Source organism: Pistacia vera, unplaced genomic scaffold (assembly GCF_008641045.1).
Source record: "Pistacia vera cultivar Batoury unplaced genomic scaffold, PisVer_v2 Contig531, whole genome shotgun sequence".
Lineage (NCBI taxonomy): Eukaryota > Viridiplantae > Streptophyta > Magnoliopsida > Sapindales > Anacardiaceae > Pistacia > Pistacia vera.
In genome coordinates, this window is record NW_022196370.1 from 793,500 (window position 1) to 923,370 (window position 129,871).

At 37.1% G+C, this 129,871-nt stretch overlaps 19 protein-coding genes, 1 long non-coding RNA gene and 3 pseudogenes across 30 annotated transcripts in view; 7 read left to right on the forward strand and 16 right to left on the reverse strand.

The window, feature by feature from the left end:
* Nucleotides 1–676, reverse strand: part of LOC116107323 — a 1,011-nt pseudogene extending 335 nt beyond the window's left edge.
* Nucleotides 677–2,656: 1,980 nt separating this feature from the next.
* LOC116107336 (probable L-type lectin-domain containing receptor kinase I.6) lies at nt 2,657–6,894 on the reverse strand. 4 transcript variants are annotated; one of them, XM_031393612.1, is made up of 2 exons: nt 4,760–6,680; nt 2,657–3,155 (listed from the first exon to the last, which is right to left on the reverse strand). In XM_031393612.1, the coding sequence occupies exons 1-2, from the start codon at nt 6,678–6,680 to the stop codon at nt 3,148–3,150; spliced, it is 1,929 nt and encodes a 642-aa protein (XP_031249472.1). In that variant the 3' UTR covers nt 2,657–3,147. The 4 variants fall into 4 exon arrangements, 3 of the variants coding, with proteins under 3 accessions (XP_031249472.1, XP_031249474.1, XP_031249473.1); XR_004124441.1 differs by lacking the exon at nt 2,657–3,155 and adding an exon at nt 4,019–4,336 and having other exon boundaries at nt 4,582–6,680; XM_031393614.1 differs by lacking the exon at nt 2,657–3,155 and adding an exon at nt 4,497–4,663.
* Nucleotides 6,895–13,820: 6,926 nt separating this feature from the next.
* LOC116107338 (L-type lectin-domain containing receptor kinase IV.1-like) lies at nt 13,821–16,114 on the reverse strand. Of its 3 annotated transcripts, none has more exons than XM_031393618.1 (2): nt 15,206–15,279; nt 13,821–15,107 (listed from the first exon to the last, which is right to left on the reverse strand). In XM_031393618.1, exon 2 carries the CDS (start codon nt 14,904–14,906, stop codon nt 14,046–14,048), a length of 861 nt encoding a protein of 286 aa, XP_031249478.1. In that variant the 5' UTR covers nt 14,907–15,107; nt 15,206–15,279; the 3' UTR covers nt 13,821–14,045. The 3 variants fall into 3 exon arrangements, with proteins under 3 accessions (XP_031249478.1, XP_031249479.1, XP_031249477.1); XM_031393619.1 differs by having other exon boundaries at nt 13,821–15,110; nt 15,206–15,266; XM_031393617.1 differs by having other exon boundaries at nt 13,821–16,114.
* Nucleotides 16,115–19,402: 3,288 nt separating this feature from the next.
* LOC116107346 lies at nt 19,403–21,820 on the reverse strand (annotated as a pseudogene).
* Nucleotides 21,821–23,765: 1,945 nt separating this feature from the next.
* On the reverse strand, nt 23,766–25,418 carry LOC116107324 (L-type lectin-domain containing receptor kinase IV.2-like). The gene is made up of 2 exons (XM_031393603.1): nt 25,146–25,418; nt 23,766–25,063 (listed from the first exon to the last, which is right to left on the reverse strand). The coding sequence occupies exons 1-2, from the start codon at nt 25,416–25,418 to the stop codon at nt 23,969–23,971; spliced, it is 1,368 nt and encodes a 455-aa protein (XP_031249463.1). The 3' UTR covers nt 23,766–23,968.
* Nucleotides 25,419–28,252: 2,834 nt separating this feature from the next.
* On the reverse strand, nt 28,253–30,274 carry LOC116107325 (L-type lectin-domain containing receptor kinase I.8-like). The gene has a single exon (XM_031393604.1). The coding sequence runs from the start codon at nt 30,272–30,274 to the stop codon at nt 28,253–28,255; it is 2,022 nt and encodes a 673-aa protein (XP_031249464.1).
* A 15,463-nt stretch (nt 30,275–45,737) lies between these two features.
* Nucleotides 45,738–47,747, reverse strand: LOC116107326 (probable L-type lectin-domain containing receptor kinase I.6). Its single transcript, XM_031393605.1, has one exon. It carries the CDS (start codon nt 47,745–47,747, stop codon nt 45,738–45,740), a length of 2,010 nt encoding a protein of 669 aa, XP_031249465.1.
* A 3,965-nt stretch (nt 47,748–51,712) lies between these two features.
* On the reverse strand, nt 51,713–53,885 carry LOC116107355 (receptor like protein kinase S.3-like). Its single transcript, XM_031393640.1, has 2 exons — nt 53,687–53,885; nt 51,713–53,581 (listed from the first exon to the last, which is right to left on the reverse strand). The coding sequence occupies exons 1-2, from the start codon at nt 53,883–53,885 to the stop codon at nt 51,876–51,878; spliced, it is 1,905 nt and encodes a 634-aa protein (XP_031249500.1). The 3' UTR covers nt 51,713–51,875.
* A 4,981-nt stretch (nt 53,886–58,866) lies between these two features.
* LOC116107327 lies at nt 58,867–72,521 on the reverse strand (annotated as a pseudogene).
* Nucleotide 72,522: 1 nt separating this feature from the next.
* Nucleotides 72,523–78,625, reverse strand: LOC116107328 (probable L-type lectin-domain containing receptor kinase II.1). The gene is made up of 2 exons (XM_031393606.1): nt 76,589–78,625; nt 72,523–72,771 (listed from the first exon to the last, which is right to left on the reverse strand). Exons 1-2 carry the CDS (start codon nt 78,584–78,586, stop codon nt 72,523–72,525), a joined length of 2,247 nt encoding a protein of 748 aa, XP_031249466.1. The 5' UTR covers nt 78,587–78,625.
* Nucleotides 78,626–79,621: 996 nt separating this feature from the next.
* Nucleotides 79,622–82,125, reverse strand: LOC116107266 (putative L-type lectin-domain containing receptor kinase II.2). The gene is given in 2 exon segments (XM_031393559.1): nt 79,622–81,054; nt 81,056–82,125. Coding segments are annotated over 2 exon segments (2,049 nt in total). The 5' UTR covers nt 82,076–82,125; the 3' UTR covers nt 79,622–80,025.
* Nucleotides 82,126–83,490: 1,365 nt separating this feature from the next.
* On the reverse strand, nt 83,491–84,615 carry LOC116107330 (low-temperature-induced 65 kDa protein). The gene is made up of 4 exons (XM_031393607.1): nt 84,504–84,615; nt 84,132–84,377; nt 83,555–84,015; nt 83,491–83,511 (listed from the first exon to the last, which is right to left on the reverse strand). The coding sequence occupies exons 1-4, from the start codon at nt 84,613–84,615 to the stop codon at nt 83,491–83,493; spliced, it is 840 nt and encodes a 279-aa protein (XP_031249467.1).
* Nucleotides 84,616–85,213: 598 nt separating this feature from the next.
* LOC116107270 (pentatricopeptide repeat-containing protein At1g11290, chloroplastic-like) lies at nt 85,214–88,042 on the reverse strand. The gene is given in 1 exon segment (XM_031393564.1): nt 85,214–88,042. A coding segment is annotated over 1 exon segment (1,908 nt). The 5' UTR covers nt 87,937–88,042; the 3' UTR covers nt 85,214–86,028.
* Nucleotides 88,043–88,415: 373 nt separating this feature from the next.
* On the forward strand, nt 88,416–92,720 carry LOC116107269 (protein TOC75-3, chloroplastic). Its single transcript, XM_031393563.1, has 7 exons — nt 88,416–89,689; nt 90,577–90,798; nt 90,904–91,011; nt 91,099–91,290; nt 91,394–91,642; nt 91,886–92,140; nt 92,345–92,720. The coding sequence occupies exons 1-7, from the start codon at nt 88,520–88,522 to the stop codon at nt 92,582–92,584; spliced, it is 2,436 nt and encodes an 811-aa protein (XP_031249423.1). The 5' UTR covers nt 88,416–88,519; the 3' UTR covers nt 92,585–92,720.
* A 488-nt stretch (nt 92,721–93,208) lies between these two features.
* LOC116107271 (dnaJ homolog subfamily B member 9) lies at nt 93,209–96,443 on the reverse strand. Of its 2 annotated transcripts, XM_031393565.1 has the most exons (6): nt 95,949–96,443; nt 95,174–95,345; nt 94,566–94,598; nt 94,334–94,428; nt 94,112–94,197; nt 93,209–93,560 (listed from the first exon to the last, which is right to left on the reverse strand). In XM_031393565.1, the coding sequence occupies exons 1-6, from the start codon at nt 96,273–96,275 to the stop codon at nt 93,410–93,412; spliced, it is 864 nt and encodes a 287-aa protein (XP_031249425.1). In that variant the 5' UTR covers nt 96,276–96,443; the 3' UTR covers nt 93,209–93,409. The 2 variants fall into 2 exon arrangements, with proteins under 2 accessions (XP_031249425.1, XP_031249427.1); XM_031393567.1 differs by lacking the exons at nt 93,209–93,560; nt 94,566–94,598 and having other exon boundaries at nt 93,766–94,197.
* A 178-nt stretch (nt 96,444–96,621) lies between these two features.
* Nucleotides 96,622–99,029, forward strand: LOC116107349 (pentatricopeptide repeat-containing protein At2g03880, mitochondrial-like). The gene has a single exon (XM_031393629.1). It carries the CDS (start codon nt 96,690–96,692, stop codon nt 99,027–99,029), a length of 2,340 nt encoding a protein of 779 aa, XP_031249489.1. The 5' UTR covers nt 96,622–96,689.
* Nucleotides 99,030–101,112: 2,083 nt separating this feature from the next.
* Nucleotides 101,113–103,102, forward strand: LOC116107342 (pentatricopeptide repeat-containing protein At5g59600). Its single transcript, XM_031393625.1, has one exon. The coding sequence runs from the start codon at nt 101,251–101,253 to the stop codon at nt 102,901–102,903; it is 1,653 nt and encodes a 550-aa protein (XP_031249485.1). The 5' UTR covers nt 101,113–101,250; the 3' UTR covers nt 102,904–103,102.
* A 1,547-nt stretch (nt 103,103–104,649) lies between these two features.
* On the reverse strand, nt 104,650–106,864 carry LOC116107354 (transcription factor LUX-like). Of its 4 annotated transcripts, none has more exons than XR_004124444.1 (3): nt 105,723–106,864; nt 105,252–105,300; nt 104,650–105,095 (listed from the first exon to the last, which is right to left on the reverse strand). XR_004124444.1 is itself a non-coding variant. In XM_031393638.1 (2 exons), exon 1 carries the CDS (start codon nt 106,768–106,770, stop codon nt 105,727–105,729), a length of 1,044 nt encoding a protein of 347 aa, XP_031249498.1. In that variant the 5' UTR covers nt 106,771–106,864; the 3' UTR covers nt 104,650–105,095; nt 105,723–105,726. The 4 variants fall into 4 exon arrangements, 2 of the variants coding, with proteins under 2 accessions (XP_031249498.1, XP_031249497.1); XR_004124443.1 differs by having other exon boundaries at nt 105,690–106,864; XM_031393638.1 differs by lacking the exon at nt 105,252–105,300.
* A 709-nt stretch (nt 106,865–107,573) lies between these two features.
* Nucleotides 107,574–109,031, forward strand: LOC116107351. Of its 2 annotated transcripts, XM_031393632.1 has the most exons (3): nt 107,575–107,994; nt 108,393–108,460; nt 108,588–109,031. In XM_031393632.1, the coding sequence occupies exons 1-3, from the start codon at nt 107,724–107,726 to the stop codon at nt 108,756–108,758; spliced, it is 510 nt and encodes a 169-aa protein (XP_031249492.1). In that variant the 5' UTR covers nt 107,575–107,723; the 3' UTR covers nt 108,759–109,031. The 2 variants fall into 2 exon arrangements, with proteins under 2 accessions (XP_031249493.1, XP_031249492.1); XM_031393633.1 differs by lacking the exons at nt 108,393–108,460; nt 108,588–109,031 and adding an exon at nt 108,190–108,374 and having other exon boundaries at nt 107,574–108,062.
* An 882-nt stretch (nt 109,032–109,913) lies between these two features.
* On the reverse strand, nt 109,914–116,956 carry LOC116107267 (pumilio homolog 2). The gene is made up of 9 exons (XM_031393560.1): nt 115,695–116,956; nt 112,971–114,505; nt 112,741–112,882; nt 112,539–112,646; nt 112,103–112,315; nt 111,893–112,003; nt 111,375–111,569; nt 110,678–110,852; nt 109,914–110,363 (listed from the first exon to the last, which is right to left on the reverse strand). Exons 1-9 carry the CDS (start codon nt 116,355–116,357, stop codon nt 110,326–110,328), a joined length of 3,180 nt encoding a protein of 1,059 aa, XP_031249420.1. The 5' UTR covers nt 116,358–116,956; the 3' UTR covers nt 109,914–110,325.
* Nucleotides 116,957–119,760: 2,804 nt separating this feature from the next.
* Nucleotides 119,761–120,959, forward strand: LOC116107293 (E3 ubiquitin-protein ligase RDUF2-like). Its single transcript, XM_031393581.1, has one exon. It carries the CDS (start codon nt 119,880–119,882, stop codon nt 120,855–120,857), a length of 978 nt encoding a protein of 325 aa, XP_031249441.1. The 5' UTR covers nt 119,761–119,879; the 3' UTR covers nt 120,858–120,959.
* A 5,178-nt stretch (nt 120,960–126,137) lies between these two features.
* LOC116107335 (E3 ubiquitin-protein ligase RDUF2-like) lies at nt 126,138–127,336 on the forward strand. The gene has a single exon (XM_031393611.1). It carries the CDS (start codon nt 126,257–126,259, stop codon nt 127,232–127,234), a length of 978 nt encoding a protein of 325 aa, XP_031249471.1. The 5' UTR covers nt 126,138–126,256; the 3' UTR covers nt 127,235–127,336.
* A 2,310-nt stretch (nt 127,337–129,646) lies between these two features.
* Nucleotides 129,647–129,871, forward strand: part of LOC116107359 — a 2,065-nt gene continuing 1,840 nt past the window's right edge. Inside the window, exon 1 of the long non-coding RNA XR_004124445.1 lies at nt 129,647–129,754. This is a non-coding gene — a long non-coding RNA (uncharacterized LOC116107359). The remainder of the gene's footprint in view (nt 129,755–129,871) is intronic.

Consider the following 129,871-nt stretch of genomic DNA (forward strand, 5'->3'; position numbering starts at 1 on the left):
CATAACCTTGTTGCTCTATAGGCCGCCTTCCACAAGCCACCTCAAGCATGAAAGCCCCAAAAGCAAATACATCTGTGCTGGTAGTTGCCTTTCCAGTTCTAATAAATTCAGGAGCCAAATAACCGACAGTTCCCACAAGGTTCGTGGTTTGTGAATTGCTACCATGATCATGTAGTTTAGCTAGGCCAAAATCACCTAACCTCCCATTTAGTTCGGCATCCAATAGAACATTACCCGGTTTTATATCTCTATGTAGAACAACTTGTTCCCATTCTTCATGGAGGTAAAGAAGGCCAGAAGCTATTCCTCTAATGACTCGAAATCGCTGAAACCAATTAAGACTTGTGATCTGTATGCTGTATAATAATGGTCCAGGCTTCCGTTGGCATTAATCATAGACCAAAAATAAATCTCCCTTTCGCCTGCAATAGCACGGAGTTGCACCAAGTTCCTATGCCTTAGCCTTCCCATGCTTATTATTCGGCCACAATTCCTTCATTCCTTGATTCGAACCATGAGAGACTCTCTTGACTGCAAATGTTCATTAGAAGGAAGGACGCCTCTAAAACCTTTCCAAAACCTCCTTTTCCTAAAGCCTGTGTCCTTGACATTTGGTTGCTTTGTAGAGATTCTTATAGGGGAACCTTTGAGGACCATATTCCCTTCCCAGTCTCATATCTTCTTCATATTTCTTCCTCCATACAATGTAAGAAGCTACAATTAATACTATCACAACACAGCCACAGCACTGCCACTACAACCAAAACAATCATCAGTAGCTGCTCTCTTACTTGCTTTCCCGTGTGCAGGACAGGAGGAAGCTTGGAGACTCAAGGTTTTGTGCTTGTCCGCTTCTGCTGAAGCTCCATCCAGAACTAATGGTCACTTGTAACTTGCCAGTTGCTGCTGAGAAACCAACATACATAGAGTCCAAGAGTACTTCAGAAAGATTGACAGGTGTTGACAAGAGAGGTTTTGGTTTTGCGATTCCATTAGAGAGAGAGTGTCACATCGAGTAATTTTTCAGCACCATCGTCAGTCCAAACCTGGATTGGATCTCCACTCATGAGCTCCAAGCTTTTGTTCCGCCCTTCTTCATCCGAACAATAAGTTGCTGTAGCAGACTTCGAAACCAGCCGTTCACATCAATTCCCACATGGTTTATCTATGTCATAAGCTGTACGGCTTTGTACAGTATCAAACTCGATCGCTAAGATGGTGGCGGCCATGTTTGAAGATGAAGAGTCCCAAATAACGACCCGCATCCCGCCAGAAGTTCATAGACGGTGAGATGACAAAGCCATGCCATGGCCCACCAACTATTAACGGGCTTGAGTGGGAAATAATGGGGCAAAAACAAAATTCGTGGAAAAGGAAAGAGTTTCAGGTGAAGATGTGTTGAATTTGAATGGGGATGGATAAAAAGCATGACCAGTTTGCCTCCCAGAAGTGTTGGTTAGCTGCAATAGACCATTGGGATGGATTTCTGAGAATTCACCCAGATGTAATTTGGCTTCCTGGAAGCCATTATTGTAGATGAACTCGTTTTCATTTTGAGAAAAGCACAAGAAAGTGAAGGATAAATTGAAAAGCATCCAAACGTAAACCGATCTTAGAGCTGCAGCCATCACAAGAAATAAATAAAAAATAGAAAAATAAAAAGGTGAAAATATTTTGTAGAGAGGAAACAAATTTTGCCGCTAGTTTGATTGTTGAATGTTTACAGATAAGACATTTGTGTTCCTTGCATGCAAGAACAATGCAGAAGAATAAATTTGAAAAATCAACTTAAGAAATACTCTATTAATATAAATAAGTGAGAACAATTTGTATTCATAACTGTTATATATGAAGTTAAAAACTCAAATTATAAGCCACAATAACTTGATGAATGTGCACTGGTGAACTCTCACGACTATTCAAAAGCATGTCAGTTAAACCAAATAAATTTGAGCTTAAAACGATGACTGGACTAATTGTACATTTATAACTTTGATAAGAACTTCCTTGCTGTGTTATATGGTGAGGAAAATTGGTGTTTTAGTCTACAATTATGAATCTAGTTTTGAGTTTTCTGCCGTGAATGATACTTGGGTCCAACGCAGGAGCCAAGCTTGATGTTACAGCCTGCAGGGAAGAGCAAAGGTTGAAGAAAAAATCTAATAAAATATATCGCTGTTTGATTGTTCAATGGCTCTAATCAATGCTTAAGACAAAGACTTGACTCATTGTATTGTTGTGTCTGCGGAGAAATTTGGTTTATTGGTGTAAGTTCATTCAAAGTCGACAACCAATTAAACGATCCCAATTGACTCATAAATTCAAATTCAAAGTTCTTGGCGTGTGTGATACTTGAATCCAACAATAATTTAGCAGCGAAGCTGATTATTTTAGCCAAACTTTAATGTTATAGACGAAAGCAAAGGCCAAGAAAATTGTTATAGAAAAAGAATATCTTTATTATTGCACTTCATAACTAAATAATTTTTTCTTTTAGATCTTGTTATGTTTCAATTACAGTAACTTGAAAATCCTAACTGTGCTCCTGATTATGCTCAAAGATTAATAAACCCAACTCCTTAATATAAATTTGAACAGTTTCCTTCATAGCATATTGAGAGTTGAACATGATCTTAATAAACCTTATTCTATAGGTGGCTGGAACATTAAATTTTAAAACAAAGGAAAATTACTCATGCAGTTGCAGTAGCCTCTCACCATGTCTTGGAGTTTGAAGAAGTTTGTTGTTGATAAAATGCAGCTGGGCTGTAAAATCATCCATGTTCGTCCTTTCAATTGGAAACTCTGAAGAACAAGCGACTCTGATTCCAAATATCGAAATCAAGTACTCCCGAATATTGCTACTTCTCATGCTTGTATGTCCTTTTTCCGTTTCCTGAAGAACTGGATCCACTATTTCAGTGGTAGATGCCTTTAGTTGGTGGAGAAAATAATGGTCTGTTTTTCTGAATTATTTGTTTGACTACACTACAGGCGCTTTCCTTAGTTCTGCAATCTGCATATTACAAAGTACTTGGAGGACTCCCCCTTGCTGTTGCTGCTCTGCTTCTCTATGTTGGTTGCTACCAGGCAAGAATTATGTCTTCTGTTTGCTTGTGTTAGTTAATCAATTTTCTCCATAACTAGCTACATCCCTGTGATATAAACGTATATTGACTTAGATAATATTATTCTAAGAAAAAGGAATTGGAAAATGTAGAAGAAGAAAGAATTGACTGAGTTTTTGTTTTCAGTTAGCTCAAGGTGAAGGTTGAATCTGATAGAGTGTTTGTTGTTTAAAAATCATTTCAGATATCATTTGGGCCTATCAGTTGGCTAATGGTGTCAGAGATTTTCCCCCTTCGTACAAGAGGAAAAGGCATCAGTCTTGCAGTGCTTACTAACTTTGGTTCAAATGCTATTGGTACCTTTGCATTCTCGCCATTGAATGTATTCATCCAATTTCTAGCAATCTATTCCTCTAAAAAATTCTTCGTTCATTGTCCTTGATTCCTATTTTTGATCAACTGTTTTAGTGATGATCTGCATTAACATTTGCTAATTCTGCAGGAGTTGCTGGGAGCAGGGAACCTTTTCCTCCTTCTGGTGAATAGCCTTGTTATCAGTTTTGTTCATAGTCCTCATTGTCCATGAGACCAAAGGTTTGAGCTTGGAAGAAATTGAATCTAAAATTTTGAAGTGAACCCTGACAAGGCACCAGTATACCAAAGATTATATTTGTATTTTTACATGTAACTTAGAGATTGTTTTCTTTCATTTTATGTTATTTAATTAGCCCAGTTGAGAAATTCCAAGTGTCTTCATATTATGGTATTGATCCATCATGAGTATGAATAAATTATGCTAACTGGGTCTATATGAATTATGTATAAAAATGAAATTTTGTTTTGATATTGGTACTTAATGAAATCATTGCGCATTGTTGTTTTACTTGGCATCTAATATTTGGTTTGTCTGTATGCAATTCATTGAAAAACAGAAAACCATATTGCTCTGGAGTAATGTATTCTTTTTGGTGGATTTGTTATTGTGTCTGTTTGAAAGTTTAAAATGCCAACAGAAGGATATCTGCAATGTTTTAAACATCTATGATGCAGTAGACATTATTGCTTGAACGGATTGGCAGTGGAGGACCAGTCCTAGCTAGGCTCAAACTCTTCGGGCAGTTGTTTGAAGAAATTTAGTACATGTTTGAGATTGTCGTAGCTTGTACATTAGTCACTTCATAATCTACAATAAGACTATGAGTAAGAGTGGTATGTGATTAAGTTTTAAGCTACAACAATCTCAAATGGGCCCTTAGTTCAAGAATCACCTACAATATTGAAACAAGCCTGTGAGTACGAAGCAAAATAGTTAAATTACTAAATTGTTCTCATATCTTTTAAGGCAAACCATGACACTTGATTATGACCCCTGGGATTGCTTTTTAACTTTTCTTGGTTATATTATAGCTATTCCAACATAGATATGGAGCCAGCCGCTGTGTTCAATTGAAATCAGATTGACTTACAGAATAGAGTAACAAGTAGAATTAATACAAGAAAATACAAGAATTACCAGTTTGAGAAATTCTCAGAAAGCTGTAGATTGGTCCAAAGACAGCCGTCATTGCATGTCAGATATTTGTTTTAACGACCTTCTGTGAGGTTTGAATCACAAGTAGACATGGTCTGAATAGAACTACTTTCGAACAATGAAGGAAATGACATTACACTAGTACTAGAAGCTTCATTACCTGTTATGAACACATCAATTGAACTGCTATCAGGTGCTATACCTGGCAGTGTAGCATCGCCGTCCAGATACTGCATCGCCTGCCTCATGTTAGGCCTAGCTGCGGGGTTAGGGTGTGAACAAAACAGTCCCAGTTTCAGTACCAACTCCATTTGCTCCTCTGCATAAATACCTTCTAATCTTGGATCACTTGCATCGATGATAGCTCCTCTTTTCCAGCAATTGATTATCCATTCAACCAAATATACCACTCCATAACCTTGTTGCTCTATAGGCCTCCTTCCACAAGCCACCTCAAGCATGAAAGCCCCAAAAGCAAATACATCCGTGCCGGTAGTTGCCTTTCCAGTTCTAATGAGCTCTGGAGCCAAATAACCTACAGTTCCCACAAGGTTAGTGGTTTGCGGATTGCTATCGTGGTCATATAGTTTTGCTAAGCCAAAATCACCTAACCTCCCATTTAGTTCCGCATCTAAAAGAACATTGCCCGGTTTTATATCTCTATGTAGAACAACTTGTTCCCATTCTTCATGCAGGTAGAGAAGGCCAGAAGCTATTCCTCTAATGATTCGAAATCGCTGAAACCAATTAAGATTTGGCTCTGTATTGCTGTATAATAATTTGTCCAGGCTTCCGTTTGGCATATAATCATAGACCAAAATAAATTCTCCCTTTCGCCTGCAATAGCCGCGGAGTTGCACCAAGTTCCTATGCCTTAGCCTTCCCATGCTTATTATTTCGGCCACAAATTCCTTCATTCCTTGATTCGAACCATGAGAGACTCTCTTGACTGCAATTTGTTCATTAGAAGGAAGGACGCCTCTATAAACCTTTCCAAAACCTCCTTTTCCTATAAGCTCTGTGTCCTTGAAACCTTTGGTTGCTTTGTAGAGATTCTTATAGGGGAACCTTTGAGGACCATATTCCCTTTCCCAGTCTTCATATACTTCTTCATATTTCTTCCTCCATACAATGTAAGCAGCTACAATTAATACTATCAACAACACAGCCACAGCCACTGCTACTACAACCAAAACAATCATCAGTAGTCCTGGTTTCTTACTTGCTTTCCCGTGTGCAGGAACAGGAGGAAGCTTGGAGACATCAAGGTTTTGTGCTTGTCCGCTTCTGTTGAAGCTCCATCCTAGAATATAATGGTCACTTGTAATTGTGCCAGTTGCTGCTGAGAAACCGACATACATAGAGTCCAAGAGAACTTCAGAAAGATTGAGGGGCGTTGACAAGAGAGGTCTTTCTGGTTTTGCGATTCCAATAGGAGAGAGAGTCACATTGAGTAATTTTTCAGCACCATCGTAGTCTATCCAAACCTGTATTGGATCTCCACTCATGAGCACTAAGCTTTTGTTCTTCCGTTCTTCATTCGAATAATAAGTTGCTGTAGCAGATTCATTAGAATCCAAACCGTTCACATCAATTCCCACATGGTTTCCATCAATGTCAGAAAATTCAGGGCTTTGTACAGTATCAACCTCGACCGCTAAGATGTGGTTTGTAGGCTTGCCAATGTTTGCAAGATTGAAGAGTCCCAAATAATGACCCGCAATAGCGTCAGTAAAGTTCATAGACGGTGAGATGACAAAAGCTATGCCGTGGCCTCCACTATTAACCGACTCTGGAACTATGGCGAAAACAAAATTCGTGGAAAAGGAAAGAGATTCAGGGGAAGATGTGTTGAATTTGAATGGGAATGGATGTAAAGCATGACCCGTCTTTAGCTCAGAAGTATTGGTTAGCTGCAATAGACCATTGGGGTGGATTTTTGAGATTTCATCCAGTTGTAGATTGGCTTCATTGAAGCCATTATTGTAGATGAACTCGTTTTCATTTTGAGATGAGCACAAGTAAATAAAGGATAAACAGAAAAGCATCCAAACGTGAACTGATCTAAGAGCTGCAGCCATCACAAGAATGAAAAAAAAAAAAATAAATAAAAAGGTGGTGATAAGATTTTGTGTAGAGGAAACAAATTTTGCTGCTAGTTTGATTGTTTCAACTTCCTGAGAGCTGAATATTTGTTATTTAAAGTACATTAAAAGATCAAGTACGTCTCTTAGGCCTTGATGATCCTAATATCAAACAAGCTTACCTAAGCTCCATTCCAGAGTCTCTCTCTCAAGAAACCCAACGCTTGCTTGAACAATATGGGTTTACTTTGGCCACCTTGGGTGTCACCGGGTAAAACCAAGCGGCTCCACATATGTAAAATTCAATGCATGTGCCTTGAGCTGATCAAATCTTCCACTTGTGAACTTGAAAATGAAAGTTTGAATCTTCTGTTTGTTTTGAATAATCTTATTTGCAAACAGTGGTGGGTCAAAAAAGTCATACTCTGAAAACATTGGATAATCATCTCATCGCCAATTGTATCAAATAAATCTTTCTCAATGTAGGTGACCAAGCAATCATTCATCCATTGATCTCTCATTCGATTGCGTAACCGACTTTTCACAAGATTCATTGCAGAAAAAGCTCTTTCAACAATCGCAGTCGCAATCGCAACTAGTAAAACTAATGCAAGTTTTACAAGTTTATACACCAACGGATAAAAAATGTATTTTTTAAACCAAACTAAATTCTTAGCCAAATCACCAATTCCTTGTAACTCAGCAAATTCATCACAAGAACGCATGTCAATTACATAAGTCTTAGCCAAGTTCTCAAGTACCATCAACTCAAGTGCAAAAAAATCAAATGGATAAAATTGGGCAAAACGGATCAACTTATGCTTGTCAAAAGCAGAGAATGAATTACTTGAATCTAAACATGTCATACAAAGAAGCAGCTCAGTACTAACCTCAGCAAAACGAGTGTTAAGTTCTTGAAGTTTCATATCTATCACTTTATAAAACAATTCAACTCGATAGTGATGCAAATTTGTCATGTGCTCAACTCTCCGTTGTGGACGCCTTCGAATTGCAAACATATCATCCATATTCAAAATGACAACATCATGTTTTTTGCAAAATGAAGAAACTTCACTCAACAAAGATTCCCATCCTTCATCTCTCAACAATTGGAACTGTCGTTTGGAGACTTTGACTTGGGCCATAACATTTACAATATCTTGATTTTTTCTTTGCAATGCTTGTGACAACTCATTAGTAATTGCCAATATATTTTTTATCATATGCAAGTTAAATGCAAAATCAAAGGAATAGATTAAATCTAATAGATTTCATGCTTCACCCCTTTGTTCAGGATTTAAATCATCTTCTTCAATAACCTCAAGCACATCACCCATAAAGGAGAATAAAAGTATTAAATTGATCAGCTTTCTATTGTAAAAATGCCCAAATTTCTCCCCTTAGTTACGTGCAAACCTATCAGTTTGTATTCCTTTCATTTTTACTCTCAATAAAACTTTTAAAAACTAACAAATCTTCCTGCATAAAAAAAAAAAAAAAATCACAAACAACATATAATAAATATATTAGGATTAAAAACGGGATTTTATAAAAACAAAATCCAAACTTACCGTGGGGGCCGAGCCGTTTTATTCTTAAAATCTTAAAGTTTTATGGGGACAAAATTTAAATAAATATAAATATAAATATAAAATTTAAAATCTTTAAAAAATTGAGTGGGGGCCGTGGTCCCCAGTTGTCATTCATTAAATCCGCCCCTGTTTGCAAATCAATATTTGGAAAGTCAAACCAGATTGTATCGTAGAATACGACGCAAGTAAAAATGATAGAAGAACTATCAGTTTGAGAATTTCACAGTTAGTTAGAGGAACAATATATTTCTTCTTACATGTACCATGATTGGTCCAAAGAAAGTCGTCATTGCATGAACGATATTTGATTCAACGATCTTTTGTGAGGACTGAATCACAAGTAGACATGGTTGGGGCAGAATTACTTTCGAACAATCAAAGGTCATGCTGTGGCCACCATTATTAACCGATTCTAGAACCGTGGCAAAAACAAAATTTGTGGAAAAGGAAAGATATTCAGAGGAGGATGTGTTGAATTTGGATGGGAATGTATAAAAAGAATGACTAGTTTGTTGGATATGGTTCATACTTTGCATGGTCTTGACCCTTACGCAAACGCATTCGGGGTCCCGTTCCCTTCACATTAAGTCCAATTAGTAATTGGATTTGTTATTGTTTTACTAATATTTGGGTCTGGGTCTGGGTCAAGTTAGATTTGGGTAGACCCAAATGCGGTAAGGTTTTCTTTCTATTATATAATATAATAACGAAAAACCTAAGGTTACAAAGAAATAGAGAGAGTGAGTTGCCGTCAATTATTGATTTATAATTGCTGCATAGTTCTAAAACTCAATAAAAATCTCTATTTAAATGCTAGACGTAGTTCCTTAATCGGAGCAAACCAGGATAAATCAAGTGTCCTTTATTTACTTTTCTGTTTATTTTATTGCGTGTGTTTGGCTGGTGTTTCAAGATAGTTTGCCTCTAGAAGTGTTGGTTAGCTACAATAGATTGTTGGGGTGGATTTCTAAGAATTCACCTGGATGTAATTTGGTTTCATGGAAGCCATTATTGTAGATGAACTCATTTTCATTTTGAGATGAGCATAAGAAAATGAAGGATAAGTTGAAAAACGTCCAAAGGTAAATTGATTTAAGACCCGTTGCCATCACCCAAAAAAAAAAAAAAAAAAAAAAAGTGAAAAGTTGGTCTTTTGTGGAGAGAAAATAGGTTTTTCTGCTAGTTTGATTGTTTTAGATTCCTGAGAGATGTATATTTGTTATTTAAAGTACTTTGAAAAGATCATACACCTCTCTTATACTGTAGTCTTTGGAGTACAGGAATGGTGGAGAAACTGCTAACCTGCTAGCTCAGGAAACTGATAGGAGCTTGAAAATACATTATTATTTAGTGATTTATTAAGATTTTTTTGTGAAAAAATTAGTTTAAATTATGGAATTTGAGTTAATTATTTCATAAATATCTTTTATGAATCACGGGGCTGTTTTGAGTGTTTTCAGGTTGAAAATGGTTAAAAAGGATATTCAAATGAAGAAAAATGATGTTGATAGAATTTGTGACGAGTAGAAACAAACGGATCAAGACTTGGAGTTGAAACGAGAAAGTTATGGTGCTTTGAAGATGAGATTCGAATCTTGGAATTTTTTTCTAGGATGAACATGCTTCAATGTTTTGATCATAACTTGAGCTGTAGAAATTGGAATTGGATGATTCTTGTGGTATTTGAAAGATTATTCAGATAGCTACAATTTTTGTGCTTATTAATTTGTCAAATTCTGAAGATTTCTGACTCCTTGGATGGGAAGAACGATCTGCAATGATGGAGAGTGGGTCTCTATGGGTTGTGTAAAGCCTGGTCTGAATTTCACTTGTTTTAGTTGCATTAAACTTTTTCTTATTCGACCCACAAACCCTAGGACTATAAATAAATGTCTTTAGTTAGTTTTAGAGGAGATTGGAAGGGGAGAAAAACCAGAGAAAGAAGAGAAGCGGCAATTGAGAAGATCAAAACATCCATTCTTGGAGTTTTGGATCATCAATTAGAGTTTTCTTTTACTCTTTTCTTTATCTCATGTTTATTATTTTTACAATGGTTGTTTATTTTCATTCAATTATGAACTAAATAAAGTTTTTAGGGCTAAGATGTAGCCCAATTTATGAATATGTATTGATGGGTTTTTGTTAATATTTGTTAAGCATATCTTTTCTAAGTTTTATAATAGTTTTTAATGTTTTAATTCTTTTAGGCCTGAGAGTTGATTGATTTAATGGACTAAGTTGAGATCGAGAGATGAAATCTAGTTTGTCTAATATAATAAAACCATATATTGAGCGAACGCTAAAGATAAGTTACTGCGATATGTAAGGCTTTGGCAAATTTCATAGAGCGTAATGATCTCTTAAGACTTAAATCCAATTTAGAGATACATTGGGTTAGTAATAAAGGGTTAATCCGATAATTGTTCGAGAGAAAGTTATTGAAATTCTAGAGAGTTTAGCCTATAAAAACAAAACTTAATATTGTTAGCATTAATTGTCAATACATAAGAGTAAATTGGTGTGAAATTTGTGCCATAGGTTTAGTCATATTTACTTACAATCAATGTGTTATTTAAATTCTGCTTCCTTTTAGTTTTTAGTTTTCTTTTAATTTGTTAATTTTAGTTTGATTCATTCTTTAAAGTTTTTATTAATCAACTAGTAATAGAATAGTTTATTTTGGTAGTTGGTAACTATTAATTCTCTAGAGTTTGATATCTGTTTACTTAAACTATATTACTTGCATGATTCCATATGCTTGTAGAACCCCAGTCAGAAACGATGATTTCCGTTAAATAATGAACACGTTTTGGTAGAAGGGAACCGTGCTGCGGCACAATGCTGCAGCACACAAGTAGAAGGGAAGCATGCCGCGGCACACAAGGAAGAAGCTGGAACGAAAATTCCAAAATGCTTGATGCCTAGGCACTGTGTCGTGGCATGGTTTAGAATTTCAATTTTAGATAAAATCAAATTAAGTTATTTTCAGTTTTTATTGCTCTATAACTTCTTGGAATTATTGTTGTAAGTTATTTTTTAGTTAAGCTTTTAAAACCTTAAAAAAGGAATGTTAGATGTATGTATTAATTGAGTTCAATGAATATAATTGTTCTTCTTTTACACAAATTCATCTCTCCTTCTTTATCTTATGAAATTAGAAGCCTGAAAATTGATTTTATTGGCTTCTAATTTCCAACAATTACAATTCAAGGATATAAACTTATTCATATTACTCAATGAATTCTGGAAGAAGTAAAAGTGAGCTGCTACGAACAAATACTAAGAACCAATGTAAATTAAGTTTATGTCGAGCCGATCGTCACAACAACAAAATTAAATCTATATACCGTAGTTAGCGGTAAGCATGGTCAAATCCACAGGGAGCGAAGACTGACAACCTAATACAAATTTAAGTAACGAAAATGAAATTGACAATTTGATTAATTAAACTAAACAAACTAAATGCAAATAACAAAAGTTTGAAATTAAAACTAATGAAGACTTTATAATAAAAACGTTGCCGCTATGGTTTTGGTTCGACACGAGATCAACTCACACAATTCTCCTCCACCCTCTACGATCCCCTAAACCTACAAGGCAAGGTAAATCAATGAAATGGCTTTCCGACACTCTAGGTATAATTTATCCTGTCTCACCCGATCACTCAAGTTTGATTGGTTAAAGATTATCATTGAAGACAAACACTACAAGATAATACCACTAATTGGTACGTGATTAACAAATACAATTTGTCAACACGTATTATCTAATCAACCAACTTCACAATAAACGCAACCAGAGTAGAAATGACATTAAATTCGAACACAACTCAATTACAATCGATGCGAAGTAATGAAAAGCAATATTCATCATTTAATTATCTCAAACCAACGTCTATCATTCAGTAAGTTCTATAAAAACATTTAATCACAATGGACAACTATATTCATCACAAATTATGTTCAAATTATATTAAAGTATCGAAATCAAACATGAAACAAAAACAAATATAATTCAAAACATAATACTACCAAATGTCCTACAATCGGGCTTATCCAACTAGTAGAGAGCTAATGAGGAGAGCAGTGGAGTCAATCTCGATCTTGCCTACACCGTAACAGACAACCGGGAACTCAATCGGCTCATGGTGGTGTCGACAGAGGCTGGAGCGATGGAAACTAAGCTGGTCATGCTGAAGAGGAAGTAACCGACAGTGAGATGATGTGAAGAAAGAGCAAAAACGACCAACGGACAGCCCGGAATACGAACAGTTGTACTTGCCAAAATACGTCAGCTTTCCAGCAGGTGTTTCGGCAAATGATGGCAGAAATGAAATCCGAAGATACCAATAGAAAGCTTAGGCGATGGGGAGTTCGAATCAGTTCCAGGGGAGATGAAAGGTCACTGGAAAGTAAGCGAAATCGTGGTTGGAAGGTGAAGAGGCGCAGCGGTGGCGATGGCAAATTGTAGCGTTTTAATTTCGCAACAGCTGAAGCTTGGAATGGATAGATCTAAGTGTGGTGAAGGTAGATCGGCCACCAAGGAAGTGAAAAGTCGCCGGAGGTCACCAGAAAATGGCTCAATGACGGTTGGAATGCGAAACGACACCGGCAAAACGCGTGAATCGCGATGGTAAGTGCGGGATGATGATGATCGGTGAAAGGGGAAGCTAGAACGTCGTCGGCGATCGCTAAAAATGAGAGAGGAAGAGTAGCCGGCAGTGCGTACTGTAGATGGGTGAACGACGCTCCCTGTTTGCGACCCTTCGCTTCCTTTTTATGCAAAAAGTAGAAAATATCCCTTTGGTGCCTACATGATTGAAAAGTGACAAAATCAACCCCTGCAAATATGACAGTTTACCCCCTAAATAGCATAAATGAGACAAAATCATCCCTAATTCATAAACCACAACCTAATATCAACTCATACCCTTTCCAAAATCATTCCAAACATGTTAAATTCATAAGAAAAATATTAGGACGCGATTTTCGTGAATAAATTCATAAATTTTTTAATTATCTAAATATGATTTCATTTTAATCACACATATGCTCTTTTTATCGCCAAAATATAGTCACTCTAATAGTTTATCATTTTGCATAACTATCTAGTTTAATATCCGTCACATCATACATCGAATCTACAACTAATTTGTAGATCACACTGTTTCTCAACTACTTGGTTGGAAAAAACCATTCTTGATTATATGCTAATATCTTGCTTCTTTTTTGGGATGTTATTATAATATTATTTTATTTAAGGAATTAGGTATGTTAATTATTTAAATGTCTTACTTCAAGTCTCAATATACTCCCTTCTAATAACATGATGATGGAATTAGATTAGCTGACCTCATATCTGGACATCAACAATTTTGAATCTTGTGTGTAATTGATAGCTGCGTATTAAACAATTTTAGCTTGAAATTTAGGTAAGAGTATTGCATGGTATTGGCGGAAGTGGTGCCAAGTAAAACCTGGCGGCACAAAATATGTAAAAGTCAATTCATATGCTTCAAGAGTTCAATCCCCTTCTTCAGGTGCACTTGAAAATGAAATTTTGGATCTCCTGTATGTTTTTTAATAGTCTTATTTACAAATCAATATTTGGAAAGTCAAACCAGATTGTCTCACATAGTACAATAACAAGTAAAAATGATACAAGAACTATCAGTTTGAGAAACTCACAGAAAGTTTTAGAAACAATATTTCTTTTTACAGGTACCATGAGTAGTCCAATGAAAGGCTTCATTGCAAGTAAGATATTTGATTCAACGACCTTCTGTGAAGACTGAATCACAAGTAGACATGGTCTGCGCAGAACTATTTTCGAACAATGAAGGAAATGACATTCCACTATTAGAAGCTTCATTACTGTTTGTGAACACATCCATTGAACTGCTATTAGGTGATATATCTGGCAATGTAGCATCGCCGTCCAGATACTGCATCAACTGTCTCATGTTAGGCCTTGCCGCGGGGTTAGGGTGTGAACAAAACAGCCCTAGTTTCAGTACCAACTCCATTTGCTCCTCTGCATAAATACCTTCTAATCTTGGATCACTGGCATTGATGATAGCTCCTCTTTTCCAGCAATTGATTACCCATTCAACCAAATATACCACTCCATAACCTTGTTGCTCTACAGGCCTCCTTCCACAAGCCACCTCAAGCATGAAAGCCCCAAAAGCAAATACATCCGTGCCGGTAGTTGCCTTTCCAGTTCTAATGAGCTCTGGAGCCAAATAACCTACAGTTCCCACAAGGTTAGTGGTTTGCGGATTGCTATCGTGGTCATATAGTTTTGCTAAGCCAAAATCACCTAACCTCCCATTTAGTTCAGCATCTAAAAGAACATTGCCCGGTTTTATATCTCTATGTAGAACAACTTGTTCCCATTCTTCATGCAGGTAGAGAAGGCCAGAAGCTATTCCTCTAATGATTCGAAATCGCTGAAACCAATTAAGATTTGGCTCTGTATTGCTGTATAATAATTTGTCCAGGCTTCCGTTTGGCATATAATCATAGACCAAAATAAATTCTCCCTTTCGCCTGCAATAGCCGCGGAGTTGCACCAAGTTCCTATGCCTTAGCCTTCTCATACTTACTATTTCGGCCACAAATTCCTTCATCCCTTGTTTCGAATCGTGAGAGACTCTCTTGACTGCAATTTGTTCATTAGAAGGAAGGACGCCTCTATAAACCTTTCCAAAACCTCCTTTTCCAATAACCTCTGTGTCCTTGAAACCTTTGGTTGCTTTGTAGAGATTTTTATAGGGGAACCTTTGAGGACCATATTCCCTTTCCCAGTCTTCACATACTTCTTCATATTTCTTCTTCCATACAATGTAAGCAGCTACAATTAATACTATAAAAAACACAGGCACTGCTACTACGATCAAAACAATCATCAGTAGTCCACGTTTCTTACTTGCTTTCCCGTGTGCAGGAACAGGAGGAAGCTTGGAGAAATCAAGGTTTTGTGCTTGTCCGCTTCTGTTGAAGCTCCATCCTAGAATATAATGGTCACTTGTAATTGTGCCAGTTGCTGCTGAGAAACCGACATACATAGAGTCCAAGAAAACTTCAGAAAGATTGAGGGGCGTTGACAAGAGAGGTCTTTCTGGTTTTGCGATTCGAATAGGAGAGAGAGTAACATTGAGTAATTTTTCAGCACCATCGTAGTCTATCCAAACCTGTATTGGATCTCCACTCATGAGCACCAAGCTTTTGTTCTTCCCTTCTTCATTCGAATAATAAGTTGCTGTAGCAGATTCATTAGAAACCAAGCCGTTCACATCAATTCCCACATGGTTTCCATCTATGTCATAAAATTCAGGGCTTTGTACAGTATCAACCTCGACCGCTAAGATGTGGTTTGTAGACAGGCCATCGTTAGTAGTGTTGAAGAGCCCCAAATATGAAGTTTCAATAGCCTGGCTGAAGTCCATCGAAGGTGAGATGACAAAAGCTATGCCATGGCCACCAATATTAACCGATTCTGGAACTATGGCAAAAACAAAATTCGTGGAAAAGGAAAGAGATTCAGGGGAAGATGTGTTGAATTTGAATGGGAATGGATAAAAAGCATGACCTGCTTGCCTCTCAGAAGTGTTGGTTAGCTGCAATAGACCATTGGGGTGGATTATTGATATTTCATCCAGTTGTAGATTGGCTTCATGGAAGCCATTATTATGGATGAACTCGTTTTCATTTTGAGATGAGCACAAGAAAATAAAGGTTAAACTGAAAATCATCCAAACATAAACTGATCTAAGAGCTGCAGCCATCACTGAAAAAGGAAAAAAAAGTTGAAAAATATGACTTTTGTGGAGAGGAAAAAGGTGTTGCTGCTAGTTTGGTTGTTTCAAATTTCTGAGAGATGAATATTTGTTTAAAGTAAATTGAAATGTTGATGTATGTCTATGATAGTGTAATCTTGGACTGCAAGAACATAGGAGAAAATATTGATCTGCCAACTCAGGATTTCAATTCAAGGGTCTAAACTGGATTCACATCACTTAATGAATTCCAGAAGAAGTAAAAATTGATCTTCTAACCACCACTGGGTGGTCCACTAGTCAACTAAGACTCTTGGGTATATTACTTAAGAGATTTCGGGTTCAAACCACCTGAGTTGTTAATAGGGATGACCACTGAGGGAATTTATTCAGCTATCAACTTCAGGACCCTAAGGATTAGTTGAGGTGCATGTAAACTGATCCAAACACCATGGCCACAAAAAAAAAAAAAAAAAAAAAAAATGATCTTCTGCCAACAAATACTAACGACCAATATAAGTCAATTTTGTCATTTTTCATGACTATCCAAGTATATAAAGAAACGAATTCAAACCAATTTGTAGATATCCTGTTCTTCAACCACTTGGTTGAAAACAAACCACATCTTTGTTGTATGCTAATATCTTGGTTTTTTGGATGTTATTCTAGTATTATGAAAGTTTAGAGTATAAAACTAACGGATTAAAAATAACTAAATTAAACAAATAAATAATGAGAAGAACTTTGCAATATTAATGAAGTTAGGGTACATATTTCCCCCTAATTATGCTTAACAACTACTTTTAATAACCGTTCGTGCTATGAATTGGTAGGATTCTTCTAAGACTAATTATCCTTATTCAGGTATAATATTCAACTTAATACAGATTCCTATTTGGTTACTCTGAAATTAAGAAGCATAAATTCATCAATCTCTTAGGACTAATTCGCCCTATTCGGTTATGAATTAGATGGACCACAAATTACTTTTAGAGTCTCTATTTGATTACTTCTAGTTTTAATATGTTGTGCAATGTTATTCCCATAAAACAATTATGAATATGAATTAAGCAATAAACCCTAACTTCTCTATTCAAAACATCAACAAGGCAATTGAATCAATCCAATATTCATAAAGCATTAAACCTAAACTCTTGCATAAATTCATAAACATAAATCTGGTATTAAGAATAAAAACTGTTCAGAATATAATTAGGGTTTCATCCTCCCCTAACAAAAGAGATTTACTTCATCCTAAGAACAAAGGAATAAATAGAGAAGAAAGAAAACATATTCAGACTTGAAAATAAACAAAAATCAAACTCTTACATACGATCTTTAGTCTTCAAGCCTCAAGAATGCGTATTCTCCTTTAAAAAATATGCAAAATTCGTCCCCTGACAACTAAGCTTAATTATACTTAAATACCCAAAAGAGTCATCAATGAAAAAAGAAAGAAAAATTGACAAAAACGCCCTAATAGTTTTCGCCACAGCCTTGGCCATGGCTAAATTTAAGTCACCACAGCCTAGGTCATAGTGCTTTTTGGTCTCTTTGTTTTATCTTAATTCCACCACCATGGCCATGGTGAACCACCAAGGCATGGTCGTGGCCTTCAAGAATGTTAGGTAGTCTTAACTTCTTCAAACTTTAAGTCTCAATTTCATTCCAATGCTTCAATCTACTCAATCAAAGCTTGAAAAACACAAAAGCCATCCAAATCAATAGCTAACTATTCATATCTCAAACTTAAGAAAAACTAACAATAAAACAAAGAAAACAAATGAGAAATTAACTAAACTAACATCAAAACAACCCTAAAAACACTCAAATTATGCCACTTATCAGTGAGCACCAATCAAAGATCAAGAAGACTTTGCGCTGTCCAGAATTTGCCATGTCGCCCCAAGACAAAGAGAATACTGTTGTCACCAATTCAACAAGCTCAAGTTTAGTCTGTAAATGAGTAAGGTCTACACACATGTCCAAGCCTTATATAATTTAAGGATATTTCCTAAGTTATCAGCCAATGGGACGCAAGGAAGGACTTGCACAACACCTACCCACTTGCAGACTTGCAATCACTATCTTGAATTTAGCAGCTATAAATAGAAGACTTCCCCTCACAAAATCGAGATCTCGGATTTTCATAAAAGTAAATAGCAAAGACAACCTACGGGAAAGAGACTAGCTTAATATTCTCTTTGAATTCCAAGCTCTTGTACTTATGTTCGCAGTTTGCGACCTATTGTAACTTGGCTTATAACCAAGAACACTCATATAAAAGAAAACCGTGGATGTATGAATCGCTCAAGCATCGAACCACTATAAAATTTTCACTGTCTCATTTACTATTTAGTCTTTGCATGTTATTTTGACCTTAATTCAAATCTCAAGTCAATCACGTGTAATTTTTAAGACTTACTTAACACTTTATACATGTGATGCCGTTGTTGTCAAAATCACGCATCAACATTAATCATTTAAAATTTATGTCTATTCAAGCTCATATATAGTCCATGATGACGGGAATTAGACAGCTCACCACATTTGTTGTTAATCTTGACAGCAATAATTTTGAATCTAGGGCCTTGATAGCTGCGTATTTACAGTTTTAGCATGAAGTTAGGTAGAGTATTGCAAGGCTGAAATGGTTACTGAAAGTAAAACCTGGCGGCTCGATGTACAATCCCTCTGCAGGTGCACTGAAAATGAAGGTTTGGATGTTTTGTATCCTTTATTTGCAAATCATTATTAAAAGTCGGCCAGCCTTACTTCTATAGGTTGGAACTTTCAAAGATGGTGGCTTTTGTATAAATTGGATTCAACGCAAATACTTTTCCTATTTTTGTTCCGATGAGACGGAAATTGTTAGGTGATATTACAATCAAACATAAGGAAATTATGGATTACTTTGTGCTTCAAATCTCACTTGCATTAGCAGAATATCCCCAACAGTTTATTTAATTCGAATATGCAGAATATAATGGGCAGAGATGCCAGACAAAATTTAATCTTTTTACATTAAATTATTAATTTAATCAAACTCCTTTTGGATAAAACTACTACAACACAGATATTTCTTGATTGTCTGTTATGAGGTCATAGTATTTTCATGGTTAAATGAAAGCTACCTCTCCTGACATTGATACGGAGCCATTTGCATTCCAGTAATAGCAAACTAGAACGCAAAAATGATGTCTATGAAACAGAAAACAAGATTGTTTTACAGAATACTTCGTTGAGTTTAATTAGAACTGTTGGTCCAGATGGTTCAACTGGAGAGTGATAAAGGAGAGAGATTTTTCAATGAAAAGGGACGGCTGCAATTGTAAATGAGTGCTCTGTTTTCATTCATAGAATATGGATAACATATAAACAAATCAGTCCACTGTTCTTACCTAAACAACCTAATGCAGTGGATTAGATTTTACACATTTGAATTTAAAATAATCTTACAACAAAACATGTCTTAATCTCAACTAAACATGTCACAAAGACATCACAATAATATATCAAATTCGGCAGCTTCAACCACTGCACCCGAGCAGAAACTTGAGCACTTGGCGCCAAAAAAACTGTTTAAAACCTTAACTGAATAATTCTGCATTTCCAGCAAATTATCACCATCTTCAACAAGAACACAAGTAATGTTACCAGTTATCAAAATGCACAGAAGTTACATGAGCAGAAAATATCTCACTTAGTCATTGCATTTTTTTCTCCACTCCCCAGCCATGAATGGACCAAAGATCAAGCCATTGCATAAGAAATTCTTGATTCAGCGACCTACTGTGAGGATTGAATCATTTGTAGTCGTTGTGTAAGAAGAACTACTTCCCACCAATGAATGAAATGACACAACATTGTCAGGAGGTTCGTTGACAATGCTACCAGGTGGTGTATTTGGTAACATCGCACCACCATCCAGATACTGCATCACCTGCTTCACGCTAGGCCTACTTTCTGGGTTAGAGTCTGAACAATAGAGGCCTAGTTTCAAAACCAATTCCATTTCCTCCTCAACGTATATACCTTCCAATCTAGGGTCACTAGCATCAATAATAGCTCCTCTTTTCAAGAAATCTGTGACCCAATCAACCAAATCTTTCTCTCCAGGCTCCATAGCCATAGGCCTCCTTCCACAAGCAACCTCGAGCATAAAAGCTCCAAAAGCAAATACATCTGTGCTGGTGGTTGCTTTTCCAGTTTTAAGAAGCTCTGGAGCCAGATAACCTATGGTTCCTACCAGGTTGGTGGTTTGTGGGTCGCTGCCTTGATCATATAATCTAGCGAGGCCAAAATCTCCCAACTTCCCATTTAGATCGACATCTAAAAGAACATTAGCAGGCTTTATGTCTATACGCAGAACAATTTGTTCCCACTCTTCATGAAGGTAAAAAAGGCCAGAAGCTACTCCTCTGATAATCCGGAACCTCTGATAAGATTTTGTCAAGGCTTCCATTAGGCATATAATCATAGACTAATAGAAGTTCTCCCTTTCGCCTGCAATAGCCAAGGAGTCGTACCAAATTCCTGTGCCTTAGTCTTCGCATGCTTACAATCTCAGCCACAAATTGCCTCATCCCTCCAACTGAATCATGAGTGACTCTCTTGACCGCAATTTGCAAATTAGAAGGAGGAATTGCACCTCTGTAAACCTTTCCAAAACCTCCTTGTCCGATGAGCTCTTTGTCTTTGAAACCTTTGGTTGCTTTGAAGAGATTCTTATAGGAGATCCTATGAGGACCATATTCTTTTTCCCAGTCTTCATTTACTTCTTCATATTTCTTCTTCCTCACAATGTAAACGGCTGCACCAATTGTTATTAGCACAACTACAGTAGCTATAAGGGAAACAACAGTTGTACGATCTAGTACTTTATTGCTTGCATTTTTGGGTGGCGGAGGAGATGGAGGAAGCTTGGAAATATCAAGGTTTTGAGCTTGCCCACTCCTGTTAAAGCTCCATCCCAGAATATACTGGTCACTTACTCGTGTACCAGTTGATGCAGAGAGACCAACATACATGGAGTCCAAGAGAACTTGAGAAAGATCAACGGGTGTTGACAAGAGAGGCCTGTTTGGTTTTGGGATTCCCAAGGGAGCTAGTGTTACATTGAGGAACTTTTCAGCTCCATTGTAGTCTATCCAAATCTGAATTGGGTCTCCACCTGCTAGCTGTAAGCCTATGTTCTTCCCTTCTTTGTTGGAAAAATAAGTTGCTGCAGCAGATTCATTAGACTTCAAGCTGTTCACATCGACTCCCACATGATTTCCATTTATATCCTTAAATTCGGGGCTTTGTACAGTGTCAAGCTCAACTGCCAGGATATGATTTGTAGGCCGGCCATTGCTTGATGCATTGAACAGCCCCAAATATGAACCAGCAACAGCTTCCCTCATGTTCTTAGATGGTGAGATGAAGAAAGACATGCCATTGCCACCAAAATTAAGCGTTTTTGAAACTATGCCAAATACAAAAGTTGTGGAAAATGAAAGAGATTGAGGGGATGATATGTTGAATTTGAATGGGAAAGGGTAGAAAGCATGGCCTATCTGTAACTCAGAAGTATTGGTTAGCTGCAATAGACCATTGGAGTGGATCTTTGCGATGCCATCCAAATCCAGTTTTGTTTCACTGAAACCATGATAGATGAATTGGTTTTCATCTTGAGCCAAGGCCAAGGAAAACAAGGATAAAATGAAAATTACCAAAAAATTGATTGATCTATGAGCTGCAACCATTGGGATAACAAATCTGAAAATCCTGATAAATTAGTTTTCTTACCCTGAAGATACTTTTTCAGAGTTAAGGTTAATTATCATCTACAAAGAGAGTAAGATTAATCACGTCGATCCTGGAAGTCATGGACAACTGATGACCCAAGAAAATGACCCCTGCTTAACCAATTTAATGTTCTTAACGTTGTTTATTTGTCTCTAGACTTCAATCAATTCAAGGTTATAATTAATGCAGATTCACTGCTTCCCAGCTTTTTAAAAGTCACAGTAAAAGACCCATCTTATGGGAACTCTGAACTGCAGTAATCTGTTAAAATGATCCTGTAGGCCAGAATCATGTCATGTTCAAAGAAGGAAATTCACAAATTACTTTTCAAGTTTTCCCCTTCAAAATTAATAGATAAAAAAAAATGATGTGAATTATGCTGAATTCAATGACAGGACTAACATAAGCATAATAATATCTCCCAATAGAAATTCTTCTTTTTGATTGATAAAACAGAAGTTGTGTTGTCCGTTTTATGTAGGGGTGTGCAAAAAAATCCGATATCCGATATCCGGTATCTGATCTGGATCTGTTCTGCTCTGAAAAAAACTTGATATCCAAAAATCCGGATTGGATTTGGATCAAGTATATAGGAAGATCCGGATTTTCGGATCGGATCAAGACTCTTGTGCTTCCAAGATTTAGGGGTTCTGATTCTGATTTGTTTTATTGTTTGAACTTTGAATAATGCAACTATACCTCTTTTGCTTTCACAATGGGTTGAAGTTTCAATGCAAACAAATTCAAGGAATCTTAAATCACCATTGACTTTGAGTTGGCATGCAGCCTGCATCAAACTTTGATTCAACTCTTAAAACACGTGTATGACCGGAGCCGTATTTTAGCATAGAAATTAGGTACAACCGTAGAAGCGAAATGTGGGATGTCTACTTCAATTCCTCTCCATGGGCTCCAAAGCTTTAAAGAGATTATATTTACATTTCTATAGCTCATTCACCTGTATTATTGAATGGTGCTTTAAAGAGATGATATTTACGCAATAAGTAGGCATGACAAGTTCGTTTATTACTAAGAATATCTAAAGCCCCAAAGTGCAGAGCATCTCTCCCCGGTTCCAAATTCAATGATCAAACAGATGCCCACATTTGCATTCAATGAAACGAAGTCATTGCTTCCTGATGATAGCCACGTCAAGCGTAGGCCCGGACCAGCTTTGTCTAAGGAATTTTAACAAACAGTTTCTGAGCATAAAATATATTATAGGGGGACATGTCGTATGGAAGGATAGGAGCTTCGAGTTGGAAGAACATATCGTGACATATGGTATATAGAAGGATGCGAGCTCCGCCTTGGAAGGAAGTGGGCCATTGATGCTTTACATCGAGTATCTTTCTTTGGGGCAAAGATATGAACGACAAATAATCCTTACAAAGGCACAAGAAGTCGTCCTAGAAATGAATGAGATATCATTCGCAGCGGTTAAACAAAGGCGGCATGTCGTCTTTAAGTAGAACCATGCCTGTTGGCCACTTGCTTTGCATTCTATATTAGCCATTAAACTGGTTTTTTTTTTTTTTTTTTTCTCTCTCTCTCAGAAATGAAGGGTTCTGAACTGGCGTAGCTGAGAGGATAGAAATTATGTGTTGTGTAATCCTGAGATGCTGACATCTAAACTCCAAGATATATCATGAGGCTAGTATATGATCTTAGTTAGAAAAAGTCATTGTAATGTTACACATCTTAATTGATATGCCAGATTTTGTATTCTAGGTGATGCTTTATCTTATATTGCTAATTCGTATTATAGACAAGTCACTTCAAATGAGATGTTTAAACCACTGCTTGAGATGTGTAATTTCATTCATATTATTTTCCATGAGTACACATTTAAAGTGAAAAAACAAAAAGAGAGACAAAGAAAGAAACCACGAGACCTTAACCAAGGCAAAAGATATTCTTTATGAACAAAAAAGGATCATACATATGAGATTAAACTTAAACTCTTTTATTTGTTTTGTCTTCTGCAGCTTTATGACCCTTGATTAGGCACAAGCACTTGTCTACTGTTAATGTCAGTTTTTCTGGGCTTGCATGAATCATGGACTAAGTAGTCACCTTTTAGATGAAAGACGTATACATGTAACTCCAAAACGATAGTTGCTTCAACGACCTTCTATAAGAATTGATTCAACAGTTGACATGGTGTGAGAAGAACCCCTTTCCAACAATTCAGAAAAATTCAGCATAACATTAGAAGCTTCATTACTTGCGGTGAATGCAGCAATCAAAGGGTCATCAGGTGTTATATGTGGTAACATGACATCACCATCCAGATACTGCATCACCTGCCTCATGCTAGGCCTAGCTGCTGGGTTTGGATGTGAACAAAACAGGCCGAGTTTCAGAACTAACTGCATTTGCTCCTCTGCGAAAAGACCTTCCAATCTTGGATCAGTAGCATCAAGAATATTTCCTCTATTCCAGCAATCAATGACCCAATCAACCAAATTTAGGTTTTCAGGATCTATAGCCATAGGCTTCCTCCCACAAGCTACCTCAAGCATACAAGCCCCAAAAGCAAACACATCTGTGCTTGTAGTAGCCTTCCCAGTCCTAAGAAGCTCTGGAGCCAGATAACCCAAAGTTCCTATCAGGTTTGTGGTTTTTGGATTGCTACCATGATCATAGAACCTAGCAAGGCCGAAATCCCCTAATTTTCCACTTAAGTCAACATCTAAAAGAATATTACCAGGCTTTATATCTCTATGCAGAACAACTTGCTCCCCATCTTCATGAAGGTAGAGAAGGCCAGAAGCTATTCCTCTGAGAATTCGAAATCGCTGAAACCAATTAAGGCCTGCTCTTGTATTGCTATATAACATTTTATCAAGACTTCCGTGAGTCATATAATCATAGACTAATAAAAGTTCCTGTCTTCTCCTGCAGTAGCCACGGAGTTGTACCAAGTTCCTATGTCTCAGCCTTCCCATGCTGACTATCTCGGCCACAAATTCTGACATCCCTTGTTTGGAATCATGGGAGACTTTCTTGACTGCAATTTGTTCATTGGAAGAAGGAAGTACACCTCTATAAACCTTTCCGAATCCTCCTTCTCCAATAAGCTCTTTGTCATTGAAACCTTTGGTTGCTTTGTAGAGATTCTTATAGGAGAACCTATGAGGACCATATTGTCTTTCCCAGTCTTCCAATAATTCTTCGTATTTCTTCTTNAAGATTGAAGAGCCCCAAATATGCACCTGCGACAGCGCCAGTGAAGTTCATAGACGGTGAGATGAAAAAAGCCAAGCCATTGCCTCCAAAATTAACTGCTTTTGAAACCATGGCAAACACGAAAGTTGTGGAAAACGAAAGGGTTTGAGAGGAAGATGAGTTGAATTTGAAAGGAGAAGGGTAGAAAGCATAACCGCTTTCAAGCTCAGAAGTGTTTGTGAGCCGCAATAGACCATTGGGAAGAATCTTTGCCAAGCCACCCAGTTGCAGTTTCGAGTTGTTGAAACCATGGTAGATGAACTGGTTTTCTTCTTGAGCCAAGGCCAAGAACAATGATAAATTGAAGACTATCCACAAATAAAGATATTGAGCTGCAGCCATTTAGAAAATAGATCTGCTTTTTGTAAAGAAGAGTTTATTCTTTCTGTTTAGTAGTCTTAGACTCCTAATAGATCAGTTTTCCTTGTCTTAAGATACTCTTGCAACTCAAGGTTAAGTTGTTAAGAGAGAGAGACAGTAATCAAGTTGACCCTGTAAGTTATAGTCAGCTAATGACTTAAATAAATAACCACTTGACATTTCCAATCTTAAAATATGATCTTCTGTATTCATCTAATTTGTAAAAGAACTTCTTCCTTTTATCCTTTGTAAACCTTTTCAGTGCAGGATGAATGAAAGAGGATAGACCTTGTTAATGGGAACCTGAGCTCAGATTATCTGTTAAAAAGTCTACTCTATGATAGTTTTGAGAGTGTATGACAGATGACAATTTTTTAATTATTCCTTCTACTTGGTTTTTAATTCTAGTAATGTATGAAAGAGAGAATAAGCTGGTAGAAGTCAGCCTTGGTTTTCATTTTTTATTTTGCCGGTCTTCTGTTTGAAGTTTCTAGTTTGCTGATTAATATTTTCTTTTTAATTTTTTATTGTTTGAACTTCAAAAATGCAGGAATAACTTAGTGCCTTAGTTTTCAGCATGGTTTGAAGTTTCAATATGGCAGAGAGATGGGCAAATATAAAACTAGATACACATCAGTCTTCTCACCTAACACAAAAAAAAAAGTTGCAAATATGTGTTTGTTAAATGAATGATTCCAAGAGGTCTAAGCAGAAGGGATAATGATATATGCAATAATCAAATCGATTGAAATATAGCATAACCTGTCCTCTTCATGGAATTAGTCACAAGTTACACACATCAAGCTCATTGCATGCAGCCTTTCTCAAACTTTGATTCAAACTGAGATATGATAGGAGCCACGTATGAAGCTTAATATTTTAGCAAGTAGAAGTCCATTTTGGGAGATGAATTATTCATCTGTCTTCTTCCTTTCCACAGACTATGGTTGTGTTATCATGTTGTTTGTCAATTTTGGGAGCTACTACATTTCATGTAACGCATTTCGAGCGGAAGGCCCCAATGATAATGAGAACAACCCATGGGAATTTTAACGAACAAGTTAGGAGCGTAGAATATTTTAAAAAATATGAACGTGGAAACATAGTGAGTCAACGAAGAGCAGATGATGGGGATTTTAAGATTAGCCGTTGAAAATTAGAGCTAGACATCTTCCTTCTAGCCACTAGCCATTGAAAATAAGCCCAAAAGACTAGTCGTCTATCAGAACTTAAACTACACGACATGGCATCTACAAAAATCAGACATGAACGGTACATAAAAACGCTACGTCGTTTNATGAATTATGTACTGTTCATGTCTGATTTTTGTAAATGCCTTGTCGTACACTTTAAGTTTTGATAGAAGATTTGACTATTGGGTATGAACAGTACATAAAAACGCTATGTCGTTCAAGGAAACAGAAGACAAATTGTAGTTGAAATTTTAACATAAAATGGGGAAGGGGAATATGAGAAAAAAGTCAAATTTTATAGGCTAACCATTCTTAGCATTTAATGATTGAATAGTTGAAAGAGTAGATAATTGCCAGCACGTTGTCCAGCGAGAAGGTATATTATATGCTACTTGTGAGTTGTGACCCAATAATCATGAATGTTTGGAATCAAAATTACGAAACAGAAGATCAATTTTGCTAATTTGAATGCATTACAGAGATAAGGAAACATTTACATCCTAAATCTCGTTCTCAGCAAATTATGTACAGTGACAAATCAATTGTATTACATGCCAAAGAGAAACTAACTAGAGGACTCGCCCCTGTTCCACGCATTAGTTAAGGTATCAAAATGCTGATGGATAATGTCATGTCTTACCAAGAGTCCTTTTGCATAAAACTAATACAACATTATTGATCAAGATGATATTATGCTGGAAACTCATGAAGGTGGTCACGTTTTTGGAGTGTGGAGTTGCAAGTTTGGCGGCAAAATTTGAAGTTCTGCGGGTGTTTTGGCTGTACTGTAACTCAATGGAGCTGAATTTATTTGATTAATATATTGTACAACTTAGGTAAATTCAGCTGTAAATCTGCTGTTGATTAGGTGTTTATGTAATGTGATGTGTTAGGAGTTGTTAGCAAAGTATGACTCATGATTAGGTAAATCATTGCACATTGTTATTTTACCTGGCATCTAATATTTAATTTGTCTAATATTGCTCTGGAGTAATGTATTCTTTTTGGTGGATTTGTTATTGTGTCTGTTTGAAAGTTTAAAATGCCAACAGAAGGATATCTGAAATGTTTTAAACATCTATGACGCAGTAGACATTATAGAATGAACGGATTGGCAGTGGAGGATCAGTCCGAGCTAGGCTCAACCTCTTCGGGCAGTTGCCTGAAGAAATTTAGTACATGTTTGAGATTTTCGTAGCTTATACATTAGTCACTTCATAATCTACAATAAGACTATGAGTAAGAGTGGTATGTGATTAAGTTTTAAGCTACAACAATCTCAAATGGGCCCTTAGTTCAAGAATCACCTACAATATTGAAACAAGACTGTGAGTACGAACCAAAATAGTTAAAATTACTAAATTGTTCTCACATCTTTTAAGGCAAACCATGACACTTGATTATGACCTCTGGGATTACTTTTTAACTTTTCTTGGTTATTTTATAGCTATTCTAACATAGATATGGAGCCAGCCGCGTGTTCAATTGAAATCAGGTTGACTTACAGAAGAGAGTAGCAAGTAGAATTAATACAAGAAAATACAAGAACTACCAGTTTGAGAAATTCTCAGAAAGCTGTAGATTGGTCCAAAGAAAGCCGTCATTGCATGTAAAATATTTGATTCAACAACCTTCTCTGAGGACAGAATCACAAGTAGACATGGTCTGAACAAATCTACTTTCGAACAATGAAGGAAACGACATTACACTAGTACTAGAAGCTTCATTACCTGTTATGAACACATCAATTGAACTGCTATCAGGTGATATATCTGGCAATGTAGCATCGCCGTCCAGATACTGCATCACCTGTCTCATATTAGGCCTAGCTGCGGGGTTAGGGTGTGAACAAAACAGCCCCAGTTTCAGTACCAACTCCATTTGCTCCTCTGCGTAAATACCTTCTAATCTTGGATCACTGGCATCGATGATAGCTCCTCTTTTCCAACAATTGATTATCCATTCAACCAAATATACCACTCCATAACCTTGTTGCTCTATAGGCCTCTTTCCACAAGCCACCTCAAGCATGAAAGCCCCAAAAGCAAATACATCTGTGCTGGTAGTTGCCTTTCCAGTTCTAATAAATTCAGGAGCCAAATAACCGACAGTTCCCACCAATTTTGTGGTTTGTGGATTGCTACCATGGTCATATAATTTAGCTAGGCCAAAATCACCTAACCTCCCATTTAGTTCGGCATCCAATAGAACATTACCCGGTTTTATATCTCTATGTAGGACAACTTGTTCCCATTCTTCATGGAGGTAAAGAAGGCCAGAAGCTATTCCTCTAATGATTCGAAATCGCTGAAACCAATTAAGATTTGGCTCTATATTGCTGTATAATAATTTGTCCAGGCTTCCGTTTGGCATATAATCATAGACCAAAATAAATTCTCCCTTTCGCCTGCAATAGCCGCGGAGTTGCACCAAGTTCCTATGCCTTAGCCTTCTCATGCTAACAATCTCAGCCACAAATTCCTTCATCCCTTGTTCCGAATCGTGAGAGACCCGCTTGACTGCGATTTGCTCATTAGAAGTAAGGACGCCTCTGTAAACCTTTCCAAAACCTCCTTTTCCAATAACCTCTGTGTCCTTGAAACCTTTGGTTGCTTTATAGAGATTTTTATAGGGGAACCTTTGAGGACCATATTCCCTTTCCCAGTCTTCACATACTTCTTCATATTTCTTCTTCCATAAAATGTAAGCAGCTACAATTAATACTATAAAAAACACAGGCACTGCTACTACAATCAAAACAATCATCAGTAGTCCACGTTTCTTACTTGCTTTCCCGTGTGCAGGAACAGGAGGAAGCTTGGAGAAATCAAGGTTTTGTGCTTGTCCGCTTCTGTTGAAGCTCCATCCTAGAATATAATGGTCACTTGTAATTGTGCCAGTTGCTGCTGAGAAACCGACATACATAGACTCCAAGAAAACTTCAGAAAGATTGAGAGGAGTTGACAAGAGAGGTCTTTCTGGTTTTGCGATTCCAATAGGAGAGAGAGTGACATTGAGTAATTTTTCAGCACCATCGTAGTCTATCCAAACCTGTATTGGATCTCCACTCATGAGCACCAAGCTTTTGTTCTTCCCTTCTTCATTCGAATAATAAGTTGCTGTAGCAGATTCATTAGAAACCAAGCCGTTCACATCAATTCCCACATGGTTTCCATCTATGTCATGAAATTCAGGGCTTTGTACAGTATCAACCTCGACCGCTAAGATGTGGTTTGTAGATAGGCCATTGTTAGTAGTGTTGAAGAGCCCCAAATAATAACCTGCAATAGCGCCAGTAAAGTTCATAGACGGTGAGATGACAAAAGCTATGCCATAGCCTCCATTATTAACCGATTCTGGAACTATGGCAAAAACAAAATTCGTGGAAAAGGAAAGAGATTCAGGGGAAGATGTGTTGAATTTGAATGGGAATGGATAAAAAGCATGACCCTTATTTAGCTCAGAATTATTGGTTAGCTGCAATAGACCATTGGGGTGGATTTTTGATATTTCATCCAGTTGTAGATTGGCTTCATTGAAGCCATTATTGTAGATGAACTCGTTTTCATTTTGAGATGAGCACAAGTAAATGAAGGATAAACAGAAAAGCATCCAAACGTGAACTGATCTAAGAGCTGCAGCCATCACAAGAATGAAAAAAAAAAAAGAAAAAAAAAGGTGAAAAGATTTTGTGTAGAGAAACAAATTTTGTTGCTAGTTCGATTGTTTCAAATTCCTGGGAGCTGAATATTTGTTATTTACAGTACATTAAAAGATCAAGTACGTCTCTTATACTGTAGTCTTGGATGTTGATAGGTGCATGTCAAACAATTTTGGCAAATTTTAGGTAGAGATGCATGGTATTGGTGGAAGTGTTACTGGGTAAAACCAAGCGGCTGCCCATATGTAAAATTCAATGCATGTGCCTTGAGCTGTTCAATTCTTCTACATGTGAACTTGAAAATGAAAATTTGAATCTTCTGTTTGTTTTGAATAATCTTATTTGCAAATCAATATTTGGAAAGTCAAACCAGATTGTATCATAGAATACAATGCAAGTAAAACTGATACAAGAACTATCAGTTAGAGGAACAATATATTTCTTCTTACATGTACCATGATTGGTCCAAAGAAAGCCATCATTGAATGAAAAATATTTGATTCAACGATCTTTTGTGAGGACCCAATCACAAATAGACATAGTTGGAGCAGAACTACTTTCGAACAGTCAAAGGTTATGTTGTGGCCACCATTATTAACCGATTATGGAACCATGGCAAAAACAAAAGTTGTGGAAAAGGAAAGATATTTAGAGGAAGATGTGTTGAATTTGGATGGGAATGGATAAAAAGAATGAATAGCTTGTTGGATATAGTTCATACTTTATATGGTCTTAACCCTTACCCAGACGCATTCAGAGGTCCCACTAACCGGTCTTTATTATTATTTGTCTTGTCTTGCTGGAAAATTGGGTGTTTTGTTATGTAATAATCTGACTTGTTTTTGGGTGATAATTGGACAGTCCTGACTTGCATGTCTCGGCTGTCTTTTAATTTATTGAAATGGTTGCTGAAGTCTATGTGTGTGTGTATATATATATATATATACACTTGCTTTTGGCTGGACAGTTGGTGCGAATTGGCTTGGCTTGCGTTTTAATTGAAATGCTTGCTGGGTAATACATTGCATGCACTTAGTTAGAATACCTTTGGAAAATTTGTTGGTTTGCGTTTAAAAAGTGTTGGAATTTAAGGCATCTTGGGTGGAAAGTGTATTCAGTTTGAGTAATATTTTATACGAAGTAAGAAATAGTGAGTTTTGGAAATCAAAGAAAGTACTTCTCATTTATCATGGTTTGACATTTCCTTGGAATTAATGTTTTCTTATATGTATATACATATATGCATGCTTGGGGTAACGTGTTGCATGCGAAAGATGTTTAAATTTTTTTGTGTTTTATAATATGAAAGTGATACCTGCACAAGAGTGGTGTCAGACATTTGCCATTGTGACGTGATGTTGAAGAAATCAGTTTTGAAAAACTTGCAGTTTCACCCCTGAACGTGATTTTTGAATATTATGTCAAATATGCATGATTTATAAGCACTTATATAGTATGCTCTTGACTTATATGTTACTTGAGATTATGCATGAGATAGTTGTGGTGCTACAACCACCCTACAAAGTACCCATCCCCCAGTTTCAGGCTATGCCCATGCGATGCAAGGTTCGTTGGCTATTGAGAAATTCGGTCTTCAAGCTCTGCACATGTGTATTGAGATACTTAGTCCTCTGCCTAGGCGTTGAGTTTGTCCACTAGGTATTGAGATGGTTTTCTTCAGGCTCTACCTGTGCGATAATAGACCTTATCAGGTATTGAAATGTTTCTTCCAACTCTACCATTATGTGGGATGCCCACCAGGTATCGAGATTTTTCCCTAGGGTACTAGTTGTGGTGAGAACTTCAGTATCAGTTTGCTGTTTCGGAGCAGGATATCAGTTTATAGTTTTCAGATACTGGCCTACAGTTTTCAGTATCAGTTAATAGTTTCAGTAACAATATCAAAATCAGCTTTCAATTTTAGAATGTTCAGAATCAGATTCAGTTTTTAATATCAGAATAGTTATGGATAATTTGCATTAGTCATATGAAATACTCAATGTTTGTAGCATGATTTATAGAAAACATTGTCTTTAGAAGCATAAGCATTTACAACTATTCTTTAAGTTCTCATAAAAGAGTTTCAGCATTATGAGCTAGGATTAAAAAATTGTTGTTAGTTTAACTAATCAGATTACAATACTTTGAACAATTAGAAAGGAGTTATACATGCATACATGAATGATTAGTTACAACCATATCATGTTCATAGAATCATGTTATTTTTAGTATTTCATAAGAACCATTGCATGCCATAACTTTTGTTTGAAGAATGTTTTGCAAACTTCCCATTTCCCCCACTCACTGAGTATTTCAGCTCACCCATTTTCAAAAATGTTTTTCTCCCCCCAGGTTCATAAGGAGATCGTGCTGAGCAGTGAGTCACCACTCAAGGTTGTGCCACACGTCGGCATCTTCTCATGTGTGTATTATGGCAGATGTTCCCAAAAAAAATGGCTTATATTTCTTTTGTAATAGTCTTATCTCTTTGTTGTAATTACACAAGACTTGATACTCTGTTTCTAGATTTTCATGGATTATGCATTATATTTTTCCAAACTTCCTAATTATGTTTATGTACCTATTCATACATAGATTTCTAGTTACATTTTCATACAGATTATTTATGTAAAGTATATTTAGGAAAACAGGATTTCAGGTTTCACAGTTTTCCCCACACGGCACGTCTCGGTCATCCGAGTCTTGTGGGAGCACCTGAATCCTATAGGATGAGGAAGGTCAGGACAATTTGTGTCACAAACCCTAGCACTATAAATAAAGATCTTTAGTTAGTTTTAGAGGACATTGGAAGGAGAGAAAAACTAGAGAAAGAAGAGAACTGGCAATTGGGAAGATCAAAGTATCCATTCTTGGAGTTTTGGATCATCAATTAGAGAAGTTTTCTTTTACTCGTTTCTTTATCTTATGTTTATTATTTTTAAAATAGATGTTTATTTTCATTCAATTATGAACTAAATAAAGTTTTTAGGGCTAAGATGTAGCCCAATTTATGAATATGTATTGATGGGTTTTTGTTAATATTTGTTAAGGATATCTTTTGTAAGTTTTATAATAGTTTCTAATGCTTTAATTCTTTTAGGCTTGAGAGTTGATTGATTTAATGGACTAGGTTGAAATTGAGAGATGAAATCTAGTTTGTTTAATGTAATAAAACCATATATTGAGCGAACGTTAGAAATAGGTTACTGCAATCTATGAGGTTTTAGTAAAATTTATAGAGCATAATGATCTCTTAAGACTTAAATCCAATTTAGAGATATCTTGGATTAGTAATAAAGGGTTAATCTATGGGATAGCCAGTATTCTGAGTCAATGGGCTCAAAAGATCAAAGTTGATAAATTTACAATAAAATATATACTGAAGTAATAAGCATAAAAAATGTACTTTTAAAAGTTATGGATACCAAATTATCAATTTTACAATTGTTCTAGACAATTTTTCATATTCTGAAAATGTTGCATAATTGCTTCATTGACTATTCCATCAAATACCTCTCTCTCAGTATATGTAATAAGACAATCATTTAACAATTGATCTTCTATTTGATTCCATAGTCGATTTTTCACAATCTTCATTGCACAAAATGCTCTTTCAACACTTGCAGTTGCAACAGGTGTTGGAAAAATGGCTCATTTAGCAAATCACATGGGGGTAGAAGTGATAATGAAAAAAGGTTTAGGGACTTATATGTAATAGGCCAAAATGTTAGTTTGTCCTACATTACTTGGGAATGAAAAGTGGAAAACTTTTGGGGCCTATATATAAGGACCTAAATCATTGTTATTTGTATCCCAAGTTGTAATTCCATTAAACTTCTTTTGTTTAGGGTTCTTTCTTTAAGGACCCTTTAGTTTGCAAGTTTTGTTGTATCTCCCCTTTGTTTTGGATATTTGTTGTATTGCCCAAAAGTTTGTAATATTGTTTGGAGATAGTAGAGTTTTCTTTTGCAGCGCCCAAGGACGTAGGTTTTAATATCGAATCTCGTTAATTCCTGGTATTCTTTATTTTTGCATTTAATTTTGGCAATTTATTTATGCTTTACTACTTGTTATTATTATATTCAATAGCTAACGTTAGAGTTTATGTTTCCGTTGCATAACAACAGGTAATATCAATGCTAATTTCATGTCTAAAAAGATAACAACGCAAACAAAAACACCCTCCTTTTCTACACTATACTCCAACCAATTTGCATATTCTCTAAACCAAATGGGATTAAAACAAAGCATTAAATTCTCAATTGCTCGCTTTTTAAAATTATGATTGTGTGGTTGGCAAGGTCCTTTTTGCAAGTATGTCTTTCTTACTTTGTCTTTATCATTAGGATGATATTCTAAAATTTTAATCCTCAATCTAGGATCTGTAGGAAGACTACCCAAGTTAAGGTTAACATATGTTTGTCTTGAATTAGATTCCATAGGCTCATTGTGAACACTATCGTGACGCTTTATGTTTTGTTCAATTGATAGTTCCTCATTAGAAAACTTTCTTTCGATAAAAAACTTGTCTATAACTGAAAAAAATAAAAGAATTTTTATTATCAGAAATATAATTTATTTGCAATTACAATTAAAAAACAACGCAAATTTATCAAAATTTAACTCATAACTTAGGTTTTTCAAACAATTTCTACTAACCCAATAAAATTCAACTCATAAACCCATGAAAATTCATCAAATCTAACTCTAAATATCAAGCAACAAACCAATATATCGAAATTAAACCAAATCCTCAAATCTCTACAACTTAAAGTTTTATCAATTCTTTAAACCATATTCAAAATTAACTCAATAACTAACCATAATTTATTAAACTCGACTTAAAACAGCAATTAATTAACCCATACCTCAACATAAACAAGATTAAATCAAAACTCATATCAAAATCTAGGAATTATTTCAAACTCATTTATTAAACTCAATAAAAACTCATAACTCATGATCTTTCATCAATTCAGAAAGCTAAAAGAAAATAGTTAATTTTAAGTAAAAAAATAAAAATAAAATTATTATCATCTTACCTTGTAATCCAAAGGAGTAGCATTTCTTGAGTATCCAACCAAAAGAAAAATATAATATGAGAGCAAAAGAGAGGAAATAAAGAAAAGAGAAAAGTTTAAAAAAATATTAATTAATAATTTATTTTTTGGGGTCAACATAAAGTTAAATGAGGTTAAAATTATAAAATCTATAAATTATTAATACTTTTTTAAAATTTTTGAAAGTTCAGTGGGTTTAATTGAACCCACATCTACTTCCTTTTAGTTTTTAGTTTTCTTTTAATTTGTTAATTTTAGTTTGATTCATTACTTAAAGTTTTGATTAATCAACTAGTAATATAATTGTTTATTTTGATAGCTAGTAACTAGTAATTCTCTAGGGTTCGATATATGTTTACTCAAACTGTGTTACTTGCACGATTCCATACATTTGCAGAACTCCAATTAAAAACGATCATTTGTATTAAATAATGAACACGTTTTGGTAGAAGGGAACCGTGCCGCGGCACAATGCCGCAGCACACAAGTAGAAGGGAAGCATGTCGCGGCACACAAGGAAGAAGCTGGAACTAAAATTCCAAAATGCTTGATGCCTAGGCACTGTGTCGAGGCATGGTTTAGAATTTCAATTTTAGATAAAATCAAATTAAGTTATTTTCAGTTTTTATTACTCTATAACTTCTTGTAATTATTGTTGTAAGTCATTTTTTAGTTATGTTTTTAAAACCTAAAAAAAAGGAATGTTAGATGTATGTTTTAATTGAGTTCAATGAATATAATTGTTCTCCTTTTACACAAATTCATCTCTCCTTTATTTTATGAAATTTGAAGCCTGAAAATTGATTTTATTGGCTTCTAATTTCCAACAATTTCAATTCAAGGATATAAACTTATTCATATTACTCAATGAATTCGGGAAGAAGTAAAAGTGAGCTTCTACGAACAAATACTAAGAACCAATGTAAATTAACTTTATCATTTTGCATAACCATCTAGTTTTATATTTGTCACATCATACATCGAATCTACAGAGACGAACTCAGACTAATTTGTAGATCACACTGTTTCTCAACGATTTGGTTGGAAAAAAACCATTCTTTATTATATGCTAATATCTTGCTTTTTTTTTTTTGGGATGTTATTCAAATATTATTTTATTTAAGGAGTTAGGTATGTTAATTATTTAAATGTCTTACTTCAAGTCTCAATATACTCCCTTCTAATAACATGACGAAGGAATTAGATTAGCTGACCTCATATCTGGACATCAACAATTTTGAATCTTGTGTGTAATTGATAGCTGCCTATTAAACAATCTTAGCTTGAAATTTAGGTAGAGTATTGCATGGTATTGACGGAAGTGGTACCAAGTAAAACCTGGCGGCACAAAATATGTAAAAGTCAATTCATATGCTTCAAGAGTTTAATCCCCTTCTTCAGGTGCACTTGAAAATGAAAATTTTGATCTCCTGTATGTTTTTTAATAGTCTTATTTGAACAAAATAGAGACAACAACAGGAACAAAATATAATAGTAAAACAAATCAAACAGTAAACAAAGAAAATAATACGCGCGATTTACCCTGGTTCACCTAATGTGGGCTACGTTTAGCTGAGTTAATATTATTGTAATATGCCTCACATTTCTCGTTTACAATGAATGAATTGCTCTCACCTCTAACAAGAGAAAAGTATGATTATATACTAGGTTTAAGAGACTAAACCTAGATTTATAAGGATTTATATTCCTAAGCCCAACCCAATAAAAAATTAGTAACTTAAAAGAAATTCTACAGCGGTTATACATGTAAAAGCCTAAAACCGCATACGGGCTCGGGGGCACTGGCAACTATAGGTAGATGGAAGTGTTTTTGTTAATTTATAAAAATTTTTATTGGGGGTGTTTTTGCAATTAACAAACTTATGAGGGTTTAAAAGTTTTTTAATTTAAGATAGGATTTTGAAAATAGGGAAATAAACATGAATTTGTATTTGGAATGGGGATAGAATGGTGATAAATAATGAAACAAACGAATCGTATAAAATTCTCTCTATCTCATTTATTATTTAGTATTTGTATGTTACTGAACCTTAATCCAAATCTCAAGTCAATCACATATAATTTTTAAGATATATTTAACATTTTACACGGAAAGTAATTGTAATTGATGTCAAAATCACTATGTATAATCTATGATGACTGGAATTAGACAGCTCACCACATTTCTTGCAACAATTTTGAATCTAGGGTCTTAATAGCTGCGTATTTACACTTTTAGCATGAAGTTTACGTAGAGTATTGTAAGGCAGAAATGGTTACTGAAAGTAAAACCTGGCGGCTCGATGTACCTCAATCCCTCTGGAGGTGCACTGAAAATGAAGGCTTTGATGTTGTGCATCCTTTATTTGCAAATCATTATTAGCAGTCAGCCAGCCTTCTATAGGTTGGAACTTTCAAAGATGGTGGCTTTTGTGTAAGTTGAATTCAACGCAAATACTTCTCCTGTTTTTGTTCCGATGAGATTGAAATTGTGAGGTGATATTAGAGCATCTCAAGCTCTTTATTTCGAAGACATCTTCATTAAATTTTAAATATAAAAAATATAATTTTTATTTAAATTTAATAAACTTTTTAAATTTAATAAAAATATTCTTTATTTTTAAGAAAGAGACTTAATAGGAGAGAGAATTAATAAATAAAATATATAAGATTTGTAATTTATTAATTAAAACTAGGATAGAGAGTGAAATTTGATTTTTTAAATGTGGAGAGTCAAACTCACTCTCTAATCTATATTTTAAAGATAAAGAACCTGTAGAACTCTTATTTTTATGGATAAACTATTTACAATAAAGAGTTTGAGTTATATAAAGAGTTCGTTAGAGATGCTCTTAGAATCAAACATAAGGAAATTATGGATTTCTTTGTGCTTCAAATCTCATTTACATTAGCAGAATATCCAACAGTTTATTTATTTCGAATATGCAGAATATAATGAGTAGAGATCTCAGATAAAATTTAATCTTTTTGCATTAAATTATTAATTTAATCAAACTCCTTTTGCATAAAACTACTTACAATACAAATATTTCTTGATTCTCAGTTATGGGGTCATAATATTTTAATGGTTATGTAAGAGCTACCTATTCTAACATTGACACGTAGCCATTTGTATTCCAGTAATAGCAAACTAGAACATTAAAAATGATATCTATGAAACAAAAAACCAGGTTATTTTACAGAATACCTCGCTGAGTTTAATTAGAACACAAGCAATGTTACCGTTTATCAAAATGCACAGAAGTTACATGAGCAGAAAATATCTCACTTATTCATTGCATTTTTTTTCTCCACTCCCCAGCCATGAATGGACCAAAGATCAAGCCATTGCATAAGAAATTCTTGTCTCATCAACCTACTGTAAGGCTTGAATCATTTGTAGTCGTTGTGTAAGAAGAACTACCCACCAGTGAATGAAATGACACAACATTGTCAAGAGGTTTGTTACGTGTTGTGAATTCGCCAATGACAATGCTACCAGGTGGTGTATTTGGTAACATAGTACCACCATCCAGATACTGTATCCCCTGCTTCATGCTAGGCCTAGTTTCTGGGTTAGAGTCTGAACAATAGAGGCCTAGTTTCAAAACCAATTCCATTTCCTCCGGCCATGGGTACACAAGGCTGATATTTCACAAGCAGTTAGTATGGCGAGTAGGCATATGCATGATCCTAGTAAAGACATTGCAAGTTGTGAAATGGTTTCTACAGTATATTTTAGTATGATAGATATGGTTTAGTTTTGTGTGGATTATATGAGAATGGGAAAATGACTCTCCGAAGATGGAACAGAAGATAATCCTACAGACATGTTGACTCAGTAGTGACAAGGGTCAAGTTCATTTTTTGTTTGAACTTGATCAACATCCCCGAGCTTGACTGTAACCTTTTGGCGCATTTGAAGGTGTTGAAAATTTGACAGAAAAAACAAAACTTGAAGGTTTGCTAATTCGCCCAAGGTGGAGATTTGTTTTGGAAAATGGCTCATTTAGCAAATACATGGGGTAAAAGTGATAATGAAAAAAGGTTTAGGGACTTATATGTAATAGGTCAAAATGTTAGTTTGTCCTACATTACTGGAATGAAAAGGGAAAACTTTGGGGCCTATATATAAGGACCTAAATAAGTGTTATTGTATCCCAAGTTGTAATTCCATTAAACTTCTTTTGGTTTAGGTTCTTCTTTAAGGACCCTTTAGTTTGCAAGTTTTGTTGTATCTCCCCTTGTTTTGGATATTTGGTTTGTATTGCCCAAAATTTGTAATATTGTTTGGAGATAGTAGAGTTTTCTTTGGCAGCGCCCAAGGACGTAGGTTTTAATATCGAATCTCGTTAATTCCTGGTATTCTTTGTTTGCATTTAATTTTGGCATTTATTTATGCTTTACACTTGTTATTATTATATTCAATAGCAACGTTGAGTTTATGTTTCCGTTGCATAACAACAGGTAATATCAATGCTAATTTCATGTCTAAAAGATAACACGCAAACAAAAACACCTCCTTTTCTACACTATACTCCAACCAATTTGCATATTCTCTAACCAAAGGGATTAAAAACAAGCATTAAATTCTCAATTGCTCGCTTTTTAAATTATGATTGGTGGTTGGCAAGGTCCTTTTGCAAGTATGTCTTTCTTACTTGTCTTTATCATTAGGATGATATTCTAAATTTTAATCTCAATCTAGGATCTGTAGGAAGACTACCCAGTTAAGGTTAACTATTTGTTGCTTGAATTATTCCATAGGTCATTGTGAACACTATCGTGACGCTTTAGTTTTGTTCAATTGATAGTTCCTCATTAGAAAACTTTCTTTCGATAAAAAACTTGTCTATAACTGAAAAAATAAAAGAATTTTATTATCAGAAATATATTTATTTGCAATTACAATTAAAAAACAACGCAAATTTATCAAAATTTAACTCATAACTTAGGTTTTCAAACAATTTCTACTAACCCAATAAAATTCAACTCATAAACCCATGAAATTCATCAAATCTAACTCTAAATATCAAGAAAAACCAATATATCGAAATTAAACCAAATCCTCAAATCTCTAAACTTAAAGTTTTATCAATTCTTTTAAACCATATTCAAAATTAACTACAATACTACCATAATTATTAAACTCGACTTAAACAGCAATTAATTAACCCATACCTCAACATAAACAAGAATTAAATCAAACTCATATCAAAATCAGGAATTATTTCAAACCATTTATTAAACTCAATAAAAACTCCTAACTCATGATCTTTCTCAATTCAGAAAGCTAAAAGAAAAAGTTAATTTTAAGTAAAAAATAAAATAAAATTATATCATCTACTTGTAATCCAAAGGAGTAGCATTTCTGAGTATCCAACAAAAGAAAAAATAATATGAGAGCAAAAGAGAGGAAATAAAGAAAAGAGAAAGAGTTTAAAAAAATATTAATTAATAATTTATTTTGGGGTCACATAAAGTTAAATGAGGTTAAAATTATAAAATCTATAAATTATAATACTTTTTAAATTTTTGAAAGTTCAGTGGGTTAATTGAACCCAACATCTATTCCTTTTAGTTTTAGTTTTCTTTTAATTTGTTAATTTTAGTTTGATCCTTACTTAAAGTTTGATATTAACTAGTATATAAATTGTTATTTGATAGAGTAACTAGTAACTCTAGGGTTCGATTATGTACTCACAATGTGTTACTTGACGATTCCATACATTGCGAACTCCATTAAAAACGATCATTGTATTAAATAATGAACACGTTTGGTAGAAGGGAACGTGCCGCGGCACAAGTGCCGAGCACACAAGTAGAAGGAATGTCGCGCACACAGGAAGAAGCTGAACTAAAATTCCAAAATGCTTGATGCCTAGGCACTGTGTCGAGGCATGTGTTTAGAATTTCAATTTTAGATAAATCAAATTAAGTTATTTTCAGTTTTTATTACTCTATAACTTCTTGTTATATTGTTGTAAGTCATTTTTAGTTATGTTTTTAAAACCTAAAAAAAAGGAATGTAGATGTATGTTTTAATGAGTTCATGAATATAATTGTTCTCCTTTTACACAAATTCATCTCTCCTTTATTTTATGAAATTTGAAGCCTGAAAATTGATTTTTATTGGCTTCTAATTTCAACAATTTCAATTCAAGGATATAAACTTATTCATATTACTCATGAATTCGGGAAGAAGTAAAGTGAGCTTCTACGAACAAATACTAAGAACCAATGTAAATTAACTTTATCATTTTGCATAACCATCTATTTATATTTGTCACATCATACATCGAATCTACAGAGACGAACTCAGACTAATTTGTAGATCACACTGTTTCTCAACGCTTTGGTTGGAAAAAAAAACATCTTTATTATATGCTAATATCTTGCTTTTTTTTTTTGGGATGTTATTCAAATATTTTATTTAAGGAGTTCGGTGTTCATAGTTTTCTTTTGCAGCGCCCGAGGACGTAGGTTTTAATACCGAACCTCGTTAATTCCTGGTATTCTTTATTTTTGCATTTAATTTTGGCAATTTATTTATGCTTTACTACTTGTTATTATCATATTCAATAGCTAGCATTAGAGTTTATGTTTCCGTTGCATAACAAGTGGTATTAGAGCCTAGGTTTAGTATAGTGAGTAGCTATTTGTATGGTTATATGTATGTCTAGGAAAATTCTGTCAAAAAGACGATAAAAGTCTAAGGAGACTGGATTTTAAGTGGAACCATTTGTGACCTCTCCATTATTTCCTGGGAATTTTCCTGGTGCGTATTTAATCATTTCAGCACTTACTACTACCTAAGGCTATTGTTGATTTGTTGGTTAGCTATTGAATATAATAATTTGTGGTGCTTGGTTATCGGGAACTTTGTTTACCAAGCCAATTGAGTAAGGCATAAATGGAGTCATTGTCCGAGGATTCATCGTCTGAGGCATCACCGTTCGCGGCACCACCATTCGTGCCAATAAAGATGATAACGGTTGCAAATGCAAAAATTGATGTTGAAAAATTTGATGGTCAAAATAATTTTGACTTGTGGCAGAGTGAAGTAATGGATAGCTTGTATCAGCAGGATCTAGATTTCGTTCTGGAGGAGGAAAAACTAGAAGATATCTATGAGAAAGACTGGGTGAGGTTGAATGTTAAAGCTTTTGGGATGATTCGCTCATGTCATTGTAGACAGCAGAAATATCCATTCATGAAAGAGATGTCTGCCAATAAGTTATGGACGGCGTTGGAAAACAAATACATGAAAAGAAGTAATGAGAATCGACTCTATTTGATGGAAAGATTGTTTCGTCTTTAGTTGAGACCAGGTACAAATATCAGTAGTCATATTGATACATTTAACAGATTAATTGCTGATTTGTTAAATTTGGATGAAACATTTAAAGATGAACATAAAGCTATGCTGTTGATTGGATCTCTTCCGGATGAGTTGGATCATCTTAGTATTACACTTCTTCATGGGAAAGAAAAATTGTCCTTTGAAGAAATTTGTTCTGCTCTGTCCAATCATGAAATTCGGAAAAAGGATCAGAAGGAGAATAGAGATGAGTCAGCAGAAGCTCTTGTAACAAGAGGGCGGAGTTAAAATCAGAGTCGTAAGAAGGAGAGAAGAGGAAGATCTCGTTCAAAGGGAAAACTCAATAGGGATCAATATGCCTTTTGTCATGAGAAAGGGCATTGGAAGAAAGATTGTTCGAAGTTGCAAAAGAAAGAGGGCAAAGCTACTTTTGATGTATACGTTGTTGAGCGTGAAGAGGATGAGTCATATTTCTGTCTAGTTAGCCTACCATCCACAAATGAGTGAATTATGGATTCAGGTTGTACCTATCATATGTGTCCCCACAAGGAGTGGTTCTTTAATTTTGAAGAACGTGATAGAGTTGTTTATATGGGCAAAGATGATGCTTGTAAAACAATTGGGATAGGTTCAATTCAGTTGAAGAATCACGATGGCTCAACTAGAACGCTGACAGATGTTTGGTATGTACCGAAGTTGAAAAAGAATCTCATCTCTTTGGGAGCCTTGGAATCTAAAGGCTTCACAGTGAATATGCGAGATGGAATTCTAAAAGTTTCTTTAGGAGCTCTTGTGGTAATGAAAGGCACAAGGAGAAACAACTTGTATTACTATAATGGTAGTACAGTTATTGGAACGACGACTACAGTGATACAGGAGGATAAAGATTAAGATATGCTCAAGCTGCGGCATATGTGTGTGGAGCATACTCGGCAGCAGGTGGAGTTTGAAACAACAGTTGAACCAGATAGTGTCCACAAGACAGAAAGTGATTTTGAGGTGACTAATATGGATACTATAGATGAAAAGGAGATTTTACCCCAAGAATCTCCTCAGCAACAGGAATCGATTACATACAATAGGCCAAGACGAGAAATTCCCAAGCCTGCTTGTTTCGCTAATATGGTGGCTTATGCACTTCCAATCGTAGGTGATGATATTCCTACTACTTATAAAGAAGTAGTTAGGAGTTAAAATTGTGAATCATGGAAACCGGCCATGAATGATGAAATGCGATCCCTATATAAGAAGGTGATTGGGTGCAAATGGGTGTATACAAATAAGAAAGGATTTCCTAATAGAGAAGATGTTCAGCACAAGGTTAGGTTGGTAGTAAAGGGATACGCTCAAATGGAAGGATATGATTACAGTGAAGTGTTTTCTTCTGTGGTAAAGTATTCTTCCATTCTAATTTTGCTAACCTTGGTGGCACGATTTGATTTTGAACTAGTTCAATTGGATGTGAAAATTGCGTTTTCACATGGTAGTTTGGAAAAGGAAATCTACAAGACTTAGCCAGATGATTATAGGGTTGCTGGAAAGAAAAATTGGGTTTGCAGATTGAAGAAATCGCTATATAGTTTGAAGCAGTCACTAAGACAGTGGTACAAGCGATTTGATCAATGTATGATGGGCCATGGGTACACAAGGCCTGATATTTCACAAGCAGTTAGTATGGCGAGTAGGCATATGCATGATCCTAGTAAAAGACATTTGCAAGTTGTGAAATGGTTTCTACAGTATATTTTATGTATTATAGATATTGGTTTAGTTTTTGTGTGGGATTATATTGAGAATGGGAAAATGACTCTCCAGAAGATTGGAACAGAAGATAATCCTACAGACATGTTGACTTCAGTAGTGACAAGGGTCAAGTTCATTTTTTGTTTGAACTTGATCAACATCCTACGAGCTTGACTGTACCTTTTGGCGCATTTGAAGGTGTTGCAAAATTTGACAGAAGAATACAAAACTTTGAAGGTTTGCTAATTCGCCAAGGTGGAGATTTGTTGGAAAAATGGCTCATTTAGCAAATCACATGGGGGTAGAAGTGATAATGAAAAAAGGTTTAGGGACTTATATGTAATAGGCCAAAATGTTAGTTTGTCCNGTACTATTCCCCATTGAAGGTTGGAGGCAAGAGTGAGGCTGAACTTGTTGCCATGAAGTCTGTCTTCGGTGAGGTAAGGGCTGACAAAGAGTGTGCAAGGATGGAGGTTTTGCAGGCCCCTTAAGATCAAGATGGAGCTCTGATACCACTTGTTGGTTTTATGAGCATGAATGCGGTCTTACGGGAGAGAAAAGGATGAAAAACAAGAAGGGAAAAGAGCTTAAATATTGCATTACCTTGAACTGAAAAATTACAGCAGACATATATACATGACAGACACTATTGCACCTAACCATAAAACATATTTTAGTCCAAAATGGCATCCTAACCACACAAACTTAACAACTTTGATTACATCACATTAATTTGATACAAAGTTGACAACCTAAATACATGCTGAACTCACCAAAATACATCACTTCAGCATGCCTACAGAACAGCTACGTGAACTGCTCCAGACCAGATTTTCAAACTCAGCCTTTTCTTTTGCCGCCAGAACAGCTCCAGTTTAATCCAAAATAATGCTTCAAGCAAAATATCACTTCTTTGAACACTAAACTCGAAGATGATATCATGAGGTTAGTAAATGATCTTAGTTAGAAAAAGTCCCTTCAAATGATATGCTTAAACCACTGCTTGAGATGTGTAATTTCATTCATATTATTTTCCACGAGTACAGATTAAAAGTGAAAAAACAAAAACAGAGAAAAAGAAAGAAACCATGAGACCTTAACCAAGGCAAAAGAGAATTTTTATGAACAAAAAAGGATCATACATATGAGATTAAGCTTACAACTCTTTTATTTGTTTTGTCTTCTGCAGCTTTATGACCCTTGATTAGGCACAAGCACTTTTCTACTGTTAATGTCAGTTTTTCTGGGCTTGCATGAATCAGGGACTAAGTAGTCAACTTTTAGATGAAAGACATGTACATGAAACTCCAAAAGATAGTTGATTCAACGACCTTCTATGAGAATTGATTCAACAGTTGACGTGGTGTGGGAAGAACCACTTTCCAGCAATACAGCAAAAGTCACCGGAACATTAGAAGCTTCATTACTTGCGGTGAATGCAGCAATCAAAGGGCTATCAGGTGTTATATGTGGTAACATGACATCACCATCCAGATACTGCATCACCTGCCTCATGCTAGGCCTAGCTGCTGGGTTTGGATGTGAACAAAACAGGCCTAGTTTCAGAAATAACTCCATTTGCTCCTCTGCATAAAGACCTTCCAATCTTGGATCAGTAGCATCAAGAATATTTCCTCTTTTCCAGCAATCAATGACCCAATCAACCAAATTTAGGTTTTCAGGATCTATAGCCATAGGCTTCCTCCCACAAGCCACCTCAAGCGCACAAGCCCCAAAAGCAAACACATCTGTGCTTGTAGTAGCCTTTCCAGTCCTAAGAAGCTCTGGAGCCAGATAACCCAAAGTTCCTATCAGATTTGTGGTTTTTGGATTGCTACCATGATCATAGAACCTGGCAAGGCCGAAATCCCCTAATTTTCCACTTAAGTCAACATCTAAAAGAATATTACCAGGCTTTATATCTCTATGCAGAACAACTTGCTCCCCATCTTCATGAAGGTAGAGAAGGCCAGAAGCTATTCCTCTGAGAATTCGAAATCGCTGAAACCAATTAAGGCCTGGTCTTGTATCGCTATATAACATTTTATCAAGACTTCCGTGAGCCATATAATCATAGACTAATATAAGTTCCTGTCTTCTCGTGCAGTAGCCACGGAGTTGTACCAAGTTCCTATGTCTTAGCCTTCCCATGCTGACTATCTCGGCCACAAATTCTGACATCCCTTGTTTGGAATCATGGGAGACTTTCTTGACTGCAATTTGTTCATTGGAAGAAGGAAGTACACCTCGGTAAACCTTACCGAATCCTCCTTCTCCAATAAGCTCTTTGTCATTGAAACCTTTGGTTGCTTTGTAGAGATTCTTATAGGAGAACCTATGAGGACCATATTGTCTTTCCCAGTCTTCACATAATTCTTCGTATTTCTTCTTCTGAAAAATGTAAACTGTTGCACCAATTGCTACAAGCACAACCACTGCCACTATGAGGGAAGCAATAATCTTTAAAATTCGTTTTTTTGATCCTCTGGCAGGAAGTGAAGGAAGCTTCGTAATATCAAGATTTTGTGCTTGTCCACTTTTGTTGAAACTCCATCCAAGAATATACTGGCCACTTACAAGTTCACCTGTTGATGCAGAAAAACCAACATACATGGAGTCCAAGAAAATTTGAGAAAGATCAATGGAAGTTGACAAGAGGGGCCTGTTTGGTTTCGGGATTCTGATTGGAGCAAGTGTTACATTGAGTAATTTCTCGGTTTCATCGAAGTCAATCCATATCTGCGTTGGATTTCCACTTGCTAGCTCCAAGGTTATGTTCTTCACTTCTTTATCGGAAAAATAAGTGGCTGTAGCAGATTCATTAGACTCCAGGTTGTTTACGTCTATTCCCACATGGTTTCCATTTATATCATTATATTCAGCGGATTTTACAGTATCAAGCTCAACGGCCAAGATGTGGTTTGTTGAAAGGCCATGGTTTGAAGAATTGAAGAGTCCCAAAAATGCGGTTGGCTTACTTTTGCTTAAGTCCAGGGATGGTGAGATGACAAAAGCCATGCCACGGCCACTTTTTTTATTATTAGGATCTGGAATTATTCCAAATACAAAATTGGTTGAAAAAGAAAGAGATTTATAGGATGATACGTTGGACTTGAATGAAAAAGGGAAGAAAGCATGGCCCATTTGAAGTTCGGTAGCGTTGGTTAACTGCAGTAGACCATTGGAGAGGATTTCTGCCGTGCCATCCAGATACAGCTTGGATTCGCTGAAGCCATGGTAGATGAACTGGTTTTCATCTAGAGCTGAGGTGAAGGAAATCAAGTAGACATTGAAAACCATCCAAAGAAGAAGTGACCTGTGAGCTGCCGCCATTGAGATAAGGAGGTGCTTGCAAAGAGAGATGTTTTTGTTGTTTACTAATCTCTCAACTCTTCAGACTTATTTTTCTTACTCTAAAAGATATGCCTACAGATTCGAATTAAGGGTTTTTTTTATTTTTTTTATTTAAGCATACCTTAGCCGGCAATTTAAGACCTGAAGTAACATTTGGTTGTTTAAGGAAAAAATCCTTTTCATTTAGTTGATCAATGATAATGAATGGAAAAGGACAACTTTTGACTCATGTTTTCCCAGCTTATCAAGTGGCACAGTGAAGCTGATATAGTGAAATGTCTTACCTCATTATCAGCATAATGTGTTACCAGTGAAATGCAGGTTCAAAGAAGATAATATAGTATGATGATGCATTAATTGGTTATGCATGATGCTTTATTTGATATTTAGAATCTCAGTAAGATTTACTTAAACCTGTGGAGTTTGTTTAGTTAGTGAATACTAGTTTTTATAGATATATAAAAAGAACAAGAATGGAGGCGTTAAACATTTTTTGTTTTCGCCTGCTGAATGATTCCGGGAATTGATGAAAGCCAATACGTCACCGGCAGAAGGTAATTTTAACTAGTATTTGCAGTAGTCGTATACTGAACAATCGTTGATATATATAAATGCGACTATTTGTAAGTGTACAAAATCGCGTTAGTAGTAAAACTTAAGTAAATGAGTATCGAATTTCAAGAGAATTATCTATCAAGTATCAAACTTAATCTATTTTATTGTTATTTAATGAAACAAATTTTAAGAATTAATTTAATGAAAAATAAAACAAAAACAAAATTATATTAATACTCTGGTAAAAATATCAATATAACTAAATTTAGGACATAGATTTCACACCAATTAAATTCTATGTATTGACAATTATTGCTAACTTAATTAAACTTATTCTAAAGGCCAAACTTCCTAATATTATACTAACTTTCTCTCGAACAATTAGCGAATTAACTTCTAAGTAACAACCCAAAATATCTCTAAGTTGGATTTAGAAACTAAGAGATCATTATGTTCTATAAAATTTACCAAAGTCTCACAGATCGTGGTAATCTATCTTTAGCGTTTGTTCAATCTATGATTTTATTACTTTAGACTAATCAGGTTTCATCTCTCGATCTCAACCCAACTCAGGATATCAGTCAACTCTCGGATCCAAAAAAATTAAAAGCATGACACGCAATAATAAAACTTAAATTAATGCTCAATTAAATTAACAACAATAACGTAAACACATATTCATAAATTGGTCTATATTTTTAGCCCCAAAAAATGAGTTTAGTTCATAATTGCAATGATAAAAACAACCATTGAATTAAAAAACATGAGTTCAAGAGAGAAAATAGAAAAACTTATCTAATTAGTGAACGAAAACTGCAAGAATTCTAATTTCCAAAATAGTAGTCGCCATTTCTCATTCTCTAATCTCCCTAAAACTAAATAAAGACCTTTATTTATAGTGCTAGGGTTTGGAGGTTAATTAGAAAAGAATTAAATGCCTTAAATCATTCAAATTTAGACTAGGAAAATACAATAACCCAAACAGGCCGTAATCCATTGTTATGGCGATAGAAAAGGTCGCTATGGTGATTGTTCTTTCTATCCTATGAATCTAGAATCTTCAGAATTTGGCAAAGTCACCAACACAAACTTTGTAGCTCTCTGAATAAGCTTTCCAATGCCACAAGAATCATTGAATTCAGATTTCTACAGCTCAAGTTATGATAAAAACATCAAAACATGCTCATCTTAACAAATTTCCAAGTTTTCCGTCTCATCTTCAATGCGTCACAACTTTCTCGTTTCAACTTCAATTTTTTCACCGTTTGTTCCTACTTCGATTCTTTCACTGTTTGTTCCTATTCATTATAAATTCCATCGACATCATTCTTCTTTATTCAAATATCATTTTTAACCTAAAAATATTCAAAATACACATCATGATTTCTTAAAAAGGTATTTATGAAATAATTAACTCAAATTTTATAATAAAAATATATTTTTTCATAAATAATCTAATTGAATCATTAAAAGAGATATGTATTTTCAAGTTATTATCAATAAATATAACCTGCAATATTATAACAAGAGCCATTGAACTTGTCACATCAGCGTAAATTTCATAGTCTGTAGGCAAGTCAAACATACAAGTATTCAAATATTGTTAAATGAATAATACTGCATATTAGAAGAGACAAAAAGTGGAGACCGGTGCAGGAAACTTACTAAATTAATCTAATGCCCTTTGTTTAAACCCTATAACACCGTTACTTCTTTACTCTAAGCCATGTAGTTACAGCACTTTCATGGGTTATATATCACAGCTTGCTATTTTGATAATGATATGGAGACATTCACATTCTGGGTTTCTGTTAAAAGCTAAACTAGAGTCGATGTGTATTAGCCAGCAAAACAAGTTATCTTACAGAATAACAAGTCAAGTCAATACCAGTTTTACAAATTCACAAGTTAGAGAAACAGAGTATTTCAGAATCTTTGAATATTTCTCTCTACCCTCCAACCATAATATGTCCAAAGGACGCAGCTATTGCATAAAACTCCTGATTCAGCGGCCCAGCACGAGGATTGAATCAACAGTGGACAAGGTGTGGGAAGAAATATTTCCAGGCAACGAATCAAATGACAAAACAATATCAGGAGCTTCATACCTCGCTGTTATTGCGCCTATCAAAGCGCCATCTGGTGTTATACTTGGCAATTTTGCTTCACCATCCGGATACTGCGTCACCTGCTTCATGCTGAGCTAGTTTCTAGGTTAGAGTCTGAACAAAGGAGACCAAGTTTAAGAACCAAATCCATTTGCTCTTCCACATATATACTTTCAAATCTAGGGTCACTAAAATCTAGAATCGCTCCTCTTTCCAGCAATCAATGACCCAATCAGCCAAATCTATATTCCAGGCTCTATAGGCCTCCTTCCACAAGCAATCTCAAGCATAAAAGCTCCAAAAGGAAATACATCAGTGCTAGTAGTTGCCTTTCCAGTCTTAAGCAGCTCTGGAGCTAGATAACCAACAGTTCCTACCAGGCTGGTGGTTTGTGGATTGCTAACAGGATCATGTAATCTAGCAAGCCCAAAATCTCCCAACTTTCCGTTCAGATCGGCATCAAAAAAGAACGTTGGCAGCTTTTATGTCTCTATGCAGAACAACTTGTTCCCACTCTTCGTGGAGATAAAGAAGGCCCGAAACTACTCCTCTGAGAAGTCATTTACGACATAAAAATTTGAAGTTTCTTCAACATAAATTTCCGGGTAAAATTAAATAATGTACAATGACTAATAGCTCACAGGAAATGAGCTTCAACTATAAGTGATGTACAATAAAGAGGCATGAATGACAGGTTCCAAGTCAAATAAGATATAAACGACAAATCGTCCTTACCAAGGCAAAAGAGGTCGTCCTAGAAATGAATGAGATGTCGTTCGCAGCAGTTAAACAAAGACAGCTTGTTGTCTTCTAGTAGAACGATGTGTGTTGGCCACTGGCTTTGCATTCTATATTAGCCATTAAACTGGATGTGATTTTTTTTCTTTCAAAAATGCGGGGTACTGAACTGGCGTATCTGAGGGGATGGAAATTTTGTGTAATCCTGAGATGCTGAGATCTAAACTCCAAGATGGTATCATGACTCATGAGATTAGTATATGATATTAGTTAGAAAAAGTCATTGTAATGTTACACATCTTAATGGATATTCCAAATTTTGCATTCTAAGTGCTAATTCATATTACAGACAAAGTCACTTCAAATGAGATGTTTAAACCACTGCTTGAGATGTGTAATTTCATTCATATTATTTTCCATGTGTACGCATTTAAAGTGAAAAAACAAAAAGAGAGACAAAGAAAGAAACCAAGAGACCTTAACCAAGGCAAAAGATATTCTTTATGAACAAAAAAAGATCATACATATGAGATTAAACTTACAACTCTTTTATTTGTTTTGTCTTCTGCAGCTTTATGACCCTTGATTAGGCACAAGCACTTTTCTACTGTTAATGTGAGTTTTTCTGGGCTTGCATGAATCATGGACTAAGTAGTCACCTTTTAGATGAGGGACGTGTACAAGAAACTCCAAAACGATAGTTGATTCAACGACCTTCCATGAGAATTGATTCAACAGTTGACATGGTGTGAGAAGAAACCCTTTCCAACAATTCAGAAAAATTCACCAGAACATTAGAAGCTTCATTACTTGCGGTGAATGCAGCAATCAAAGGGCCATCAGGTGTTATATGTGGTAACATGACATCACCATCCAGATACTGCATCACCTGCCTCATGCTAGGCCTAGCTGCTGGGTTTGGCTGTGAACAAAAAAGGCCTAGTTTCAGAACTAACTCCGTTTGTTCCTCTGCATAAAGACCTTCCAATCTTGGATCAGTAGCATCAAGAATATTTCCTCTTTTCCAGCAATCAATGACCCAATCAACCAAATTTAGGTTTCCAGGCTCTATAGCCATAGGCTTCCTCCCACAAGCCACCTCAAGCATACAAGCCCCAAAAGCAAACACATCTGTGCTTGTAGTAGCCTTTCCAGTCCTAAGAAGCTCTGGAGCCAGATAACCCAAAGTTCCTATCAGGTTTGTGGTTTTTGGATTGCTACCATGATCATAGAACCTAGCAAGGCCGAAATCCCCTAATTTTCCACTTAAGTCAACATCTAAAAGAATATTACCAGGCTTTATATCTCTATGCAGAACAACTTGCTCCCCATCTTCATGAAGGTAGAGAAGGCCAGAAGCTATTCCTCTGAGAATTCGAAATCGCTGAAACCAATTAAGGCCTGGTCTTGTATCGCTATATAACATTTTATCAAGACTTCCGTGAGCCATATAATCATAGACTAATATAAGTTCCTGTCTTCTACTGCAGTAGCCACGGAGTTGTACCAAGTTCCTATGTCTTAGCCTTCCCATGCTGACTATCTCGGCCACAAATTCTGACATCCCTTGTTTGGAATCATGGGAGACTTTCTTGACTGCAATTTGTTCATTGGAAGAAGGAATTACACCACGGTAAACCTTACCGAATCCTCCTTCTCCAATAAGCTCTTTGTCATTGAAACCTTTGGTTGCTTTGTAGAGATTCTTATAGGAGAACCTATGAGGACCATATTGTCTTTCCCAGTCTTCCAATAATTCTTCGTATTTCTTCTTCTGAAAAATGTAAACTGTTGCACCAATTGCTACAAGCACAACCACTGCCACTATGAGGGAAGCAATAATCTTTAAAATTCGTTTTTTTGATCCTCTGGCAGGAAGTGAAGGAAGCTTCGTAATATCAAGATTTTGTGCTTGTCCACTTTTGTTGAAACTCCATCCAAGAATATACTGGCCACTTACAAGTTCACCTGTTGATGCAGAAAAACCAACATACATAGAGTCCAAGAAAATTTGAGAAAGATCAATGGAAGTTGACAAGAGGGGCCTGTTTGGTTTCGGGATTCTGATTGGAGCAAGTGTTACATTGAGTAATTTCTCGGTTTCATCGAAGTCAATCCATATCTGCATTGGATTTCCACTTGCTAGCTCCAAGGTTATGTTCTTCACTTCTTTATCGGAAAAATAAGTTGCTGTAGCAAATTCATTAGACTCCAGGTTGTTTACGTCTATTCCCACATGGTTTCCATTTATATCATTATATTCGGCGGATTGTACAGTATCAAGCTCAACGGCCAAGATGTGGTTTGTTGAAAGGCCATAGTTTGAAGAATTGAAGAGTCCCAAATATGCGGTTGGCTTACTTTTGCTTAAGTCCAGGGATGGTGAGACGACAAAAGCCATGCCATGGCCACTATTTTTATTATTAGGATCTGGAACTATTCCAAATACAAAATTGGTTGAAAAAGAAAGAGATTTATAGGATGATACGTTGGACTTGAATGAAAATGGGTAGAAAGCATGGCCCGTTTGAAGTTCGGTAGCGTTGGTTAACTGCAGTAGACCATTGGAGAGGATTTCTGCCATGCCATCCAGATGCAGCTTGGATTCGCTGAAGCCATGGTAGATGAACTGGTTTTCATCTTGAGCTGAGGTCAAGGAAATCAAGTAGACATTGAAAACCATCCAAAGAAGAAGTGACCTGTGAGCTGCCGCCATTGAGATAAGTCGGTGCTTGCAAAGAGAAATGTTTTGCTTGTTTACTAATCTCCCAACTCTTCAGACTCTTATTTTTCGTACTCTAAAAGATAATGAAAGGAAAAGGTCAACTTCTGACTTATATGTTTTCCTAGCTTATTAAATGGCACAGTGAAAGCTGATATAGTGTCTTACCTCATTATCAGCATAATATCTTACCAGTGAAATGCAGATTCAAAGAAGATATTATAGTATGATATGCACGAAATGGTTATGCATGATGCTTTATTTGATATTTAGAATCTCAGTGATATTTACTTGAACCTTCGGACTTTGTTTAGTTAGTGAATACTAGTTTTTAGAGATATATAAAAAGAATAATAATGGAGGCGTTAAACATTCTTTTGTTTTCGCCTGCTGAATGATTCTAGGAATTGACGAAAGCCAATAGGTCACCGGCAGAAGATAATATTAACTAGTATTTGCAGTAGTCATATACTCAACAATCATTGATGTATAAATATAACCTGTAATATTATAACAAGGGCCATGGAACTTGTCACATATTGCTGGCATCAACTTGAATTTCGTAGTCTCCTCAACCCAGCAATGAAGCTTTCATTTTTTACAGAATGTAGGCAAGTTAAACATACAAGTAATAAAAAATTTCCAGAAAGCTTGTAAGTACGGAACGAAACGAAGACAATAGCGAGAACAAAACAACAATAAAGCAAATCACAGATAATAAACATAGAGAAAATAACACGTACGATTTACTCTGGTTCACTCAATATGAGCTACATCCAGTCGTGTCAATATTATTGCAATATTTTCTCACCTCTCTCTCTCGTTTACAATGAATGAATTGTCTTATGATTTGCTATCACATTCATAACAGGAGAAAAATATGTTTATATACTAGGTTTAAGTGAATAAACTTAGTTTACAAGGATTCTTATTCCTAAGCCCAAACCAAGAAGAGTTTAATAACTTAAAAGAAATCTCACAACGGTTATTTATGGAAAATGCCCAAACCGTCTACGGGTTTAGGGACGCTGTCCCTATGACCCCTGCCTGCTCACCGGGGAACGGGGCTCCCATCCATTAATCAGGTAACGAGACCCCCAAGTACATCTGTGTAACACAATAATACTGAAGTAGTGGACAACTCCAATAATTACCATCTTTATTAAACTAATGCATCATTTTCAGGACACGAGGGCTTTGTACAGTGTCAAACCCAACCCAAAAGACGAGGTTTGTAGACAGGCCACTGTCAGAAGGATTGGAGAGTAAGTGATCATCTTCCGACAAATGCTAAGTTTTTAGTCAGTGTCGTGGCTTTGCGAAACCCAAGATATATATGTTAAACAGAATATTGAAAGAAAATACTGAAACTTATGACCCTTAATTAGTTTTCATTTGAAATCCTGGAAGGGAAGTTAACAATGCAAGTAGGCATCGATTTTAGAGAGAAACAGAGTGTTGCATGGTGGAACCATGGAAGTGTTACCTGAAAGTAAAACCTGCCGGCACCAGATAATAGTTATGAATGCCAACTTAACTCACATGCGTTAGATGAAAGAAAATGGAAGTTCATGTAGCTGCATTTTTCTTAAAACTATAGTTTCGAGTCAACATTTGGTAAGTCAAGTACCCTTTGCCTCTCTAGGTTGAATTTCCAATGATGAATATCTTCTATAATCTAGAGTTAATGCAAATATCTCCCCTGTTGGAAGTTGGAACTGCACATATTGTATTACTCCGTATTTTCTTTGTGGATTTTATTTAATTTTATTTACATGAATCTAGGGGGTAATGTATAAGAATTGAAACTTTTTGGAGACGTTTTAGTAAAAAATAAGGCTTGGTGGATCTATTAAGCAGTTTCACAGGAGCACTTATGTGAAATTGGAAGTGTGAAAATCTTTCAACGACATTATAAAATTGATTAAAGCTGAGGGGTCTTACTGATGTTGTGTCATGCAAGGCCACATGCATCATTTTTCAGGGGTGAGATCGTGATAAAACAGAACTTTAATTAAAGGATTTTGGGGTGAAAGATGTAAGAATCAAAGACTAAGGGATGCATGATAATTGGCCATTGCAAGATGGATTTAAGGTAATTTTTTTTTGGAGAATCAACCCCGGTTTTGGCACCTTGTTTTGCCAATGTTGGTTGTAGATTTCTATTAAATTGAAATGAGGAGAAGAAGAGCGAGGGAGCGGAGAAAGAGATAGCCAAGAGAGTGAGAGGAAAAAAGGGTGAGAGAGGGAGAAGCTTGTTTTTTTTCGTATTTTGCCTTCATTCTCCTGTGTAATTTGTAGGGGAAGAATTTTCAGAAAGGTAAAGTACTAAGTGTTAGGCATGCATTTTCAATCCTTCATCGTATTTATTCAATCTTTCACTCCCTCATTGTTTAGATCCCAATTCTTATTTCAATTTTGAATCAAATAGGTGAAGAAGATAGGAGGACCAGGCACTTGAGTTGAAAGTAAAGGAGAAAGTGGTGAGTGGAATAATATTGCATGAAACTGCATGTTTTCAAATTCATGTGTGGTTGTGGACAATTCTGGTGTTATGTCATTCTTTAATATTTTGTTGTGCTTGTTTATGGGAATGCTAGGCAGTGAATTGTGATGAGGAGAAGACATGAAATTGATAATTGATTGATTACGTTGGTTGGGCATAATTAAATTTAAGAATAGACAGCATATGAGTTTTGGTACTTTCATAATAATGATTTATTGTTATGGGTTCAATTTATGAATTTTGCAAGTTCGAGTTGCTGGAAGTTACCTTGAGTGTTCATATATTTACTGTTTCGATGTTGTAATGTTGGCTGGGATTGTTTCTTAAAAAGAAATATTGGTATGATGAAAATGTGAACTAAACTTGGTATGTATAGAATTGCTAAATTATTTTTTATTTTGTTGGCTGGAAGTTCATTTTGCTTTGTGCTCAACGTCATTTGGAAGAAACATTTTTGTTTAGCTGCTGGGAAATTTTGGGGAAAAGATAGTTGTTTGAGTTATTGGGTTTGGTTATAATAGTGGCGGGCCTAATATAATAAGGCCCATATTTTGTTAGTTGGCTTTTAATTCCATAAATGAATGAATGGATATGGGCTTTTGAAGCCTTACTGGGTTGTAAAATGAAAATGAGGCCCAATTATTGTTTGAGGCTTTAGATGAATTTGTTTATATTAGTGGGATGCCTTATTATTAATGATGAGGCCCAATTTTTACTATTTTGTTGGGTTTAGGCTTTGATGATAATTGGTGGGGAGGATAATGTGGGAAAAGAAAATTTTGTGAGGCATTATGTTCTCGGTTATGGGCGTGTAACTATCAGAGTCGAAAGTTAGTTTGGTAGTTGACTGCAAAGATTAAAAGTTTTAGGATTTTAATGGAATTAATGATTAATATAGGGTGTAAATAGAATTTTACACACTTTTATACTTTGACGCGGTGAGCATTGCATTCATAATTACATACCTTTTTATTGAAATTTTATATCATGTTATACTTTATATATGCACAAGGCATGCATGATGCATATTTAGAATGAAATTCTGGATGCATAATTATTAATATGTTTGACTCCCGGATTGGAAACAACCCTTGTTTTGTACCCATCCCCCTCCAGACATCAACTAGTATTTGATAGTTATCCTCATGCGCGTATTGAGATGGTCCGTCCTACCGAATGATTAGGATATCCTACTAGGACAAGACGAACGCTTGACGAGCTCCAAGCGGGATTACACCAGACGAGTATTGGTCGGTGTGGGATTTTGGACGCCCCAAGGGTAGACCGTGGGCGAGATTATATTTGATACCATATCATGACATCCCGAGGGTAGACTGTGGGTCGAGCATAGTTATCCAGTGATGTTTGTACCATCCCAAGGGTAGATTGCGGATGGTGCCACCCCGAGGGTAGATTGCGGGTGGTGTAGCTTCATGTATAAGTTAGGGACTGATTCGGAGAGTTATGATCTAAGTCCCTAAGTGCTAGTAGGGTGGTGGTAATATATTTATTTTATATGATAGTGGTGTGTGATTTCATGGCATCTGAGAATAATATATGGTGATTGTTGCCTTATCATGTAAGTGCATTAGTGTTGTGTGGCATGCAATTGGATTATTCATGCATGTTTCCAAAATTAAAGTTATTTTCGTATAAAATATATTATCCGCTCATTGGGCTTTCCAACTCACTGTTTTATGTTTCCTCCCCTAGGATTGTAGATCGGGTTCGTGTGGAGCATACTGTACGCTCTAGGTTGGCATTGACGCATGATAATCTGCATGTTTTACAAACTTTAGTGGACACTGATACTAAATTTCTTTTTTTTTTTTTTTTTTATAACTGGATTTTCAATTCTCGCTTTTAGAATAATTATTTTGTGTATTTCCGCTTGTTAAACCTTAAATATGCAAATGCACTACTTTTCACTTTCGTCTATAAATGGAATTGTTTTTATGAATGTTTTTTTTTTTTTTTTTAGAATATTCACTTTCCTTTCGAGATCCTGAGTCTCCTGGAGCGCCCGGATCTGGTGGGGTAGGGATACTCGGGAGGGGGTGTGACACATATATACATTGTTTTGGACTTCAGATTTATATTTTTAACTTGGCTGAATAAACCAAAAAGTTTATCAAACTCAGCAAGTACGTTTAGGGAAAAATATTGTTAAATGAATAATATATGAAAAGAGACAAAAAGTGGAGACTGGTGCGGGAAACTTACTAAATTAATCTAATGCGGCAATGCCCTTTGTTTAAACCCTACAACACAGTTATTTCTTGAATCTAAGCCTTGTGGTTACAGCATTTTCATGGGTTATATATCACAGCTTTTGATCATAATATGGAGACATACACATTCTGGATTTCTGTTAAAAGCTAAACTAAACTGAAATCGATGTTTATTAGCCAGCAAAAGAAGATTATCTTACAGAATAACAAGTCAAGTCAATAGCGATACAAGTAGTACCAGTTTTACAAATTCACAAGTTAGAGAAACAAAGTATTTCAGAATCTTTATTCTCTGTACCCTCCAACCATAATATGTCCAAAGGACGCAGCTATTGCATAAAACTCTTGATTCAGCGGCCCAGCACGAGGATTGAATCAACAGTGGACAAGGTGTGGGAAGAAATACTTTCAGACAACGAATCAAATGACAAAACAATATCAGGAACTTCATTCCTCGCTGTTATTGCGCCTATCACAGTGCTCTCTGGTGTTATATTTGGCAATTTTGCTTCACCATCCAGATACCGTGTCACCTGCTTCATGCTGGGCCTAGTTTCTGGGTTAGAGTGTGAACAAAGGAGGCCAAGTTTAAGAACCAACTCCATTTGCTCTTCCACATACATACCTTCCAATCTAGGGTCACTAACATCTAGAATTGCTCCTCTTTTCCAGCAATCAATGACCCAAGCAGCCAAATCTACCATGCCTGGCTCCATAGGCCTCCTTCCACAAGCAACCTCAAGCATAAAATCTCCAAAAGCAAATACATCAGTGCTAGTAGTTGCCTTTCCAGTCTTAAGCAGCTCTGGAGCTAGATAACCAACAGTTCCTACCAGGTTGGTGGTTTGTGCATTGCTACCATGATCATGTAATCTAGCAAGCCCAAAATCTCCTAACTTTCCGTTCAGATCGGCATCTAAAAGAACGTTGGCAGCTTTTATGTCTCTATGCAGAACAACCTGTTCCCACTCTACATGGAGAAAAAGAAGGACCGAAGCTACTCATCTGAGAATCCGGAATCTCTGAAACCAATTAAGGTTTGGTTTTGTATCGCCATATAAGATTTTGTCAAGGCTTCCATTAGGCATAAAATCATAGACCAATAGAAGTTCCCCCCTACGCCTGCAATAGCCCCAGAGTTGAACCAAATTCCTATGCCTTAGCCTTCTCATGCTCACAATCTCGGCCACAAATTGCTTCATCCCTTCGTTTGAGTTATGGCTGATTCTCTTAACTGCGATTTGTACATTAGAAGGAAGAACACCTCTGTACACCTGTCCAAAACCTCCTTGTCCGATAACCTCTTTTTCTTTGAAACCTTTGGTTGCTTTGTAGAGATTCTTATAGGAGAGCCTATGGGGACCATATTCTTTTTCCCAGTCCTCATATACTTCTTCATATTTCTTCTTCCTCACAATGTAAACAGCTCCACCAACTGTTATCAGCACAACCGCTATTGCTACAAGCAAAACGGTAATAGTTCGATCTAGGCCCTCACTGGTTTTCTCAGGTGGAGGAATTGGTGGAGGAGGAGGAAGCTTTGAAATATCAAGGTTTTGTGCTGGTCCACTTTTGTTGAAGCTCCATCCGAGAATATAGTGATCACTTATACGCGTACCAGTTGCTGCAGAGAGACCAACATACATAGACTCCAATAGAACTTCGGAGAGATCGAGATGTTTTGAGAGCAGAGGCCTGTTTGGTTTTGGAATTTTCAGTGGAGCTATTGTTACATTGAATAATTTTTCTGTTCCATCATAGTTGTTGAAGGTTGATGCTGTGCTGGAAGTAGATTGGCAAATGCGTGTGAAACCTGGAAGAGTTTCTACTCTGCATGGACTGCATGGGAGTGCTTATCTTCTTAGTAACTTAAGATATATTGTAGTTTATGTTAATCCTCTGTTTAATGACTCAACTCTTGTAATGGAGTTGTTAGCCTTTTGTGTGGCTTAGCTTAGATTAAGGAAAAGTTTCGGCTGGTTGTTGAAACAGTAGTTGAAGTATGTTATATGCAGGTTTTGTCTAATGAAAATTTATGTCTAGCTTTTAGAGTTTTATCTCTCTTCTTCTTTGAATAACCACCTTCATAAAAAATGATCATGGTATCAGAGCCTAAATCAACTAACTAACGTCTAAAAGATCACTCAAAAACTCATCCCAAATCACCATCAAACTTCACTCTTACGCAAGAAAAACCAAAGCTTTTTCAAAACTGCAACCAGTTCACGCATGGCTTCCCAATCTGCGTCTCTCTCACCTCCAGTGTTCAACAGGGACCAGTACCACATCTGGGCTGTTAGAATGAGAGCCTACCTGAGAGGACAAGGGCTGTGGCAGTATGTGGAAGAAGAGAAACAGCCACCCCAACTTGGTCCAAACCCAACCTTGAACCAAATGAGAATGTACGAAGAGGAAATGTCCAAGGCTCCAAGAGCTCTCTCTCATATGACCTTGTATTTACAAGGATAATGGCGTGTGAAACTGCGAAGGAGGCTTGGGATAGACTAAGAGAGGAATTCATGGGAAGTGATACAACCCGAAACATGCAAGTTATGAATCTACGCAGGGAGTTTGAAATGCTGAGAATACAAGAGGTAGAGAAGGTTAAAGAGTATGTGGATAGACTCATGAGTGTGGTGAACAAAATCAGATTGTTGGGAGTTGAGATGAGTGACAAGATGATAGTTGAAAAGGTGTTAGTAAAAGCCTTCGGAAAGATTTGAGTCAAGATATACTTCTTTAGAAGATTCAAATGACCTCTCCCAAATCAGCCTTACGGAATTGGTATGCCCTGCAGGCCCAAGAACAAAGAAGGTTGATGAGGCAGGAGGACTCAAATGAAGGTGCTATGATGGTGCTCAAAAGGGAGTGAATACGCAGGGGAGTAATAGAAGATATGCTGGGGATAAGAGAGGAAAAGAGAGAGCTGGTGGACAGTGGGGAAAACAGAGTGGAGGAAGAAGTTATCCACCATGTTCCCACTGCAAAAAGAAGGGACATCGGACAGCAAGTGGTTCAGGCCTGGGATTCAATGCAGGGGATGCAAACAATTCGGCCACATTGAGAAGGTGGTGCAGGAACAAGGCTGCACAACCACACAGCAAGCACAAAGTGCAGATGAACAGCAGCAGTCCAATGAGACAGAACAAGTTTGTAGCCTCATGCTTCTCAATGCAGACCTTTGGAGAAGTTTGGTTGATAGACAGCGGATGTACTAACCACATGGCTGCGAATGTGGAGAACTTTGTGAGGCTGGACAGATCATACAGCTCCAAGGTGAGGATTGGAAATGGTGACTATGTTGAAGCAAGAGGGATTGGAGATGGGCAGTCCAAACCAAGGCAGGTACTAAGGTATCTCTAATGTTCTGTATGTACCTGAAATTGCACAAAATTGCTAAGTGTAGGTCAAATGCTAGAGAGAAATTTTACCTTACATTTCCAAAACATTCTTGCATATAAAAGACAGTGAAGGAAAAGAGTTGTTAAGTGTAAGGATGCTTGGCAAAAGCTTTCCGTTGGACTGGAAAAAACCAGAAAATTTAGCATTAATCCCCAAGGCTGAAGAGTCTGATTTATGGCATAGAGATTAGGACATTTCCATTACCTGGAATCAAAGAACTCAAGCAAGGGACATGGTATTAGACCTGCCCGAAATAAAAGAGAAAAGAAACTTGTGCACAGCCTGCCAACTTGGCAAACTTAGTAGGCACCATTCCCTTCGGATCAAGCCTGGAGAGCAATTCACAAGTTGCAATTGATCCACTGGTGTGTGTGGCCCTATGAGGACAGAATCTCTAAATGGCAGCAGGTTATTTTGTACTCTTCATTGATGATTTTTCAAGAGTGGCTTGGGTGTATCTTGAAGCAGAAAAGTGAAGTGGCTACTGTGTTCAAACAATTCAAGTTGCTGGTGGAGAATGAAGCTGGAACCTTGATCAAGGCAGTGAGGATAGACAATGGGTCTGAGTACACCTCAAATGAGTTCAAGTTGATATGCAGCCTAGAGGAATACAGCAACAGTTCACAGCACCATACACCCCTCAACAAAATGGTGTCTCTGAGAGAAGAAATCGAACCATTATGGAAATGGCAGGTGCATGATGAATGGAAAAGCCTTCCTAAAGTGTTTTTGGCAGAAGCTGTTAATACAGCAGTTTTCCTGCTGAATAGGCTGCCCACCAAGGCTGTCAAACATCAAACACCAATTGAGGCATGGACTGAATCAAGCCAAGTAGGGAACCTGAAAGAGTGGAAGTATAGCCTAGTTAATGATCCAGCCAGCAAAAGGTCTAAGTTAGAGACAAGGCAGAAATTGGGATATTTATAGGCTATAGCAGCAGCTCTAAAGCCTATAGAATTTATATTCCTAAGTCCAAAAGGTTGTAATCACAAGGGACATTAAGGTTGATGAATGTGGAGTATGGAATTGGGAAGAACAAAGAGTTGATGTGCAGGTTGAATCAAGTCCGAATAAGGAAGTGAGGCACTGATTCAAGAGGCAGATTCAGATGAGAAAGAAGAGCATGCTGGAGGGGAACTAGGACATGGCTGATGTGTATGAAAGGTGTAATACGGCAGTGGTGGAGCCAAGAGGCTATTTTGATGCTGCAAAATCAGAGTTGTGGAGGACTGCAATGCAGGAAGAATGAACATGATCAATAGAACACAACCTGGAAACTGGTACCCAGACCTGAAACAAGAAAAGTCATTCAGGTTAAATGGATTTTCAAACTGAAAATCAACCCTGAGGCTCAATTTACAAGCATAAAGCAAGGCTGGTGGTGAAGGGATTTGCACAGCAACCAGGCATTGATTTTTCAGAAACTTTGCCCCGGTTGCTAGGCAAGATACAATCAGACTTTGTTGGCTCTTGCAGCTCAGTTTAACTGGGAAATTTTCCAGTGGATGTCAAGTCTGCATCTTTAAAGGATGGATTACAGAGGAGTGTATGTAGAACAACCGAAGGCTACCAGGTTAAAGGAAATGAGGATATGTGTACCTTCTGAGGAAGGCATTATACGGCTTGAAGCAGGCACCTAGAGCTTGGTACAGCCGAATAAATGACCATCTATGCAGCCTAGGATATGTTAGAAGTCCTAATGAACACACTCTCTACATTAGGAAGTTGAAAAGGGAGTGGCTGTGGTGTCCTTGTACGTTGATGACTTGTTGGTGACAGGGAGTAATCCGATGAATTGGACCAGTTCAAGTTGGACATGAAGCTGAATTTGAAATGACAGACTTGGGAGCTGAAGTACTTCTGGCATGGAGATAACTCAAGGTGTTGGGAAGATTTTTGTTAGTCAACAAAGGTATGCAACTGAGCTACTTTCAAGGTTTGGATGGAGATTGCAAACCAGTAAATACCCCTCTGATTCCCAACCTGAAGTTAAGCAAAACAGATGGTGCAGAGAGGTGGATGAAGGGAAATACAGAGGCCTTGTGGGAGTCTGTGTTTATACAGCCACTAGACCTGATCTAATGTTTACAGCAAGCTACCTCTCAAGGTTTATGAGCAACCCAAGTGAATTGCACTTCCAAGCTGCCAAACGTGGGTTAAGGTATGTAAAAGGAACCTGCATGTTAGGCATTTGGTTCAGGAAATCCGAAAGTCTGAAGGATGGGGTACACTGAAGTGACTGGGGTGGATCCGTAGATGATGCAAGAAGCACCTCTGGTCGGTGTTCTATCTGAATGAGGGTGCTATTAGTTGGCTGTCAAGGAAGCAGGAAACAGTGGCTCCGTCCACTGCTGAAGCTGAATATGTGTCTGCCGCAGCAGCGTGAATCAGGCTGTGTGGCTTAGGAAAATGCTTGATGACTTACAGCAAAAGCAAATGGATCCTACTTGATTTTGTGTGAAAAACCATCGGCTGTAGCAATGGCAAAGAACCCGTGCTTCACGCAGAACAAAGCATATTAAAATCAATATCATGCTGTTAGGGAAGCTGAACAAGGTGGAGAAGTGAACTTAGTTCATTGCCGAGGAGAAGACCAGGTTGCAGATATCATGACAAAGGCATTATGTAAATCCAAGTTTGAAGCCTTGAGGCTAAAACTTGGTGTTTCCAGCCAAGCACCAAGGTGGGTGTTGAAGGTTGATGCTGTGCTGGAAGTAGATTGGCAAATGGTGTGAAACTGGAAGAGTTTCTACTCTGCATGGACTGCATGGGAGTGCTCTCTTCTTAGTAACTTAAGATATATTGTAGTTTATGTTAATCCTGTTTAATGACTCAACTCTGTAATGGAGTTGTTAGCCTTTTGTGTGGCTTAGCTTAGTTAAGGAAAGTTTCGGCTGGTTGTTGAAACAGTAGTTGAATATGTTATATGCAGGTTTTGTCTAATGAAATTTAGTCCAGCTTTTAGAGTTTTATCTCTCTTCTTTTGAATAACCAGCTTCATAAAAATGATCAATAGTCTATCCAAATCTGGATTGGTTTTCCACTTCCTAACTCCAAAGTTTCATTCTTTTCTTCTTTATTGGAAATGTAACTTGCTGTAGCAGATTGATTAGAGATGAGGCTGTTCACATCAATTCCAACATGGTTTCTATCTATGTCATAAAATTCAGGGTTTTCTACTTATCAAGCTCAACAGCCAAGATGTGGTGTTAGGCTGGCCGTGTTTGTAAGATTGAAAAGCCCAAATATGCACCTGCGACAGCGCCAGTGAAGTTCATAGACGGTGAGCTGAAAAAAGCCAAGCATTGCCTCCAAAATTAACTGCTTTTGAAACCATGGCAAACACGAAAGTTGTGGAAAACGAAAGGGTTTGAGAGGAAGATGAGTTGAATTTGAAAGGAGAAGGTTAGAAGCATAACCGCTTTCAAGCTCAGAGTGTTGTGGCCGCCATAGACCATTGGGAAGAATCTTTGCCAAGCCACCGTTGCAGTTTCGAGTTGTTGAAACCATGGTAGATGAACTGGTTTTCTTCTTGAGCCAAGGAAGAACAATGATAAATTGAAGACTATCACAAATAAAGATATTGAGCTGCAGCCATTTAGAAAAGGATGCTTTTTTGTAAAGAGAGTTTATCTTTCTGTTTAGTAGTCTTAGACTCCTAATAGATCAGTTTTCCTTGTCTTAAGATACTCTTGCAACTCAAGGTTAAGGTGTTAAAAGAGAGAGACAGTAATCAAGTTGACCCTGTAAGTTAGTCAGCTAATGACGATAAATAACCACTTGACATTTCCAATCTTAAAATATGATCTTTGTATTCATCTATTTGTAAAAGAACTTCTTCCTTTTACAAGAAACCTTTTCAATGCAGGATGAATGAAAGAGGATAGACCTTGTTAAGGGAACCTGAGCTCAGATTATCTGTTAAAAGTCTATGATAGTTTTGAGAGTGTATGAAAGAATTGACAATTTTTTAATTATTCCTTCTACTTGGTTTTTAATTCTTGTAATATGAAAGAAGAGAGAATCAAGCCTGTGTAGAAGTTTTTTTTTTTGCCGCTGTCTTCTGTTTGAAGTTTCTAGTTGCTGATAATATTTTCTTTTTAGTTTTTTATTGTTCGAACCTCAAAATGCAGGAATAACTTAGTGCCTTTGTTTCAGCATGGTTTGAAGTTTCAATATGGCAGAGAGATGGCAAATATAAAGCTAGATACACATCTCACTTCTCACCTAACACAAAAGAAAGATTAAAAGTGATATGATTCCAGAGGTCTAAGCAGAAGGGAATAATATATGCAATAATCAAATCGATTGAAATATAGCATAACCTGTCCTCTTCATGGAATTAGTCTCAAGTTACACACATCGGCTCATGGCATGCAGGCTTTCTCAAACTTTGATTCAAACTGAGATATGATAGGAGCCACGTATGAAGCTTATATTTTTAGCAAGTAGAAGTCCATTGGGAGATGAATTATTATTTTGTTGATGGTGATACCATGCTGGAATGATGAAGTCAACGCATGGTGGGAGTTGCAAGATTTTGGCGCCACGGTTTGAAATGCTGCTGTGCATGAGAAGTTGGTTTTTGGTCACTGTTTAAGAAATATTTCAGTGATGTGTTTAGGTGAATTAGGTTGTAAAAATGATGTATTTTGATATGTTTGTACGTGCATTAGTTGGTGTGTTTAGTTAAATTTAAATTTGCAGCTTTAGGTGGAACAGTGGCGTGTGCCTTGTATAAATCCCCTGTTTTTGAAGTAAAACAGAGCAAATTAGTTCAGATTTCTCTCTCTCTACAGCTCTCTCTCACGTCAGTTTTTGGTCCTCTTTTTTTGTATACTCCAGCTCTAAACAACAATTGGTATCAGAGCTGTTGTGATCTTTCAGGACCTGGAAAAAAAAAACTCCTAACAAAACTCAACACCATACGTAATCATCTTCATGGCAGCAACTCCAGCTTCACTTTCTCCACCATCTTCAATGGAGATCGTTCCATGTATGGGCTGTCAAGATGAAGACTTATTTAAGAGGCCATGGGTTGTGGCAATACGTGGAGGAGGAGAAGCAAGTTCCTCAGTTGGGAGCAAACCCCACACTGAACCAATCAGGATTCATGAGAGGAGATGTCTAAAGCACCAAGGGCCCTATCTTACATACACTCAGCAGTGACAGACCAAGTCTTCACCAGGATTATGGCGTGTGAAACTCCTAAAGAGGGCTTGGGATAAGCTTAAGGAGGGGTTTGGGGGCAGCAATATGACACGCAACATGCAAATTCTAAACCTGAGAAGAGAATTTGAGATGCTTAAGATGCAAGAGGCTGAGTCTGTGAAGGAGTATGTGGATAGGCTGATGAATGTGGTGAACAAGATTAAGCTACTGGTGAAGAGTTGACTGACAAGAGGATATATAGAGAAGGTTTTGGTCAGTTTACCTGAGAGATTTGAGGCAAAATCTCTTCACTTGAAGACCCAAAGACCTGTCCCAGATCAGCTTAGCGAACTTGGCATGCTCTTCAAGCACAAGAGCAGAGGAGGTTGCTGAGGCAGGAAGACACAAGTGAAGGAGCCATGATAGCAAGCCAAAACAGAAGGTATGCTGGGAGAAGGGAAAAGAGGAAGTTAACAACGAAGGAGAAAAAAATGCGGGACTGAGAACCTTTCCTACTTGTCCTCACTGCAAGAAAAAGAACCACTCTGAAAATAGATGTTGGTTCAGGCCTGGCATACAATGTAGGTCTTGTAAGCAGTTTGGATATGTAGAAAGGGTGTGCAAGAACAAAGGAGGGCAGCAGGAGCATCAATCCCAGGCAGTGGAGAATCAACAGCAGACTCAAGAACTTGAGCAGTTGTTTATGGCTTCAGGAGTGTTGGCTTGTTGATCAAGAGGTGTGGTTAATTGACAGTGGTTGCACCAACCATATGTCACCAAACATGTCCAATTTCGTGAGCTTAAATCAAAGCTACAAGTCTAAAGTTAAAGTGGAAATGGAGAGTGCTGGAGGTCAAAGGCAAGGGAAATGTTTCTGTCAAACCAAGTCAGGTACCAAGATTATATCTGATGTTTTTTGTCCAAAAATCAGTCAAAGCCTACTTAGTGTAGGACAAATGCTTGAGAGGAATTACTTCTTCATTTTAAAAACTCAGCATGTGGTCATTATGGAATGTGATGGGAATGAGTTAATGAGAGTTAGATGCAAGAAAAAGCTTCCCGGTAGAGTGGGGAAATGTTGTTTTTCAAAACCATTCAGCTAACATAGTTAATGAGAGTGTGTTAAGTGGATGCGAATGTGGCTGTAAAAAAAATCAAGTAAGTCAGGCCAAGCTCCAACAAGATAGAATGCCCAAAAGTCAGATTGAAGAAGTGAATTCAGATGAAGTTGATGAAGTTCCAGTCAGAGGTATAAAGCCATATCTGAAATTTATGAGAGGTGCAATGTGGTTGAGTTAGAACCAACCAGCTACAAGATGGCAGTCAAATCTGATGCGTGGAGAAGCTACAATGAAGGAGGAGTTCTCTTTAATAGAGACAGAACATGCTGCATATAACCAACCTTGTCCAAAGCCAAGTTTGAAGATTAAAGCTCAACTTGGTGTTCCAGCAATGATATCAAGGAGGAGGTGTTGAATGGTGATACCATGCTGGAAATGATGAAGTCAACGCATGGTGGGAGTTGCAGTTTGGCGCCACGGTTTGAAATGCTGCTGTGCATGCAGAAGTTGGTTTTTGGTCACTGTTTAAGAAATATTTCAGTGATGTGTTAGGTGAATTAGGTTGATAAAATGATGTATTTTGATATGTTTGTACGTGCATTAGTGGTGTGGTTAGTTTAAATTTTAAATTTGCAGCTTTAGGGGAACAGTGGCGTGTGCCTTGTAAAATCCACCCCTGTTTTTTGAATGTAAAACAGAGCAAATTTCAGTTCAGATTTTCTCTCTCTCTACAGCTCTCTCTCACGTCAGTTTTTGGTCCTCTTTTCTTTGTATACTCCAGCTCTAAAAACCAAAAACATTTGTCTTCTTCCTTTCACAGACTATGGTTGTGTTATCATGTTGTTTGTCATTTTGGAAGCTATTGCATTTCATGTAGCGCATTTCAAGCGTAAGGCCCCAATGATAATGAGAACAACCCTGGGAATTTTAACGAACAAGTTAGGAGCGTAGATATTAAAAATATGAACGTGGAAACATAGTGAGTCAACGAAGAGCAGCTGATGGGGATTTTAAGATTAGCCGTTGAAAATTAGAGCTAGACATTCCTTCAGCCACTAGTATGAAAATAAGCCCAAAAGACTAGTCGTCTATCAGAACTTAAACTGCACGACATGGATCACAAAAATCAGACATGAACGGTACATAAAAACGCTAGTCGTTCAAGGAAACAAAAGAGAAATTGTAGTTAAATTTTAACATAAAATGGGGAAGGGGAAATTTTTAGACTACCATCTTAGCACTAATGATTGAATAGTTGAAAGGTAGATAATTGCCTACACGTTGTCCAGGGAAAAGGTATATTATATGCTACATGTGACCCACTAATGAACGTTTCACATCCAGATCATGAATGTTGGAATCAAAATTAGGAAACAGAAGTTCAATTTTGCTTACATCCTAAATTTCATTCCAGCAAATTATGTACAGTGACAAATCAAAACATGCCAAAGAGAAATAACTAGAGGACTCGCCCCTGTTCTTGCATTAGTTAAGGTATCAAAATGCTGATGGATAAATGCCATGTGTTACCAAGATTCCTTTTGCATAAAACTACTACAACATACATATTTCTTGATTCTCAGTTTAGGGATCATAGCATTTCATTCTGACATTGTTACGGACCATTTGCATTCCAGTAGTAGCAAACTAGAACATAAGAATGATGTCTATGAAACAGAAAACCAGATTATTTTACACGAATACTTCGTTGAGTTTAATTAGAACACAAGTAATGTTACCAGTTATCAAAATGCACAGAAGTTACATGAGCAGAAAAATATCTCACTTAGTCATTGCTTTTTTTTCTCCACTCCCCAGCCATGAATGGACCAAAGATCAACCATTGCATAACAAATTATTATCAGCGACCTGCTGTGGGATTGAATCTTTGTAGCAGTTGTGTAAGAAGAACTACTCCCACCAGTGAATTTAAAGACACAACATGTCAGGAGGTTCGTTGACAATGCTACCAGGTGGTGTATTGGTAACACGTACCACTATCAAGATACTGTTCACCTGCTTCATGCGAGGCCTATCTGGGTTAGAGTCTAAAAATAGAGGCCTAGTTTCAAAACCATTATTTCCTCCTCAACGTATATACCTTCCAATCTAGGGTCACTAGCATCAATATAGCTCCTCTTTTCAAGAAATCTGTGACCCAATCAACAAATCTTTCTTCCAGGCTCCATAGCCATAGGTCTCCTTCCAAAATAACCTCGGCATAAAAGCTCCAAAAGCAAATACATCTGTACTGGTAGTTGCTTTTCCAGTTTAAGAAGCTCTTGAGGCACATAACCTATGGTTCTTCAGTTTGGTGGTTTGTGGGTCGCTGCCTTGATCATATAATCTAGCGAGGCCAAAATCTCCCAACTTCCATTTAGATGACATCTAAAAGAACAATTAGCAGGCTTTATGTCTCTATGCAGAACAATTTGTTCCCACTCTTCATGAAGGTAAAGAAGGCCAGAAGCTACTCCTGATAATCCGGAACCTCTGAAACCAATTAAGGTTTGGCTTCAAATTTCAATAAGATTTTGTCAGGCTTCCATTAGGCATATACTCATACACTAATAGAAGTTCTCCCTTTCGCCTGCAATAGCCAAGGAGTCGTACCAAGTTCCTGTGCCTTTAGTCTTCGCATGAGTACAATCTCAGCCACAAATTGCTTATCCTCCAACTGAATCGTGAGTGACTCTCTGACCGCATTGCAAATTAGTAGAAGGAAGTACGCCTTGTAAACCTTTCCAAACCTCCTTGTCCGATGAGCCTTTGTCTTTGAAACCTTCTGTTGCTTTGTAGAGAATCTTATAGGAGATCCTATGAGGACTATTTTTTTTCCAGTCCTCATATACTTCTTATTTCTCTTCCTCACAATGTAAACAGCTCCACAACTGTTATTAGCACAACTACAGTAGATAAGGGAAACAACAGTTGTAAAATGATAACAAGTAAAATGATACAAGAACTATCAGTTTGAGAAACTCGCAGAAAGTTTTAGAAACAATATTTCTTTTTACATGTACCATGATTAGTCCAAAGAAAGGCTTCATTGCAAGTAAGATATTTGATTCAACGACCTTCTGCGAGGATTGAATCACAGTAGACATGGTCTGCGCAGAACTACTTTCGAACAATGAAGGAAATGACATCCCACTATCATAAGTGTCATTACTATTATGAACACATCCATGAACTGCTATTAGGTGATAATCTGGCAATGTAGCATCGCCGTCCAGATATTGCATCAACTGTCTCATGTTAGGCCTTGCTGCGGGGTTAGGGTGTGACAAAACAGCCCTAGATTCAGTACCAACTCCATTTGCTCCTCTGCATAAATACCTTCTAATCTTGGATCACTGGCATTGATGATAGCTCCTCTTTTCCAGCAATTGATTACCCATTCAACCAAATATACCACTCCATAACCTTGTTGCTCTACAGGCCTCCTTCCACAAGCCACCTCAGCATGAAAGCCCCAAAAGCAAATAATCCGTGCTGGTAGTTGCCTTTCCAGTTCTAATGAGCTCTGGAGCCAAATAACCTACAGTTCCCACAGGTTAGTGGTTTGCGGGATTGCTATCGTGGTCATATAGTTTAGCTAGGCCAAAATCACTAACCTCCATTTGTTCACGTCCTAAAAGAACATTACCGGTTTTATATCTCTATGTAGACAATGTTCCCATTCTTCTGGAGGTAGAGAAGGCAGAAGCTATTCCTCTATGATTCGAATCGCTGAAACAATTAAGTTTGGCTCTGTATTGCTGTATAATAATTTGTCCAGGCTTCCGTTTGGCATATAATCATAGACCAAAAAATTCCCCTTTCGCCTGCAATAGCCACGGAGTTGCACCAAGTTCCTATGCCTTAGCCTTCCCATGCTAACAATCTCAGCCCAAATTCCTTATCCCTTGTTTCGAATCGTGAGAGACTCTCTTGACTGCGATTTGTTCATTAGAAGGAAGGCGCCTCTATAAACCTTTCCAAACCTCCTTTTCCAATAAGTTCTTTGTCCTTGAAACCTTTGGTTGCTTTTATAGAGATTCTTGTAGGGGAACCTTTGAGACCATATTCCCTTTCCCAGTCTTCACATACTCTTTCATATTTCTTTTCCATACAATTAAGCAGCTATAATGCCTACTATCAACAACACAGCCACTGCTACTACAATCAAAACAATCATCAGTAGTCCACGTTTCTTACTTGCTTTCCCGTGTGCAGGAACAGGAGGAAGCTTGGAGAAATCAAGGTTAGTGCTTGTCCGCTTCTGTTGAAGCTCCATCCTAGAATATATGGTCACTTGTAATTGTGCCAGTTGCTGCTGAGAAACCGACATACATAGACTCCAGGAAAACTTCAGAAAGATTGAGGGGCTGTGACAAGAGAGGTCTTTCTGGTTTTGCGATTCGAATAGGAGAGAGAGTGACATTGAGTAATTTTTCAGCACCATCGTAGTCTATCCAACCTGTATTGGATCTCCACTCATGAGCACCAAGCTTTTGTCTTCCCTTCTTCATTCGAATAATAAGTTGCTGTAGCAGATTCATTAGAAACCAAGCCGTTCACATCATTCCCACATGGTTTCCATCTATGTCATAAAATGAGGGCTTTGTACAGTATCAACCTCGACCGCTAAGAGTGGTTTGTAGACAGGCCATCGTTAGTAGGGTTGAAGAGCCCCAATATGAAGTTTCAGTAGCTGGCTGAAATCCATCGAAGGTGAGATGACAAAAGCCATGCCATGGCCACCATATAACCGATTCTGGAACTATGGCAAAACAAAATTCGTGGAAAAGGAAAGAGATTCAGGGAAGAGTGGTTGAATTTGATTGGGAATGGATAAAAAGCATGACCTGCTTGCTCTCAGAAGTGTTGGTTAGCTGCAATAGACCATGGGGTGGATTATGATATTCATCCAGTTGTAGATTGGCTTCATGGAAGCCATATTATAGATGAACTCGTTTTCATTTTGAGATGAGCACAAGAAATAAAGGATAAACTGAAAATCATCCAAACGTAAACTGATCTAAGAGCTGCAGCCATCACTGAAAAAGAAAAAAAAAAAAAAAGGGAAAAAGATGTCTTTGTGAGAGGACAAAGTGTTGCTGCGGTTTTGTTGTTTAAAATTGAGAGATAAATATTTGTTTAAAGTAAATTGAAATGTGTGATGTATGTCTATGACGTGTAGTCTTGGACAGCAAGAACATAGGAGAAAATATTAACCTGCCAACTCCGGATTTCAATTCAAGGGTCTAACTGGATTCACATCACTTAATGAATTCCAGAAGAAGCAAAAATTGATCTTCTAACCACCACTAGTAGGTGGGCCTAAGTTATACTAGAGTCTTGAGTGTATTATTCAAGAGATCATGAGTGTTACACTAAATGTTAATGGAGATGCTATTGAGGGATTACTCAGTTATCAATTAAGATTTGAGAGATTAGTTGAAGTGTATACAAACTGACCTAAACACCCTGCTCACAACAAATAAAAATAAAAAACAAAAAATTGATCTTTTGCCAACAAATACTAACAACCAATATAAGTCAATTTTTATTTTGCATGACTATCCAAATATATAAAGAAACGAATTCAGACCAATTTGTAGATATCATGTTCTTCAACCACTTGGTTGAAAACAAACCAGTCTTTGTTATATGCTAATCTTGGTTTTTTTGGATGTTATTCTAGTATTATTATTTTAAGGAGTCGGGGATGTCATTGTGAAGCCTAAAAAATCAGGGTTAACATAAGCTTGCATCAACGAGCACTATCAGAGTTCAAAATATTTTGCATCATCAAGAATTTGTCACATGCCCCCAACACAGAGAGAATACGGCTGTCACAACTCAGCAAGCTCAAGTTTAGTCTGTAAGAGTAGGTCCGCACACCTGTCCAACCCTATATAATTTAAGGATATTTCCTAAGTTATCAGCCAATAGGAGCAAGAAAGACTTGCATGACACCTACCTACTTGCAGATTTGTAATCATTACCTTGAATTTAGTAGCTATAAATAGAAGACTCCCTCCACAAGGTCAGGATCTCGGATTTTCATAAAAGCAAATAGTAAAGAAACCTACGAAAAAGAGACTGACTTAATATTCTCTTTTAATTATAAGCTCTTGTACTTATGTTCGCAGTTCGCGACCTATTGCAACTTAGTTATAACCAAGAACACTCATATAAAAGAGAATAAGATGTAGGAATCGCTCTAAGCATTTGAACCATTATGGGTGTCTTTGTTTTATTATTTTTGAAAATTATGGTAGGTAGAGTTGGGTGATTATTACAAGGTAAAATTTAAAAATTACAAAAAAAACCTCATAGGTTTGTTAATTTAACTAAGCACCCCAATATATAATTTTTTTGTAAAATGACAAAACACCCCCATACCACAATGCCAAATTCCAGCTACCACTACCAAATATGGTCAAAATTGGCGTACGTGCAAACGATCGGATCAGCGTTGTGCACACTACCAATATGGCCTCCTGGCTCTCCTTGTACCTAGACCACGACACCACGTCAGCCGCCACTGGCTCAAGCAATTCAAGCTAGACTGGCTTGATGACGTCGACGATGTCATCGTCGGCCAAAAAGGCCAGTTTGGCTGCGATGGCCATCTTTGCCGTGCTTACGGCCCTTCACGCGACGAACAATCGGCCTAGTATAAGAGGTAGTCATTACAACCTGTTTCGGCTGTAGGGTTGTGACAATCTTGGCCATCACCAAAGTGGTTGTCGGAATCGAAACTATGATGAATAGAGGTGTTTTGTTATTTATAAATTATTTTGTTAAGGGTTTTTTCAATTAACAAACTTATAGGGTTTAAAAGTTTTTTAATTTAAGATAGGATTTTGAAAATAGAGAAATAAACATGAATTTGGATTTGGATAGGGGTAGATAGTGTAAATAATGAAACACAACGAATCCTATAAAATTCTCTGTCTCATTTATTATTAGTTTTGTATATTACTGTGACCTTAATTCAACTATTAGTCAATCACTTATTATTTTAAGACACATTTAACATTTTATACGTGTAAGTAATTGATGTCAAAATACAGCATCACATTAATCATTAAAATTTATCTCTATTAAAAGCCTCCATGACGACTGGAATTAGACAGTCACCACATTTATTATCAATCTTGACAGCAACAATTTTGAATCTAGGGTCTTGATAGCTGCGTATTTACACTTTTAGCAAGATGTTTAGGTAGAGTATTGCAAGGCAGAAATGGTTACTGAAAGTAAACTGGCGGCTCGATGTACCGCAGAGCTGTTCAATCCCTCTGGGGTGCACTGAAAATGAGGCTTTGATTTGTGATCCTTAATTTGCAAATCACTGTTAAAGTCAGCAGCCTTCTATCGGTTTGGAAGTTCAAAGATGGTGGCTTTTGTATAAGTTGAATTCAACGCAAATACTTCTCCTGTTTTTGTTCCGATGAGACTGAAATTGTTAGGTGATATTAGAGCATCTGGAAGAGTATTTTTATTAAATTTTAAATATAAAAAATATAATTTTTATTCAAATCAAATAAACTCTTTAAATTTAATAAAGATGTTCTTTATTTATAAGAAATATGCTTAATAAAAAAGAGAATTAATAAATAAAATACATAGAAACATATAATTTATTAATTAAAATTAAGATAGAGAGTAAAATTTAACTATTTAAATATGAAGAGTCAAACTCACTCTCTAATTTATATTTTAAAAATAAAGAGCTTATTGGACTCTTATTTTTATAGATAAACTATTTATAATAAAGAGTTTGAGTTATATAAAGAGTTATTTGAAGATGCTCTTAGAATCAAACATAAGAAAACATAAGAAAATTATGGATTACTTTGTGCTTCAAATCTCATTTACATTAGCAGAATATCCAACAGTTTATTTATTTCGGATATGCAGAAGATAATGAGTAGAGATCTCAGACAAAATTTAATTTTTTTGCATTAAATTATTAATTTAATCAAACTCCTTTTGCATAAAACTACTACAACACAAATATTTCTTGATTCTCAGTTATGGGGTCATAGTATTTTCATGGTTATATAAGAGCTACCTATTCTAACATTGATACAAAGCCATTTGCATTCCAGTAATAGCAAACTAGAACATAAAAATGATGTCTATCAAACAGAAAACAAGATTATTTTACAGAATACTTCGTTGAGTTTAATTAGAACACAAGTAATGTTATCGGTTATCAAAATGCACAGAAGTTACATGACCAGAAAATATCTCACTTAGTCATTGTATTTTTTTTCTCCACTCCCCAGCCATGAATGGACCAAAGATCAAGCCATTGCATAAGAAATTCTTGATTCAGCGACCTACTGTGAGGTTTGAATCATTTGTAGTCGTTGTGTAAGAAGAACTACCCACCAGTGAATGAAATGACACAACATTGTCAGGAGGTTCGTTACGTGTTGTGAATTCGCCAATGACAATGCTACCAGGTGGTGTATTTGGTAACATCGTACCACCATCCAGATACTGTATCACCTGCTTCATGCTAGGCCTACTTTCTGGGTTAGAGTCTGAACAATAGAGGCCTAGTTTCAAAACCAATTCCATTTCCTTCTCAACGTATATACCTTCCAATCTAGGGTCACTGGCATCAATAATAGCTCCTCTTTTCAAGAAATCTGTGACCCAATCAACCAAATCTTTTTCTCCAGGCTCCATAGCCATAGGCCTCCTTCCACAAGCAACCTCGAGCATAAAAGCTCCAAAAGCAAATACATCTGTGCTAGTAGTTGCTTTTCCAGTTTTAAGAAGCTCTGGAGCCAGATAACCTATGGTTCCTACCAGGTTGGTGGTTTGTGGGTCGTTGCCATGATCATATAATCTAGCGAGGCCAAAATCTCCCAACTTCCCGTTTAGATCGACATCTAAAAGAACATTAGCAGGCTTTATGTCTCTATGCAGAACAATTTGTTCCCACTCTTCATGAAGGTAAAGAAGGCCAGAAGCTACTCCTCTGATAATCCGGAACCTCTGAAACCAATTAAGGTTTGGCTTCAAATTTCCATATAAGATTTTGTCAAGGCTTCCGTTAGGCATATACTCATACACTAATAGAAGTTCTCCCTTTCGCCTGCAATAGCCAAGGAGTCGTACCAGGTTCCTGTGCCTTAGTCTTCGCATGAGTACAATCTCAGCCACAAATTGCTTCATCCCTCCAACTGAATCGTGAGTGACTAACTTGACCGCAATTTGCAAATTAGTAGAAGGAAGTACGCCTCTGTAAACCTTTCCAAAACCTCCTTGTCCGATGAGCTCTTTGTCTTTGAAACCTTTTGTTGCTTCGTAGAGATTCTTATAGGAGATCCTATGAGGACCATATTCTTTTTCCCAGTCTTCGTATGCTTCTTCATACTTCTTCTTCCTCACAATGTAAACGGCTCCACCAATTATTGTTAGCACAACCAGTCCAGCTACAGGCAAAACAATAATCAGTGGATCTGTTTTCACCCTTGCTTTTCTGGTTGGTGGAAGTGAAGGAAGTTTTGAAATGTCAAGGTTTTGTGATTGTCCACTTTCATTGAAGCTCCACCCGAGAACGTAGTGATCACTTTTACGAGTACCAGTTGATGCAGAGAAACCAATATACATAGAGTCCAAAAGAATTTCAGATAGATCGATGAGTTTTGACAAGAGAGGCCTTTTTGGTTTCGGGGTTCTGATTGGAGCTAGTGTTACATTGAGTAACTTTTCTACTCCATTATAGTCTATCCAAATCTGTATAGAATTTCCACTCGCTAGCTCCAAGATTTCATTCTTGCCTTCTTTATCAGAAAAATAAGATGCTGGAGCAGAGTCGATAGATTCCAGGCTGTTCACATCAATTCCCACATGGTTTCCATTAATATCCTTAAATTCACCACTTCGTACAGTATCAATCTCCACCGCCAAGGTATGATTTGTTGGCTGGCCATTGTTTGAAATATTGAAGAGGCCCAGATATGCACTTGCAACAGCTTTACTGAAGTCGGTGGTGGGTGAGATGACAAAAGCCATGCCATGGCCACTAAGATCAAACTCTGATGGTACTATTGCAAACACAAAATTCGTGGAGAATGAAAGAGATTGAGGGGAAGATATGTTGAACTTGATTGGGAATGGATAGAAAGCATGCCCAATTTGAAGCTCAGAAATGTTGGTTAGCTGCAATAAACCACTGGGGAGAATCTTTGCTGTGCCATCAAGATGCAGTTTGGCTTCATCGAAGCCATGATAGAAGAACTGGTTTTCATCTTGAGCCATAGCGATGGAAATAAAGGAAAGATTCAGAATTACCCAAAAACAAAGTGATCTATTTGCCGCAGCCATTAAAGAAAGAAGTAGATCTGCCTTTCAAAGAGAGATGTTTCTGTTTACTAATCTCTAACTTATGAGAAGTTTAATTAAAGAATATACCCATTCACACATAAATGTAAGTTTAAAAGCATATAATTCTTCAGGACTTTAGAGCCTGGCTGATGAAATTGACTCTGCACAGGGTCAACTTTATGACCACTTCAAATTTCCATTTCAATGCTCTAAATGAGCCAATTTTTTTGGCATACAACTCTGGTGAAATTCGGGGTCAAAGAAGCTGATTGATTTAACATGAAAATACCTATATGAATGATGCTTCATATGATAACCCAAAGCAGTTAACTGTGTTTTATTGAGCCCTAGATTTATATATGCCATGTAGGAACCACACGAGCATTGTGTTACTAGTCGCTCAGTAAGAAAATTTTTTCTGCAATGAACGATAATTGTGGATAAATGTCTCATATTCACTAAGCACCAAAAAATAACGTTATTGGTTTAACTCTGATGATGTTCTTCTATATGACAGAATAATGAGAGTGAAGGTGTTCGACTTCCCCATTTTTGACTCAACCTGTCATACCCTCTTATGCTTCGAAATCGTATTTTTATGTTTGAAAAATGCTGATAATGATTATTTATTATTTGAATACCACAGTTTACTATCAAAGTGCGTTGAAGTTTCAAGGACAGTAGAAAAGAGGAATATAAAAAGTTTCCTTCTATAAAGGATTAGATTGTAGGTGTCTTACTTGTGTGTCAAGATTGAAAAGTGTTTGTAGAGACCGAGTAGAGCTATTCGATAAAATTATTTTGCTCTCGAGCAGTGAAAGATAACAGTAAAATAATATATTACAACATCTAGATGAACGAATCAAAGACTAAATCAACGCGCTAATATTAGTCCACGCAGAAAAAGCAATACTTTATATAATGTTCAAGGATGATAAACTACCTGTCCTCCAATCGACACATCAGCATCATCAGTCCCCTGTGATCTTCATTTGGCCCGCGTTGTACGCAGGTCGATTTTCCATCAGTCTCCTCAGCTTCATTTCAGACCCAGTTATTGAGATTTTAATATTTACAGTTAACAGGATATAGACAAGTCAATCCAAATAGAATGGATAAAATGTAGCTCCGGATTTGGTGGTAGTAATTTGAATAGTACGTCAGTCATCTACATCATAATATTCGCCTTGCTTGCAGTGTCTCATAATATGCTCTATCTAATTCTAGTCAATTTACAAAGCAATAAATCCTGCAACCAAATTATGTACAATGACTAATCATTCATTGAAAACAGGCTTGAAACGACAATCATCTAACATAATTATGTACAGACGAAAAGTCACTCTCCCCACATATCTACAATCACTGCATAAACATAATGTAAATAAGCCTCAGTCCTAAGAACGCATTAGTTGCATCAAACCTTGTGATTTAACGAATCAGCGACCGTCTAAGAGGATTGAATCAATGGTGGAAATGGTAAGAGCAGAAATATTACTTTCGATTGAAAATAAAGGAAATGTGATCTCACTATATGAGGCTTCATTACTTGCTGCTAATGAAGCAATCACAGAGTTATCAAGTGTCATATGTGGCAACGTAGCATCACCATCCAGATACTGCATCACTTGCCTCATCCCAGGCCTAACCTCTGGGTTAGGATGTGAACAGAACAATCCTAGTTTCAGAACCATCTCCATTTGCTCCTCCCCATAAAGACCTTCCAATCTGGGATCACAAGCATCGAGAATATCTCCTCTTTTCCAGCAATCAATGACCCATGTAACCAAATTTACCTTTCCAGGCTCTATTGGCCTCCTTCCACACGCCACCTCAAGCATACAAGCCCCGAATGCAAATACATCCGTGCTAGTAGTTGCCCTTCCTGTTCTAATAAATTCTGGAGCCAGATAACCCACAGTTCCCACCAGATTTGTGGTTTCTGGATTGCTGCCACGGTCATATGACCTGGCGAGCCCAAAATCTCCTAACTTTCCGTTTAGACCCGCATCTAGAAGAACATTTCCAGGTTTTATGTCTCTATGCAGAACAACTTGTTCCCACTCTTCATGGAGGTACAGAAGGCCAGAAGCTACTCCTCTAATAATCCGAAATCTCTGAAACCAATTAAGGTTTGGTATCCTGTTGCTATATAAAATTTTATCCAGGCTTCCATTGGGCATAAAATCGTAGACCAACAGAAGTTCTCCCCTTCGCCTACAATAGCCACGGAGTTGCACCAAGTTCCTATGCCTTAGCTTTCCCATGCTTACAATCTCAGCCACAAATTCTTTCATCCCTTGTTCGGAAACATGAGAAACTCTCTTGACTGCGATTTGTAAATTAGAAGACGGAAGTACACCTTTGTAAACCTTTCCGAAACCTCCTTGTCCTATAAGCTCCTTGTCTTTGAAGCCCTTGGTCGCTTTGTAGAGATTCTTATAGGAAAACCTTTGAGGACCGTATTCTCTTTTCCCAGTCTTCGTATACTTCCTCATATTTCTTCTTCATCACAATGTAAACAGCTCCACTGATTGTTATCACCACAACTGCCACTGCTACAAGCGACACAATAACAACAGGCTCTGCCTTCTCACCTGCTTTAGGGGTTGGTGGCGAAATTGAAGGAGGTGGAGAAAGCACTATAGGAGCCCGAGGCAGTGAAGGAAGCTTCGAAATATCAAGGCTTTGTGCTTCTCCACTTGTGCTGAAACTCCATCCGAGAACATACTGGTCACTTACGAGTGTACCAGTTGATGCAGAGAAGCCAACGTACATAGAGTCCAAGAGAATTTTAGAAGCGTCGATGGTAGCTGACAAGAGAGGTATGTTTGGTTTGGGGATTCCTACTGGAGCTAGTTTTACATTGAGTAATTTTTCTGTTCCGTTGTAGTCTATCCAAATTTGTATTGGAATTCCACTTGCTAACTGCAGGGTTTTGTTCTTCCCTTCTTTATCGGAATAGTAAGTTGGTGGAGCAGAATCAGTAGATATAAGGCTGTTCACATCAATTCCCACATGGTTTCCATTTATATCGTAAAATTCAGTGGATTGTATGGTATCAAGCTCAACCGCCAAGATGTGGTTTGTGTGGAGGCCATTGTTTGAACTGTTGAAGAGTCCCAAATATTGGGTTGCCATAGCTTTGCTAAAGTCCACAGACGGTGAGATGACAAAAGCCATGCCATGGCTACTATAATTATTATTTGGAACTATGGAAAAGACAAAATTGATGGAAAATGAAAGAGATTGAGAGGATGATGTATTGAACTGGAAAGGGAATGGGTAGAAAGCGTGGCCAGTTTCAATTTGAGTAGTGTGTGTTAGCTGCAAAAGACCATTGGGGTGGATCTTTGCCATGCCATCTAGATGCAGCTTGGCTTCATTGAAGCCATGATAAATGAAATGGTTTTCATCTTGAGGTATAGCCATGGAAATCAAGGACAGATTAAAAACTACATGAAAATAAAAAGATCTAAGAGCAGCCATTGAGAAAAGTGGTGAAGTATAGTCTGCTTTTTTTCAGAAGAATGGTTTTAAAGGTTAAATCACTGGTGGAGCATTTGCTATGAGGGGAGGGTTAATGAAGTTGACCCTGAAAGTTAAGTTTTGAATAAGGAAATAACCACTTCAAATCATATTTCTAATGAAATGCAAGGTCAAACATAATATTGAACATCTCAATGGATAAGTGGATTAGAAGTAGAGTCATGAATAAGTGATCAATTCATGGAAGCTCATGAGTGGTAGAAATTAAACCAGTTATTCATTGATCCGGTATAAACTCTTTGAATAAGATATTTTATTAGGGTCACTGAAACTTTCAAACTTCTGAGCTTAAACAATGGTTTTACTGTCGAGCTATCAAGCATTGGTAGTTCAATCCGCGCTGGGCAATGTAAAACAAATAGCAAGTTGTTTCTTATAAATTAAAGATTCTTATTGCAACTAGCTAGCTTTTAATATATGTTTCTTGAAAATCAATGGAAATTTCCTTTTAACAGCCTGTTAGAAGGAAGTTGTATAAGTATTTGTTTTGTATCGCCAATTTAGTGAGTTTTAATGATGTATATATATATATATATATATATATATATATATGTGGTTGAACTACTTTTTCTCTTGAATTAACTTTTTGCCTTGAACTAGCTGTTAAGAGTTAATTCTACCCAAACTCATTCATAACCTCCCTCATTTGTGGACCTTTTTTTATGATAGGAAATCTGTCTCAGTTCGAACCAAAATGTTTTAATGAATGGATTCTAACAGTTAGATGGTGGTGAATTGTCGTGTATCTCTAAATCCTTAAAAAATTATATAAAACTAAATGAATAGAGAATCTATATCCTTCGTGTGTATATTAATTAAGAGACAGGACTAGGAACATTTTGTCTCACTCATTTGTACAGGTTTAAACTTTACGAGCTGCGAAGCAGACTATTGACGACATATATAAGGTTAACATAACTACATGAATATAATATGATTAACATTTCCAATCTAATTATTAATACATAAACCTGTATAAAATCAGATTCAGGAAACTATTCCCTTCATCAGCCAGATGAATTTCTCTTTGATCAGTTGGCTTGGAGTACTCTTCCATGATTTTCTTCTTCTTCAATAACTGCAACAGAAAATATCAAGCAGGAGAGATTAATTAATCCATTACAAGAATTAAGAATAAAATGAGACAATGCCAGGTTGAATACATGAACTCCAATGCAGGAGACAGGGTTTACAGCTAGTAGTTATATTGATTTCAGATAGTGAAGAAAAAAAAGGTTTGTCACCTTCAAAAGCATTGGTAGAGACAGGAATGCTTGGTGATGAGTTTGAAGCTGAGTATGAAGGTGAAGATTGGGAAGGCTCTTCTTTCCAAAGAAAAGAAGTTACAGCCTCCTTCACCTTCTCCACAACACCCCCTTCGCGAGGACTTCTCTTCGGACTCATTGCTTCAGTTATCACTTGAGAAAGTGCTCTCTCATCCTCCCCTGGCTCAAACTTATTCTTTATAAACTCCTTCACTGAAACACCTTTATCCCACATTTGGCCAGTTGGACTGGCAGGCTTCTCGGTTTCAAGAGCAGGAAGCTTTTTAACTTCTGGAGTAGCTGGGGATGAGACAGTAAGGCCTTGAATCTTTGAAGCAATTGCATGTGTTGCATCCGATACTGTGGCATATGCCGGAGCCAGCTTCTCAGTTACAGTTTCCGTTATTGTCTTGTTAGGAGTAGTCTCGTTAGGAGTAGTAGGAGTACTAGTCTGTTTAGGAGTAGTAGGAGGAGTAGCAGGCTTCTCCTTTTCTTGTTCAACACTATGGTTGACACTGCTTGCCAAAACCTGTTTCTCAGAAATTACAGAAATTTCTCTTGGATAGTGCCTTGCATGCACCTTGTACCCCTCAGGCGCCAACTCCGATTCATACACTGGAAATATTATAGAATTAAAAGGATTACCACATTATATTCGAGAAGAATTTGCAGAATCTTGACATTAGTGATCATTTGAATAACTAAGAATCATAAGGGTTTAGTTAATATACTTGGGGCTCCAAGATACTCAGCATCTTTCTCTTCCTCTTCGTCTTCCAAGCTAACACCCCATGAGGGTGTGGTGTTACTTTCCTCAATATGCTTCTTCTTGCCACTGAGACTCTGTCGCAATTTCTTTGCCCTTTCCTTAACTTTTGTCAGAACTGATTTCTTTTGATGATGGGTGTGATCTTCTTCAGGATCATGGTCCCTTCGAATTACAGGTGAGGAGTGAGGTGACCACCTTGAAGCTTCACCTATTGTACACACATTAATCTTGTTAGAATGGAATATAACTTGGATTGAGCATAAACATATTTTTGAACAAAGTTCTTTCAACTGTTATCTGTAATTCCATTTTAATTATAATATTATGGGATTACCTCCCATAAGGTGTTCAACAGTCGGGGATGTTGGGGATCTAGGATTTTCTCCGTATCTTCTCAGATCAATTGGAGTTAATGTTCCATATCTGGAATTTAGAGGGTCTTTCATTGTTGCAGACTGAGATCTGTGCCCCAAAATTTTCTCTTCATGTTTTCAAATAAAGAAAGAAGGATATTTAAAATGAATATTGGAGAAGCAGTACTTTCCGGGGTTCTCTCATGGACATTGACAAGGGCCACATGTTACCCGAGACAAGCCTGAGATATTTGTGGGGCTCTATATTTATGCATGGCAATAGAATTTGGTAACTGTAAATCACAAATGATTTTCTCTTAAAGTACCAAATTGACTAGGCCTGCATCAACCATTCTCCTCTTTTTTTGCCTCGTTTATTGGGAAGAGAAATTTTTGTTGTTGAGGTGTTTTCCTGTCTGACCATAACTTTAAGCCTAGATTAGTTCATCATGATACACAACTCACAATGGCTTTGATAATAGGGATGTCAAATAGGTATTCTAAGGCAATAGAAACATCAAATTATGCTGTACGCATTTTGTGATTCTATAAAAATATATTTTATTTGATAATCTATCATATCAGACAATTCAACCCATTTGACATATTTTGATTACCATCACAACCAATCATGGCAATTGTGGAGTAGATGACTGTCATACAAAAGAACAGTTACACTAAAAAGCCTCAATTTCAAATTACACGACTTCTTGAATCAGCTCAAAAACAAACTTTCCAATTTTCCAACAAGTTATGAGAGATTCTATTACAAGCAGCAAGTTAAACGTGGAAGAAAAGAGAAACAAAATTGACACTTGATGACTCTGTGAGTTCATCACATTTCATCATCGTTAATATAAGCTAAAGTTCAACTCTGATGTTCATAAAAAACATGAATATGAACTCAAGCGTCCAGAGTATACTGTTTTGATTTTTAATCAAACCTGTAGTTGAGAATTCCTTAACCTTTGGCTAGCACCGAAATTCCCCCACAAACATGGTCAGGATTAAACCGAACACCTTGCCTTGATGCTTCTTGGGACCTCTATATCAAAATTCAAAATGACAAAACTCTGAAATGCCTCGTTCTTCACTTTATATACAACATAATTGGTTAAGCTAACTGAGATCAGATGCATCCTTTGGATCGGTATTAAGTTATTTTTTTTCCTCTTGACAATCCCAAGACACCCGCCTATTAAGAACCAACTAATGCCTACACCGGTCATAAATTTACATTTCACAATCTTTCGCAGACACAACTGAAGTCAAGATATGATGTCAACTAATTTGGTAACCAATCTTAGACGAAAATTTGTCATTCTTTACAACCACCAGATTAGCTAGTCACACCAGCAACTGAGTAAGATCAAATTATTGACTCTCTTTCGCGCCAGTACTTGAAACAGAGTCTTGGAGAAGCTGTTTATATCAATTTACCAATAGGCAGGACTCATTGATTGCATCTATATTGCCAAAAAATGACAACATTTCCTCTTTGCGAACTCAAACCCAACTATAACCAGGCTTGATCCTCACTCTTCTATCACACATTAGCGCCCGCAAGCCTATTGCATCATCCCAATAACCTGCCATTTTAAACACATTTGAAAGAATTACATAAGTTGCAGGATCATTGGGCCACAGCTCTAGAAGCTTTTTGGCAGAACGCTCAGCAATTTCTCTACTTCCATGAATTTGACAAGCACTGAGCAGTGCTTTGTAGACTGAGGGTCCTGGATCTATGGGCATGCTGCTAATAAAGGACTCTGCTTCATCGAGATACCCAGCTCGACCAAAAAGATCTACAACTGTGGCATAATGCTCTAATCAGGGGGGTTCAATTGAAGCATCATTTTTCATCAAATGAAAATACTCAAGTCCCTTATCTATAAACCCAGCATGGCTACAAGCAGACAACACAGCAAGGAATGTGATACCATCTGGTTGGATCTCAGTTCTTTGCATTTGTTCAAACAACTCTACAGCCTCCTTAGCGTACCCATGATGAGCACATCCTGATAGCAGTGAATTCCATGAGATTACATCATGCTTATTCATTGATGAGAACATCTTCTTTGAATCCTTGATAGCACCGCATCTTGCATACATAGAGACAAGAGCATTTTGAACATGGACGTCTCTAGCATACCCTGTTTTCAAAATGAGAGCAAGCATTTGCTTCCCCTCCTTAAGACCCGAAATCACTCCTATTGCTCCAACTATGCTGGTCAATGTAAAATAGTCTATTTCAATCCCTGATCGCCTCATTTCAGAGAAGCATTTGAGGGCTTGTTCACCGCACTGTAAATTACAGAAACCAGCAATTACTGCATTCCACGAGATTTGGTCCCATCTTGTAACACTTGAGCACACCTTCTGAAAATCCTCCAAACTACAATTACATTTTGAATACACAGTCACAAGGGTGACAACTATATAAATATTAGACTCAAAACCTTCACGAATTACCCGACAATGAATTTGTTTGCAACAATTCAAATATTTAATACAAGGAAAAGAACTCAGTAAACTGTTATAAGTGACATCATTCGTTCCCAGGCCTAAACGCAGCATTTCTCGAACTAAAATCATGGCCTCGTTAGGTTGTCCATTCTGTGCATACCCAGTAACCATGGATTTCCAAGTAAGAACATTTTTTTCTTGCGTTTGATCAAAAACCCGTCTCGAGTCCTCAACATTGCAACATTTTGAGTACATATAAATCAAACCTGTTTCAACAGCAACATTATTACAGAACCCGAATTTCAAACTTACACCATGAACCTGAGCCCCAATCACTTCATCTTCTAACTGCGAGCACCCTACCAAAACAATAGAAACACTAAATGCCGTTGGTTCTATCCCCGCTTTTAACATCTTTATAAACAATTCAACAGTAATATCAGGGGACTTGACATGTAAATAACCAGAAATTAAAGAATTCCAAGTGACTATATTTCTTTGTTGCATTTCATCGAACAGTCTCTGAGAACTTAAGATTTCTCCGCAGTTACCATACATATCAACAAGAGCAGTGCATATATAGAGATTTGAAGTGAAACCCTTTTTGACAATGATTGGATGAATTTGAATTCCCACATCAAGTGAACGCGATTTCTTACAATATGATATAATTTTACTCAGAAAGTACGGGCTGCGCGATGACTCATTTAATTGTTGCAACCAAGCGACGGCGTTTAGACCATCTGGAGCAGATACGCTCTCAGCGAAACTGGAAATTTGGTTGTTCAAGGAGACAAAAACATCTTCTGGGTCACTGACATATTGGTGGTTAAGAGTCGTTAGCGTGCGGGGAAATAACGCATTGATTAGTTTTGAGGCTTTCGCTAAGGCACATAGTACTGGAAGAGGGAATAGCAGGCTCATTTTCTCCGGGAAATATGCATGCATTATATCTGCCAATATTTACACACACCCATCGCAAAATACAGCCTGATGTGGAATGATAAGCCGTTGGTCGTTCTGGTTCATAGCAAAAACATTGGAAATGGTGAATTATAAGTCCCCGTTTAGACTTAATTATAAAGGGCGAGTGTCTTGAGTATTATTTTTGTTTAGGTGGCGGATTCAATTAATTTATAATACAACTACAAGTTTTAATTGGTTAACGGCTTAACGCGAGTTGTTAATTATTAATAAAGAAAAAATTAAATATTTTAAACTAATTATTATTCTATTAAAATTTTATTTAATGCTTAAATGTGATATTAAATTTTAAATTAATCCAATTCCAAAGGATTATTTGAAAAGAATCAAAGCTCCAATCATACAATTAACTATTAAGAATAAAAAAATATAGCATAGTTGATATCGCCAATTTGGGGATCCAAATCCAAAGGGCGCTATGTAAAGTCTCCCCTGTACCCTAAACCCTTCACCACTTTACACTTCACTCCCTTTTTCATTTCTTAAACCTCTCTTATCTTTTAATTTTTTATCCTTTCTTCTCTGCCTTTCTCGCTTGACAAACCCCATGTCCTCCTTCGCCGCTCCCACCCACCTCCTCCCTACCCACTCCTCCACCCCCACTTTCTCTCGCCCTAAATTACCCGCCGCCCGCTTCTCCTCTTCCCTTACCCCACGCGCCACTCCTGTACAATGTAATCTCTCCTCTCAAAACCCTAACAAACGTACTAACAACACTGCCAATTACACTAATGTCCTTAAATCCCTCTCCAAACCCCTTGCCGTTGCGTCGGCTGCCACTGCCACTCTCTTCCTCCGACTCACCCCCATTCTCGGTGGCGGCGATGGTGGAGGTAGTGGAAATGGCGGATTCGGTGGTGGTGGTGGCGGTGGAGAAAACGCTGGGGGTAATGGTGATAATGGGTTCTGGAGAAACCTAGTTTCTCAAGATTCAGCGATTGCAGATGAAAATAACGAGTCACAAGAGTGGGACTCTCACGGTCTCCCAGCGAATATCATTGTTCAACTCAACAAGCTCAGCGGATTCAAAAAATATAAGCTTTCAGATATTTTGTTCTTCGATCGGCGCCGTGGCGTCACTGTGGGAACTGAAGATTCTTTCTTTGAAATGGTTTCTTTACGTCCTGGAGGAGTGTATACAAAAGCCCAGCTTATGAAAGAGCTCGAATCCTTAGCCACTTGTGGGATGTTCGAGAAGGTTGATATGGAGAGTAAAACGAAACCTGATGGTACACTAGCCTTAACAATATCATTTTTGGAGAGTACGTGGCAGTCAGCTGACAGAATTAGGTGCATAAACGTGGGTTTGATGGCCCAATCGAAACCTATTGAAATGGATCCTGATATGACTGATAAGGAGAAAATGGAGTATTATAAGAGTCAGGAGAAGGACTATAGGAGGAGGATTGATAAGGCCAGGCCGTGTTTGTTGCCCCTTTCGGTGCATAGAGAGATTTTACAGATGTTAAAGGACCATGGAAAGGTGAGTGCGAGGTTGTTGCAGAAGATAAGGGACAGGGTGCAGAAGTGGTACCATGATGAAGGGTATGCTTGTGCACAAGTGGTGAATTTCGGGAACTTGAATACGAGGGAAGTGGTTTGTGAGGTTGTAGAAGGGGATATAACTCAGTTGGTGGTACAGTTTCAGGATAAGCTTGGGAATGTAGTTGAAGGGAACACTCAATTGCCTGTTGTCAAGAGAGAGTTGCCCAAACAGGTGAGATTAAATTGGGTTTAATTGATTTCTGGATTAGCTATGTGTTCTGTTTGAATGTAATTGATGGATGATGATTGCTTGTTATGTATATGGTTGATATTAGAGTTTTTTTAGTGGAATGAAGTAACTGAAAGTTGACTTTATTCCTCTAAAAATGCCATTGGATTGGAAATGTGCTGTATGTATGTGTTCAGAGTTGATTGATGATGCGAATGTTTGGTTTATTAGTGTATATACATATACACTAAAACATAAATGTCTGTGCTTGGCTTCAAACTTTTGGTGGGGGCTATAACTTGTGGTGCAGCATGAGTTTTTGTTATCATATTGGAATATTAAGTGTAACTGTACTGGTGTTCTAATTACCATATTTTAACCCTACAAAAGGTGAGAAAAATTGCCCAAGACTATCTGGTTATCAAGAATAAAATACTTAGTTTAAGTTGTTGAAGAATCTCTTGATTTTTAAAGAATATGTATCCATTGAGTGTAGGCAGCATTGACATGGAATGAAAAGCATTTGTATACTGTGACATAGAAGGGATTGTGTAATTTAGATTATGATCTGTTGAAGAGTGATAGTTGCTTATCCCAATGTCTGACTGAGGTGGTTTATTTTTTTTCTTTGAACTCTGATTAATTCTGAATTTAATTGACATCTGAATGACATTAAGTTGCATTCAAATGTTGGACCTGCAAACAAATTTCTCCTTACATGTATTATTGATTCTTAATGTCTGTCTTATTTTCAAATAATTGGGTGTTATTTTTGTTAATCCATGTGCCTGCTTCCTGTATTTGAAGACTAATTGTCAATTTATGAGTTAGTCCCAAATTTGTATGATGATCTAATGTTTATTTGGTTAATGTTTGAATTGGGTTTACAGCTTCGACAAGGCTATGTTTTTAACATAGAAGCTGGGAAACAAGCTCTGAGAAATATAAACTCGCTGGCTTTGTTTTCCAATATTGAGGTGAACCCACGCCCTGATGAAAAGAACGAAGGAGGAATCATTGTTGAGATCAAGCTTAAAGAACTGGATCAAAAATCAGCTGAAGTCAGTGCTGAATGGAGTCTTGTTCCTGGACGAGGTGGACGCCCCACATTTGTACGTATATCAAATCCAAAATCTGTATAAATTTATAATAGAGGAACCATCACTTATATGACAAAATTGTGACTTGAGTTGTCTTTATTACTGTACTCTGTTCAGGCTTCACTTCAGCCTGGTGGAACTGTATCTTTTGAACACCGGAATCTGAAAGGGCTAAATAGATCCCTTCTCGGTTCAGTGACCACCAGCAACTTCTTAAATCCTCAGGTAATTTTTCTGATATAGTCTTTTTGGTTCATTTTCATCAGCATGATTGTTTGTATCATAAAATGACCCTTGTGATCTTATGTTTAGGACGATCTTGCTTTTAAGCTGGAGTATGTACATCCATATTTGGATGGTGTGTACAACCCTCGTAACCGTACTTTCCGTGCAAGCTGCTTCAACAGTCGGAAACTAAGTCCAGTGTTCACTGGCGGACCAGGAGTGGATGAAGTCCCTCCTATTTGGGTTGATCGAGCTGGAGTCAAAGCTAATATTACAGAGGTAATAACCAGTGGTCATTTGCTGCTTGGCTTTGTTATTTTTATATTTATTTTATAGATTAGAATGGTTTCTGTTTGCGTTCTGATTGATGTGTGCCTGGCAGAATTTCACCCGTCAAAGCAAATTCACTTATGGTCTTGTCATGGAAGAGATAACAACACGTGATGAAAGCAGTCATATCTCTCCAAATGGTCAAAGAGTGTTGCCAAGTGGAGGAATTAGTGCAGATGGACCTCCAACCACCCTCAGTGGTACTGGCATTGACCGAATGGCCTTTTTACAGGCAAATATTACCCGTGACAACACCAAGTTTGTGAATGGAGCTATTGTTGGTGAGAGGAATGTATTTCAAGTAAGCACGTATTTCTAGCTACTTTGATGCTCTATATTTGCTAACACTATTCTAGAAAGGGCTTTGTAAAAGGAAAATAATTTATTTTTTTTTTCTTGAGAAAGGATCCCTGCATAGTTTTGTCATATTTTAGAAAAAATTAATAATAAATACAATAATCTTTGCTGCTATTTGTGTGTTTGGCCTACATATGTAACGTGATTATTTCAAAGCTAATATGAACAATCTGTATACAAATCATAGGTGGACCAAGGCATTGGTGTTGGCAGCAAGTTTCCATTCTTTAACCGCCATCAATTGACATTGACGCAATTTATCCAATTGAAGCCAGTTGAAGAAGGTGCTAACAAACCACCACCACCTGTTCTAGTACTTCATGGCCACTATGGAGGTTGTGTGGGAGACCTTCCAAGTTACGATGCATTTACACTAGGGGGTCCATACTCAGTGAGGGGTTATAATATGGGTGAGCTAGGTGCTGCCAGAAACATTCTTGAGGTGAGAATTACTGAAGGCGATTATTGGTTGTGTTGAAGCATTTCATGTTTTTGTTTATGCCCTATTTTTCATGAGAAAGAAGCATTTTGATGACTCAAGTCCTTACCTGACTATTTAATAGATTGAAAATATAATTGTGTTAATAGTTTCCGAACATGGTCTTGTGGAATTTATAGCTAATTTCTTAAAAAATGTCATCTCCAGCTTGGAGCTGAAATCCGGGTACCTGTGAGAAATACACACGTGTATGCGTTTGCAGAGCATGGCAATGATCTAGGAAGTTCGAAGGATGTGAAGGGGAACCCCACTGAGGTCTATAGGCGCATGGGTCATGGTTCATCATATGGTGTTGGTGTCAAGCTAGGTCTAGTGCGAGCTGAGTATGCGGTTGACCATAATACTGGGACTGGTGCAATATTCTTCCGTTTTGGGGAGAGATATTGAATGCGATTAGATTTCATAGTTTGCTTAGTACAGTCAGGCCTTTAGGTTTTTCAACAAATATTAAGAGCCTTGAATATCTGTCAAATGCTTAGACCTAGATAAAATGATTTAATTTGAAAGGCTTTCTTTCTTAAAAATAAATTTTGTTAATCTTATGTTTTCTATACTTGAATTTGGTTGAGTGAGGTGACACCAAGAAGAATGATTTTGGATGTTGTATTATGTAACATTTATGCATAGTGTGCTGCTTCTGCTATTTTTCCTCTGCAAAACCTGTGAATTTTGTTTGCTTAGCCTGAACCTCGAAATCTTACCCAATCTTTATGTTTAAAAAGTGCACTCGAATTGCTACACTAAACTTCAAGTAAAATTGAAGAGCTTCACTTAAAAGCAACTGGAAGTAGCAAGCAAATGTTGTGGTAGAGGTTAGGTTACGCGATGTGTAGCTTATTTTATACAATATCTGTGGAGGGTGTATCTAATAAGTAATATCCGATGGCCAGATAAACAGATGAATTGAATTATTAGAGCCGTATTTGAAGATGCCTTGAATCTAAAAGAACCAAAATTGTAAGAGAATATAATCACACTTATCTTGTAGTTTTATAGTTAAGGCAATCAGCACTAGCGTCATCACAATAAGTGGAAGTGTACCTTCTATCATAAGATAGGCACACAAGAAGTCACCCTCAGAGACATTAGAACTGAGCATTTTGGTATATGGTTATGAAGGCAAAAACACGGCCTTGGCCTCCTATATCTTTTGCATTAAAGAATCAATTTAATTGTATATATATATATATATATATAAAATACATTTCCTTGCTACAAACCCAATTCCTTTTTCAACCTTGCTAGAGTAGCTTCTATATCATCAATGTTCTCGTCAATGCTGCTTCCCTTTTCGGCTTCATTTTGCATGCCACTATCTGTTCTCCCTGTTGATGAACTGTTAAAAGGGTTGCCTTTTCCAGACCCCTCCCAATTGTTATTTGCTTCGGATTCTGCATCAGTTANTGGAGGGTGTATCTAATAAGTAATATCCGATGGCCAGATAAACAGATGAAGTGAATTATTTGAGCCGTATTTGAAGATGCCTTGAATCTAAAAGAACCAAAATTGTAAGAGAATATAATCACACTTATCTTGTAGTTTTATAGTTAAGGCAATCAGCACTAGCGTCATCACAATAAGTGGAAGTGTACCTTCTATCATAAGATAGGCACACAAGAAGTCACCCTCAGAGACATTAGAACTGAGCATTTTGGTATATGGTTATGAAGGCAAAAACACGGCCTTGGCCTCCTATATCTTTTGCATTAAAGAATCAATTTAATTGTATATATATATATATATATATAAAATACATTTCCTTGCTACAAACCCAATTCCTTTTTCAACCTTGCTAGAGTAGCTTCTATATCATCAATGTTCTCGTCAATGCTGCTTCCCTTTTCGGCTTCATTTTGCATGCCACTATCTGTTCTCCCTGTTGATGAACTGTTAAAAGGGTTGCCTTTTCCAGACCCCTCCCAATTGTTATTTGCTTCGGATTCTGCATCAGTTATGTTGAGCTCTTTTTCTAGGAACTCCACAAATTCTTCTCCAATTTCCTGTCAAGAGTGAAAGTGAATTAACATAGCAAGATAGGCTGCTTTGGTGCTTGGTAAATTTCCATGAAAATTAATATGTTTCATTGTGAAGTTTCAGAAGGATACTGAATTATAGGCAAAGAAAACAATGTCATACCGCCAATTCCTCCCATAGACTCTTAGGCTTCCCCTGTGAAGCAGCACTAGATTCCCAATTCCGGAATTCCTCTTGAAGATCTCTAAAGAAGTCCTCTGTCACACAAATTTAGACTTAACATTGGTACAAAGACAAAAGTTATAGTTGCAATAGTAATGGGAAAAGAAAGCAATGGTATTAGGCAAGGCAACTTTATGGGCTTTTCTAATGTTTGAAAGAGAGTACATTCTACCTACTGTTACTTGGACATCCCTCAAAAAATTACCTGCAGCATAAAATGGTTTATGTATAAGAAAAAACATGAGTAAAACGACTCCTACAAAGACAGCAAAATAAGGTCAAAAACTTTTTCCTCATCAGTTTCAAGGGTCAGGAAAGACGATGGATACACAAGCAACCATGAAAAGGCAATAAGGTAGTGCACAGTACAAATACCATGGACAACTAGGTCTACAAAAAAACCCGAAGTATATGCAGATGATGGAAAAGGAAGTAGGATTTCTCAATCAAATTAGATCCTTTTCTTGTTCTACTGGGATATCTGGTATATAATAGTTCAGTAGAAGTTAGAGAAAGTATTTACTATCCAGAAATATTTGCTTTGAACATTCTGCAAAAGAGTAGAATGTTTAAGTAGGCTAGAGCAATTTGATTGATCCACTAGGAAAATTATCCTCTGATCTAATAGCCTCTATAAAATATCATATGTCAACAACAGGTTGAATCTTTTTTGCATTATGTCATTATTGTCTACAAGGAGCTACTCTGAGAGCAAGATGACACTCAATCAATAAGTGAAAACTGAAGTAGACAGGAATTTCATAGGCATAAATATTTTACCAAATCCATAGAATTCTTCTTCATCTTGGGCATTTGTGCTTTGGTTTCTTTGACCAGTAGTGTAGGAAAAGTCAGATGAACGATTTCCAAAATCATATTTTCTCCTAGACTCAGAATTCAGCAATGTACTGTATGCATGCTTAATCCTCATAAATTTCTCTTGCGCATTTGCCTGTATGCAACCAAAAAAAAAAAAAAAAATGAAATACAGGTTATTTACACAAGAACAACACAACAGATTAAAAGGGAAGAAACAGAAACATGCTTATTTAAGTTCCTAAACCACCAGAATAAGATTTGCATGTTAAAGTATTTAACTCTTAGAGTTTAAGACCAGTTTTTCATACAGCTGAATATCAGACTATTTAATTAATTTCTTCATTTGTCCCCAAAGATTTATGATTATTGAGAACTAGAATAAGCAAGATATTAAATAGGTTTTTGCACTGATCGCGAGTAGCAAACTTGAATTAATCTTGTGGATCCAACAAAGAATACAACTCTAATGAGTCCAACGACACAGCCTTCACTCGAATTCATTATCTTAAAAATTCAGTGTAATTAAAAGACACAAGACCCAGTTTTTCACCGAAAATTTACAAAAAATTAAGCAAAAAAACACCATAGTTGCATAAAAAAGATACCTTAACCACTAAACCCACTTTAAATTCAGCAGCGTAACGATAAACACTTCAAAGTTCTCTCTTGTACAAGCCAAAAGCACTAACAATCTAGAGATGCACAGACAAAATCAAGAGATTTATTAACTAAATACCTCTTTATTGACATCAGGGTGATACTTCAAAGCAAGTTTCCGATAAGCCCTTTTGATGTCAGCAGCAGTTGCAGAAGGAGACACGCCTAAAACCTCATAAGGAGACTCTCTCCGACTTGCCCTCAAAAGGGTTAAATTGTTACTTCGCTTCGTCTTGAAATTCCTATAGAGTGGTGTAAAAGACTGCGGAGTAAACACAAGCAGGCTTAAATTACCTCCATAGCTGTTGGGTATCGTTAAGTTCGAATGGTTTTGGAAGTAAAAAAGAGAAGATTTCGAAAAGAGGTGGGGAAGATAGACAAGAGTATTTGGTGTTAATACATGCATGTTCAATCAAGCAAGTAAGCTTGTTATGATATGTTGCTTGTGTTGGAGTTGTAGAATCATAGAGATTTTTGTTGGGAGTGAGTGAGCCGTTGTGTTGTTAAAAGATACCAACTCGCTTAGTAGATTTCACTCTTGTCTTGTCCATGAATTGCTGATGTTTGTTAAGACTTTAGATTTTAGAAGAGACTGGATCAAGATGATGTGGTGTCAGATGAAATAGTGGCACTCTATCATCGCACGGTGTTAAATCATTACAATGTTTGTAAATTGTACGGACTTTCACACTAGATAAATAGAGATATTTTATTAAGAAGAATTGGCTCAAATAACCTACTTTGATGGATTATTTTGAAATTTAGCCCAACTTACTCTCAAAAGAAACAAAATACGTATTTCACTTCGCTTTGGCCATCCATGGCTTCTACATATGAGCTTTTCTTGAGCAGCAGCTTTTCTTTTCTTTACCCGGTAAAATACCAAGTTAAGGTGAAAAAATGTAACCACCCAATAACGTTTATGGTTAGTGAACAAGTTACAATGAAGGCTGTATATAAGCTGTATGATAGAAGTCATAGAAGAGCTGGTATTTCGACGACTGACCTCAGCTTCAATGGATGCCTGAATGATGAAGAAAAGGGTGTCACTAAAAATAGTTATTTTGAAAGAATTGATACTTCCCGTGATATTTTTAGTGATGATGAGTGTATTAATGATGCGCAAGTTACAAGTTATTCTTCACAAAGTTTGTTAGATAGGCGGTTTGTGATTAGTGTTTTAAGCTTTTGTAGCCGTGAGGGGTATCTTGAACTTGGAAGAAGATACCATGCTTTCATTATTAAGAATGGAATTGGCGATGATCAGTTTGTGGGTACTAGCCTTGTTGATATGTATGCTAAACGTGGAGATGTGGATAGTGCGGTTATTTTGGTTAATCAAATGCCTTTTCTTGATGTTGCTTCTTGCAATTGCTTGATATCTGGATATGCAAACAATGGGTTGTTTGATGAAGCTTTTAGTTTCTTCGTGAAGCTTGATAGTGTAGGGGTTAGGCCAAACCATTATACATACTCAACGTTGTTAGCACTTTGTGGCAGTCTGTTAGCCATTGAGGAAGGGAAACAACTTCATGCTCAAATTGTGAAGACACAAAGTTCATCTAAAACAGCAGTAGATAATGCACTTTTGACACTGTACACTAAGTGTGGGATGATGAAGGATGCTGAATCTTTGTTTGATAGTCTTGTGCATAGGAATGTGATTTCATGGACTGCAATTATTAATGGATGCCGACAGCATGGGGATTTTGAGAAGGCTTTAAGACTGTTTTGCTTGATGAGAGAGGATGGTGTTGATCCAAATGAGTACACTTATACAATTGCTCTTGCATCTTGTGCAAGTATGAAGAATCTTGGTTGTGGTCGCATGTTTCATGCTCAAGTTCTTAAACTGGGGATGGCTTTAAGTGATTTTGTAGGAACTAGCATCATAAACATGTACACAAGACTTGAAAAAATATGTGACGCAAACAAACAGCTCAAAGAGATGGGGAAAATGGCATCTAATGTATCATGGAATGCACAAATAGCAGGGCTAGTTCACAATGAGAAGGCCAGAGAGGCTGTGGAAGCTTTTAATGAAATGGTTAAGAATGATGCAGCATGTGATGAGTTTACCTATTCGATTATGTTGAAAGCTTGTTCTTTGTTGCCATCACCTGCAACTTGTGAGCAGATACATTCTCGGTTGGTGAAAACCAAGTTTCAATCAAACATGCATGTGGGAAGCTCATTGATAGAAGCTTATAACAGCTGTGGAAGTATGGAAGATGCAGAAACAGTTTTCAGTCAGATGTCAGCAGTAGATGTGGTAGCATGGAATTCAATGATCAAAGCTTATTCACAAAATGGCTATCCAAGAAAGGCTATAATCTTATTTCAAAAGATGGTTGAGCAAGGAATTAAGCCAACCAATTATACTTTCCTAGCAGTTCTTTCTGCTTGTAGCCACTCTGGCTTGGTTCAAGAAGGCCATAAATTATTTGAATCCATGGAGAAAGACTATGGTATCCAACCGGAAGAGACACACTATAGTTGCATGGTTGACTTGCTGGGAAGAGCTGGGCAACTAGAAAAAGCACTTGATTTCATAAACAATTTGCCCATCAAACCTACAGCTCCATTATGGAGACCTTTGCTGGCAGCTTGCCGGTGCCATAGTAACCTTCAAATGGCAGAATTTGTAGCCAAGAAAATATTAGATTTAGACCCAAAAGATGCAACAGTTTATGTAACCCTCGCAAATATGTATGCTGAAGCCGGAAAACGTCTTGATGCAGAAAATCAAAGAAAGCTAATGACACTGAAGAAGGTTGCAAAGGAACCAGGATGTAGCTGGATAGAAGTGCACAACAAGATCTACAGATTCTTTTCACGTGATAAATCTCATCCTGAAATGCCAGAAGTATATGAGAAACTGAAGCAAGTAATGCAACAAATAGAAAATGTTGAGCATACCCCCATTGCAAAGGAGGATATGGTTTTATATCACAGTGAAAAACTTGCTGTTTGTTTTGGCCTTATCAGCCTGCCAGCAAAAAAACGAATTCGAGTGTTCAAGAACCTTAGAGTCTGCACAGATTGCCATTCTTTTATGAAGTACATATCAAAAATTGTTGAGAAAGAGATAGTATTAAGAGATAATTATCGCTTCCATCACTTTAAGCAGGGTTCCTGCTCATGTGGGGATTTTTGGTAATAACACGTTTTTTTTTTTTTTTTTTTTTACATTCTTCTCAGTACCAATATATGGAATTGCATGCTCTTATTTTAGTTTACTTAAATCGTTCACCATGATCAAAACATGCAAATTTGAACTTTACTTTAAAAGGGTTTGTCTGCCCTCTCGTTTGTCAACCCAGTATGTAAACTTCGAGTAAGTTTTTGTCACAACTAAACGAGCAAAAAGATCTTCTTGTCCTTCTATTATCCTTCCAACAGCTGCAGTCTTGATGTATACTTGTAACTCTTCTGATTTTGTTTTATCCTTAGAACACTTGGCCATAATCCAAACCAAATGAAATGATAATCCATACACATAATCTGATTAAAAGAAAATCATTTTTACAATGTGTTTATCAAACACATTTGGGGTGGTAACTTATGAAACAAATGATTAAGTTGGAAGCTACCACCTCCAAACTGGGTCTTAATCCAAGAAGAAAGATCAGCTATAGCATATCTACTCAAATTTTACATGTTACTCTGTAAGAAAATTTGGAGAAAGACCAGACTTTCTTATCAATTTTTACATGTTACTCTCTTCTGATAGTCCTCGCTCAGTATCCAGAGCTAACTTTCTGCAATATACTGTCTAAGAAAGTAAGAAGGCTGAGCCTCCAGAGTAATGTAGAACAGTTTCTATCCTTTTCCATTAAAATTCAATACATCTTCCTCTCAGTCTCTTTTCTTTTCCACGAATTTTGTATTTTCCATGAGTTTTGAGCCTTATTTTGCCGGCTACGGCATGGCTTTTGTCATCTCACCCACGATGGACTTCAGTAAAGCTGATGCAGGTGCATATTTAGGACTTTTCAATATTTCGAACAGTCGCCTCCCTACAGACCATATCTTAGCGGTTGAGTTGGATACTGTATAAACCCCTGAATTTAATGATATAGAAGATGACCATGTCGAAATTGACGCCAACAGCCTGATTTCTATTGATTCTGCTCCAGCAACTTAATTTATCGATACAGAATGGAAGAACGAAAACTTGTTCCTTCAAAGTGGACAACTAATACACATTTGGATTCTATGTATGTTGGCTTCTCCGCTGCAACTGATACAAATGGACTTTACCAACATATTCTTGAGTGGAGCTTCAACAAAACTGGACGAGCTCAAAACCTTGACATTTCGAGGCTTCCTCCACTTCAATTTCCTACAACACTAAATCCAGTAGTAAGTAGGATACCTTACAGAACTTTGTTATTTTATCTATGCCAATAGCAGTTGCAATGATATCAATCTGTGTATGCATATACACTATAAGGAAGAAGAGATATGAAGAATGGGAAAGAGAATACCGTCCTCAAAAGGATCTCCTACAAGAATCTCTATGCAGAAGATAAAACTAGGCCTGTTTATGCAGAGGATCAAATGGAGTTGGTTCTAAAACTAGGCCTGTTTTGTTCATTCCGTAATCCACAAACCACTAAACTAGTTGGAACTTTTGGTTATATGGCTCCAGAACTTATGAGAACTGGAAAGGCAACTACTTGCACAGATGTATATGCTTTTGGGATTTTTAGGCTTGAAGTGGCTTGTGGAAAGAGGCCCAATAACAAGGGTTGGCTGAAAGGGGAAATTTGGTTTATTGGGTCACTGGTTGCTGGGAAGGTGTTTATGCAGAGATCAAATGGAGTTGGTTCTAAAACTAGGCCTGTTTTGTTCATTCCGTAATCCAGAAGCTAAACCAAGCATGAGGCAGGTTTGCAGTATCTGGATGGCGATGCTGTATTGCCAAATAAACAATCAGCGAGTACTTTAATCAATCTATTCTCTGCAAATGATGAAGCTCCGGACAACGAGATGCCATTTCCATCATTGTTCGAAATTGGTTATGTTGCCACCATTGATTCAATCCTCGTAGCTGGCCGTTGAATATCATGTAGTAAGTGATTGGAGTGTTGAATTTCCATGATTCATGGAAGTGTGTATTTAGCATTTTACTTAAACATAGCATATATTATACTGTAACATTATCTGATTACCGAAAACCAGGGTAGATGGTTTGCCCATAGGGTATCAGAATGTCATAAGTTCACGACCGTCACCAAACTGTCGTTCTCTTTTAGTACTCCTTTTAACAAAAATCTGTCCGGTTCTTATTATTTCCTCCGTAAGAGACAGCTTTTATTTCCAGGAAATCTCTCATTGTCGTTCACTGTCCGGTTTTATAAAATAAAAAGAAAGCAATGTATAAAATAAAGTCAATGAATTCCTTCAGTACAGGCTTATTTATCAGGGCCGATCATAAAATTTCCATCATCAGCCGATCATTCCGCACATCACAATTAGCCTACACTAAACTAATCGAAATCTACACTCATGATCGAGCATTGCATTCCGGAAAAGTACTCCACGCACACCTTATCATCACTGGCTTAGCTCGTTTGACCCACTTCGCCTCCAAGCTCATAGCCTTATACACTGAATGCCGAAAAATATTATATGCTCGGAAACTGTTCGATAAAATTCCGAAAACAAATATCCACCGTTGGATTGCTCTCATTGGAGCCTACGCTCGGCGTGGCTATCATCAGGAAGCACTGGATGTGTTTCATGAAATGCAAGGCCAGAGTCTGAAACCCAACAAATTTGTTATTCCTAGCGTATTAAAAGCATGTGGGAATCTGCTGGATGTAGGAACCGGGTTGAAGATACACTGTGTGGTTGTAAAACATTCGTTTGAAACTGATGCTTTTGTTACTAGTGCATTGATCGATATGTATTCCAAATGTGGGTATGTTGAAGCGGCAAAAAAAGTTTTTAATGGGATGGTTGAGAAAGATATAGTGGCGATGAACGCCTTGGTTTCGGGGTATGTTCAACATGAACTTGCTAGTGAAGCATTGAGTTTGGTGGAGGAAATGGAAATATTAGGAGTGACGCCTAATGTGGTTACTTGGAATTCGTTAATAGCGGGGTTTTCACAGAAGGGTGATCAAGTGATGGTTTCTAAGCTTTTTGGATTGATGCATAATAATGGTGTTGAGCCTGATGTGGTGTCTTGGACTTCAGTTATATCTGGGTTGGTGCAAAATTTTTGTAATGATCAGGCCTTTGATATGTTTAAGCAGATGCTGGGGATGGGATTTTATCCGAGTTCCGCTACAATTAGTAGCATCTTGGCTGCTTGTGCAAGCGTGGCGAATGTAAAGCGTGGAAAGGAGATTCATGGGAATGCAGTGGTGACTGGGGTGGAAGATGACATATACGTGAGAAGTGCTCTTGTCGACATGTATGCAAAGTGTGGTTTTATATCTCAAGCAAGGGCATTGTTCTCTAAGATGTCAGAAAGGAACACGGTCACTTGGAATTCAATGATATTTGGGTATGCAAATCATGGATACTGCAACGAAGCAATTGAGCTATTCAATAAGATGCAGGAGAAACAGAAGCTTGATCACCTGACTTTTACGGCAGTTCTTACTGCTTGTAGTCATGCTGGGTTGGTTGAACTGGGACAAAGTCTATTCAGTGAGATGCAAGAAAACTACAAAATCAAGCCAAGATTGGAGCATTTTGCATGCATGGTGGATCTCCTTGGTCGAGCAGGAAGAATTGCTGAGGCATATGATTTTATCAAGACAATGCCTACTGAACCTGATATATTTGTATGGGGAGCACTATTAGGAGCTTGTAAGAATCATGGGAATATAGAGCTTGCTGAAGTAGCAGCTAAGCATTTGGCAGAGCTAGAGCCAGGAAGTGTAGCAAATAAGTTGTTGTTGACAGATTTATATGCCAATGCAGGAAATTGGAGCAATGTTACACGGTTGAAGAAGATGCTGAAGAAAAGAAAATTGAAAAAATTTCCGGGATGCAGTTGGATAGAGGCAGACTAATATTCAGCTGAGTTACGGGTGATCATGCTGCCTTTTGCATGACTTGTGCTGCCCAAAGTTTCTACAATGGAGCTCTCTTTAGATGAAAGTAAACCTTGGCTTTGTGGACCCAGGCTTGAGTTCTCGGGATAGACTATTTGGATTTTGGGAGTTATACAGACCCTTTTGCTCTTTTTGTACTAGTTGGGACAACTGTAGTACATCAACAAAGGTACATCACTATGGCATTGGGAAATTCAAAGGAAGGTGTGTTATGTTCTTTCCTTCAGGGACTTTTCTTTCCCTGGCCAAACCATTCCAGGGCTGAGAAGAGCGATGTGATTTGCAAATCACCATGGCCAGAAAGAGACCAGGTTTCTGCTGTGAGACTGCCAGCTGCATCCTCCCTGTACTGTAAGCTTGTAATAATGTTATTCTCAAGGCATAATTGATGAAAAGTTCTTTGGAAGGTAGAAGGGCCTACCTCAGCCATCTGTCCATCTACTAAAGAACTGAATCTTGAATATTAGTTATCTTTGTATTAACGCCATTTTTAATTTTTTATCCAAGTTGTGCGAATAGGTATTGTTATATTCCTTAAAAAGAAAATTTAATCAATTGGAGTCAAAGCACTCTGCACCTCAGATCAATTTGTTCTGTGCTCTTATTCTTTCCCTTCCTAAACCGGTTTTTACTTTAAAAACAGAGTAAACCATAGCTGATTTTGCAGAATGGTTTTTAAATAGTTATCTTCTTACGACTTTCATCCTTGGCCAAAAACAATTTTCTGGTCATTAGTCATTACATCCAACTCTTCTCATTTATTATTAACTCCTCAGAAAAAGCAAAAGCAAGCATCTGCAGCCATATAAAGCTCTGAAACCTCAATATTTCTCAAAAATAAACATTACACTAAGAAGATACTAAATCTTTATTCCATTCCAACTTTCTTTCTTTAAGCAAATTTTTCCAAAAATCTTAGCCCTCCATGTTGGATGCTACTAACTTACCATTTTCTTTGAAGCAATTGTAAACGCAAGGGGATTCAGAGTACATCTTCATGCACAACAATAGGAGAAAAACAAACAAAAATTGATTTAATTTAAGGAACTGAATTGAATCCACCTTTTAGGTAACACAATCTGATAAAGATACTATACCACATTGGTTACAACTTACAAGTTCATTCAAACTCTACATCTTGCTTTCCAGTCAGATCAACTCAGCAAAGGCAATACCAACCATGTCTGAAGTTACGAGTCTACTCTGTTAATCATAGGCAATACTATAATCCACAAGAAACCTCAGCCACCCTGAACTACATTATTCATTTCCTCCACTAGCAACATTGCAAATTTCTTTTTTAAAACAAAAAGAGCCAAATAGATAAATAAATCAACAATTAACAATTCTTCTGTGCTAGAGTAGATCCTGCAAACTCTCTTAACATGCAATTATTTTAAGTCTGCATCGCACAACTGGAGGGGCAGACACTGTCATCACAGTGGCAATTGGGCAAACAAGATCCACCACCAAAAGAATTATTGCATCACCAAAGAGAACAAATGTTTTGGAAATTACGTGATGATTTATATTTTAGAATTCATTAAGCCTAAAAGGTTCACAATCAAACAATAAGCTATTGCAGTTTCCCCACATTGGAGTTTCATGAATTTCCAAGTGAAGTTTTGAATGTAAATTTCTTGCATTGGATTTTCTTAAACTAATTCCACATTTGCAGAATAAATATCAAATTTTGTTAATTGAACAAGGCACTCTATACCCTACAAGGTAAGACTGACAGTCTAACCACCTGCAGATTAGACCGCGGGTCTACCTGACAACTTTTGCATAGATTTTTTATTTTTATTAACTCAGGTTTGTTGTTAAAAAAGAAGGTTTTACATGTTCGAATACACCAATCATAACATTTATCCATAAAGAACAAGTTAAGAATGTACTTTATAGCTTGTTGTCATCTTGGTAGACCTGGAATAGTTTGCAAGGACCCTTGTGCTGCCATCTGATAAATCAAAGAAGACGTGTAATGAAACTGAAGAAAGGTTATAGCTTTGCCTGATCCATAATATATTCCATACTATCATCAGAATATGCCTTTTAGTGTCTCTCTATGCTCTATAAGAATTCAGAATCCAACACCCAGCCACTTCCAATAAAAGTTAAGCTCAAACCAAATAGCCCAAGCATTTAATCTGAAAAATAAACCAATAAAAAGAAATGCAAATAAAAATTCGTATCAGCCATTTAACTGAAGTCTGAAAAACACGTCTACACATAACTGACAGCAAGCACAGAAAACCTTGTAATTGTTTGTTAAGTTCTTGCAAAAAAGAAGGAAAGCTTCAAACCTGTCATTTCATTATCATTAAATTGAAGAAGAACACTGAAGCAAAATCCCTTCAAAAGAAGCTTAGGTGTCAATCTATACACATTAGAACATGGTATTCATAGAGAAAAAACAAAATCATACCTTAACAATCACTAGAATGCTATATACGAGCATTATAATTTAGAACAACAATAGCATAACAGAGCAATACCATTCGAGTAGTTAAAACATAATAAAAATAGAAAATGATGCACTCAAGTCAAAATTAATACTGAACTCCAGCAATGCCAGCATGTATACAGGTCACTTTCTTTAACAATCAATCTGAAGTCTTAAAGATAAAAATACTGCTTTAACGACCCCTCATTTATTGTCCCCATACCTAAGAATTAATATTATTAAGCCTTTATATCACATAACATGAAAACATAAGTTTTATTGGAATTAAAAAACTGACCTCCATTCAATTCACCAACAAAAAAATTCATACTTTTTCATTTATCACTAGAAGGCGCCACATGATGAGGATACGACATTACCGCCCCGTGCTTATTCACAGACCAATCCCTCTGTTGCAGCATATTATTCATCCCCATATTCATATTCATATTCATATTCATGCTCATATTATACATGCTCGGGTCGAACCCATGCCCCTGGTGGTGAAACCCCTGGTTCATCATCCCGTAAACCGGCATCGACATCATAGCCGGTGGCGCACCATACGACCCGGGCATCGGAACCGCCACGTGTCCATTTCCGTTATTATTACTATTATTGTTATTATTATTACTATTTCCACCGCTCTCATAATGTAAACACTGCGGTGGAACCGGCGTGGACGCGAACAATTGATGGTCAGAAGAAGACTGGTCGTCGTTCGACAAACACTGCATCCGTTTCAAATATAACCGATACTTTTGCAAATGACTCGCCACGTTCTCGCGTGTCAGGCCTTCAACGTTCATCAACTGCATGATCGTCTTCGGTACCGCGTTTTTTATCCCTAGGTGGCCCACCACGTCCACGAAACGCTTGTGAAGCTGCGGTGTCCACACCAAACGCGGCCGTTTGAGCGTCCTCGCAGACGGATCCTCGTCGTTGTTCGAATTGTCCGTCCTCAAAGCCGAGTCGGCCTCCTCCGTACAGTCCAGTTTACGGGATTTCCGAGAGTCGGATCCCGACCCGTTTTGGTCGGTCTCGTCGGGTTCCAGAACCGTTGGGTCACGCGTTTCGGTGGACGACTTGATGTTGTTGTTAGTGGAGGAGAGAGCGTGCGTCTGGCTGCCACGTAGCGATGATAGCGTGTTCTGAGACTCGCGATTGACCTCGACGAGGGTACGGTGTTGCATCGGAGAGATACTGAAGGCCGTCATGAGCTCCAGCGGAATTAACGACTGGGATAACGGAGTTAGATCGTTTCCGTTAGGTAAGCCCAGCTCCCACTCAAGTATTCTCTCTTCGTCAGCGTTATTGTCGTCGTCGTCGTTGTTCTTGGCGTCAGGTTCATACTCGGTCATCCGAACCTCTTCGCCCATTTGATTAGGAAGTTTTTAGTCGTTTTGGAAGTCGGATCTGGGGTTACTTATGTGGGAGAGAGATTTTAGGGAGGTGTTTGGGAGGATAGAGATTTGGAGAAGAAAATGAATAGTGAAAATTTCTAGGTGGTGTAAAAAATTTGAGAAAAGAAGAGAAAAAGTGCAATATAGAATCCAGATCGATCTTGTACTGGGTGCCAACGTGGACGACTTAGCCAGATATTTTTGATCCTCTAAATATCTATCTTGATATCAATATCACACTTCTTATAGCTCAATCTCGGAGCATTTGATCGCCACTGTGTATATTTTACCTCTATTCCAATAATATTCTGCCACGCACTTGGTTCATTACTTGACAAAGAGAACCGACTGTACTAGATTAAAGAGAAAGATTACTGAAATGCCCAATTCTATTTAGTAATGGGCATGTCTCTATCTTAGATATTTATAACTATATTTTTTTAATATGTTTTTTGGAATCAGTGATATATTTAACAGAAGTAAAAGGGTTGTGAAGGGAGGGTATATAGGTAAATTGAGAGGTGAAATATTATAACACCGACTAGGCTGCCCTTTAACTTTAAGTGGATAGAACAATAGAATATAAAAAAGAGAAAATGTTGGTTGACAGCTGGAAAAGAAAGTGGGAAACGTGGAGAAATTGAGACGGCGCAGAGATGAAGTATGAACCGTTGGATGGTGAATGATAGTGTGAAAAAAGGAAAAGAAAGTGGGAAACGTGGAGAAATGGTGAACTGATTATAATTTGGTTTGGGTTCGATAACTGGACTCAGCATCCGAACGTTGGCCCAACCCAAACCTTCTTCATCTCCTGTGATTGGTTCTGAGATTTTTACTACTTGACACAGTTAATCTATCTGCTTCTAAGTTGAAAGTGGTGGAAGCTTTTTGCCACGGCAGCAGACTGTGTAAGTGGTGGCAGATGAGCCATGGCTCTTACATCTGTATCCCTATCTCCACCACCATTAATCCTCTCCATTTCCAAGCCAAAACCTTGCCATTCTCTTAACACCCACAACTTGTGTCTACCTTTCACTTCCTCCCCTCTATACTTATCCACTACTCTCTCTCCAAGTCATAGAATTCCTCAAAAAAACGACAAATTTCGGAGGAGCAATGCTACCTCTGAACAAGTTTTGCCTTCCGAATCCACCGCACTTGAGACTTCTGAGCAGATTGTGTCTTCAACTGGAGATGATGGTGTCTCCAACATCATATCGATTCTTCTTTTCGTTGCTTTTATTGCTCTAACCATTCTCACCATTGGGGTAACTTCACTTCTTCAATTGTTTTTCGTTTCAGACTATTATAACAATAATGAAATAAAGTTGTCATTTTTGGGGTGAGGGTTATTGCTGTATTTAATCCTTAAATTGTTTATTTTTTTTCATACAGGTAGTCTACATAGCAGTGACAGATTTCTTGCAGAAGAGGGAGAAAGACAAGTTTGAGAAAGAAGAGGCAGCTAAGAAGAAGAAGAAGGGTGGAAAGAAGGTGAAGGTGAGAGCCAGAGCTGGGCCAAAAGGGTTTGGGCAAAAGATTGATGATTTTGATGATGATTGATCAGGAATGGCGATTGATGATCAANGGAGATGATGGTGTCTCCAACATCATATCGATTCTTCTTTTCGTTGCTTTTATTGCTCTAACCATTCTCACCATTGGGGTAACTTCGCTTCTTCGCTTGTTTTTCTTTTCAGACTATTATACCAATAATGAAATAAAGTTGTCATTTTTGGGGTGAGGGTTATTGCTGTATTTAATCCTTAAATTGTTTATTTTTTTTCATACAGGTAGTCTACATAGCAGTGACAGATTTGTTGCAGAAGAGGGAGAAAGACAAGTTTGAGAAAGAAGAGGCAGCTAAGAAGAAGAAGAAGAAGGGTGGAAAGAAGGTGAAGGTGAGAGCCAGAGCTGGGCCAAAAGGGTTTGGGCAAAAGATTGATGATTTTGATGATGATTGATCAGGAATGGCGATTGATGATCAAGTAAGCTTCTCATTGTCTTTGTAACTCAGATTCAATTTTAAGTCATTATTGAGAGTTGTGAAATCTTTGGCTGTATAGAATGTATTTTATTGGTCTCTCAGTTAATCGATCATGCCTAGGATCAATGATTTTGCTTCTTGACCTGTAATTGGTTTCAACTGGAGAAGTTGTTTAGGCCGTAAAATATAAATCCCCAGTTGGGATCATTTGATTATGAAATGTAACAAACTTGGTATTTGCTTCTTCAAATGTTGACGCAGCGTTACTTTACTTGTATCCTTTTGTTGTAAAATTTATTTCCATTGAACTCCCGCAGCTACAGTAGATTATACTGTTTTCTGGGGTATGAATTGACAGCAACGAGCGAATTAAAATGTAAGGGAGTTGGTCTTATTAACAGCTTTCTTTTGTCGAAAATCATTGTTTACATTGAGTTTGAAGATCAATGAAGGTTCTTGGTGGATTTTATTGCTATTCACCTTGATACCAATATGAATATACGTAGATGGAGGTTCCATCTTCCATTGTATGAGAAGCATTTGATGAAGGAAATCAAATGAACTGCTACATTTCAAATTAGATCCAGCTTGTTTGGTAAGGCTGGCCAACTCAGACTCAAGAATGAACCAACTCCGAAGGAAATAACCTAAGAATTGTTTGGAGAAAGCGTGTAAAACATTCAAAGGCATTGCTTCTGGGAGAAGCTTAATTTGTTTGTAGTCACTTGACCTCATTATAATCAACTTACATTACATATCTGTTGGTTAACTATATAGTCTTGATCTTAAACACCCAATGATATGGTGCTTACAAGAGGAAACTCTTGGGATATGCTGACACCCCACTTACCAATGTTCTAGCGTTTAATCACAAATCCATAATCTGTTGATGCCTCAACATTCAAAAGAGGCAGGTTCTCTTCAAAACGCAGCCTAACATATCCCCAATGAATACGCTAAATTCATGCAAAATAAAAGATTGAAGAGATGAAGAAAGACAGTTGAGTTGAGGCCATCTCACATACATAGGCCTGGTTAAGGCCACGCCATATGCATAATCAAGTAATAAATCAGAAGCATCAGAATCTAAGAAGAAAAATGTTCTTTTTTAAGGGAAAAGAAAGAGAAGTCATTAACCATACAATAAAAACAATTCCGCCTCAACTAAACATCAACAGCTCTCCACATGGCAACATTTTTGTACAGTCACGTTATGATATAAACTTAAAACTACCTCAATAACATTTAATCATTTTTTACACCCTTCAAAACCTGTATATGTCATTTTTATCTCCTCTGCAGGGGCATCAGGTGTACTCAACATCTGAACCTCAGCTTGCTCGACTCTATGTATAAACCGTAAACTACACAATGTACAGTTTCAAGTACAACCAACAACTTTATTTCCGATTGGCTTGTACCCACCCATCTTTAAAAGATAGGTAAGAGTCATAGCTCTAAATACCAGAAGAAAGAAAGAGGAAAAGAGGAAGCTCACACTAGCCTCAGTTAGCTGTACAAACACCTTTCTTTACTATGCCACTTTAAGCAGGGTGTGAAGACTGAGCAGCAATTCTCCTTTCTGCAGACAAATTAGTTGACAAGTTAGTGGACTTAAAAACAAAAGAATCAACTGATACGGTCAACATGAAATCTTCACCAACATTTGACGGAACAAGTCAATATGAATATAATCACTAATATAATCAGTCATGCACCCGGTATGCTCTAGAAGAAGTGACCTTAAAACAATAGGTCAAGAATCAATAACCAACAGGTCTAATCACATCCAGGGTGCTTCCCATATATGTTAGGTCACCAGCCGACATATAGCAAACTAGTAAATTCTTACTTCTTATCTAAAAAAATGTAATCTAACAGGGAAAGAATGAGTACCCCCAGCAGCAACAAGTTTTTCTACACGTGCAACAATATGCTTTCCGTAAGTGTACTTCTTTAAAGCATTCAAATGAACTTTAATTCGTGAAAGGATCACCTCACGCTGTTGGTCATCACAAGTCTCCAGAACTTTTTGAACAACATAGTTTGCAAACTGATCTTTCATCATTGCCTGTAAGACAAGAATAAATAATAGCAACTAGCTGAAACTAACCATATATAACTACAATATCAGATTTAAAAAAAAAACACGTAAAATATCAGCAATTGGTTTTCCTTCTCTCCTCTCATCAAAGACAAGCAGGAATCACTAGGTTGCAGAACATGACATCAACCTACATGTCTCTCTAAAGCCAACTACTTAAGAAGCTGATACCTCATCACAAATTAAAAGCAATACTAATTCCAAAAAGCAGCTTACAAGAGCTAGCACAATTAATAAAAATGTCACTGACTGAACATAATAATCCAGTTTCTTAAAGAACTTTCAGGGGCATCGGCCAGATAAAATGAAGCTTCAACTTCTTCTGAAATTATTATCATTATTCAGTCCAAATTAGCCATTTAACCTTTTCATTCATTTATGTCAAACGCAAGTTTGGGAAATTTTGAAAATATTGCAGAACTGTACTTTGGTGACAGTTAAACAGACAAGTCACTGTAGCTACTAAAAGTTCATAAGAATTTGACATACCTGAAGAGGCTCATTTTCATCAGTAGAGCCAAGCATCTCATTCACCAGTAACTGACGTTCAGTAGGGCCACCGAATGTTAAACACTTCTCAACAACATTGGAAGCAAATTTCTGCTGACTCATTTCAACTATCTTCCCAGCTAATTCCTCAATTATAATAGATCGCTCATGTGGCTTCCCATGCTCCAGGACATGCTGTTGAATCAATTTCAGATATCAATCAAGGTAAAGAAAAGAGATCTAAAGAGCATATAGTATGATAATTGACACAAGCTAATTGTATATTTGTTCCCTTTATGCCCAGGTCACATCAAACTCAGGAAATTTGTCATCAGTTTGTCCAGCTCTTAGAAGATACTTCAGGGGACAAATAACACAAGACATAACCCCAAAACTCAACTAGACAAAATCTCAAAAGGCAAATACCAAAACACCTGAAAACTAATTTTTTTTATGAACCCATAACAATAACAACAAACAGGATTTCACAATGGAAGTTTCTAGGAAGTTGTACAAACCTGAACAACATAATTGCCATACTGATCCTGTGCCAAGTTGCTGACATTTCCTAAGATCTCATCCATAACCTTACTTTGAGTTTTGTGGTCCTCGCAGTGCTCCAGTATTCTCTGCCACAAGAAAGCAATAACAATTTAGAATTAAAGAACCTATATTTTCTTCTAATCGAGCATTCAGAAGTAAAATATAGCTGCAAACATTTTCTCAACCTGTATCACACGACACCCATAAGGATGGGTGGAAAGGGTAACAACTTGATCAAAGAATGTTGTGACAATAAATTGAATACTCTCTTCAGGAACACATTCAATACACTTCTGGATGACATGGTTCCCATTCTGGTCACGCACACAGCGCATCACATGACCATCAAGCTCTTCAACCATTTTGATTTTCTGATCCAGATCAACAACTTCTATGGCCTGACAATTAAATGAAACATATTACAGTAAGAACCTTCAATAGATTCAACTTCTAATCAGTCAGTCTTGGTTCAGTTAGCATTAATTCTTTCATAGAGCTGTGGCAAATTTCTCATGGTACTATTGAAAAACTGCAGGTCATGAGAATAAACATACACATACAAAGAATTACAACACATGAGAAGGTCAATCACAATGTAAGGAAGTTGCAAACTAATGTTACCTTCTGGATCACTCGGCAACCATACATTTGAAGGCTAAGGGTTAAAACATGACCAAAAAGCTTGCTTGCAAGCTCTCTCCGCTGAGATGCAAGCCCATGCTCAAAAAACTGCAGACATATACGGATATCAATTATGTAAATTCAATCAAATATGTAACAAAGAAATTAAGATCCATCAACAACAAAGTACGCATATGGATACCTTCTGAATGACATAATTACCAAATACATCAGTCATCAAAGCAAGAGCTTGAGGCATGATTTCCTGATAAACCATGTTCTTCTCTTCCGTTGTGGCTGTCTCAAGTTTTTGTTGAATAAATCGGCTCCCATACTGATCCGCACTGCTCATAAAGGATTTTTGCAGAAACAAATAAATTTAGGATTGCAGCATAACAATGGAGAAGGAGATGATTTTAGAGCACTACATACCTGAACTCGACGACATGGCCTGTAATTTCTGAAAGTTCAAAACACTTTGTTTTGTTGCTCTTGAACTCTTCTAGCAAAGAAGACCCAAAGCTATCATCCATACTTCCATCCAAATGCCACGGTCCCATGACCCCACCAGCTAAGTTCCTCATCCCAGAAAAACGCAAGTTTGGCTCATTGTGTCTGATAGGACTACCAGGTCCCACTGGGGAGTTTGGAATAACAGGATTTGCCAAAGGACTGCCAGAATAGGACATACCAAGCCCAAATGCAGGACTTCCACCATAACCATGATGATTAGGACCACCAGACTTACTGCCTAATGGAGCACCATACTGTGATTTCTGAGGTGAAAGCAGAACTCCAAGATAAGCTTTCTGGAGTTCAAGTAGATTCATATATGAATTGCCGAGAAAGTTCCTATCCACCGAGGGATCATTAAGAGCTGCAAGCTGAGCAGCATAATCAGATGTTCTCAAGTATTGGAGATACATTGGGTCGACAAAAGGGGCCTGAACAGCACCCCCAGCCATTTGACTCCCAATTCTACTGAGATTATGTGAGTCAGATGCAGCGTTAAGATTTTGTCCAGCAGCCAAACCTCCTCCAAGCACTCTTGAATCCATTCCATGAACTGCCATAGCTGATGCTGCAGCAACATTTTCATATAATGGAGGCATATTACCAGCACCAAGTTGGCCAGCCATGACAGAGGCCAAAGATGGATTCAACGAGTAACCACTTAACCCATAGTTTTGCATACCATCAATGTGCTGATACTGAGCAGGCAAACCACTTCCACCATTAAGAGTGGATGTAGGCGATCCCTTCAAGTACGAATTATTTGTAGGAACGGCAGACTTTTGTAGTTCAGCTTGCCTATCAGCTACCAAGGATGAGTTGTTCAGGTCTGAGCCACCTCCATTACTCTTACCCAAATCAGAGTAAGACATTTTGCCTGATTGATGAGCTGAAGGCATATGTAAATGCGCAGATTCTGATTTATTAGAGTATTTCTGCTGCTTGATATGATTCTGACCACCCTGCATAGCAAACAAATAATTTCGGTGATTCTCAACATCCTGTTCTATCCTTGGAGGCAGTTGGTTTTCATCATCCATCACTCCATTTACTGACAAGTTCATGCCAGACAAAGCAGCTACCAGATCTGGAGACTCATTCATTCCAGAGGAGACACCAGAAAATGAGTTTGGACTAGTCATGCCTCTCTTTTCTGAGGTGTTAACTCTCCCTCCTCCAATTGGTGTTGGGCAAGGACTAGGAGCTCTAGCAACAAGTTGGGGATCAGGAGTGGTACTTCTAGACAAGGAAGCACCTAGAGCAGCAGCATACGAATATGAAGAAGGTGGGCCAATAGTCTGGACAGCCGATGAGCCTTGAACAGTTGCACCAGAACGCAAATTAGCCAGTTCAGCTTCAGCAGTACCAATGGTCTCGAGGCTTTCATCAAAAGCATTACGGCTAGCAGGACGAGATGGAATCCCTGTGCCAGGTGTTGTTCTCCCCAAGTCATCCTGCATAGACATGTAACATGAATCAGTATAAAATAAAAATTAGTGCAACAAAGAACCAAGATGTGTTTGAAGTAACAAATTCCCAACCAATAATCTCGTAACGAAATAAATAAACATGCACCAATCTAAAAGGTTAAATGTGGCTAATCAGAAGCGGTTCAATGGCTGATAAAAGTTTTTAAGTGCAACTTAGCAAAATATGCATCCTCTGTAATCATACTCTCTGTAAATAAACATGCACCAATGATATTAGATATAAAAATTCATCTTAATTCAATAACCACGGTTACAGTTGAAACTTAAAATTTATTATATATCCACAATAAACATTCTTATGAATCATTCTAAATTTTAGTCAATATGAATGATGACTGCAGAATTCATAGTACATACGACAGAGACCGTCCAACAAATTGTGAGAATGGTTCTACAAGGTTATACAACAAAGAAAGTCATAATAATGGCATAAAAGCATGTGTTAGAGCTCATTAATGAGACCCATTAAACTGAATGTAGTAGGCCATTGACAAGCAAGTAAAAGACTACTAACTGAATGCACTGAGCAAGATTTAACCCAACCGAAGCCTAATTGATAAACTTATATAAAATGGAGCCATTACTCAACGTTTCAGACTTCAAACGGTTTACAATAAGCTCAACACACTACCATGATTGCTCAATATGACCACATTCTTACACAAATATACATTAACTGTTAGTTAGCACCCCACAAGTCAGCATACTATAGTACTAAAGACTTAAGAGACGCAAAACAATATTTACTATCACTAAAAAGAAAGAATTACAGATTGAAATGAAGGTAAAACAAACTTGAATCCATCAATGGCACACTCATGACACTGAATTTTCAATCAAAAAAACTGGTTTCATTGTGATGTCATTCAATTTATTACATGTCAAAATTCAAGCAAAAGGAAAAGATAAAACATTTGTAACTCATCGCCTACGCATCATATAACTAGCTTCAAAATCCAGTAAAGACAGACCACATTTTTCATGCCAAATACACCCTAAGCAGTAAATGTCACAATAGACAACCGCAAAAAAAAAGAGAATCCACAGATAGATACTCAATATCATCAAGAGCATTAAAGCACAGTAGTATACACAGATAACCAATCTTATCAAAAAATAAGACCATTAAAGCACGTTTAGTGAAGTAAATGACCTGAAAGATTTCAGCAAGGCTCTTTTGTTTGTTCCCGAGTGCTATTCCCGACAGGCCAATGAGTCCATCACCACCCCAATCTGCTGAGCCGTGAACCTTCTCAGACTCAAGCTCACTCTCTTGTTTCCTTGAATCAAACCCTGGTGGCATAGCAAATAAAGACCTACCGCCGTCGCCACCATTATCAGGTCCTCTATTCACTTTCCTCCTATCTCCCATTCCACCCAACACTGAACTCTCTCCTCTCAATCTCTGCGCAAACCTCCAATCCTCCTTAGAAAGCAAAGGAGGCGGAAGCCTGGGGTTCAGATTCACATTCGAGTAGTAATATGAAAGATAAGCTGGATCAGACCTAAGCTCTTCCTCAGAAGAGAAACCATTATTATTATTTCCAAGTTTACCCCTAGAAAGCTCCGATATGGTTGTGTTATTAGCACTAAAACCACCGCCAAATAAGCCACCAACTGCACTCAAAGAACCCTCCACAGTTGGTGGCGCCGAACCACTTCTATACAAGTTAAGCTCACGCTCACGGTCACGATCATCAACCTCTTGTCTACTACGCTGTTCACGGAGCAATAAACCTATTTCCTTCTCCAAATCATCATCAAACGAGCCGTCGTTTCCACCTATCATCGGTCTCCTCCCCAATTCAGATAACATTATCTAAACAAGAAACCTAATTGATCATAACCCTTTTTGTTCAACAAAGTCAGAAGATAATCACTGCCCAGATGCAACAATCAGGCTCTAAACCCTAAAACATTCACAAAATGGAGCTTCTAAAGACCAAACAACTAGACCTCATATTTACAGACCCAAAAAAACTCAACTTTGAAGGACTAAAAATCAAAACTTGAACCACCTCAGCAACTAAAACTAAAATACTCTGATGATCAAAGCAAGAAATAACGATTAAAGGATGGATTAAGTTATATATCAGGAATTAAAGAAACAAAATTTATGCAACATGTTTTCCAATTAAGAAAAAAAAAAAAAGGGTTGTAAGAAAACACCGAACAAAAAGCAGTTGAAACAGTAAGGTGAGAAGAAAAGAGAGGTTAGAGAAGGAAAACTAAAGGAGATGAATCCGGCGGCGAATGGTTCATAGAAGAACCCTTATTAGGGTTTTGTTGCAATTGATGAAGGGGATTAAATACAGTGATAGTAAAAATAAGAAATGGATATTTGTTATTTAATTTAATTTAAAAAAGAAAAGAGGAAAAACACAATGAATAGTGCTAATGAAAAAATGTCCTGAAAAATAGGGCTAATTGACCAAAAGCTAACCGGCTGATGTTAAAATTTTGTTTTGATTTTAGGGAAAGAGTAAGAGAAGAAGAAGAGATAATGATGGTTTGGTTTCCTCGTGTTGTAAAAGAGGAATCTGTGACTGACACGTCAGCTCTTTAGATTCGCTGCTTTAACTTAGTTAAACTAGAGTACCTGCAGTTAATTTCTGAACAACTGCCCCCTCCCCTTCCGTTTCTTTTATTATCAATTTCAGCGGTGAATAAATAAATAAAATTATTTTATTTTTATCTTTAAAAAGCAAAATCTAGATTCTATTGAGACATTGATGTCCAATTAATCATCAAGTTTGTTTTGCTAAACAAAGAAACTGAATAAATTCTGTTGTTGTTGATGCAAATAAAACTAACCCATGTCTACAAAAGACAATAACTGCTCTTGTAATGGTTAAGTAGTGAGCAGCTCATGTTTTCCAAGGAAAATGAAGCTATTAGTTGTGACTATAAATTAATTAATAAATATTGCATTTAAAACGTTTAATAAATTAGTTAGATGTTGGCAAACCCACAACCAAACAGTAAATCTAATATTATGAAGTTATAATAAATCATGTGAGTTGAATTAATTAACACGAATGATAAAGAAAGTGAGGTCAACGTGAATTAATGATAAAGTGAGGTTGATAATATCGAAAACAAAGCATGTGCCTAACATCAGTCTGAAACTAAACTTATCATATTGTTTTTGTCATTGAAAACAAGGAGAGGGAGTGGGAGTGAGTCTGAGTAGGTATTTATTATAAGCATGGTTAGGTTTTTAGGAAGTTGGACATATTGACATTTCTCTCCACTTCTCGCAAGAGGAGATACTTGTATTGAAATTTATGTTGTCCCATTCTTTCGCTAATTTAGACTTTCTCTTNAGAAAGTGAGGTCAACGTGAATTAATGATAAAGTGAGGTTGATAATATCGAAAACAAAGCATGTGCCTAACATCAGTCTGAAACTAAACTTATCATATTGTTTTTGTGATTGAAAACAAGGACAGGGAGTGGGAGTGGGAGTGGGAGTGAATCTGAGTAGGTATTTATTATAAGCATGGTTAGGTTTTTAGGAAGTTGGACATATTGACATTTCTCTCCACTTCTCGCAAGAGGAGATACTTGTATTGAAATTTATGTTGTCCCATTCTTTCGCTAATTTAGACTTTCTCTTCTTTATCACCATCATCATATAACACATCTTTCAACTTAAAGAGAGAGTAAACGAATTTTTCTCACTCAAAATACCACTTTACTATCAAACTATAACTCCGTTATAAAACCACAACGAGTAACCAAGTATCGGGGTTAAAGGGGTTTTGAAGAAAGGAGACCAAAGGTTGAAATGATGGTGAAAGATTGGATTTTGACGGTCGGAATCGGTGCTAAAGCAACGAAACCCTAAGTGGTGGAAAGCGGCGAACGACTTTCAATTGGAGTCGAGAAGTTTGGGGCTTTGGAGATTGGAGGCTGGTGAGTTGATTGGTGGTCTTACAAGGGAATTTCGACTCTGAAAGCAGCCTAAAAGGGCAAGAATCGTGCGAACCAACCGTGTGCGGTGGCGGGTGAATTAAGAGGTTAGACGGACAGGAGTGGAAGGGATTTTGATGAGGGACTGATATGGAGTATTTTGGTGGTAGTGGGAGGGCTTAACGACGGTTGACACTATTTTCTTTTCTAGTTGATTCCATGATCAGAAATTATCCCTGTCACCACCAATCAACTCAACAGTTCTTCCTCTTCAAAAGCTTCAACATTCTTGATTCTGTTTACTCACCAATCACCGACTATTGAAACTTTCCCACCTAGGGTTTTTCGAGTATTGATTGATGAATTGGGTTTGATTCATTTGCTTTTTTGTATTTGTTAGGTTGAAAGACGATTGAGAAAGGTTTATCTAAAGTGTTTGTGATTTGTTTATTGATTTTCTAGTCGTTGACACTCCTCAACGTCAACAATAGTTATCGATAATGGAAGAAGCTAAGAAGGGATAATGATATTTTTGTCTTCACAATGAATATCATTATATTTAATGAAATTATGGTTTGAATAATAAAGTGGTATTTTAAAATATTTTGGTGAAGAGAAAGTATGATCAAGGCAAACCTTAGGTGGGAAAAAGTCGCTTACTTTTAGAGAGAGATTGGATATAAGCAGATAAGTAGAGGCATAATTAGAAGTTGATGATGTGAGACCCGGAATATGAAAACCAAGACTGAAATACATGGGCCCAACGTTGATGGTGTATGGTAGAAAATGACACCAACCCACATCATAAAATTTTATTAAACCAATTTTTGTTTCCAAGGAATGTGGCTATCTATATAAAGATTCCATTTACCATCACCCCTCTCCATCCTATAATATGTTCTCTAATTTGTATATATTCCTTCATTATCATGCTATAACACAATAAGCTACAGCAGTACTGAAGTCGGTCATTATTAACTTTAAAATATATATATTCTACTTTTAACGCGTGAATCAGAGTAGTAGATGATGTTTAGGAGACAATCATAAGTGGACTGGACACCATTCATTTCTTCACTGATCCAACAACAAAGATGCTTTTTCTCTCTAATTAATTACTTCCAAATATATTCTCATGTTTTTACCGTGGAAAAACAACACGCACTTGCCTCGTTAAGCATCTTCCTGCCTTTGCCAGGTGTCTCAAAATCTATGAACATTTCATTTTACAATTTTACCCTTCCATAAAGTCAAAGTGTCTCCCTGCGACTCAGCTCCACGTCAATAAACCGTGTGCTTCATCCGTTCACACCGCTATCTCTGCCTTTTGTATATAGCCACCCACTTTGCTTTGCTTCTTCTTCTCCAAATCTATCAGACTTTGTCTTCGTCTTTATTGCTTTTTTGAAGTCTTCCTTTTACACATGTCATCACCCACAACATCATCGTATTGGTGTTACAGATGCCTACGGATCATAAACCATTTTTCTCCACACAACCACATAGCATGTCCGTATTGCGACACTGGATTCATAGAAGCAATCCAAACAGAAGCTACAACCACCGAACCAGATAGTTTAACCCCTCCACTACCAACCTCCTCGATGTTTATGATTAACAACAGTAATTCACGGCGAAGAAATCGCCACAACTCTCACGACCAGCCACCTTCAACCGTCAACCCAGTGATCCTCCTACAAGGCCAGCCCAATGAAGAAATCGACAACAATAACCACAGCATCTTTGAACTGTACTACGATGACGGATCTGAGTCGGGTCTCAGTCCAATACCCGAGAGCGTGATGGAATTTTTGATGGGTTCAGGTTTTTATTTGTTACTTCGACAGCTATCTCATGTTGATATAGCAGGGTTAACTCGGCCGGATAATTTACCAGCATCAAAAGCTGCCATGGAGTCCATCGCAACAATTGAAATCTCATCCGCCGATATAAATTCAGAGAGTCATTGTGCAGTATGTAAAGAAGAATTTGAGCTTGGAAATTTAGCAAGAGAGCTGCCATGCAAACATATTTACCACGAAGGTTGTATATTACCATGGCTAGAAATGCGCAACTCGTGCCCAGTTTGCAGGAAGGAGTTACCGGCAGCTGAAGAAAATGAAGGAGGAATGATTGGGTTGTCTATATGGAGATTGCCGGGAGGTGGATTTGCGGTTGGGAGATATAACGGGAGGAGATCGGCGGCAGGAGAGAGGGGGCTATCATTTATGTTTAGTGATATGGATAATTCATTTGGTGAAAGTGGTAGGATTTCTCCGAGGAGGGTTGCGTGGTTTGGGAGGAGTTGGGAGAGAGATCAGAGAGGTGGTGGTGGGCTGAGGAGGGCTTTCCGTGGACTGGGAACCTTTTTCAGAAGGTTTACATGCAGGGGGGAACAATAATTTTAGGCATGTATGAAGATAATAAGATATGTTTAGATTCTTATTTTCAATTAATTTAGGAATAATTATTATTTCATCTACAAATCTTTTACACTTGCTTTGTAAATTCGACCCTGTTATTAATGGGGTGCGTTTAAAATATGGTTTTTTTAACCATACAGGTGCCTATAAGGAGACTGAAATTCCAAACCTTACAAGAGCAAACTACAGGCTTAACCATTCGACTAAACCTTCATGGGTGTATTAATTAAATAGGCATAATTTGTTCAGGCATGTTTCATTTCCTTAATTTAGATTTGAGACTGTAAAACATAAATGATTCAAAGTAGGTAGAGGTAGGGACTCGGAAGAAGCAATGTTTTTGTAGTTTATGTACAGTTTTCATCCTTCTCTAAATGTCATTTAATTCATAAAAAGATATATTAGTTGTACCCAGTAAAAGGATATATTCTAAATCTTTGTGAAATGCTTTGATTTGTGATGGTGGGACTGATACTAAGAGGAAAGCGAGAAAGAAGAATGATTTGATTCATTAAAATATGTCTTCTGTAGGCCTCCTGTGGCTGGAGAATATTGTATATGAGAATTCGTTTCAATTATAATCCCACTAGCTTATAAAAAGTGATGCCTGATGAAAATGGGGCATCGTCATTTGCTCAAAAGCACTAGCTTTTTGCATATCTTGCTGGACCTGGTCCTTAGACAGGTCTTATATTTCATTTTTTTTCTCTTTGACAAAGAATTGGTCAGAATCAGATATATATCTTGTCCATTCTCGTGTACGATGAGGATGAGAAGGTAAACTTCACATCAAGTGGACAAAACGGTGGCTGATATACAGCTATGGTTCATAAGTGGTGGGCGGTTCCTACAATTTAATAATATAGGGCAGGCAATAGCGATATTTGCAGTAACTTTGACGAATTCAAAGCTGAAAAGAGGAGAAGCCTTGGAAGACTATATATAAAAACTCTTAAGACTAAAGAAGCGAAGAGAGTTTGTCCTTTGCACCGACCGACCCGGTTGTCCACTTACGCACGCACTTGCAATTTATGAAAACACCTCGAAGCTCGATCGGTTATTCAGTGAAAGTGTAGATAAGGTTAATAGAATGCGGCAATTAAATTGTTTCTTGTTGCACAACACTTGCCATATATGTCTTTTGTGTAGACCAATTTCAAGGGGAAAAGATGTCCATGTGGAGACGATGGTAAAAATCCTGACACACTTCAATTTCAATTATATCAACCAAATTTCTTTGTTCATCAAGATTATATGGGTTTACTTGATACTTCACTAGAGAGCAAATGACTTGTAATGGACAATAATCATGTACTAAAATATTAACCACCAAGTTCAAAGGTTTAATTACTTCAGCAAAGATAAAATAAATGTATGAAAATATTAACGTACAGCCATAATTCTTTTGGGTCAAATATAATTTAAATTTAGATATTTAATAAGTTGACTCTAAGTTTTTTTTTTTTTTTTTTAATAAAGCTATATAATTGGATTGAATTGCTTTTAAATTGGATTTACTTAGCAAATTCAACCATTCATCCAATCCAATTGGAATCTCAAAATCGAATTGGAATCTCAAAATCGTGATCTAGTCCTATTAAATTAAATCATCAAATCTGATCAAATTGGATCGGTTTGGATTGATTGGTTGGTTTAATTGGATTGGACTGGATTTTAAACTGCTCTAATATGAATTGTATAAGTAATCATATTAACGGCCGAGTATAGGTTGCATACTTCAACGCCATCCATTTTCGGAACTAGTTGATTCGATAGGTGAGTTATTATACATTCTTTAGCGAATTTCAACTTCCATGACTATCGTCCTGCTGTCTTAATCAACCAACACCCTTGGTGGGTTCTAGGTTGGTGTGTAATTGGGCACTGTAACCCGACTTTCAGTTCAACCCACATCGCCAATTCTACTTACAAAAAATGACTCATTTGGAGCTCTCGATTCCGTGGTGCAGCTTAACGAAGCAACTATAACATCCTACCTATTTAAAGTTTGAAAATAGGTCGAGAACGTTGCGCCCCTAATGCCTCTAATCATTGGTTTTATCCAATAGAACTCGCCTACAAGGTCAGCTATCCTGAGGGAAACTTTGGAAAGAACGCCCCCATACCCAAGTCAAACGAATGATTTGCACGTTACTATCGTTGTGGGCCTTGGGTTCTTGATACATAGATGCAAGTATTATATTGTAACAACTATTTATGCATAGTTATTAGTTAAACAAGTTTTAATATGAACAAATACTGTAAATAAAACTATAGGGAGTAAGAGATTGATTACCTAAATCTAACTTTTAAGAGGACAGATCCGACGGTTGACATAAAGTCATTCTCTCTTTCATAAGTCGTGGCAGCGCTTCGATTTAAAGCAAGTTGACGTGGCAGCCTCTAGAGTCTTCAAAATAATCACTTCAACGAATACTCACAATTTCCACTATTAAAACAAAGCCAGCGCCATTTGCACAGATCCATCTCACTATCTGCTTTCTTTCCTCACTCTCACAATTGTAAGTTTTTTTTTTGTTCTTTTTTTTGTTCTGTGTTTTATTTTCCTGAGAAATTGCTGGAAAACGCGAGAAAGTTCTTTTCAGAATCTCTTCATCAATGATCATCCTTTATTTATTTTAAAAATTTTAACGCAAATTTAGGTCAATGACCAGCATCAAAAGCTGCCATGGAGTCCATCGCAACAATTGAAATCTCATCCGCCGATATAAATTCAGAGAGTCATTGTGCAGTATGTAAAGAGAATTTGAGCTTGGAAATTTAGCAGAGAGCTGCCATGCAAACATATTTACCACGAAGGTTGTATATTACCATGGCTAAAATGCGCAACTCGTGCCCAGTTTGCAGGAAGGAGTTACCGGCAGCGGAAGAAAATGAAGGAGGAATGATTGGTTGTCTATATGGAGATTGCCGGAGGTGGTTTGCGGTTGGGGATATAACGGAGGAGATCGGCGCAGGAGAGAGAGGGCTGTCATTATGTTTAGTGATTGGATAATTCATTTGGTGAAAGTGGTAGATTTCTCCGAGGGGGTTTGCGTGGTTTGGAGGAGTTGGGAGAGAGATCAGAGAGGTGGTGGTGGGCTGAGGAGGGCTTTCCGTGGACTGGAACCTTTTCAGAAGTTTACATGCAGGGGGGAACAATAATTTTAGGCATGTTGAAGATAATAAGATATGTTTAGATCCTTATTTTCAATTAATTTAAATAATTATTATTTCATCTACAAATCTTATACATTTGCTTTGTAAAATATGGGGTGCGTTTAAAATATGGTTTTTTTACCATACAGATACAGTGCCTATAAGGAGACTCAAATTCCAAACCTTATTAAGTGAGGTCAACGTGAATTAATGATAAAGTGAGGTTGATAATATCGAAAACAAAGCATGTGCCTAACATCAGTCTGAAACTAAACTTATCATATTGTTTTTGTCATTGAAAACAAGGAGAGGGAGTGGGAGTGAGTCTGAGTAGGTATTTATTATAAGCATGGTTAGGTTTTTAGGAAGTTGGACATATTGACATTTCTCTCCACTTCTCCGAAGAGGAGATACTTGTATTGAAATTTATGTTGTCCCATTCTTTCGCTAATTTAGACTTTCTCTTATTTATCACCGTCAATCATATAACACATCTTTCAACTTAAAGAGAGAGTGAACGACTTTTTCTCATTCAAAATACCACTTTACTATCTAAACTATAACTCCATTATAAGTCCGTTATAAAACCATAATGAGTAACTAAGTATCTGGGTTTAAGGGGTTTTGAAGAAAGGAGACCAAAGGTTAAAAGGATGGTGAAAGATTGGATTTTGACCATCGGAATCAGGTAGAATTGGTGCTAAAGCAGTGAAACCCTAAGTGGTGGAAAGCGGCGAACAACATGCAATTAGAGTCGGGAAGATTGGGGTTTTGGAGATCGGAGGCTAGTGAGTTGATTGGTGGTCTTAAAATGGATTTTCGACGCCGAAAGCAACCTAAAAGGGCAAGAATCGCGCCAACCAACCGTGTGCAGTGGCAGGTGAATTAAGAGGTTAGACGGACAGGAGTGGAAGGGATTTTGATGAGGGAGTGATGTGGAGTATTCTGGTGGCAGTGGGAGGAGTCAACGACCCCAGATTTAGGTAGAAATAGCTTGAAAACGATAGTCAATGCCATTTTCTTTTCTAGTTGATTCCATGATCGGAAATTATCCCAGTCACCACCAATCGACTCAATAGCTGTTCCTCTTCAAAAGCCTCAACATTCTTGATTCTGTTCACTCATCAATCGCCGACTATTGAAGCTTTCCCACCTAGTTGATTGATGAATTAGGTTTGATTCATTTGCTTTTTTGTATTTGTTAGGTTGAAAGATGATTGAGAAAGGTTTATCAAAAGTGTTTGTTGATTTTCTGGTCGTCGACACTCGACACTCCCCAATGTCGACAACAATTATCGGCAATAAAAGGGATAATAGTATTTTCGTTTTCACAATGAATACCATCATATTTAATGAAATTATGGTTTGGGTAATAAAGTGTTATTTTGAAACATTTTGGTCGAAAAAGTATCATTAAGGCAAACTTTAGGTGGAAAAAGTCGTTCACTTAAAAGAGAGATTGGATTTGAGCAGATAAGTAGAGGCATAATAAAAAATTGATGATGTGAGACCCGGAATATGAAAACCAAGACCGAAATACATTGATGAATGATGATGATGGTAGAAAATGACACCAACCCACATCATAAAATGTATTAAACCAATTTTTGTTTCCAAGAAATGTGGCTATCTATATAAAGATTCCATTTACCATCCATCACCCCTCTCCATCCTATAATATGTTCTCTAATTTGTATATATTCCGCGTATGAGCCTTCATTATCATGCTATAACACAATAAGCTACAGCAGTACTGAAGTCGGTCATTATTAACTTTAAAATATATATATTCTACTTTTAACGCGTGAATCAGAGTAGTAGATGATGTTTAGGAAACAATCATAAGTGGACTGGACACCATTCATTTCTTCTCTGATCCAACAACAAAGATGCTTTTGCTCTCTAATTAATTACTTCCAAATATATTCTCATGTTTTTACCGTGGAAAAACAACACGCACTTGCCTCGTTAAGCATCTTCCTGCCTTTGCCAGGTGTCTCAAAATCTATGAACATTTCATTTTACAATTTTACCCTTCCATAAAGTCAAAGTGTCTCCCTGCGACTCAGCTCCACGTCAATAAACCGTGTGCTTCATCCGTTCACACCGCTATCTCTGCCTTTTGTATATAGCCACCCACTTTGCTTTGCTTCTTCTTCTCCAAATCTATCAGACTTTGTCTTCGTCTTTATTGCTTTTTTGAAGTCTTCCTTTTACACATGTCATCACCCACAACATCATCGTATTGGTGTTACAGATGCCTACGGATCATAAACCATTTTTCTCCACACAACCACATAGCATGTCCGTATTGCGACACTGGATTCATAGAAGCAATCCAAACAGAAGCTACAACCACCGAACCAGATAGTTTAACCCCTCCACTACCAACCTCCTCGATGTTTATGATTAACAACAGTAATTCACGGCGAAGAAATCGCCACAACTCTCACGACCAGCCACCTTCAACCGTCAACCCAGTGATCCTCCTACAAGGCCAGCCCAATGAAGAAATCGACAACAATAACCACAGCATCTTTGAACTGTACTACGATGACGGATCTGAGTCGGGTCTCAGTCCAATACCCGAGAGCGTGATGGAATTTTTGATGGGTTCAGGTTTTTATTTGTTACTTCGACAGCTATCTCATGTTGATATAGCAGGGTTAACTCGGCCGGATAATTTACCAGCATCAAAAGCTGCCATGGAGTCCATCGCAACAATTGAAATCTCATCCGCCGATATAAATTCAGAGAGTCATTGTGCAGTATGTAAAGAAGAATTTGAGCTTGGAAATTTAGCAAGAGAGCTGCCATGCAAACATATTTACCACGAAGGTTGTATATTACCATGGCTAGAAATGCGCAACTCGTGCCCAGTTTGCAGGAAGGAGTTACCGGCAGCTGAAGAAAATGAAGGAGGAATGATTGGGTTGTCTATATGGAGATTGCCGGGAGGTGGATTTGCGGTTGGGAGATATAACGGGAGGAGATCGGCGGCAGGAGAGAGGGGGCTATCATTTATGTTTAGTGATATGGATAATTCATTTGGTGAAAGTGGTAGGATTTCTCCGAGGAGGGTTGCGTGGTTTGGGAGGAGTTGGGAGAGAGATCAGAGAGGTGGTGGTGGGCTGAGGAGGGCTTTCCGTGGACTGGGAACCTTTTTCAGAAGGTTTACATGCAGGGGGGAACAATAATTTTAGGCATGTATGAAGATAATAAGATATGTTTAGATTCTTATTTTCAATTAATTTAGGAATAATTATTATTTCATCTACAAATCTTTTACACTTGCTTTGTAAATTCGACCCTGTTATTAATGGGGTGCGTTTAAAATATGGTTTTTTTAACCATACAGGTGCCTATAAGGAGACTGAAATTCCAAACCTTACAAGAGCAAACTACAGGCTTAACCATTCGACTAAACCTTCATGGGTGTATTAATTAAATAGGCATAATTTGTTCAGGCATGTTTCATTTCCTTAATTTAGATTTGAGACTGTAAAACATAAATGATTCAAAGTAGGTAGAGGTAGGGACTCGGAAGAAGCAATGTTTTTGTAGTTTATGTACAGTTTTCATCCTTCTCTAAATGTCATTTAATTCATAAAAAGATATATTAGTTGTACCCAGTAAAAGGATATATTCTAAATCTTTGTGAAATGCTTTGATTTGTGATGGTGGGACTGATACTAAGAGGAAAGCGAGAAAGAAGAATGATTTGATTCATTAAAATATGTCTTCTGTAGGCCTCCTGTGGCTGGAGAATATTGGATATGAGAATTTGTTTCAATTATAATCCCACTAGCTTATAAAAAGTGATGCCTGATGAAAATGGGGCATCGTCATTTGCTCAAAAGCACTAGCTTTTTGCATATCTTGCTGGACCTGGTCCTTAGACAGGTCTTATATTTCATTTTTTTTCTCTTTGACAAAGAATTGGTCAGAATCAGATATATATCTTGTCCATTCTCGTTTACGATGAGGATGAGAAGGTAAACTTCACATCAAGTGGACAAAACGGTGGCTGATATACAGCTATGGTTCATAAGTGGTGGGCGGTTCCTAAAATTTAATAATATGGGGCAGGTAATAGCCTAATTTGTAGTAACTTGTGACGAATTCAAAGCTGAAAAGAGGAGAAGCCTTGGAAGAATATATATAAAAACTCTTTAAGACTAAAGAAGCGAATAGAGTTTGTCCTTTGCACCGACCCACCCGATTGTCCACTTACGCACGCACTTGCACTTTATGAAAACACCTCGAAGCTCGATCGGTTATGCAGTGAAAGTGTAGATAAGGTTAATAGAATGCGACAATTAAACTGTTTCTTGTTGCACAACACTTGCCATATTTATCTTTTGTGTATACCAATTTCAAGGGAAAAAGATGTCCATGTGGGGACGATGGTAAAAATTCTGACACACTTCAATTTCAATTATATCAACCAAATCTCTTTGTTCATCAAGATTATATGGGTTTACTTGATACTTCACTAGAGAGCAAATAACTTGTAATGGACAATAATCATGTACTAAAATATTAACCACCAAGTTCAAAGGTTTAATTACTTCAGCAAAGATAAAATAAAAGTATGAAAATATTAACGTACAACCATATTTCTTTTGGGTCAAATATAATTTAAATTTAGATTTTTAATAAGTTGACTCTTAAGTTCTTTTTTTTTATAAAGCTATATAATTGGATTGAATGGCTTTTAAATTGGATTTACTCAGCAAATTCAACCATTCATCCAATCAAATTGGAATCTCAAAATCGTGATCTAGTTCTATTAAATTAAATCATCAAAACTGATCAAATTGGATTGGTTTGGATTGATTGGTTGGTTTAATTGGATTGGATTGGATTTTAAACTGCTCTAATATGAATTGTATAAGTAATCATATTAACGGCCCAGTATAGGTTGCATGTTTCAATGTCATCCATTTTTGGGACTAGTTGATTTGGGAGGTGAGTTGTTGCACACTCCTTTGCAAATTTCGACTTCCATAATCACTATCATGTTGTCTTAATTGACCAACACCCTTTGTGGGTTCTAGGTTAGCGCGCAGTTGGGCACCGTAACCCGGCTTCCGGTTCATCCCGCATCGCCAATTCTATTTACAAAAAATGGCCCATTTAGAGCTCTCAATTCCATGGCGCGGCTCAACAAAGCAACCACGCCGTCCTACCTATTTAAAGTTTGAGAATAGGTTGAGGATATTGCGTCCTGATACCTCTAATAATTGGCTTTACCCAATAGAACTCGTCCGAAAGGTTCAGCTATCCTGAGGGAAACTTTGGAAGAAATGCCCCTATACCTAAGTCAAACGAATGATTTGCAGGTTAGTATCGTTGTGGGCCTTGGGTTCTTGATACATAGGTGCAAGTATTATATTGTAACAACTATTTATGCATAGTTATTAGTTAAACAAGTTTTAATTTGAACAAATATTGTAAATAAAACTATAGGGAGTAAGAGATTGATTACCTAAATCTAACTTTTAAGAGGACAGATCCGACGGTTGACATAAAGTCATTCTCTCTTTCATAAGTCGTGGCAGCGCTTCGATTTAAAGCAAGTTGACGTGGCAGCCTCTAGAGTCTTCAAAATAATCACTTCAACGAATACTCACAATTTCCACTATTAACACAAAGCCAGCGCCATTTGCACAGATCCATCTCACTCTCTGCTTTCTTTCCTCACTCTCACAATTGTAAGTTTTTTTTTTGTTCTTTTTTTTGTTCTGTGTTTTATTTTCCTGAGAAATTGCTGGAAAACGCGAGAAAGTTCTTTTCAGAATCTCTTCATCAATGATCATCCTTTATTTATT

Bases quoted from the DNA above. Each gene is read 5' to 3' on its own strand.
- LOC116107336 (XM_031393613.1), bottom strand. From the start codon at position 6,647: ATGCTTTTCTGTTTATCCTTTATTTACTTGTGCTCATCTCAAAATGAA.
- LOC116107338 (XM_031393617.1), bottom strand. From the start codon at position 16,064: ATGGCTGCAGCTCTTAGATCAGTTTATGTTTGGATGATTTTCAGTTTA.
- LOC116107325 (XM_031393604.1), bottom strand. From the start codon at position 30,274: ATGGCTGCAGCTCTTAGATCAGTTCACGTTTGGATGCTTTTCTGTTTA.
- LOC116107326 (XM_031393605.1), bottom strand. From the start codon at position 47,747: ATGGCGGCAGCTCACAGGTCACTTCTTCTTTGGATGGTTTTCAATGTC.
- LOC116107355 (XM_031393640.1), bottom strand. From the start codon at position 53,885: ATGGCGGCAGCTCACAGGTCACTTCTTCTTTGGATGGTTTTCAATGTC. The intron at 53,582-53,686 runs CTTTCTACCCAT...ATAATAAAAATA, and splicing joins CGAACTTCAAACGGGCCATG to GTGGCCATGGCATGGCTTTT.
- LOC116107328 (XM_031393606.1), bottom strand. From the start codon at position 78,586: ATGGCTGCGGCAAATAGATCACTTTGTTTTTGGGTAATTCTGAATCTT. The intron at 72,772-76,588 runs GTAGGTCGCTGA...AATCTGCTACAG, and splicing joins CAAATGATTCAAACCTCACA to CAACTTATTATTCGAATGAA.
- LOC116107330 (XM_031393607.1), bottom strand. From the start codon at position 84,615: ATGAAAGACCCTCTAAATTCCAGATATGGAACATTAACTCCAATTGAT. The intron at 84,378-84,503 runs GTAATCCCATAA...TGTGTACAATAG, and splicing joins TGTTGAACACCTTATGGGAG to GTGAAGCTTCAAGGTGGTCA. The intron at 83,512-83,554 runs GTGATAACTGAA...GTCCTCGCGAAG, and splicing joins ATGAGAGAGCACTTTCTCAA to GGGGTGTTGTGGAGAAGGTG.
- LOC116107269 (XM_031393563.1), top strand. From the start codon at position 88,520: ATGTCCTCCTTCGCCGCTCCCACCCACCTCCTCCCTACCCACTCCTCC. The intron at 90,799-90,903 runs GTACGTATATCA...TACTCTGTTCAG, and splicing joins GAGGTGGACGCCCCACATTT to GCTTCACTTCAGCCTGGTGG. The intron at 91,291-91,393 runs GTAATAACCAGT...TGTGCCTGGCAG, and splicing joins TCAAAGCTAATATTACAGAG to AATTTCACCCGTCAAAGCAA.
- LOC116107271 (XM_031393565.1), bottom strand. From the start codon at position 96,275: ATGCATGTATTAACACCAAATACTCTTGTCTATCTTCCCCACCTCTTT. The intron at 94,198-94,333 runs GTATGACATTGT...CACTCTTGACAG, and splicing joins GTCTATGGGAGGAATTGGCG to GAAATTGGAGAAGAATTTGT. The intron at 93,561-94,111 runs GTCTGGAAAAGG...CAATTGGGAGGG, and splicing joins GCAAATAACAATTGGGAGGG to GTCTGGAAAAGGCAACCCTT.
- LOC116107349 (XM_031393629.1), top strand. From the start codon at position 96,690: ATGGCTTCTACATATGAGCTTTTCTTGAGCAGCAGCTTTTCTTTTCTT.
- LOC116107342 (XM_031393625.1), top strand. From the start codon at position 101,251: ATGTATAAAATAAAGTCAATGAATTCCTTCAGTACAGGCTTATTTATC.
- LOC116107354 (XM_031393638.1), bottom strand. From the start codon at position 106,770: ATGGGCGAAGAGGTTCGGATGACCGAGTATGAACCTGACGCCAAGAAC.
- LOC116107351 (XM_031393632.1), top strand. From the start codon at position 107,724: ATGGCTCTTACATCTGTATCCCTATCTCCACCACCATTAATCCTCTCC. The intron at 108,461-108,587 runs GTAACTTCGCTT...TTTTTCATACAG, and splicing joins TAACCATTCTCACCATTGGG to GTAGTCTACATAGCAGTGAC.
- LOC116107267 (XM_031393560.1), bottom strand. From the start codon at position 116,357: ATGTTATCTGAATTGGGGAGGAGACCGATGATAGGTGGAAACGACGGC. The intron at 114,506-115,694 runs GTCATTTACTTC...ATGTCTATGCAG, and splicing joins GCCTTGCTGAAATCTTTCAG to GATGACTTGGGGAGAACAAC. The intron at 112,883-112,970 runs GTATGTAGTGCT...CTTTATGAGCAG, and splicing joins GGCCATGTCGTCGAGTTCAG to TGCGGATCAGTATGGGAGCC.
- LOC116107293 (XM_031393581.1), top strand. From the start codon at position 119,880: ATGTCATCACCCACAACATCATCGTATTGGTGTTACAGATGCCTACGG.
- LOC116107335 (XM_031393611.1), top strand. From the start codon at position 126,257: ATGTCATCACCCACAACATCATCGTATTGGTGTTACAGATGCCTACGG.